The following is a 133,303-nucleotide window of genomic DNA, read 5'->3' as shown; positions in this document are numbered from 1 at the left end:
TCCGCCTCTTTCACTCCCTGTCCATGGCTGGAGGGGGCGGTGTTTAATGTAGGCCTGGATTCTATCGAGATGTTTGAAGGGGAAGTCTTATTTTTGTAAATTTCCACCGCATCGTTTAAAAATAAGTCCTCAAAGTGGAACTCGTCGAGGAAGGCCACTGACTGTGCACCACGCGTTCCCGTTGACCCCGTCGCAACTGGTGCCGCGGGTGGGCCCCGGTGAACGCGTTCGGCTCCCTCGGTACTTGCCAAGCGATTGCGGTGCCGAGTCGGCCTGGTTGGGGTTGCCAGCCGAGCCTGCGTCGCTCCCCCAGTGCTGGTATAAACACGGTATCGGTGTCTCCCAAGAACTTTAAACACCCCCCCCCCCCCCGCCGAGCCCTCCCAGCCACTTCGGGAAAGGTGAGCGCATCTTGGAGACGACGCCACCGTCGTGTGTTGAAGAAACTTGGTGACACGTGGCTGGCAGTGCGAATGGTTTCTGGAGAACAGCGCAGGTGCCTGCCCAGCAAGACTCATTTGCATCATCGAATTGACAACAACAGCCTGAAGCTAAACAAGCGACGCACCGACATCGCTGTAACAGGAAAGTATGTTTTAGCGTAAACGTGAACCCGTGGCAACGCAGTATGCGTTGTGCATTTTCCTTTAAGTGCCTCTCGTTTACAACAACAGAACTACGTGTAATTGATGTACAGGAGAATATACATCTCTTATCACTCGACCATTGTGACCAGGGTGTTAACAAATAAACTTCCCTCGAGATGTGTAATAATTTAGAAAAATGTTCGAATCGTTTTTCAACTGGTTTTGGGCACGAGTGGGTTCGGTGAAATCCCTTGGCACCAACAAACTAGTTTTGCGTTGCCACACATGGCATGTCTCCACCACGAGCAGATTCCGTTTCGGAAAGATGAGCGCACAGATACAGCTCTGGGATTAAACACATTTTTGGTAACGCATTGGCAGTGGTGCTTACACACGTGCCAACATTCATCAATAACAGTGGCACTCCTTCATAGCAGGCACAGAGCGGTGCTTGATGAAGTGGCGAGCTGTACCTTCAGGGATTCCTTTAATTCTAGATTTGAAGTTTTCGTGACTGCAAGGATCCATACTCTTGGTTCTTTCGGTAAAGTCACGTAGGTAAAGAAAATAATAAATAAAATTAAATCACGACGTTTCGATTGCAACATACCTGATGATGCTCGCTTGTGTTGCAATCGAAACGTGATTTAAATTTATTTATTCTGTATTTTATTTTTATTTATTCTTTTCTTTGCCTACGTGACTTTACCGAAAGAACCAAGCGTATGGATTACTTTAACTTTTATACCCAACCAGAACACATGAACAACCATGCCGATAACAGTGCAATGGAAGTGGGGTTGGTGGATGAAACACGACGTCATGTTACCAGGATAGTCATTATTGGGTCCGTAGGTCAGCCTGTGGATTGCCTTTTGGGAAAATGGGTCGATTAATGGGGGGGAGTTTCATGAAGTCTGAACTTGGCATTCGTGTATTATAGTAGTCTCATTGCATTACTGGGTCAGTGGGTTGACCGGTAGGACATCGGGTAAATATTGCGTGGACTGGTAGAATATTGCGTGAATGTAATATTGGATCATCGGATCGGATGGTGAGTTGTCGGCTTTGTAAGATATTTGGTCAATGGGTCAGGCTGATGTGTTTCAGGCCATCTCAGTACAAACAGTGGGCGTGCCCGTGGGTTGGCGGTTGAATGGGGGTCGTCTGTCCGGGGTCATTGGGTCATTCGGCCGCCGTGTTGTCGTCTGGGAGCGTCGCTTCGTGGACGAGGTCTGCGTGGGTCTTGTGTCTCTGCAGCAGCCGCCTGCAGGCTTTGAGCAGAGCCTCGGCCCGTGCCACGATCCCCACCTCGTGCCCGCTCACTCTCGCTGTGGAGAAACGCGATCGCTCACGGTCACCAGCACGGCCACACCGCCAGCATCCCGAACTGAGCAGGGCCCGGCCCAGGCTCTAAACACTCGAACCAACCAGACCATAGTCCTAACTCTAACCAGCATAACTAATGAAAACCTATCTCTAACCATAACCACACTGTGATAATTGTTTTTTTACCCTTTTATCTGGCAACAAAACTGACACCTTTTTTACAAGGAGTCATGTTTTCATAGACCACAATACCTGCAGTCATAATGCAAACAAAAAACAACTCTGATAATGTATGCACTATCCTTGAAGTTGATTGGTCCACACCCGAGACAGCTTTCCTCAGAGCCTAGTCTCACATGGTGTTGGACCAGATGACGCCAAAAGGCGCACAACGAGTTGTCTCGGGTGTAGACCAATCAACTTCAAGGACAGTGCATACATTATCAGAGTTATGTTTATTGTTTGCATTATGACTGCAGGTATTGTGGTCTATGCAAACATGACTCCTTGTAAAAAAGGTGTCGGTTTTGTTGCCAGATAAAAGGGTAAAAAACCAATTATATTTTTTACTGGCAAATGAGGTTCCAATGGTATAACCACACTAGCCAACCAAAACGATCGTTACCCACGATACTTGATACGCACCTGATAAATGCGCCAAGTTGTGCGTGTGAGAATTGGTGATTTACAATCGTTCAAAATATTTGACATTTAGGCCAATAGTTGCGACGGTGGAGTTGACACTGGTGCAGCAGGTTGGTTTGCACGCCACACCGACCGCACGTGACTGGAGCTGCTCCACATCAGCCGGCGGCGTTGTCGAGGGCTGCCCCTTTGGGTGGTGGCAGGAAGGCGGAGGGAGGGAAGGGCCCTCTCCAACCATTATATAAACGGAGTGGTAGCTCCTGCAATCTCTCATTTACTTGATACAGCTGTCGTGGCTGTGACAGTTCCACCTGAAGACGGAAGCTTGTGTTGCCTCCGAAACGTCGTGATTTTTATTTTACTTTTATTAATTTTAATGTTTTTACCTACGTGACTTTACCGAAAAAACCTAAGAATAAGGAAGGGCCGATTGGACACGATGATGTGCCAATCGAGCGGTTGAGTGGTGTGGATATCTACCCTGCGATGGCAAACACGAAAACACAAGAAGGCTGGCTGGCTAGACGAGCGTGAAAAACTACACGAGTTATGAAACGGATGATAAATGAGAAACTATACAAACGATTACAACAATCCGATCCTGAATCGAACCGTCGTGTGGCCTCGCGCATTGAGGGTTGAATATGCTGGGGAAGGGAGTGGAGGCGGAAATGCGACCGCCTAGTGAGTGCCACGCAAAAAAGCCGCGGGCAGACTAATTAAAGCGAGTGCGTGTGATGTTGCAATCGGTAACGTAAACGTAAGAGATCAAAATGAAGAATATCTGGCAATGTTACATGTGTTAAAGATGAGAATATGGTTTACCCCTTTTTTTCTGGCAACAAAACAGGTGTTAAGATGTTAAAACACCAAACTGAAATATTTTAATTCTAGATTTGAAGCTTTCGTGACTGCAAGGAATCATCTTCTTAGGTTTTTTCGGTAAAGTCACGTAGAAAGTAAAATAAAATAAAAACAAAAATCACGACGTTTCGGAGGCAACACAAGTCTCCGTCATCAGGTGGGACCGTCGCAGCCACATTAGCTGTATCAAGTGATACAGCTAATCTGGCTGTGACGGTCCCACCTGATGACGGAGACTTGTGTTGCCTCCGAAACGTCGTGATTTTTGTTTTTATTTTACTTTCTACGTGACTTTACCGAAAAAACCTAAGAAGATGAAATATTTTACAAGGAATCATGTCCGCATGAACCACAAATAAATATTAAATGTTTTTGTTAACTTGCATCGTTAAGTAATTGTTAATTTGCTATACAGCCAGATAATACGACAAATCACTAGCCTTAAACGCCCATTCATTCATAAAAGTTGAAGGCGGTATAGTACTATAGTAATAGAGCAAGTGCAGAATAACTGAACCGGAATTGATAGCTTGAAAGCATTTCGCGCGGGGCCCTTGAAAGTGCGGGTCCCGTAGCGGGTGACATCACAGATGTGACGTCACCGCTCACTTGGTGACGTTAATTATTGCGCCCCCCCCCCCCCCAAAATACAAAAGTCTATTTTGATACTTTTTGCATTGTGTACAGTCTGGAAGTTACCCACGCGCCAAATTGAAAATTTGTTGCACGTCGGAGAGTACGCTAAACATATCGAACAGACACACAAATTCACCTTTATTTATTTATATCAAGTGCGTCACGGGGATACATGACGTCACCTTCAACGGCCAAATGACGTCACGCGACGTGAACTCGGTTTTGCGCGGGAAAGTTGCGGCTGAGATGGCGACGAGACGCCATCGCGAGTCGCCGCGAGACGGGGACGAGGGGACGAATCGGAGCTTCGACGAGACGGTGGTGAGAGCGAGACCCCCCCTCACCCCCTCCTCCTCCTCGCTCTCTCCGCGTGATTCATCCACTGCTGGATGAGGCCCTCACTCGCTGCGACGCGCTCGGGTCACGCGGGATAACTTTACCATAACTTCACCACGCCGGTCAGCGCGGGTTGTTGGGAGGCATGGAAGTAGAGTACAACTGCGCCATCCTCTGCTGTCAACAACGTAGCCCCGCCAGCCTATAGCACCTGTTATGCAGTGTCTGCCCTCACATTCACGATCTGTCCAGGCGCAGCCTCTGCTGAGAGAGACGAAGCAACCCACGGGTGATGAGACGAAGTTTGCGTCTCTCTCTCAGCTGATGTACCCGTCTGACGTAGTGTGGTGGTGTCACTGCGTAGTGATGTCACTGCGTGGTGGTGTCACTGCGTGATGATGTCACTGCGTGGTGATGTCACTGCGTGATGATGTCATTGCGTGGTGGTGTCACTGCGTGATGATGTCACTGTGAGTGTCACTGTGTGGTGATGTCACTGTGTGATGTCACTGTGTGGTGATGTCACTGTGGTGATGTCACTGTGTGATGATGTCACTGTGTGATGATGTCACTGTGTGATGATGTCACTGTGTGGTGATGTCACTGTGTGGTGATGTCACTGTGTGATGATGTCACTGTGTGATGGTGTCACTGTGATGATGTCACTGTGTGGTGATGTCACTGCGTGGTGATGTCACTGCGTGGTGGTGTCACTGTGTGGTGATGTCACTGTGTGGTAATGTCACTGTGTGATGTCACTGTGTGTGATTGGATCTCTTTCCAGGCCATGGTGAGTGCCATGAAGGAGAAGGTGCATGAGGAGGAGGAGGCCATTCAAGAACTGCAGCCGGACATCAACAAACTGGAGGACTTGCTCAGCCTGAAGTGAGTGTCTCCTCACTCGGCGTGGCGCTGTCACGAGGGCTGGGGAACCTGCGGGCTGGGGGTGGATACAGCTCAGGGGTGGATGAGACTCAGGAGTGGATGAGACTCAGGGGTGGATGTCGCTACATGAGGCCTACCACTCCAAAACAGCTCACAAACAATATGTATCCGTCATGGCAAGCATCGTAGCCACCACAGTCATCGTATTAATAATTATTATTCTGTTCCTTTAGCCAGCAAAGCCTCACTTGCACCTCATTGCTCACTTTCAGGAGACTTCTGCCAAGTTTTCACAGTAGGGAGCGATGATTGCTGCTGCTGTGCATGATCCCCATTGAGTAAATTGCGGTGTAACGTTTCAAATTTTGGAAAGATTCAACCATTATGCCGGCAGACGATGGCCTACTCTTGCGAATAACGTCACAGGATCTTTAACGTCTGCTGGGAGCAAAGCAGACGGCGCGTGGTGGTGTTATTAATATTAACCGTGGCCGCCTATGCCATCGAAACTGTGAATCTCCGCATCAAGCGGTGAACCTGCCACCGCTAGGCAATGTCACCGTCCATCGTTGGTGATTTCTCGCCGGGCAAGGCTTATAGTGGGTTTCCCGCCTTCGTGAGGAAGGGTTTCGGGGCGGCCGCTGTTTTTAAAGAGGCCCGGGTAATGGAACGCTAAACAAGGAGTCGCTTCAATTCTACATTCGCTCAGCCCAATTGACCAATCGTCGCGGCTCCAAACCCCAGTTCAATCCCCCTGGCCGGGTACAGGGGTCGCCAGGTGCTGGACCGTGCAGGCTCAGTGCAGTGTGTGCGGGGTGACGTGTGGGGTGTCGTACTGTGTGTGCGGGTGTTCTGCGGGGTGACGTGAGGGGTGACGTGCAGGGTGACGTGTGGGGTGATGTGAGGGGTGACGTGAGGGGTGACGTGAGGGGTGACGTGAGGGGTGACGTGAGGGGAGATGTGAGGGGTGACGTGTGACGTGAGGGGTGACGTGTGGGGTGACGTGCGGGGTGATGTGAGGGGTGACGTGAGGGGTGATGTGAGGGGTGACGTGCTGTGTGACGTGCGGGGTGACATGCGGGGTGACGTGCGGGGTGCAGGAAGCTGGAGAGAAATAGGATCGTGGCCGTGTGGCCCAAGCTGCAGCAGGTGGACTCGGTGTTGGACGCGGAGTCGGCGAACGTCGTGGAAGAGGCGGAGAGGAAACTCCGGGAGTTGGACGGCGGGGAGACGTCCAGTCACCGGTGACCGAACCTACCCTCCCCCCCCCTTCACCTCACTCATCACCAGCATCATCAGCACCATTATCACACCCATCACAACCCTTATCACCACACTCCATTACCAACAACATCTCTCCATCATCGTGCCACACTCGTTACGACCCTGATGACACCCATCACTATACCAGCACACCCATCATCACACCCTTGTCACACACCGTCGACTCCACTGTCATCATCATCATCACACCCATCTTCACCATTAATCGACCTCATCATCACACACTCATCACCACTCCATCACCACCCGCATCATCATTACAACCATCATGACTAAATAAAACATTACGACTGAGTAAACACTGTGTACGCCCGCCCGTCCGTCCATCCGGCGCTCGCAGGGAGTTGGAGGCGAGCAGGCAGGAGCTCTCGCGCATGGAGCTGCGCCTGCAGGAGGAGACGGCGCGCCTGCGAGACCAGCGGCGAGCCCGGGCGGAGGAGCTGGAGGCGTTGGAGGAGCAGGTGGAGGCGGCGAGGGCGGAGGCGCGCAGCGCGGAGGCGCAGTTCAAACGCGGTAAGCCGAGCCGCCACGATTCGGGGGTCGCAGGTCAAATCACGAACCGTTGCTTCGTCTGCGCCTGTGGTTTTTACACCCATGTGTGTGCTAGTGTGTGTTGTGTGTGTGTGTGTGCTAGTGTGTGTGTGTTGTGTGTGTTAGTGTGTGTGTGTTGTGTGTGTGCTAGTGTGTGTGTGTGTTGTGTGTGTTAGTGTGTGTGTGTTGTGTGTGCTAGTGTGTGTGTGTTGTGTGTGTGTGTGCTAGTGTGTGTGTGTTGTGTGTTAGTGTGTGTGTGTTGTGTGTGCTAGTGTGTGTGTGTTGTGTGTGTGTGAGAGCGGTAGTGTCGCAGTTGACGCGCTGCGCTACGAACCCGGCTACCCGAGTTGGATTCTCGCTCACGGCCAACACTAGTGGCGATTATCTGAACCGGTCATGGATCTCCCTTAGGTCGATTCAGCCTCAAATCAGTACCTGGTGTGCGGTGTGTAAACATCGCCACTGGGGAGACAAAGGCGGTCGGGCGTGGTGCTGGCCACCCACCCCCTCGTGTGCCATTCCCGCCTTCACAGGTGCTCGCTAACAGCACTTCGCCCAACAATTTATTAAGGCTATACGGGGGATATTGTCTTTGTGTCTCTCGCCTTGTGTGTGTGTGTCTGCCCGTGCTCCATGTGCTGCGGTGCCGCGCTGCTCAGCGCACAGCGAGCTTGGCAGCAGGTCGAAGCAGCGGCAGCCGTCGCTGGGCCTCGCCCTGTCACGCGCCGAGGCCGACCGGCGTCTGGACGCGCATGTCCGGGCCAGCGGCCTTCTCGCCGACATCGCCGCCATCCACTCTTCATGAGGCCTCGCGGAGGGGCTGGGAGTCCCGGGGTGGGGCCGGGAAGTCCAGCACCAGTGAGTGGTGGCCATGGGGACCCCAGGAGGGATGGGCTCATGAGACAGAGACCACCATAGAAGCTCAACAAAAAAAAACCCAGGACCTTTTGTGAGAATAATAACAACAGAGCGGAGATCTACATGTGAACGCATTGCCTTGAACAGTTTTTAGTTGTTATTACACAACTGAAAGGATCCAGGACTTTTAATGATCCCAGGAAGATACAGCTTTTTCCGGATGGCAGCTGCCAGCCTCAACAAGAGGACGGTCCTGGGACAAAGCAGGACAGGTGGCAACCCTTAGGGAGTGGCTCAGCATGAGTAAGTGCTTGCTAACAGCACTTGCCCCAACAATCTGTGAAGGCGACATGGGGGAACTTTGTCAGTGTGTGGAACTGGGGGAAGTGGCCGTGCTCTCGGAGTCTCCAGCAGGGGGCGCTGTGCCCCCAGCGTTGTCAGCCGACAATGCGAGCCCAAGTCAGGCGCCCAGAGGTAGGGGGTAGGGTCAGTGGTAAAGCTGGTGCTAGTGGGTTAGTGGTAGGGGCAGGCGGTAAAGCTGTTTCTAGTTAGTGGGTTTGGGTCATAGTGAGGGCTCGTATTATTGGCTAGAAGGCTGGTGGGTGGTTTGTTTGAGAGTTAGTAAGTGTACAGTTGTTGTGAGCGCCAGTTCTAGTGGCTGGCTATTTTGGGGCACTACTCGTGGTTGGTAAGGTTAGAGTTGGTGCTTGAACTAGTGGCAGTAGCTGGTTCGTAAGGTTGGTGGTGGGGGCTGACTGGCTGGTGGGCTGTTTGGTGAGGGTTGGGTTACTGATTCTGAAGACCTCGGGTGTTATACCCACAACACAATTGCACAATAGATTTGTTAAAGATTTTGCCCGAAGAACTGTTGAGAGTTGTTGATGCAGGAGAGCGTTGTTGAGTGTGGGCACCTTCTTCTGATGCTTGGCACTGAGCTCTCCCTGAATAAACAGGGCTCACTGCCAACAGCACTGAGGCCCATAGAGCTGGACCAATGCAGACGAGATGAACAATACAAACGAGACAGAACAATACAAACGAGACAGAACAATACAAATGATACAGAACAATACAAACGAGTCAGAACAATACAAACGAGACGGAACAATACAAACGAGTCAGAACAATACAAACGAGTCAGAACAATACAAACGCGACAGAACAAAAAAACGCGACAGAACAATACAAACGCGACAGAACAAAAAAACGCGACAGAACAATGCAAACGAGTCAGAACAATACAAACGAGACAGAACAATACAAACGAGTCAGAACAATACAAACGAGACAGAACAATGCAAACGAGACAGAACAATACAAACGAGACAGAACAATACAAACGAGTCAGAACAATACAAACGAGACAGAACAATACAAACGAGACAGAACAATACAAACGAGACGGAACAATACAAACGAGACAAACATTACAAACGAGTCAGAACAATACAAACGAGACAGAACAATACAAACGAGACGGAACAATACAAACGAGACGGACCTTACAAACGAGTCAGAACAATACAAACGAGACAGACAGAACAATACAAACGAGACAGAACAATACAAACGAGACGGACATTACAAACGAGACAGAACAATACAAACGAGTCAGAACAATACAAACGAGACGGAATAATACAAACGAGACAGAACAATACAAACGAGTCAGAACAATACAAACGAGTCAGAACAGCGGTACAGAGACGCCACAAAGAAAGTCGAAGATCAAATCGCCAATGGGAGCGCGGCATTGGAATCGGATCGCGCGTCTGCCTAGTGGGGGTGGTGGTGGTGGTGGTGTAGCGGTGGTTGGGGGTGGTGGGGGTGTAGCGGTGGGTGGTGGTGGTGGTGTAGTGGTGGTTGGGGGTGGTGGTGTAGCGGTGGTTGTGGGTGGCGGTGGTGGTGTAGCGGTGGTTGGGGGTGGGTGGTGGTGGTGGTGGTGGTGTAGCGGTGTGTGGGGGTGGTGGTGGTGGTGTAGTAGTGGTTGGGGGTGGTGGTGTAGCGGTGGTTGGGGGTGGTGGTGTAGCGGTGGTTGGGGGTGGGTGGTGGTGGTGTAGCGGTGGGTGGGGGTGGTGGTGGTGTAGTGGTGGTTGGGGGTGGGGGTGGTGGTGTAGCGGTGGTTGGGGGTGGGTGGTGGTGGTGTAGCGGTGTTTGGGGGTGGTGGTGTAGCGGTGGTTGGGGGTGGTGGTGGTGTAGCGGTGGTTGGGGGTGGGGGGTGGTGGTGTAGCGGTGGTTGGGGGTTGTGGTGGTGTAGCGGTGGTTGGGGGTTGTGGTGGTGGTGGTGTAGCGGTGGTTGGGGGTTGTGGTGGGGGTGGTGGTGGTGTAGCGGTGGTTGGGGGTTGTGGTGGTGGTGTAGCGGTGGTTGGGGGTTGTGGTGGGGGTGGTGGTGGTGTAGCGGTGGTTGGGGGTTGTGGTGGGGGTGGTGTAGCGGTGGTTGGGGGTTGTGGTGGGGGTGGTGGTGTAGCGGTGGTTGGGGGTGGGGAGCCGCCGCCACCGGCGAGGCCGCATTGTCCCGCCACTACAAAGCGGCGCTACACACTTAATGACTTCTCAACAGGGTGAAGGGGACCGCTTCATTAGCCCGGGGCGCCGCCCTGGGGAGGGCGGGGGTGGGCGCGCAGTGGGGGAGACGGGGGTGGGATAGGGGGGTTGTGGGTGGGGGGAGGGCACGTGTGGGTGGGGGGTTGTGGGTGGTAGGGGGGGGTCACGCTTGTTTTTCCTCGTGGAACTAAATGAGTCGGCACGTGCCGCTGGGGGAATTGACGCGCGCCAGGAATGCGAGTAGCAGCAGGAGCCGTCGGCTCCAGACGCAGAATCGCCCTCGGTGTGTCGCCTTCACGAGACGGTGTTGGCAAGCGCCTGTTCAGGCCGGCACGCGGCACGAGAGGGCTGTGGGGTGGATAACCTCACGCCCGGCCAACCTCACGCCCGGCCGTCTTTGTTCCCCCGAGCGCTGAGGTTTATTATAAACAGCATCGAGTACTAAGTTTAGGCTGAGTCGACCTTCGGGAGGCCCAGAACCGGTTTGGAATTATGATTCGCTTCCACCGTTATTGGTCGCGAGCGTGAATTGTGAAGTCTCGATCGCCGGGTTCGTTGTGCCGTCCGCTAACCACTGCGCCACCGCTCCCTGCTCGCAGACAAAGGGTCCCGCGTGTAGCCTCTTCCAAACACAACTTTGAAACTTTGATGAGCGCATCGTGTAAAGCTCGTCGAGAGGAACAGATCGACGTGTCGGTCGCCTTCAACAGACATCAAATGACGTCGCAACGCAGTTAATGCGAGAGCCGGGGGCTTATGGGACCAGGTCCATGTGTCCCAAGCTCTGGGTATGGGTGAACCAGCACAGACCATGGAGCCACAACAACGCACGGGAACCGGCATTGGGCAAACACTCCCCAATGTTCAAAAATTACCTCCAAATCACTCGGTTCAGATCACCAACACTGCGAGCCCCATTGGCAGGACGGCTTCTAAACACGAGTGTGTCAGTCTCCGTGAGACTTCCCTGCAAGCTACTAAGCACGCGTGATTGTGAATAACAGTCTGGGACTTAACAAGGAGCGGGGATTCAACCGCGTGGATGAGCAGAGGGGAGGTGGAGGAGGGAGCTCCACGGAGCGTTACAAACGACGTTTCAGATCGTGGGTGCGTGGAGAGAGGAGGTTTGTGAACTCGTTGCGGCTTCCAGCAGAGCAGGCCCACGGGACGGGTCCGGCTGGAAGGGTACAGCCACTGGCTCATCGTGGGTGCGACCTTCTCGATCACCGTCTCTGCCCAACGTCCCGGCAACGTCGCTCCATGTCGCCTCGGTGTTACCATCGGAGGGTTGTTTTGTCACAAAGATCCCCCTTGTGTAGCCCGAGCACGCTGTTGGGGCAAGTGCTGTTAGCGAGTAGCATCCCGTGAAGGCCGGCTCGGCACACGAGGGGGTGGGTGGCCAGCACCACGCCCGGCCGCTTTTAGTATCAATTGTGGCGATGTTTACACAGCACACAAGGTACTCATTTGAGACGGAGTGGAGACCCAGGACCCATTTAAATAATCGTCACTGGTGCTGGCCGTTAGTGGGAATCGAACTTTGGTCGCCGGGTTCATAGCGCATCGCGCTAAGCGCTACACCACCGCTCTCCACTGCTGGCACGCTGCTGTACAAGATGCATATTCCGCCTTTGTATTTGTGTGTCTTTGTCTGCCATACACACTCAACCTGCCGTCACGCGTTCTGCTGCACGCTGACGTGAACACCCATTCATTGCAGGAGACGCGATCCATTCTCCACGAGCCTGGTTTCCTCCGAACCCAGAATCTAGATCCGCCTGATACAGAATCCAGATCCGCCTGATCCAGAATCCAGATCCGCCCGATACAGAATCCAGATCCGCCCGATACAGACTCCAGATCCTCCTGATACAGAATCCAGATCCTCCTGATACAGAATCCAGATCCGCCTGATCCAGACTCCAGATCCGCCTGATCCAGACTCCAGATCCTCCTGATACAGACTCCAGATCCGCCCGATACAGACTCCAGATCCGCCTGATACAGACTCCAGATCCGCCTGATCCAGACTCCAGATCCGCCTGATCCAGACTCCAGATCCGCCTGATCCAGACTCCAGATCCGCCCGATACAGACTCCAGATCCGCCTGATCCAGACTCCAGATCCGCCTGATCCAGACTCCAGATCCGCCCGATACAGACTCCAGATCCGCCCGATACAGACTCCAGATCCGCCTGATCCAGACTCCAGATCCGCCTGATCCAGACTCCAGATCCGCCCGATACAGACTCCAGATCCGCCTGATCCAGACTCCAGATCCGCCTGATCCAGACTCCAGATCCGCCTGATCCAGACTCCAGATCCGCCTGATACAGAATCCCTTGATCCAGAATCCACATGCCGCGGATCCAGATCGCCTTGCGCTGGCTCCCGTCTCCCTCGCAGCCGGAGGAGGCCGTGTGGCCGGAAACCCGACACCTGGGGAAGTGGGGCAGGAGGAGGGGGGGCATCAGAGAGAGAGAGCTGAGAGAGCTGCTGCTGGGGGAGGGAGGGGAGATGGAATGAGAGATAAGGAGAGAGTCGGGGAGGGTGAGTTGAGGTTGGGGAGACGGCGGCGGCAGCAGCAGCAGCTCGAGAGGGGAATAGGAGGAGGAGGAGAGGGGGGAGGCTGGGAGTAGAGACGAGGTGAGAGAGGCATGGGGAGAGAGAGGCATGGAGAGGGAGCCAGGAGGACAAGGGGAGTTGGGGGGGCCCGGGCACAACATTCCCCTGCAGGGTCGCGCCCCCCCCCCTGTCTCGATGCCCCCCCCCGTCTTGGTGCCCCCCCTGTCTCGGTGCCCCCCCCCTCACGGCACTGCGGCGGCGGACCTTAGGGCGCAGAGAGAGTTGGTGGGGGGGGGGGTGAGACTCCGACAATTGTTTAGTGGAAATTTACCTCATGAAAGTCACCACTTTGAATGTGTTTATTGTGTGTACTGTACTTATAGAGGGGGGGGGGTGCAGTGTACAGTGCACGAATACAGTATCTAAACCGCTTCAAGTGAAATCTCGTGACCCCTTCCCACCCCCCCGAAGTTCGAGATCTGCCTCGTTGGTGTCGCTCGCTCTGCTGTGCAGCTCAACTTCCTTCATGACGCCTCGAGGTAGCAGCAGCAGCATCATCCAGCCTGGTTCTACCCCGGCTTCACCTCAGCCCGGGTGGAACGGGAGTGGAGGGGGGTGGAGCGGGGTTGGAGGGGGAGTGGAGCGGGGGTGGAGTGGGGGTGGAGCAGGGGTGGAGCGGAGGTGGAGTGGGGGTGGAGCGGGGGTGGAGCCAGAGTGGAGCCAGGGTGGAGCAGGGGTGGAGCCAGGGTGGAGCGGGGGTGGAGTGATCCGGGACGACTCACAGCTCGGATGTCGAGACGCGCGTGCTGGGGGAGGGCCACGTGCACTCTTCGCACTGTGGAGTGTTCGCACTGCAACTATTTCACGTGCTATGAAGAAGGGCAAAGTGCCTCAACTTAAACGAATGTTTTTTGTTCCATGAATACGGGCTATTGGCCGAAACGTCGCCTGTCGTGCATTGTTTATTTGAAGGCCGCGAAGTGTTTTTGACGAATGTGTTGAGTTTTCATTGACACCAGTGGACGGAGGGCATCGTGCCGTGGGGGAGAGGGGCATGGCTGTCGATGAGGAGGAGGGCAGTGAACCGGGCCGTGGGGGATGGGATAAATCCTCTGAAATTTGAAACTCTGGCCAAGCGAAAGAGCAGAGTGCGTGACTTTGTGTGCACGCGTGTGAATGTGTGTACACGAGTGTAACGACCTGCCTGGAGAAGAAAAGTACAGGACGGTGGAGTCCTCCGTGAGAGTAGGAGAAGCCTCTGTGCTATCTTGAAGACTTTTGACTTTTTAACAACTTTTATTGCCGCCAGTAGCAAAAGCACTGGAGGCGATTTCAATATGAAATACACAAAGTCACCAGCAAACAAATGAAAATGAACGCTACAAATCGACGCGCTGTGGCGCTAAAAGCACCGCGCACAATACAAAAGAAAAGTCACGTGGTGGTGGTGGTGGTGGTCATTGCGCACGCCACGGTGACGAGCGAGCGCTTCAGAAGGTGAACACGAGGGTGCCGTCCACGCAGGTTACAGAGAGGGGCTTTTCTGGCTCCCCAGCGTTCGAAGAAGACGTGCACATCACCGACATGTGTGTGGTACGCGTGCTCCAGCCGGAGCCGCGCCTTAAGCAGGCCTCTGAACACTGGAAGCACAGAGCAGCCGTCAGTGTCACCCTCCAGCATCTTTTTTCTCGTTTTGTACACCGCCATGCAGCGCAAATCTACCAAGGAAGGACTTGTGGCTGCACCTCAGAGCTCTACATCCTCTCTGACCTGTCCCAGTGTGCCACAGAGAATCCCGGGCTCGGATTGGCCTGTTCAGCCATCTGCGCACTCATCAAAACCCAACAAAATGACAAACGTGCCATGGTCACCATCAACTATGATGGACGAACAAGAGAAGAGAGAGAGAGAGATGCAACGGGACTGCTCTGGGTGTGATCGACTGCGCGCGCGTCAGTGCGGGGAGCGGTGGTGTAGCGCTACGAACCCGGCGACCCGAGTTCGATTCCCGCTCACGGCCAACACCAGTGTCGATTATCTGAACCAGTCCTGGGCTTCCCCTCGGTCGACTCGGCCTCAAATTAGTAGCTGCTGCGATGTGTCCTAATATCGCTGCGAGGGAGACAAAGGCGGTCATGGCGTGGTTGCTACCCACAACCCTCGTGTACCGTGCCAGGCTTTAAAGGTGCTCGCTAACAGCACTTGCCCCCACAGTCTGTTAAGGCTATACCGGGGTTTTGTATTTTACGCATAAGTGTGGGGAGCGGTGGCAAAGTGGTTAGCGCACTGCTCTATGAACCCCGTGACCCGATTTCCATTCCCGCTCACGTCCAGCATCGGTGATGAATAATCTCCCTTCTAGGTCGACTCGACCATAAAATGAGTAACCTGGTGCTGTGTGTAAACATCAGCACTGGGTGAGACAAAGGCGGCCGGGCGCGGTGGTGGCCCCCACCCCCCCCCCTTTTCGTGTGTTGTTCCGCCCTGAATAGGTGCTAGTCGCTAACAGCACTTGCCCCAACAGTCTGTAGAAGGCTATGCGGTGGCATCGTTGTCTTTGTCTTTATCTTTGCCGAAGGCTGTTTCGACGTCGGTGTGCGTGTGCGTGACTAATTAGCTTGAACGCCCGTGGCATCTTGAGCGCTGCGGTCTGTGCGTGTGCGTTATTGTGTTCTGTGATTGAGGTATTTGTGTGTCCTGCGCTGTGTTTGGGGCGTCCGTCGCCGCGCGTGCCAATGAGTCGATTGTGTGCCGCGTGGATCAGCGCCGCGGTGCCCATTGTCTGAGGGTGTAACAATGTGGGTCATTGTGTTGTCATTGTGTCGTCATTGCGTCGTCATTGTGTCCGCGAGTCGTGAGTGGCGTGGCGGGCGAGCGCGCTTCGCTGCTAGACCCCGGCCAGCCATCGGTTCGATTCTCATCTACGCAGCGGCATCTGTTCTGAAAAAAATGAATTAAAAAGTTTGTGTCCTGAGACCTCCGCTAGGTCGACTCAGCCTTTAAACGCGGGTGAAGTTCGCCAAAGGGAAGACAAAGGCGGATTGGCATGGTTCTGGCTTCACCAATCAGCGATATGTCTGTGGGGGAGCGGTAGTGTAGTGGTTAGCGCTACGCTGCGCTACGAACCCGGCAACCCGAGTTCGATTCCCGCTCACGGCCAACACCCAGTGACGATTATCTGAACCGCTCCTGGGCCTACCCTAGGTCGACTCAGCCTCAAATGAGTACCTGATGCGGTGTGTAGTAAACATCGCCATTGGGGAGACAAAGGCGGTCGGGCGTGGTTGCTGGCGACCCACCCCCTCGTGTGCCGTGCCGGCCTTCATATGTGCTCGCTAACAGCACTTGCCCCAGCAGTCTGTTCAGGCTTTACCGGGGATCTTTGTCTTAACTTCTTCTTCGTGGGGAATGGTGGCGCAGTGGTTAGCGCGCTGCGCTACCAACCAGGCCACCCAAGTTTCATTCCCACTCACGGCCAACACCAGTGAAGATTATATTTACTGCTTCTGGGCCTCCCTTAGATCTACTCAGTCTCAAATTACTACCAGGTGCGGTATATAAACATCGCCACGAGGGAGACAAAGGCGGTCGGGCGTGTTGCTGCCCCAACAGTCCGTTAAGGATATACTGGGCATCTGTGTCTATTCCTCTGATATTAACAAGATCCATTAGCAGGCATTTCGCTTCCTCCTGCTCATACCTGTCTTTTCGCATGCAAAGTAAGAGTATATCCTAGGATTGAAGGTTTCGTGACTGCAGGAATTACTATACTCATTCGTTCTTTCGTTTTTAATTTTATTTTATTTCTACATACGTGACTTTACCGAAAAAACCAATGAGTATAAGGGTCTATTTCATCCCATCAGCCACGCGACCTTCTGGTACATCATAATTTCAGCAGCATGGGTGCAGTGCAATCAACACTCTTAAGTCGTCGTGACGTTCAGCTTCTGTTTGGCCGGATAGAGGGGGGCTAAGCGGACGCCGCACTGGCTGGAGAAGCTGACGCGGTACGGAAGGACGTGGAAGTTGAGTGGACTTGTCGATGAGCGATACCAGCGGGTGTCAAGATCGGCCTCTGTGGAGGAGGCTTGTGAAGGACGCTGCTACTGGGCAGTTGGAGGCAGTCGCCCTCCAGCAACAACAAAGGGCTGTGTTGGCGTTCATAGGTGCTCGCAAACAGCACTTGCCCCGACTGTTTGGGTTATATGGGAATCTTTGTACGTGTGTGTGTGTATATATATAATGTGCGTGTGGTGATGTGTGTGGGGGTGTTCGCCCCGTGACCCTGCCCGGCAGGAGCTCTCATCTCACGGAGCCGGGAGTCCTGATCGATAACAGCTGCTCCGAGCGAGGCGGGGTGGGGGCATCAGACACACTGAGATACACACAGCGAACTAGAGACACAGAGACACACAGGAGACACAGAGACACACAGGGAACTGGAGATAGAGACATATGGAACTTGACACAGGAGCTCACTGAAGGAATTGTGTACAGTTGTTTTAGGCCACAATGCTGTCTAGTTAAACCCATAATGGATCGAAGGCAGGCCAGCCTGCATTTTTCAAACTGGCGGAGATGTTCTGTTTGAGAGCTCCACGTTTGGCAAGCTTAGAGGCGGGAAGGCAATGACTGTGGCCGACAAAACCCAGAGCTTCGTGTGGAGCCATAGACCAGCTAGCTGCCACACAGCAGCGTTACGCAGCTGACGGAAAAATAATGCCGCTCGACTGATTCGGACAAAATTGTGCCCTCACACACACACAGAGGACATCTGGCTGCGAGTAATTTGAAAATTCTGCCCAGGGTTTACTTGCGCTGAACCAATGCTGCTGAAACTATAGAGTGGACGATACGAGTTGGAGGCTGCCGGCTCGTTTACACCGTGGGGCATGATGACTATCACAGAGTAAGCTTACTGTCTTCTGTAAATTGGCACTGGAATAGTCAATCTATTAGTAGCGATTGAGTTACAGATAACCCCTTCAATACAGTAATCGCAAAGTATCACAGTTCCTCAATAATAAACTCATTCATACTGAGAAAAAATAATCACAACCCGTTGCTGACACATTGCATTGTGGGAATGTTTGTTGAATGTGCAGGCAACCTGGCAATGCACCCATGGGGCCAGTTAAACATTAATCCTCATCAGGCCCCACGGTGTCAACAAGTGCAGTCTCCAACTCGTAGTGTCCCGTCTGGGCCTCTCTCTCTCTCTACGCGTCCCTGTTAGACATCAATATAGGTTATAGAGGTTTCTTGCGCATGCAACGAACCCTTTCTGTCGCCTCCTGCTCGCTCACATGATCGATCTGCGTGAGTTGATGTCACTGTTAGACTAACAACAGTGGTTCTTAACCTTTACTGCAGCCTTGCAATCCCTTTGGCTCTCAATCGTAAACAAAAATATATACGGTTAATGAACACATAAGGTTTGATGCAAGGCCGTAATTATAATATATATTGGGGGGGACATATGCCCCCCCCCCAATATTTAACTATGTTCAAAATGTCCCCCCCAATATATTGCTTTAATTTAAAAAAAATATATATAATAATTGCTATGCTATGTAAATAAAAACAACAATTTGCTGAACCTTGGCCACAATATCTGGACTTGTCTTCATATAACAATGCATAGATTTCTGTTTAAATGATTGTGGTTATGGTTGTACTTTATTAATCCCTAATCTCTGCCATTACATACAATGAAACAAGAAAAGATAAAAAAAGCAATGTAATACAATACACCATTAGACATTATTGTAAGAAACAAATAAAAACTCTATCCCATGGGTTAGTGAATATTTTCATATTTTAGGCAGGAAATTCGTTTTCAAATTTAGATTTTTTTCTGGGGGGGGACCCCTAGACCCCCTGGAAGATTTGCCCCCCCCCCCCCCCAATGTTGACTCCATGGCTACGGCCTTGGTTTGATGAAACGAAGTAGTTGTTCTTACGTGCCCGTGCTTAATTTGTGTTGTCGATTCTTTCTCTCCTTAAAAACCAATCTGGCCACGTCTCGCAACCCCCAGAAAGGGCATCTCGCACCCCTAGGGTATGCGTGCACCCCAGGTTTAAGAACTCGCTGGACTAAAATGTAGAGTTTCGATTTAAAGCTTTCGTGACTGCAGGGATTCATCTTCTTGGTTCTTTCGGTAAAGTCACGTAGAAGGGAAATAATAAAATAATAAAAATAAAACATAATAAAATATAATTCTCAATTGTATGTTAGTATGTTTAATTTGTATTATTTTATTATTTGTAATATTTCTATTATTTTATTATTTCCCTTCTACGTGACTTTACCAAAAGAACCAAGAAGATAAAATGTAGAGCTTACCTCGCACCCGCACCTAACTTTTTTGTTTAACATCACACTTGCAGTGTTTTTACACGCTTTTATTTAACTCACTCCGTTTGTTGTATCCTCAAAAAATAAATCTTGTAACTAAATTTTTACCCACTTCCCAATGTGCTATCAACTGCAAACTTGAAATACTTATGTCATACTGATGACAATACTATGTTCTATCATAAAAAAATCAAAAACATATTTTTAAACATTTTACACGCTTTTATTTAACTTGCTATGTGTGTTGTCGTATCCTAAAATCTTGTAACTCAATTTCAACCGTCTTCCCAATGTCGTATCGACTGCAAACTTGGTATAGGTATGTCATACTGATGACAATACTATATTCTGTCATTGAAAAAAATATATTTTTTAAACAATCTTTGTTACGGCTCTAATTGTCCACGTTTACGGCTCTAATTGTCGACGCTCAACTCACGTTGCCTGTAAATGACCACGGTCCCTTACGTCACGGCAAGCCTCTCGGAGCCACGCCGAGGAAGGAGGGGAGGGGCGATGGGGGAAGGGGCAGGGGCAGCTCGGACAGTACATTTCATTAAAGCGTGTTTAAAAAAAAAATTTTTTTATTTGTTTTGACTCGCGCCTGTTTCGTGTACACGACAGTTGAACACCTCGTGTGTCCGTTGCGCAATGTCCCTCAAGGACCTCTCCCCTGCTCGTTCCCTACAACCTCGACGATGTTTTCACACACTTTTATTTAACTCACTCTGTCTGTTGTTGTATCCTCAAATCTTGTAACTCACTTTGAACCCACTTCCCAATGTGGTATCGACTGCAAACTTGGTATATGTATGTCATACTGATGACAATACTATATTCTATCATTAAAATAAAAAAAATCTATATTTTTAAACATTATTTTTTATGTTATGTTTCGGCTTGGGTCTAATTGTCCACGCTCAACTTTAAATCTCCACGGCCCCTTACGCTATGGCAAGCTTCGGGGCCACTTCCTGGAGTCGTGGAGTTCTGCCGTTACGAGTAGGGTACATTTCATTAAAGCGTGTTTTAAAAAAAAGTATTTTTAAATATTACTTTTTATTTGGTCTCTGTTTTGTTGCTGCCACCGCCGCCGCTGCTGCTGTGCTCACGCAGCGCCACAGATCTCCCGTGGTAAAATAAAAAAAACAGATAGCCGGGCAACTGGCAACGCGGGACCATCATCCGTGTGTAGTGGGTTCATTTGAGAGGCACACTTGACTTAGGAGGCAACAAGTTTATTATCTGACCCCCCGCGGGGGGTAACTATATAACCGGGTCAGGTCAGTTAACACGCTGCCTGACCCACGATGCCGAGCGTGAAGACCCGAGACCGAAGAGACGTAGCACGGCGAGGTTTCATTCCAGATCGGCTCTCGGGACCTCCCTTTTATGCCCCTGAGCGTGGCCTGGCTCCGCCCTCGGCCACGCCCCCTTCTGGATCCTCCCAGAAGGTTCTGGGCCATGCACCACGTGTCCCTCTCGCCAACTTTGGCCCACATTCTTACCCTGTCCTGGTCACGTGCCCTCTCGGGTTCAACCAGACTGTCACGTCCTCAACTGCCCTCTCTCTGACAGTCGCCAGAACCATGCCCCCCAGGGCCCCCTTCCATGCCAGAACATAACTCTGGTGTCAGAGAGAGGCTCTAACGCTCTCAGTAGCTGGCGCTAAACGCCGTAGGGATCCAATATACATCACTACACGCGTAACAAGGCCGCGCGCGTGCACGCGCTGAGTTGTTTTCATCGCAACTGCTCGGTATTTGGGGGGCCGGCGCTGTTTTGGAGTTGGCTCCAGCGTTGGTGTCGGTGTTAGAGCAAGCGTTAGTGACCGAGCTAGCGCTGCTGCTCGTCTGATGTTTGCGTTTGTGCACTGGATAGTCGTCCGATGTTCGTGTTAGTGTTATATAGCTAGAGTTAGTGCTAGTGTTAGTGCTAGTGTTATATAGCTAGAGTTAGTGCTAGTGTTAGTGTTAGTGATAGTGTTAGTGTTAGTGCTAGTGTTAGTGCTAGTGTTATATAGCTAGAGTTAGTGCTAGAGTTAGTGCTAGTGTTAGTGCTAGTGTCTAGTGCTAGTGTTAGTGATAGTGTTAGTGCTAGAGTTAGTGCTAGTGTTAGTGCTAGTGTTAGTGCTAGTGTTAGTGATAGTGTTAGTGCTAGAGTTAGTGCTAGAGTTAGTGCTAGTGTTAGTGCTAGTGTTAGTGCTAGAGTTAGTGCTAGAGTTAGTGCTAGAGTTAGTGCTAGAGTTAGTGCTAGTGTTAGTGATAGTGTTAGTGATAGTGTTAGTGCTAGAGTTAGTGCTAGAGTTAGTGCTAGTGTTAGTGTTAGTGCTAGAGTTAGTGCTAGAGTTAGTGCTAGTGTTAGTGCTAGAGTTAGTGCTAGTGTTAGTGTTAGTGCTAGAGTTAGTGCTAGAGTTAGTGCTAGTGTTAGTGATAGTGTTAGTGCTAGTGTTAGTGCTAGAGTTAGTGCTAGAGTTAGTGCTAGAGTTAGTGCTAGAGTTAGTGCTAGAGTTAGTGCTAGTGTTAGTGCTAGAGTTAGTGCTAGAGTTAGTGCTAGAGTTAGTGCTAGAGTTAGTGCTAGTGTTAGTGCTAGAGTTAGTGCTAGTGTTAGTGCTAGAGTTAGTGCTAGAGTTAGTGCTAGAGTTAGTGCTAGAGTTAGTGCTAGAGTTAGTGCTAGTGTTAGTGTTAGTGCTAGAGTTAGTGCTAGAGTTAGTGCTAGTGTTAGTGTTAGTGCTAGAGTTAGTGCTAGAGTTAGTGCTAGTGTTAGTGCTAGAGTTAGTGCTAGTGTTAGTGTTAGTGCTAGAGTTAGTGCTAGAGTTAGTGCTAGTGTTAGTGATAGTGTTAGTGCTAGTGTTAGTGCTAGAGTTAGTGCTAGAGTTAGTGCTAGTGTTAGTGCTAGTGCTAGTGTTAGTGATAGTGTTAGTGCTAGTGTTAGTGCTAGAGTTAGTGCTAGAGTTAGTGTTAGTGCTAGAGTTAGTGCTAGTGTTAGTGCTAGAGTTAGTGCTAGAGTTAGTGTTAGTGCTAGTGTTAGTGATAGTGTTAGTGCTAGTGTTAGTGATAGTGTTAGTGTTAGTGTTAGTGCTAGTGCTAGAGTTAGTGATAGTGTTAGTGCTAGAGTTAGTGCTAGTGTTAGTGTTAGTGCTAGAGTTAGTGCTAGAGTTAGTGTTAGTGTTAGTGATAGTGTTAGTGCTAGAGTTAGTGATAGTGTTAGTGCTAGAGTTAGTGCTAGTGTTAGTGTTAGTGATAGAGTTAGTGCTAGAGTTAGTGCTAGTGTTAGTGCTAGAGTTAGTGCTAGTGTTAGTGCTAGAGTTAGTGCTAGTGTTAGTGCTAGAGTTAGTGCTAGTGTTAGTGCTAGTGTTAGTGTTAGTGTTAGTGCTAGAGTTAGTGCTAGTGTTAGTGCTAGTGTTAGTGCTAGAGTTAGTGCTAGTGTTAGTGCTAGAGTTAGTGCTAGTGTTAGTGCTAGAGTTAGTGCTAGTGTTAGTGCTAGAGTTAGTGCTAGTGTTAGTGTTAGTGCTAGAGTTAGTGCTAGTGTTAGTGTTAGTGCTAGAGTTAGTGCTAGAGTTAGTGCTAGTGTTAGTGTTAGTGCTAGAGTTAGTGCTAGAGTTAGTGCTAGTGTTAGTGCTAGTGTTAGTGCTAGAGTTAGTGTTAGTGTTAGTGCTAGAGTTAGTGCTAGTGTTAGTGCTAGAGTTAGTGCTAGAGTTAGTGCTAGTGTTAGTGTTAGTGCTAGAGTTAGTGCTAGTGTTAGTGCTAGAGTTAGTGATAGTGTTAGTGCTAGTGTTAGTGCTAGAGTTAGTGCTAGTGTTAGTGCTAGAGTTAGTGCTAGTGTTAGTGCTAGAGTTAGTGCTAGTGTTAGTGCTAGAGTTAGTGCTAGTGTTAGTGTTAGAGTTAGTGATAGTGTTAGTGCTAGAGTTAGTGCTAGAGTTAGTGCTAGTGTTAGTGCTAGAGTTAGTGCTAGAGTTAGTGCTAGTGTTAGTGCTAGAGTTAGTGCTAGAGTTAGTGCTAGTGTTAGTGTTAGAGTTAGTGCTAGTGTTAGTGCTAGAGTTAGTGCTAGAGTTAGTGCTAGTGTTAGTGCTAGAGTTAGTGCTAGAGTTAGTGTTAGAGTTAGTGATAGTGTTAGTGCTAGTGTTAGTGCTAGAGTTAGTGCTAGTGTTAGTGTTAGAGTTAGTGATAGTGTTAGTGCTAGTGTTAGTGCTAGAGTTAGTGATAGTGTTAGTGCTAGTGTTAGTGCTAGAGTTAGTGCTAGTGTTAGTGCTAGTGTTAGTGCTAGAGTTAGTGCTAGTGTTAGTGCTAGAGTTAGTGCTAGAGTTAGTGCTAGAGTTAGTGCTAGTGTTAGTGTTAGTGCTAGAGTTAGTGCTAGAGTTAGTGCTAGTGTTAGTGTTAGTGATAGTGTTAGTGCTAGTGTTAGTGCTAGAGTTAGTGCTAGTGTTAGTGCTAGTGCTAGAGTTAGTGCTAGTGTTAGTGCTAGTGTTAGTGCTAGAGTTAGTGCTAGTGTTAGTGTTAGTGCTAGAGTTAGTGCTAGAGTTAGTGCTAGTGTTAGTGTTAGTGATAGTGCTAGTGTTAGTGTTAGTGCTAGAGTTAGTGCTAGTGTTAGTGCTAGTGTTAGTGCTAGTGTTAGTGTTAGTGCTAGAGTTAGTGCTAGAGTTAGTGCTAGTGTTAGTGTTAGTGATAGTGTTAGTGCTAGAGTTAGTGCTAGAGTTAGTGCTAGAGTTAGTGCTAGAGTTAGTGCTAGTGTTAGTGCTAGTGTTAGTGCTAGAGTTAGTGCTAGAGTTAGTGCTAGAGTTAGTGCTAGAGTTAGTGCTAGAGTTAGTGCTAGAGTTAGTGCTAGTGTTAGTGCTAGAGTTAGTGCTAGAGTTAGTGCTAGAGTTAGTGCTAGAGTTAGTGCTAGTGTTAGTGCTAGAGTTAGTGCTAGAGTTAGTGCTAGTGTTAGTGCTAGTGTTAGTGCTAGTGTTAGTGCTAGTGTTAGTGCTAGTGTTAGTGCTAGAGTTAGTGCTAGTGTTAGTGCTAGTGTTAGTGCTAGTGTTAGTGCTAGAGTTAGTGCTAGTGTTAGTGTTAGTGCTAGAGTTAGTGTTAGTGTTAGTGCTAGAGTTAGTGTTAGTGCTAGAGTTAGTGTTAGTGTTAGTGCTAGTGTTAGTGCTAGTGTTAGTGCTAGTGTTAGTGCTAGTGTTAGTGATAGTGCTAGTGTTAGTGTTAGTGCTAGAGTTAGTGCTAGTGTTAGTGCTAGTGTTAGTGATAGTGTTAGTGATAGTGTTAGTGATAGTGTTAGTGCTAGAGTTAGTGCTAGTGTTAGTGCTAGTGTTAGTGCTAGTGTTAGTGTTAGTGCTAGTGTTAGTGATAGTGTTAGTGCTAGTGTTAGTGCTAGTGATAGTGTTAGTGCTAGAGTTAGTGATAGTGTTAGTGCTAGTGTTAGTGCTAGAGTTAGTGATAGTGATAGTGCTAGTGTTAGTGCTAGTGTTAGTGTTAGTGCTAGTGTTAGTGCTAGAGTTAGTGCTAGAGTTAGTGATAGTGTTAGTGCTAGTGTTAGTGCTAGTGTTAGTGCTAGTGTTAGTGCTAGTGTTAGTGCTAGTGTTAGTGCTAGAGTTAGTGCTAGTGTTAGTGCTAGTGTTAGTGCTAGTGTTAGTGCTAGTGTTAGTGCTAGTGTTAGTGCTAGTGTTAGTGCTAGAGTTAGTGCTAGTGTTAGTGCTAGTGTTAGTGCTAGTGTTAGTGCTAGAGTTAGTGCTAGTGTTAGTGTTAGTGCTAGAGTTAGTGTTAGTGTTAGTGCTAGAGTTAGTGTTAGTGCTAGTGTTAGTGCTAGTGTTAGTGCTAGTGTTAGTGCTAGTGTTAGTGCTAGTGTTAGTGCTAGAGTTAGTGTTAGTGCTAGAGTTAGTGCTAGTGTTAGTGCTAGAGTTAGTGCTAGTGTTAGTGTTAGTGCTAGTGTTAGTGTTAGTGCTAGAGTTAGTGTTAGTGCTAGAGTTAGTGCTAGTGTTAGTGCTAGAGTTAGTGCTAGTGTTAGTGTTAGTGCTAGTGTTAGTGCTAGAGTTAGTGCTAGAGTTAGTGATAGTGTTAGTGCTAGAGTTAGTGCTAGTGTTAGTGCTAGTGTTAGTGCTAGTGTTAGTGCTAGTGTTAGTGCTAGTGTTAGTGCTAGTGTTAGTGCTAGAGTTAGTGCTAGTGTTAGTGCTAGTGTTAGTGCTAGTGTTAGTGCTAGTGTTAGTGCTAGTGTTAGTGATAGTGTTAGTGATAGTGTTAGTGATAGTGTTAGTGCTAGTGTTAGTGCTAGAGTTAGTGCTAGTGTTAGTGCTAGTGTTAGTGCTAGTGTTAGTGCTAGTGTTAGTGCTAGTGTTAGTGCTAGTGTTAGTGCTAGAGTTAGTGCTAGTGTTAGTGCTAGTGTTAGTGCTAGTGTTAGTGCTAGAGTTAGTGCTAGTGTTAGTGCTAGAGTTAGTGCTAGAGTTAGTGCTAGAGTTAGTGCTAGTGTTAGTGTTAGTGCTAGAGTTAGTGCTAGAGTTAGTGCTAGTGTTAGTGTTAGTGCTAGTGTTAGTGCTAGTGTTAGTGTTAGTGCTAGAGTTAGTGCTAGTGTTAGTGCTAGAGTTAGTGCTAGAGTTAGTGCTAGAGTTAGTGTTAGTGTTAGTGCTAGAGTTAGTGCTAGAGTTAGTGCTAGTGTTAGTGTTAGTGCTAGAGTTAGTGCTAGAGTTAGTGCTAGAGTTAGTGCTAGAGTTAGTGTTAGTGTTAGTGCTAGTGTTAGTGCTAGAGTTAGTGCTAGTGTTAGTGTTAGTGCTAGAGTTAGTGCTAGTGTTAGTGCTAGTGTTAGTGCTAGTGTTAGTGCTAGAGTTAGTGCTAGAGTTAGTGCTAGAGTTAGTGATAGTGTTAGTGCTAGTGTTAGTGCTAGTGTTAGTGTTAGTGCTAGAGTTAGTGCTAGTGTTAGTGCTAGAGTTAGTGCTAGAGTTAGTGCTAGAGTTAGTGTTAGTGTTAGTGTTAGTGCTAGAGTTAGTGCTAGTGTTAGTGCTAGAGTTAGTGCTAGAGTTAGTGCTAGAGTTAGTGCTAGAGTTAGTGCTAGTGTTAGTGTTAGTGATAGTGTTAGTGCTAGTGTTAGTGATAGTGTTAGTGCTAGTGTTAGTGCTAGTGTTAGTGTTAGTGCTAGAGTTAGTGTTAGTGTTAGTGCTAGTGTTAGTGTTAGTGATAGTGTTAGTGCTAGTGTTAGTGCTAGTGTTAGTGTTAGTGCTAGAGTTAGTGTTAGTGCTAGAGTTAGTGCTAGAGTTAGTGTTAGTGTTAGTGCTAGAGTTAGTGCTAGAGTTAGTGCTAGTGTTAGTGCTAGAGTTAGTGCTAGTGTTAGTGCTAGTGTTAGTGCTAGAGTTAGTGCTAGTGTTAGTGCTAGAGTTAGTGCTAGTGTTAGTGCTAGAGTTAGTGCTAGAGTTAGTGCTAGTGTTAGTGCTAGTGTTAGTGCTAGAGTTAGTGTTAGTGTTAGTGATAGTGTTAGTGCTAGTGTTAGTGTTAGTGCTAGAGTTAGTGCTAGAGTTAGTGCTAGTGTTAGTGTTAGTGCTAGAGTTAGTGCTAGAGTTAGTGCTAGTGTTAGTGCTAGTGTTAGTGATAGTGTTAGTGCTAGTGTTAGTGCTAGAGTTAGTGCTAGTGTTAGTGTTAGTGTCTAGTGTTAGTGCTGGTGTCTAGTGTTAGTGATAGTGCTATAGTGTTAGTGCTAGAGTTAGTGCTAGTGTTAGTGCTAGTGTTATATAGCTAGAGTTAGTGCTAGTGTTATATAGCTAGTGTTAGTGATAGTGTTAGTGATAGTGCTATAGTGTTAGTGCTAGTGTCTAGTGTTAGTGCTAGTGCTATAGTGTTAGTGCTAGTGTCTAGTGTTAGTGATAGTGCTATAGTGTTAGTGCTAGTCTTAATGCTAGTGTTAGTGCTAGTGTTAGTTTTGTGTTTTTTCCTCTTTGTGACTTCAGTTTATCTGCACCTGCTTTGCCCCCCCCTCCCCGCCCGCGCCGTCCCCCACGCGACACCCAACCCCACAACGCGATTCCTCCAACTTAGTAATGAGCCTTTAATGGGGCCGTCACCACTCACCTGGTGACGACAGCTGCCAGGTGCGGCCCGCTTCACCTGTGGACGCGAGGGGTGGGGGGGGGTCTCTGCGACCTCCCTCCCTCCCTGTTGCTCCCTGCCACGCATTGGAGGTCGCAGCGTCGCTGATCAACGCGGCAGAGATTCTCACCAAATGATTATTACCCCAAAATTGTGTCCTCTGTCACCTGGTCACAACAAAGACAAAGATCCCCCCCGTATAGCCTGCGCAGGCTGTTGGGGCAAGTGGTGTTAGCGAGCAGACCGGGTGTCTCACTAGCCAAGACGTGTATATCTAAGACTTGTACAGTCAAAATGTGTACAGCTATCACGTGTACAGTCAAGACGTATACAGCTAAGACGTGTACAGCTAAGACTTGTACAGCTAAGACGTGTACAGCTAAGACGTGTACAGCTAAGACGTGTACAGCTAAGACGTGTACAACCAAGACGTGTACAGCTAAGACGTGTACAGCTAAGACGTGTACAGCTAAGACGTGTACAACCAAGACGTGTACAGCTAAGACGTGTACAGCTAAGACGTGTACAACTAAGACGTGTACAGCTAAGACGTGTACAGCTAAGACGTGTACAGCTAAGACGTGTACATCTAAGACGTGTACAGCTAAGACGTGTACAGCTAAGACGTGTACAGCTAAGACGTGTACATCTAAGACGTGTACAGCTAAGACGTGTACAACCAAGACGTGTACAACCAAGACGTGTACAGCTAAGACGTGTACAGCTAAGACGTGTACAACCAAGACGTGTACATCTAAGACGTGTACAGCTAAGACGTGTACAGCTAAGACGTGTACAGCTAAGACGTGTACAGCTAAGAAGTGTACAACCAAGACGTGTACAGCTAAGACGTGTACAGCTAAGACGTGTACATCTAAGACGTGTACAGCTAAGACGTGTACAACCAAGACGTGTACAGCTAAGACGTGTACAGGTAAGACGTGTACATCTAAGACGTGTACAGCTAAGACGTGTACAACCAAGACGTGTACAGCTAAGACGTGTACAGCTAAGACGTGTACAGCTAAGACGTGTACAGCTAAGACGTGTACAGCTAAGACGTGTACAGCTAAGACGTGTACAGCTAAGACGTGTACAACCAAGACGTGTACATCTAAGACGTGTACAGCTAAGACGTGTACAGCTAAGACGTGAAAGCGACAGGCAACTCGGCAGGTTTTCACCCCACGGCCAAACTGCGGCGCATTCTCAAGCGGTGCCTCTCGACTCTGGCCACTGCAGTCCGCTGGGTTCACCGCCAGAGAGGACATCGATGTGCCTCGCCGGCTTCGCCCGCCGTAGACCAGCAGACCCAGACCCGGTGTCTCACTCAGCACCCTCTGGCTCTCCTGTCAACGCCCTCCCGCGGCAGCAACACCGGGACCGTTGTCACCGTACGAAACAAATCGATTGTTGATCGTGATTTGAAGCTTTCGTGACTGCACGAATCCATACTCTTTGGTTCTTTCGGTAAAGTCACGTGGGTAGAAATAAAATAAACTAAATATTTTATTTTATTTCTACCTACGTGACTTTACCGAAAGAACCAATGAGTATAAATACATTATTATTTTCTTGCTGCCACACGAAACGTGGGCGATGCCGATTTAACGGACCGTCCCGGGTCACACCGGGACAGGTGGCAACCGATGGTGGGTGAGCGAGTGGGTGAGTGGGTTGCCGAGTGACTGGGCGAGCGAACGAGCGAACGAGCGAACGAGTGAATGAATGAATGAGCGGTTGCCAATTTTTTTTGTTCTCCCTCGGCCTCCCGACGCTTTGGCCACAGCGCTTCTCAGCATTTGCTCGGCTATTGTCGGTGTTGACTCTCGATTCGTACCCCCCCCCCCACCCCCCAGTGTATACGTTGTTTGCGTTTGTCTGTTGACATTCTTTCGCACCGTACGTCGCTAACCGATGCGGTGTGTTCGATTTCATTCCTGTGGCGTACCCAGGGAAGCCTCAACGAGTCTCAAGATTCGTATCCAGGAGGGTCCTGCCAGGTGTTCATAGTACGGGGGTGGGGGGGGTTCCTATTGCTGTTGTGTGTGCTCCACATCGAGTGATTTGAAGGTCATGTTTGCAGCATTGGGATGTTTTGAGAAAGAGAAATTACATTGTTACATTGTGTGGGGGGTTGTTTTAGCTATGGAAGGAATCCCGTGCAGAACAGGGGGGGGGGGGGGGGGAGAGCACATACAGTCATAGACACTCCGAGTCGAAATGCGCCCGTGTCGGGAATCAAACCGAGGGACTTCTCGCTACGAGGCCACGAGCAGCTCCTGCTTGGCGGTGGACTGAGAGTCAGTCGACAGGGAATTGTTTTCACATCGGTTTGCAGTAAGGGGCCGTCCATAAATGACGTCACGCACCTGGGGGGGGGGGGGGGTCAGACATTTGTGACGAGGGGGGGGGGGGATTGAGAAATGTGACGTCACATCAAAATGCGCAACTTTAAAAAAATATAGACAACACGTTATTATAATATTATGTTATTTCTATTATTATTTCTATTATTTTTATGTTTTACCTACGTGACTTTACCGAAAAAAATAAAACCTAAGAGTATAGACAACACGTTCTACTTAATTAAATATACTTTTTAATAAATGTTTTCTCCTACAATATCAGAGTGCAGCGCAACATTAAATACGCACTACAATGACAATAGTTTAAAGCGATTTGAAGCATGTTTTTTTTAGGGGGGGCAGAGCTTTGTGACGTCATATTTGAGGGGGGGGGTCTGAATTTTTGTGACGCCGTGTGACGAAGGGGGGGGGGGGGTAAAAAATTGTTCAAAATCGCGTGACGTCATTTATGGACGGCCCCTAACGCCGCGTGGGAACTGCCTGGGCCCGTGGCTCCACACGAAGCTTTCCGGAGTCTTCTCGGCCACGGTCCGTGCCCCGCACTCTCTACGCTTGATAAACGTGGACCACTCTAAATGGAACATTTGCGCCGGCCTGAAACATTCAGGCATGGGCTGCCTACGACCCACTTCTCAGGTTTAACCGAACTGGTTTTCATCTTCTTGGTTCTTTCGGTAAAGTCACGTAGAAGGGAAATAATAAAATAAGAAAAATAAAACATAATAAAATACAATTCTCACGACGTTTCGGCCACAACGCAAGCAGCTGTCCTTAGGTGAAAAACAGGTCTGTCGGGACAGACCTGTTCTTCGTCGGGACAGACCTGTTCTTCACCTGAGGACGGCTGCTTGCGTTGTGGCCGAAACGTCGTGAGAATTATATTTTATTATGTTTAATTTTTATTATTTCCCTTCTACGTGACTTTACCGAAAGAACCAAGAAGATGAATCCCTGCAGTCACGAAAGCTTTAAATCGAAATAGAACTGGTTTTGTTTGAAGAATTCTCAGATCCCTGAAAGATCTGGACACCGTCCCATTGGTGAGCACCTCCGGCAGGCAAGGCTGCGTTGGCTGGGTCGCATGTCCAGTCACCGCATGCCCAAACCAGCTTCTGTTTGACCAAATAAAGGGCGCTAAACAGGCGCGGTTCGGACCAGAGAAGAGGTGGTACAAGAGAATGTGGAGTTGAGTGGACTTGTCGATAAAAGGTACCAGCGGTGTCAAGATCGGCGTCTGTAGCGAAGGACCGTGAATGACGCTGCTGCTGAGCAGTTGGAGACCGCCACCCTCCTACAACAATGGAGGGCAAGGGAGCGACGCTCACAACAATGAGTAGACCACGGGCGTATTAAACGCAGCGAAGTACACACAGTGGGGAACACGGGTGGTGCATCTGCCAGTGATCTCAGTTTAATTAAAATTTTATCACCTGGGTATGCCCCGTAACCTCCTGCCAGCAGTGATCCTTCCACACTTCACGTGGCCTCAAAAGTGTACCTAGCCTGGCACAAATGCTGTGGTATTGTCGCCATCACTGAGTGGCGAGTGACCGGCTGTGTGTAGTGCACGCAATGTATATGTACAGCTGTGTATTACGTGCGAGTTGTGTGTGGTGTGTAACTGTGTGAAGTGTGCGTGTGTTACGTGTGTGTGTGTCGTCTGTTTGTGTGTGTCGTCTGTGTCTGTCTGTCGTGTGTGTGTGTCGTGTGTGTGTGTCGTATGTGTGTGTCGTCTGTGTGTGTGTCGTGTGTGTACGTCGCCTTGTCAAATATAAATGAGTGTTGGGGACAAAGAGACGACCTGGGGAGCAGGTGAGTGGACAGGTGAGTGGACAGGTGAGGTGGGGAGGAGGGGACGTGGGGGGCGGGGAGAAAGGGGGGGGGGCAGGTCACTGGATGTGCAGCTACCCTGCCTCCCCCTTTGTTTATCCGCTGTGCGAGTCGTGTCGGGTGGACATTGTGGAGGGGGGGGGCGGGGTGGGGGTCACATTTGACCCCACCACGCTGACTTGCGCGGGACATAGACCGGTGCAACATTTAAATCTCCCAACACCACGAAGCCTCGCGCCCCGCAAGTCCGTGGCAAGCTGTGCGCGCGTGGTGGTCGAGACGATTCAGAGAGAGAGGAGAGAGCGAGCGAGAGAGGTCACACAGAGAGAGAGAAATACGAAATGATGAGCGAAGCAAAGTGCCGACTACACCGAACATCTTCTTGTTTCCACTGATCGTAAAAAAGAGAGAGAGACGAGAGCGAGAGGTCACACAGAGAGAAGAGAGACGAGAGCGAGAGGTCACACAGAGTGACGGGCGGGCAATGGGAGACCCATGCGCCCAGGATGCTTCGTGGATAAGCCAGGGCGGGCGGTGGCGGCCTGGCTTCTGATTGACGGCGCCACCGTCGCTACGCTGATCACCGGCGCCGCCCCTGTCATTAAGGGATGAATTGTGGGCGATGTCACAACGCCGTCTGTGAGAGCGCGTTAATTGTCGGTAATTACCACTCTCGCGCGGAGGTCATCCACAACCCCCCTCCAACAGCAGACGCGTGGCACATTCCATGTGGCTACCGGCAGTGATGATGCAGGGGCAGGCAGCCACGTGGGTCATACCAAGCCGTTCATAGTGAAGGGGGGTTGGTAGTATTGACGCCGGTAATATTGGAAGGGGCTTAACGCAAAGGGGAGTGACATTTAATCACGAAAAGAGGTGGTCAACTTCAATTATAATTGGAGGTGACCACCTCTTTTCGTTAAGCGACCAGCAACAAACAGCACCATTATCAGAGTTGTAATATATAACATTGTAAGGCGCGTCTTGAAATTCAGCGAGGTTGTTGTCGTGAGAGTCTTGGGGTAGAAGAGGCGATGATGGTAGTGGTTGGTGGTGGTGGTGGTGATGTTGGGAAGAGGGGATTCCAGTGGAGGCAGTGCGAGAGAAGAATCCTGAATGGAAGTGAGGTGACCCGCAGAGTGGTGAGCGAGCGAGTGAGTGGGTGAGTGGGTGAGCGAGTGAGTGGGTGAGCGAGTGAGCGGGTGAGTGTGTGAGCGAGTAAGTGGGTGAGCGAGGCAGTTGGTGAGTGTGGAGATGAGTGTGTCGTTGTGACCTGCAGTGTGGTGAGGGAGTGAGTGGATGAGCGAGTGAGTGGGTGAGTGAGGTAGTTGGTGAGTGTGTAGATGAGCGTGTTGTTGTGACCTGCAGTGTGGTGAGGGAGTGAGTGGGTGAGCGAGTAAGTGGGTGAGTGAGGCAGTAGGTGAGTGTGTAGATGAGTGTTTTGTTGTGACCTGCAGTGTGGTGAGGGAGTGAGTGGGTGAGCGAGTAAGTGGGTGAGTGAGGCAGTAGGTGAGTGTGTAGATGAGTGTTTTGTTGTGACCTGCAGTGTGGTGAGGGAGTGAGTGAGTGGGTGAGCGAGTGAGTGGGTGAGCGAGTAAGGGGGTGAGTGAGGCAGTTGGTGAGTGTGCAGATGAGTGTGTTGTTGTGACCTGCAGTGTGGTGAGGGAGTGAGTGGGTGAGCGAGTGAGGGAGTGAGTGAGCGAGTAAGTGGGTGAGCGAGTAAGTGGGTGAGTGAGGCAGTTGGTGAGTGTGTAAATGAGTGTGTTGATGTCTTTGTCGTGCTCACTCACTACACTTGCCCCAACAGTGTGCTAAATGCTACGTGGGGGAATCGTGGCCTTTGTGTTGTTGTCTTTGGAGTGTGGTGGTTGAACGCAGTGTGGTTGTGGGCGAGAAGAAACAGGCCAGTCAGTGTGGTCGGACGAGTGCTCAGCATGGCTGGAGAACCTCCCGTGAGTGTGAAGCTCACGGGAACAGCAACAACGGTGGCAGTAGCCACAGGAGAGTAATGAGGAGGCGACTGACGAGCTATCGGCGAGCGAGAGACCGAAGTGAATATATAACGAGGCGAATTCAACTGTGCAAACGAGACGAAAGGAAGGATAAACAGCACACGCGAGGCGGTAACGACGAGTGACCAACCAAATTCTAGATTTGAAGCTTTCGTGACTGCAAGGATTCATACTCTTAGTTCTTTCGGTAAAATCACGTAGGTAAAAAATTTAAGTAATTTATTTTTTCTTTTTATTAATTTTAATTTCATTTTTTACCTACGTGACTTTACCGAAAGAACTAAGAGTATGACCAACCAAACTTTATTAGAGAGAAAAACAAGTTTTGCTGGCTGGCATGGCGTCACTTCAGGAGAGGCAGACGAACGGACGGACGGACTTATGTCACGTCCAAAAGACATGCGGTCTGCTTGTGTTGTACGTGCACTGCTTAGCGTTTGGTTCAGGGTCTGGAGATGGGATTTGACCTCGGGTTAGGGGTTGGATTCAGGGTGAGGTCTAGAATTAGGATTTGATCTCAGTCTTGATTTGAAGCTTTCGTGACTGCAGGAATCCATACTCTTTGTTTATTTCGTTAAAGTCACGTAGGTATAAAATAAAATAAATCACGACTTTTCGGGCGCAACACAAGCGTCCGTCATCAGGTGGGGTTGGGTTCAGGATGGGATCTAGAATTAGGATTTGATCTCGGGCTGTGGTGGAGTTCAGGGTCAGGGTCTGGAGTTGGATTTCGCGAGCGCACACGGCAAGGCGCCGCGTCACTCCCCTCCCTCCGCGCTGCGTGCGGATTGTGGGAAACGTCTCCTCGCTCTCAACACCACCCCCTCTTGGAGTTACCTGAGACGCATGGCTCCTACACTTGGGCATCACGTGTGTGTGTGTGCGTGCGTAATTGTGTTTTAATGTGCCTGAGTGTGTCTGTGTGTGAGTCTGTGTGTGTGCACGTCTGTACTCTACTATGGGGAGCGGTAGCGCAGTGGTTCGCGCATTGCGCTACGAACCCGGAGATACGAGTTCGACTCCCGCTCACGACCAATAAGTGACCGATATCCGAACCGGTCCTGCCCCCACCCCCCGGTTCAGCGGTGTATAAACCGCATCAATGGGGAGACAAAGGCGGCCCAGGGCGTGTTGCTATCCACACCGCTCCCTCGTGTGCCGTGGAGACCTTCACAGAAGTGCTGCTCGCTAACGGCACTTGCCCCAACAGCAGAGGTCGCAAACGGGTTTTGATTCTTTACCCGTACCCGTACCCGGCCGCACCAGGGTCGCAAATGGGTACCGGTACCCTATCCGTACCCGTACCCTACCCGAAATGAGTGACAAACGGTTACTCACCAGTGACTCACGGCCTACCCGTACCAGTACCCGGCCGCACCAGGGTCGCAAACCGGTACCCGTACCCGTACCCGGCCGGGTACGGGTAGCTTGGTATCGGGTAGGGTACGGGTATCGGGTACCCGGTTGCGACCTCTACCCAACAGTCTGTCGGAAGGCTATACGCGGTGGGCGGTGGGGGGGGTGGGGGGTCTTTGTTTGTGTGTGTCTGTCAGTTCGTGCGTGGATCTCTTTAAGTTTCGCCTCGCGTCTAAAATTAGTGGGCAGCTGGTGAGGTGGACATCCGCTCTGGGGAGATGAAGGCAGCCGGGCGCGTGTGGTCTCACCAACCCCACCACGTTCCACGCCGCCCTTAATAGGTGCTCGCAAACGGTACCGCAGCACCGTCTCCATAGATGAGCCACGGCAATCGTCTGTCCATCCATACGGCAAGTTTGTGCGCGTTTTGGATACCTGATGCGCGCATGTGTGTGTGACCAGCAGTAGTGTAGCGGTTAGCGCGCTGAGCTACGAACCCGGCTTTCCAAGTTCGACTCCCGCTCACGGCCACCAACAACAGTGGCGATTGTCTGAACCGGTCACGGATCTCCCTTTGGTCGACTCGGCCTCAAATTAATAGTTGGTGCGGGGTGCAGTCATCGCGAGGAGGGATGAGAAGGCGACCGGGCGTGGTGCTGGCCACCCACCCCCTCGTGTGGCGTCCCAGCCTTCATAGAAGTGCTACTCGCTAACAGCACTTGCCCCAACAGTCTGTTAAGGCTATACGGGTGGCCTTTGTGGGTGTGTGCCAGTGTGTGTGAGTGGGTGGGTGTGTGCCAGTGTGTGTGTGGGTGTGTGCCAGTGGGCGTGTGCCAGTGTGTGCATGGCCTCAAGGTGCACATGGCCTGACACAAGCGTCGTGGTGACGTCACCGCCACTTAGTGGCGAATGGCGGTTGTTGTTGTTGTGTGGGTGTGTGCCAGTGTGCCTGAGTGTGTGTGTGGGTGTGTGTGCCAGTGTGTGTGTGTGGTTGTGTGTGGGTGGGTGTGCCAGTGTATGTGTGTGCCAGTGTGTGTGTGAGTGTGTGCCAGTGTGTGTGTGCTAGTGTATGTGTGTGCCAGTGTGGGTGTGTGCCAGTGTGTGTGTGTGTGCTAGTGTATGTGTGTGTGTGCCAGTGTGTGTGTGCCAGTGTGTGTGTGGGTGTGTGCCAGTGTGTGTGTGCTAGTGTATGTGTGTGTGTGTGCCAGTGTGTATGTGTGGGCGTGTGCCACTGTGGGTGTGTGTGTGTGGGTGTGTGCCAGTGTATGTGTGGTTGTGTGTGGATGTGTGTGCCAGTGTATGTGTGGGCGTGTGCCACGGTGTGTGGGTGTGTGTGGGTGTGTGCCAGTGTGTGTGTGTGCCAGTGTGTGTGTGGGCGTGTGCCACGGTGTGTGGGTGTGTGTGGGTGTGTGCCAGTGTGTGTGCCAGTGTGCCAGTGTGTGTGTGTGCCACTGTGTGTGTGTGCCAGTGCCACATGGTGACGAGTCGTGGATGAGGCTCAAGTAGTGGTTTAAGAGCCCCTAGAACGCACGCGTCGGGGTTAAGAGGTGTGGCCTCTAGCGAAACAGTGGGGGGGGGGGGGGCACTGAAGGCGATATGACCAATCAGAGCGCGACATGAGTTGAGAGCGCGGGGGGCCCGGGGGCGAGGGGGGCCTGGGGGGCGTGGAGAAGGGGGGGGGGGGTGGAGAAGGTGGGGGGGGGCGTGAAGAAGAGGGGGGGGGTCCTGGGGTGAGGGGTGCAGGTGAGGGGGGGTCACAGTGGAGGAGGCTCGTGAAGGACGCCGCTGCTGCTGCCGCTACTGGGCAGTTGGAGGCAGTCGCCCTCCAGCAACAACGGAGGGCGGAGGAGCGACGCTCACAACAACGAGCGGAGCTCCTGGCAGTTAAAACGCAGAGCGATGGCACTGTGGGGAGCACATCTCAGTCAGCCCGTGGCACCTGCTGGGGCTGTCCCGTGGCCTCCTGCCAGCGGGCTTTCGACACTTCACGTGGCCTCAAAGTGTACCCAGCCTGGCACAAGCGCCGCGGTGACGTCGCCGCCACTTAGTGGGGAACGGCGGCGGCTGTTGTTGTTGACGTTGTTGATGATGTTGATGGTCAGGCGCGGAGGTCGAGGGAGATAAGACGGGGGAAAAGAGAGTGAGCGCGAGAGAGAGAGTACGCGCAGAGCACGGGGAGAGAGGGGAGTGCGAGTGAGAGAGGCACGAGAGGAGAGAGGGGATGGGAGAGGGGGGGGAATCCGTGTTTAGTCCGTGTAAAGGTGGACACGGCAAGAGCTGCTTAACGAATAGCGGTAGCCCCCCACTGCCCCCGCATTTCACTCCACGTGCCCCCCCCCCCTCCCATTGCGGGTGGCCGGGCAGGCATGCAAGTTCACGGCACCACACCGCGCCGTCGCTTCCTGCCTCCTGCCAGGAGGCGCCTTCCAGACCCCCAGGCGGAGTTCCACACCGCGGGTAGGAGAGAGGGGGGGGGGTGAGAGAGCCCCCCCCCCCCATTTTTTTGCCCCGTTAGGTATGGTCTCCTTAAAGCAACATTGGAGTAACGTGAGAGGCAGGAGGGAGGGAAAGGGAGAGGCATGGACGAGGTGGAGAGAAAGTGAGACGAGGGGAGAGGGTGAACGGACCGGGGGAGGGGAGAGGGGGGGGCAGATGGGGAGTTAGAGGAGAAGTGGGGGGGTAGAAGGTAGAGTTGGGAGGGAGAGGATAGAGGGGAGATGGGAATGAGAGATAGGGAGAAGGGGAGACGGGGAGAGAGGGGGGTGGGAAGTGTGAAGAGGAGAGGCGGTGGGGCAGGGAATATAAAGTTGCCGTAGGGACGAGAAGGGAGAGGGGGGGGTGGAGGGAGTCGCCGAGAGAGGGCGGGGAGTGGGAGGAGGACGTGGAGAGGGGGGAGGAGAGAGCCGAGTGGGAGAGCGGGGAGGCAGCAAGAGCGCCTCACTCTCGAGTCGGGAGCGCGTGGGTCACGTCGACTCGCTCCCGATGAATGAGGCTGCGAGCGCGGGGCCCGGATAAGGCTTCGCGACCCCGGGAAACAGGGACCCCGGGACTGAAGGACCCCGACACCAAGGGGGTCCGGGATGTGAGGACGGAGCAAGGGTCCCCCCCTCTCGACCCCCCCACCCATCTCTACCCCCTCGCTTCCCCTGCACGCGCCGTGGCGACAGCTGCCTTGGCGTGATGGAAGGGTTCCACCCCGTGGTGAGACGCGACGGGAGTGGAGGTGGTGGTGGTGGTGGTGGATGTGTGGGTGGACGTGGACATGATGACTGAGTTGTTGTTGAAGGTTTTTGAGTTGAAATTGGGAGTGATTTGTTTTTTGTTTTTAAATAAGGGTCATTGCCCGAAACGTCGCCCTGTTATGTTTTCATTTTAAGGTCGCGCAGTGTATATGCCGCATGTGTTGAGTTGTTATTGTTGGCGGTGCTTGTGCACCACTGCCACAGCAGCAGTAGCAGCAGCAGCATCACCAGGTAAGGCGTTCGTGTCAGATGTTGGTGGTGAACGTCGAGTCGACGTTTTGAGTCAGAAGTGAATGTGTAAGCTGTGCGGGTGGAGTTGCGGTGACGGGACGAGGACGTGCTGGACGGGGCTGGTGGAGCAGTGTGGAGTGATCGACTTTGGTGGTGGAGTTGTCGGTGGAGCACGTGTGGTGGAGTGGGGAGCGGTGGTGCAGCGGTTAGCGCACTGCGCTACGAACCTGGTTACCCGAGTTCGATTCCCGTTCACGGCCAGCCAACACCGGTGACGATTATTTGTAACCGGTCTTGGGCCTCCCCTAGGTTGACTCGGCCTCAAATGGGTACCTGGTGCGGTGTGTAGTAAACATCGCCACTGGGGAGACAAAGGCGGTCGGGCGTTGTGCTGGCCACCCATCCCCTCGTGTGCCATGCCGGCCTTCAATAGGGGCTCGCTAACAGCACTTGCCCCAACAAGTGGTGGTGGTGGAGTGGGGTCATCAGTGTTGATGATGGTGGAAATGATGGTGGTGGAGTTGGTGACGTTGTCGATGCTGGTGGAAGTTGCTTGAGGGTTTGCAGTGGCGGGTGAGCTCAGGTCGACTTGACGAGGTCTCACCTGGTGAGGCAAAGTGCTCACCTGGTGAGTCTGCAGTCACAACATGGCCTGGCAGGGTCTCGCCGGGTGAGTAGGGGTCTCGTGTACTGTATAAGGATCTGGTTTGAATCGCCCGGGAGGGGAGGAGGAAAGGGGGTGTGGAGGTGGGGGATAGGGTGGGGGTGGAGGTGGGGGGTAGGGTGGGGGTGGAGGTGGGGGGTGGGGTGGGGGTGGAGGTGGGGGGTGGGGTGGGGGTGGAGGTGGGGGGTGGGGTGGGGGTGGAGGTGGGGGGTGGGGTGGGGGTGGAGGTGGGGGGTGGGGTGGAGGTGGGGGGGTGGGGTGGAGGTGGGGGGGTGGGGTGGAGGTGGGGGGTGGGGTGGAGGTGGGGGGTGGGGTGGAGGTGGGGGTGGGGTGGAGGTGGGGGTGGGGTGGAGGTGGGGGTGGGGTGGAGGTGGGGGTGGGGTGGAGATGGGGGGTGGGGTGGAGATGGGGGGTGGGGTGGAGATGGGGGGTGGGGTGGAGATGGGGGGTGGGGTGGAGATGGGGGGTGGGGTGGAGATGGGGGGTGGGGTGGAGATGGGGGTGGGGGGAGATGGGGGATGGTGGGGGATGGTGGGGGAGGGTGGGGGAGGGTGTATCTCTGTGTTGACTTGCGTCACCTGGCCACGGCGCAAGCTTCTAAACTGGTCCTATACAGTGCGGGTGACTTTACCTGTATGTCAACTCTACCGGTTTCCCACCTGCGCCCGTGTCTCAACCTGCACACGTGGCTATAACTGCACACGTGGCTCACCTGTAGTAGCCGAATCACACTCGTACCCGTGTCTCATGTGTAGCAATCATCCGTACCTGTGTGTCTCACCGGTGCTTGAATTACTCACCTGTACCTGCCTCTTACCTGTTCATGTCTCTCACCTGCACCTGCGCCTCACCTGCACCTGTGTATCGTACCGAAACCCGTGTCTCTTACCTGCACCTGTCTCACTTCTACCCGTGCCACTCACCTGTGTTTCATGTATCTGCACCTTCTTTACCTGTTCATGTCTCTCACCTGCACCTGTGCCTCACCTGCACCTGTGTATGGCACCGAAACCCGTGTCTCTTACCTGCACCTGTTTCACCTCTACCCGTGTCACTCACCTGCGTTTCATGTATCTGCACCTTCCTTACCTGTACCTGTCTGTTACCTGTTACCTGCACCTGCGTCTCACCTGTGCTCCTCGCCTGCCCCGTGCACCGCGAGTTGGAGCCGCTAGTCGGACCGCGAGTGACGAAGCCGACTCGTGCAACGCTCTCACGGCTATCGCCGCGAGACGGATCTCATCCCTTGCCCCTCGTCCTGGGCCCTGTCATATGAACGTGGAATTCCCACCATTGGCACAAGGCCACCACCAACACAGATGCGCTCTGCCTAACGCCTCCTCGTGCGGGCTGCCACCCTCGCTCGGCTCGACCTTGATCGGTGCGCGCGCGCCCCGGGCTCTTTCGTGCACCGCTCCACCCTTCACAAGTGCTGCTGACAGCACTTGCCCCAACAGCTCGCGTGGGCTACATGGGGGATCTTTGTCTTGTTGTACGAAGACTATGACCGCACGTGCGTGTGCCAGCGCAATGCATGACCATGACATGATGCGTATTCATGATGGTCGCTCAAATCGGTTTATGTTTGCATAGCCCGTAACCGAATGAAGACAAAAAAACCGGTCAATACAGGTTTGCCGCACTTATGTACATGTCCAGTGCATTTAAACGTCGGGCATTCATCCCTCGACCTGAGAGCCCAAAGACGACTCGCTGCCACGGTGGTGGGGGGGGGGCAGTAGCGGCGCGCCCACCGCGGTGGCCCAGCGTGGAAGAGCAGGCCAAGGTCCCTTGCGGTCCCCCTCCAGCGGAGGCCCCTCGGGCTGGAGAGGGCCATTGCAGGGCTGCAAACTTTACGACTGGGAGACGAGTGCGGGCGATGTGCTTGGGCCTGCCGCCGTGCGGTTTGTACGGGTCCCGGCGCGCGGGGACAATCGTTCGTCGTAGGCCGGAGTCGGTTACCGAAAACCGGTCACCGATTCGGAGGCATTCAACTCATCCGTAGCCGGGCCGTGCAACATCGCACCGCTCCAGGCGACGCGTGTTTTAGCCGCGTAGCTCTCCCCTCTTCCGCTACTGGGACACATTCTTGTTCTGCCCACGATGGGTCCCAGCTGCGCTGTGGCCCAGAGGTGGCAACCCAACTAACCCGTTAGTGGCCGCTTGCCTGCTCTATGCAGGTTCCCCTTGCTTCGTGCGGTAGATGCATTACAAACAAATTGCGCACAAACCGAGGGAACCCTGTCGTAGTCGTGTTACTACTGCGGTCTACACACACCACCGCAGGCGTAACCAGGGCGGCCGCCGGATTCGAACTGCGCAGTGAGCGGCAGACGCGCCGCCGCTGGAACTTCGCAGAGGGCCCGGCCCGGTAGCGAGCGCTGGACCCACGCAGACGTCAACGCACGGAGCGGCGAGCCGTGTGGCACGTCGCCTACGAGCCCACGGAGCGCTGGGGGTCCCTACCCTCACTCTAAGTTGATCTTACAAGTCCCAATGCACGTTTCTGGCTCTAGGTCGGTGTGTGAGTCTATGGGTCCTATGAGAGTCTGTGTGAGTCTATGGGCCCTGTGTGAGTCTGTGTGAGTTTGTGGGTCCTGTGTGAGTCTATGGGTCCTGTGTGAGTTTATAGGTTCAGTATGAGTATATGGGTCCTATATTAATCTATGGGCGCCTGTGTAAGTCTGTGGGTCCTATGTTGATCTATAGGGCTTGTGTGAGTCTATGGGTCCTGTGTCAATACATGGGTCCTGTGAAGGTCACCAGTATCTGTTGGTCCATGGATTCCTTTGGTAATCCACCATCCTCTGTCTGAGTCTCATAGACCTACAGACGCAGACCCAGAGTCCATAGTTCTTGGTTTGACAAGCGACCTGCGGTCGTGTGTGTCGACCAACCGAAGTGGAATCACAGTGGAATCACAACGGTGGGGCGCTTTGTCCACATGAGGGGCACACGCTCCGTATGTGCCCGGCACAGGCTGTGTTGGTCGCTTGTCAAACCTATAACAATATCACCACGGCTGGAATCAGCCAAAATTATATATAAACCCAAATTTGTTTGGGATTGTTGTTGTTGTTGTGCAGTCATTTGGTGACCAGGCGGAGATCGTCAAAAGAGCTTTTGCGTGTCTCGTTTTCGACTCCGTCCGGACCAGAGGAAACCAGAGCACCTGGAGAAAACCCACATATGCGAGGGGGAAACACTCTATCCCCGCACAGACGGAACAGGTGGAGATTAGTCTACATCTTGCCGTACCGCCTTCTCGTGGCAGATCCAGCGGCTCCTCCTCGACACCCTTGGGGGGGGTAGGGAGCTTCGCGGCGTCTGTGGGGGGAGGGTGACCAGGCCGAGTGCCGGCGCGTTGATACCGCTCGTCGCGGTCGCTCCACCCGTCGCGCGGGGTCGAGCACCCGTGGACGCCTTGGTAAATAGCTGCCTCGGTTTGTGTTCGCCGCAACTGCTACGCGCCAGCGTCTCGGCGGGCGGCGCGTCTCGGGATCCCATCGATGTCGTTCGGCAAACGGAGCGGTGGCGGGCCACCGCGTGCCCGGCGTCGCGCCGCCAGATTTTGAAAATGGAACGCCGCAGTTTCGCGGTCGGAGTTCACGAGCTGCGTCGATAGCTTTGTGCCACACAGAGACAGCTGCCGCTGGGGATGCTCCAGGCTTGACCACACAGCAGTAGTAGCAGCAGCAGCAGCCACATTGCCCCGCCGCTTTGTGTGAAACACAGCGGCGCCTTCCTGCGTGACGATGACAGCCTTGCACGACCCCGCGATTCATAATTGGTTGATTTTTGGGTTACAGATCGCGTCCATAGAGACGCGTAAAGATACACAGTGATGCATCTGAGGCAGGCCACGGTAGCGCGCGATTGTGGCCACGCAACCCAAGCTATGGACCGTACAGGAAACCACTGTAGTCTACGCTCCGTCGATGGAGGAGGAGGACCAGAGCTGCGAGATGAACTTTCTCGCTGCTGAAGCTGCCTCGCGTTGGTTGGGAGACCTCGAGATTGGCCTCCGGAACCGTGGCCGTGCCGCTGCCGACATCGTCCGCAAGGAGCGGCGTGAGATTGAACGCCAGGTGAACGGCACGGAGTCGCCACGAGTGTGAGAAGGGCACGGTCAGTGCTCTCGGAAGATTGGGCCCATCGACGAACGTGGGCTCAATAGACCGCCTATATTTAGGTGCCCTGTGTTTGTGTGGGGCTGTGTGTGTGTAGGCTGTGTATAGGGCTCCGTGTGAATATGTTGTGTGTATGTTTGACTGTTTGTAGAGGCTGTGTGGGTGTGTAAGGGTGTGTGTGCAGGATACGTGTCGCTGCGTAGGCTATATAGGCTTTGTGTGTGTGTGATGGTGTGGGGAGCGATAGTGTAGTGGTTAGCGCTCTGCGCTACGAACCCGGTGACATGAGTTGGATTCCCGCTCACGGCCACCACCAGTGACGATGACCTTACCAAGTCGTGGGCCTCCCCTAGGTCGACTCAGCCTCAAATGAGTACCTGGTGCGGTGTGTAAACATCGCCACTGGGGAGACAAAGGCGGCCGGGCGTGGTTTTGGCCGCCCATCCTCTCGTTTGCCGTGCCGGCCTTCAGAGGTGCACGCTAACAGCACTTGCCCCAACAGTTTATTGCAGGCTATACGGGGATCTTTCTTTTTATCTTTGTATTTGTAGACTGTGTGTGTAGAGTGTATACGCTGCATGGGGCTGTGTGTGCGGCTGTGTTAATGTGTGTGACTATGTACACTGTGTGGGCTGGATTGTGTGAGGAGCTCACAGATCCTTGAAATATCTGGATACGGTCCCATCAGTGAGCCCTTCTGGCAGGCGAGGCTGCGTTGGCTGGGTCATGGAGCCCGCATGCCCATGCAGCTTCTGTTTGGCCGGGTAGAGGGGGCTAAATTAGTGGGACACGGGCTGGAGAAGACGTGGACTGATGCGGTACAGGAGGATGTAGAGCTGTGTGGACTTGCCGATGACCGATACCAGCCCTGTCAAGATCGGCCTCTATGGAGGAGGCGGCTGCCTCCAACTGCCCAGCAACAGTGGAGGATAGAGGAGCGACGCTCACAACAAAGAGCGGAGCGCCGGGCAGATAAAGCAGTGAATTGGTACAGTAGTAAGCGCAGCTGGTGCATCTGCCAGTCATTTCAGTCAATCAACCCGTGGCACCTGGGTCTGTCCTATGACCTGCCAGCAATGAGTCTTACCCTCATCACGTGATGGCCTCAAAGTGCACCTAGCCTGGCACAAGTGCTGTGGTTGTATGTACGTAGGCTGTGAAGAGGCTATGTGTAAAGCTGTGCATGCTCAAGTCTTTTCATGAACCCCGATCGCACGCCAGAGAGGCACGTGGCCGAGACGTGGCAGCGTGTGTGCATGCGTGTGTCCCTGCGTGTGTGTGTGTGCCTGCGTGTGTGTGTGCCTGCGTGCGTGTGTGCCTGCGTGCGTGTGTGCCTGCGTGCGTGTGTGCCTGCGTGCGTGCGTGCCTGCGTGCGTGCGTGCCTGCGTGCGTGCCTGCGTGCGTGCGTGCCTGCGTGCGTGCGTGCCTGCGTGCGTGCGTGCGTGCGTGCCTGCGTGCGTGCGTGCCTGCGTGCGTGCGTGCCTGCGTGCGTGCCTGCGTGCGTGCGTGCCTGCGTGCGTGCGTGCCTGCGTGCGTGCGTGCCTGCGTGTGCGTGCGTGCCTGCGTGTGCGTGTGTGCCTGCGTGCGCGTGTGCCTGCGTGCGCGTGTGCCTGCGTGCGCGTGTCCCTGCGTGCGTGTGCGTGCCTGCGTGCGTGTGCGTGCCTGCGTGCGTGTGCGTGCCTGCGTGCGTGTGCGTGCCTGCGTGCGTGTGCGTGCCTGCGTGCGTGTGCGTGCCTGCGTGCGTGTGCGTGCCTGCGTGTGTGTGGGGTGTGTGGGGAGCGGTATTGTAGCGGTTAGCACGAACCTGACGACCCGAATTCGATTCCCGCTCACGGTCAACACCGGTGGCGAATATCTGAACCGGTCCCGGGGCCTTCTCTAGGTCGACCCAGCCTTAAATGAGTTCAGGCTTTGGTGCGCAAACAACAGCACTGAGGAGACAAAGGCGGCTGGGCGTGGTGTTGGCCACCCATCCCCTTCGTGTACCGTGCTTACAACCTCTTAGTTAACAACATTCGTCGTTGCTTGCGAACAGCACTTCCCCCCCCCCCAACGGTCTTGTTAAAGGATGTTTAACACGTGGCAGGCTTTTGCCGACCAATATCATCCATAATAGAGGTTTTTTTGGGGTTAGATCGCGTAAATATATAAATGTGTCGTTAAAACCCGCCACCACCCGACACGGCCAACTAGTAAGGGTTGTCACGTTAACAGAACGTGGCCAATTCGTCACTAGTACAGCATCTTATGGTTGTTAAACGATTTGTGTCTTCATCTTTGTGCAGTTGAACAGTCGGTGCGGTTGTGGTGCTGCGCTTGTTGTGTGTTCATGTCATCTTGGTTGTGGACGTGTGGACGGAGTTGTGCGGTTTATGTATTTTTTTTGTGGCTGCGGCTCTTGTGCGTATCGATGTGCTTGCGTGGTTGTGTGACCGCGGTTGTAGCTGCTGTGATGTGTGAGTGGTTATCGGTTGCGTATGCATGTCACTGTGTGTTGACTGTGTGTTGACTGTGTGTGTGTGGTTATGTGATCCTCTGTGCGTGGTTGTGGTTGTGTTGGGCTGTTTGTGTTCCGGTCTGTGTTAAAATTCCCGAACCCTCCCCCCCACCGACCCATAACTCCCCTTTCCCTCCCCCGCATCTTCTCCTGCCCCCACCACTTCCTCCGGAAAATCCACGACTCCGCGGGAGAGAGAGAGAGGTGAAAGAGAAACAGAGAGAGAGGAGAACAGAGGACAGGGAGACGTGGAGAGGTATTTGACCAGAAAGCAGAGAGATGTTTGCAAGAAAATCTGAATTAAGTAAAGATGATGATCAGCGAGAGAGACTGAGAACTAGAGATTAACAGGAAGATAAAGAGAGATGATAAGGGAGTGAATGGCAAACAGAGATGATCAGAGAGATGAAAACGGAGAGAGAAACAGAGAAAGTAGAGTCCAGGAGAGATGTAAACAGAGCGAGAGCGACGAACAAAGGAATAGATCAACAAGAGCGAGGTGCCCATAAAGTGGTGAACAGGGAGAGACAGAAAGACTCACACATGCAGACACGCTCACTCACAAACTCACACACGCAGAGATTCTCACACACAAACTCACACACAGATTCACACACACAAACTCACGCACAGATTCTCACACACAAACTCACGCACAGATTCTCACACATAGACTCTCACACACACAGATACACTCACACACAGAGCCACTCACACACACACAGACCCACACATAGACTCTCTCATACACAAGAATCTCACACACAGACTCACGCACAGATTCTCACACACAAACTCACGCAGATTCACACACACAGACTCTCACACACACAGAGACACTCACACACAGAGACACACACAGAGACATACACAGAGACACACACACACACAGATTCTCACACACAAACTCACGCACAGATTCACACACACAGACTCTCACACACACACAGAGACACTCACACACAGAGACACTCACACACAGAGACACACACAGAGACACACACACACACAGATTCTCACACACAAACTCACGCACAGATTCACACACACAGACTCTCACACACACAGAGAGACACACACACACAGAGACACACACAGAGACACACGCAGAGACACTCACACACAGATACTCACACACACATACGCTCACACACAGACACTCACACACAGAGACACTCACACACAGAGACACTCACACACACAGACACTCACACACAGAGACACTCACACACAGAGACACTCACACACAGAGACACACACAGAGACACACACACACACAGATTCTCACACACAAACTCACGCACAGATTCACACACACAGACTCTCACACACACACAGAGACACACACAGAGACACACACAGAGACACACACAGAGACACTCACACACAGATACTCACACACACATACGCTCACACACAGACACTCACACACAGAGACACTCACACACACACAGACACACACACACAGAGACACTCACACACACAGACACTCACACACACAGACACTCACACACAGAGACACACACACAGATTCACACACAGAGACTCTCACACACACAGAGACTCACATACACATACGCTTACACACAGACTCACAGACAGAGACACACACAGACTCACAGACAGAGACACTCACACACAGAGACACACACAGAGACTCTCACACACAGAGACACACACACAGAGACTCTCACACACACATATACCCTCTCATACACAATAATCTCACGCACAGATTCTCACACATAGACTCTCACACACACAGATACACTCACACACAGAGCCACTCACACACACACAGACCCACACATAGACTCTCTCATACACAAGAATCTCACACACAGACTCACGCACAGATTCTCACACACAAACTCACGCAGATTCACACACACAGACTCTCACACACACAGAGACACTCACACACAGAGACACACACAGAGACATACACAGAGACACACACACACACAGATTCTCACACACAAACTCACGCACAGATTCACACACACAGACTCTCACACACACACAGAGACACTCACACACAGAGACACTCACACACAGAGACACACACAGAGACACACACACACACAGATTCTCACACACAAACTCACGCACAGATTCACACACACAGACTCTCACACACACAGAGAGACACACACACACAGAGACACACACAGAGACACACGCAGAGACACTCACACACAGATACTCACACACACATACGCTCACACACAGACACTCACACACAGAGACACTCACACACAGAGACACTCACACACACAGACACTCACACACAGAGACACTCACACACAGAGACACTCACACACAGAGACACACACAGAGACACACACACACACAGATTCTCACACACAAACTCACGCACAGATTCACACACACAGACTCTCACACACACACAGAGACACACACAGAGACACACACAGAGACACACACAGAGACACTCACACACAGATACTCACACACACATACGCTCACACACAGACACTCACACACAGAGACACTCACACACAGAGACACTCACACACACACAGACACACACACACAGAGACACTCACACACACAGACACTCACACACACAGACACTCACACACAGAGACACACACACAGATTCACACACAGAGACTCTCACACACACAGAGACTCACATACACATACGCTTACACACAGACTCACAGACAGAGACACACACAGACTCACAGACAGAGACACTCACACACAGAGACACACACAGAGACTCTCACACACAGAGACACACACACAGAGACTCTCACACACACATATACCCTCTCATACACAATAATCTCACACACAGACTCTCACACACACAGACTCGCACACACAGAGACTCACACACACATACACTCACACAAAGAGAAACTCACAGACAGAGACACTTACACACAGAGACACACACACAGAGACTCTCACACACAGAGACACACACACAGAGACACTCACACACAGAGACTCGCACACAAAGACAAATATAGCCTTAACAGACTGTTGAGGCAAGTGCTGTTAACGAGCACTTCTATGAAGGCCGGCACGGCACGCGAGGAGGTGGGTGGCCAACACCACGCACGGTCGCCTTTGACCCGGGCCTGCCCACCATCATGAAGGTCCTTAATGATTGTGAGCAGAAGGTCACAGGATACCCCGAAAGCACAAATGATAGACACACACACACAGAGACGCATCCGTAGAGACTCACACAGATCTCCCCTTGTAACCATGGAAGAAGTCACAGCCCTTGACAGTGGAAGGCATGGACAGGTACCATACCCTTGTTCGCCGGAGAAGGAGTTACGGCAAGTGAACTCATCGCCATCTGTTTCCATCTGTACGGGGATTGAGTGTTGCCCCCTTGCACGCGTGGGTTTTATCCGGGTGCTCCGGTTTCCTACCACGTGTATACGAAACGCTCATCAGTAATTGGCTGCGAGAGTCTCGAGATAGAGAAAAAAACGTCCCCAGTGTAGCAGCACCCTCCCGAAGAAAAGTCGCACGACTCGGTGAGGCTCTCCCGGATAAATAAGTCGATTATTAGTATTAGTCCCATAGATATAACTGCCTTAATCGGAGCTATTAATGCTGCGGCGTGTGCATTGTCCCGGTACTGGTCGCATTTTTGCGGCCTTTGTTTACAACGACACTCTCTCTGGTGCAGGACAATCGGTTTCGACGACAATGCACAGATGATCGAAGCATATCTCTTCCCATGTTTTAGCACGAGTATGGTGTGTGGTTAATGCAGACTTGATGGTGCCTTGCATTAGGCGTGTCAATTAGATGTTTGAAAATCTTAACACCTCCTGATGTTTATGCCAGAGAGGTTACAACCCTGATATATAGTTATCATTCAAAATCAATACGACTAGTATGACTGTTGTTGTTGTGAAACGACCGCTCTCCACGGCGCGTCCCCTGCCGTCTGCACCTGCAGAGGATCCGGTGACTCCACGTGTCTGGCGTGGTGTGGTGTGATGTGGTGTGATGTGGCGTGGTGTGGTGTGACGTGGTGTAGCGTTGTGTGATGTGGTGTGATGTGGTGTGGTGTGGCGTGGTTTGGTGTGGCGTGGTGTGGTGTGATGTGGTGTAGCGTGGTGTGGCGTGGTGTGGTGTGTGCGTGGTGTAGCGTGGTGTGGTGTGGTGTGATGTGGCGTGGTGTGGTGTGACGTGGTGTAGCGTTGTGTGATGTGGTGTGATGTGGTGTGGCGTGGTTTGGTGTGGTGTGGCGTGGTGTGGTGTGGTGTGGCGTGGTGTGGTGTGGTGTGGCGTGGTGTAGCGTGGTGTGGCGTGGTGTGGTGTGTGCGTGGTGTGGTGTGGCGTGATGTGGTGTGACGTGGCGTGGTGTGGTGTGGCGTGATGTGGTGTGGCGTGATGTGGTGTGGTGTGGCGTGGTGTGGTGTAGCGTGGTTTGGTGTGATGTGGTGTGGTGTAGCGTGATGTGGTGTGGCGTTGTGTGGTGTAGCGTGATGTGGTGTAGCGTGATGTGGTGTGGTGTAGCGTGGTGTGGTGTGATGTGGTGTGGTGTAGCGTGATGTGGCGTGATGTGGTGTGGTGTAGCGTGATGTGGTGTGGCGTTGTGTGGTGTGATGTGGTGTGGTGTATCGTGATGTGGCGTGATGTGGTGTGGCGTTGTGTGGTGTGGTGTGATGTGGCGTGGCGTTGCATTGCATTGCCTGGTGTGGCGTCCTTAGGCAATTCCCTGCTGGGCGACGCCGTGTCTGCCACTGCGAGCTGCTTGACCATACTTCACCACGGTGGTCACGAGCGGTTGGTGCAGAGTTGGCTGGCCTCGTCAGTGCGGCGGGGTGGAGTGGGGTTTGGGAGGGCGGGGGGGGAGAGGAGGGGGGGGGGGTCCGAACCGATTTGGGTATCGCTCGCCGCTGACATCGGCCAGCGAGCGGAGATCGAACTCGGGGCCGCCGCCAGGTTCCTCGTGCAGCGCGCCAACCACTGCGCCACCGCTCCACCTCGGCAGCCGTGTGGCGTGAGACCCCCCCCCCCACCTGGACGGCATTTGTCTCCCCCGGTGCTCGTGTTTATTCACCTTGCGGCCGACAGGTGCTCACTTGAGGCTGAGTTGACACACACACACACAGACACACGCACACACACACACGGGTAAACACAAATATGTAAACACGATTATTATCACCGCGGTATCCGCTGTTATTGGTGATGGCTTTTGCTTTATTTTGGCGAAGGTAAAAAAAACCCTATCGGGCAATGAATGCCCATTTTCGATGGGGACCTCTGGTGATTACGATCTTGAGAGATGGTGTTGATGGTGATGATGATGTGGGTTGCTGTCTGCGATGTGTTATCGTTTAATCGTGTGACTTTTGTGTGTGTGTGTAAAAGCAGTGCCTATAGTCTTACGAGTAAGAGCAGATGTGCTTATGTCCGAAGTAGCGTGCTCGTATGAGAAGTTGCCTCTTGCCTCTTGCCTCCCCCACCCACCAATAGTCTAAATGTAAGCTCGTGTTGCTTATATTAGAACCGTGCTTGTGTTAGGCGTGCTCATATCCCAGGGTGTCGTCTAAATGGGTAAACCACAGTTAGTCTACGATTGACAGGTATGCATGTGGTGCTGGTGCTAGTGGTGGGGAGAAGTGTGGTTACCCCCCATCTCCTCCAAGACGTCTGGAAGAGTAGGCCAAGTTTAACCCACCTCGAGGCGGCTCCCCGGAGCTCCCCGTTAGGGGTGCAGAGGATGGAGGTCCCTCTCTCGGAAGAGACGAAGCAACAATGGGCACGCTCACCTGGGCCAGAAATGTAACAATGGGCACGCTCACCTGGGCCAGAAATGTAACAATGGGCACGCTCACCTGGGCCAGAAATTAACAATGGGCACGCTCACCTGGGCCAGAAATGTAACAATGGGCACGCTCACCTGGGCCAGAAATTAACAATGGGCACGCTCACCTGGGCCAGAAATTTAACAATGGGCACGCTCACCTGGGCCAGAAATTCAACAATGGGCACGCTCACCTGGGCCAGAAATGTAACAATGGGCACGCTCACCTGGGCCAGAAATTAACAATGGGCACGCTCACCTGGGCCAGAAATTAACAATGGGCACGCTCACCTGGGCCAGAAATCAACAATGGGCACGCTCACCTGGGCCAGAAATTAACAATGGGTACGCTCACCTGGGCCAGAAATTAACAATGGGCACGCTCACCTGGGCCAGAAATTAACAATGGGCACGCTCACCTGGGCCAGAAATCTAACAATGGGCACGCTCACCTGGGCCAGAAATTTAACAATGGGCACGTTCACCTGGGCCAGAAATGTAACAATGGGCACGCTCACCTGGGCCAAAAATTTAACAATGGGCACGCTCACCTGGGCCAGAAATTTAACAATGGGCACGCTCACCTGGGCCAGAAATCAACAATGGGCACGCTCACCTGGGCCAGAAATGTAACAATGGGCACGCTCACCTGGGCCAGAAATCAACAATGGGCACGTTCACCTGGGCCAGAAATTTAACAATGGGCACGCTCACCTGGGCCAGAAATTTAACAATGGGCACGCTCACCTGGGCCAGAAATCAACAATGGGCACGTTCACCTGGGCCAGAAATGTAACAATGGGCACGCTCACCTGGGCCATAAATTTAACAATGGGCACGCTCACCTGGGCCAGAAATCAACAATGGGCACGTTCACCTGGGCCAGAAATGTAACAATGGGCACGCTCACCTGGGCCAGAAATTTAACAATGGGCACGCTCACCTGGGCCAGAAATCAACAATGGGCACGTTCACCTGGGCCAGAAATGTAACAATGGGCACGCTCACCTGGGCCAGAAATGATAGCCCTCGCGCGAATGACGGCGGTGACGGACGAGGCCTTTGTCTACGTTGGGTGTCGGTCCCGATGGCTGACCAGCAGGAGAGACGGAGGGGGTAACTTGACCTCTCCTGTGACCCCCCACGTCCCCCCCACCCCCCCCACCACACCACCGCTTCACCTACATCCCCTCCCCCATCTGCGCTCACCAGACTCTGCGCACGCGTAGACCGCGTGTCCACGTGCTCCCCCTGTGTGTGTGTGGTGTGTGTGCACACGCACGCGGGTTCACGCGCGCGCAGTGTACACTGAAGGTCCACCCTGTGCAGGTTTAGGGGGTGCGCACCGGTACAATTGAACATCGTTACGCGCGCATTGCACGCGACGATAAAGACAAATATCCCCCGTGGAGCCTTAACAAACTGTCGGGGCAAGGGCTCCATAAGGCCCGAACAGCATACGCGGGGGTGGGTGTTCCAGAACACTACCCCTGCCCGCCTTTGTCTCCCCAGTGGCAATGTTTACACACACCGCACACGAGACTCACTTGAGCCCGAGTCGACCTAGGGGAGGCCCAGGACCGTAAGACTATAGGCACACCTATAGGGGCACCCATTGTACAGTGTAGGGAGTCATTTTCATGTGTATATAGGGGTCCACCGTACACAACGGTTCACCTGTGTAAAACATATGGGTTCACATATATATGTCCATGGTTGTACTGTATTGTCTATGCTTCCATCCTGTCTGTATCGGCCACGCAACCTCCTCCTCCAAAACGTGTGGACCAGCGTGGAAGAGTAGACCCAAATACCCCCACCCCTAAAGAGAAGGGATCTCTAGAACCCCCACCCCCGCTAGTGGAGGCCCTTCCGCCAGCAGGGGATTGAGCGGGCAGTTTCAGGGCAGCGCCTTTACCTTTCGTTGACCTACGGGCGTCTCGAGCCGTGAGCGCGCTCGCTCTGCCTCCTCGAGCTCTCGAGACTCTTGCGAGGGTGAGGGGCGGTGAGGAATGTGGGATCGAGTCGAGGGGGCTGTGGGGGGAGGGAGGAGAGGGGAAGAGAGGGAGGGAGGATAGGGGGAAGCAGGGGGTAGTGGTGGGGGAAGGAGGGTGATGATGATGCAATTATCGATATGCAATGTCACGTCCTTTTATAAATCCACTGCTGGATGAAGGCCTCCCTCGTCACGTGTCGTCGGTTCAATTGAGTTGTTCGACCATACTTCGCCGTGCTGGTTCATTGCAGGGGTTTGGTGAACGGGCTGGCCAGGAACCGGTTGGGACATCGTTCGCCAACGATGTTAGCCGCATTCAGGAATCGAACGCAGGCCACCAGGCTCATAGCGCAGCCGCTCTTCCGAGGAGAGGAGGGTGATGGTGAGCAGGAGGAGGAATATGGAAGTGGAAATAAAACGGGAAATGAAGATCATGGATGAGGGGGGAACAGATGATGATGATGATGACGAGGAGGAGGAGGAGGAGGGACGGTGGAGGACTCTGGAAGGTGATGAGCAGGAGAGAGAGAGAGGATCGTGGTGATGATGATGGGGTAATGAAGAGGATGGGATGATAATGATGGTGGTGTGTAGTTGGGAGGCGGAGAGATGATGAGGAGGAGGAGGGGGGGTAGAGCTGCCTCTTCCCCTCCCCCTTGGAGCTGCAGCTGTGGCTGGAAGTGGCAGTGAGCGGGGGGAGAGGGGGGGAGGAAGAAGGGGGGGGGAGTTGGGAGTGGGGGATGTTCACCAGGATGTGTTTCCGTCCAGTGCTCACGTCCGAACACAACCACCACAACACCACCATCATCAACTCCAACCACAACCACAACCACCACAACATCACCATCATCAACTCCAACAACAACCACAACCACCACAACATCACCATCATCAACTCCAACAACAACCACAACCACCACAACATCACCATCATCAACTCCAACCACAACCACCACAACATCACCATCATCGACTCCAACAACAACCACAACCACCACAACATCACCATTATCAACTCCAACCACAACCACAACCACCACAACATCACCATCATCAACGACAACCACAACCACCACAACATCACCATCATCAACTTCAACAACCACCACAACATCACCATCATCAACTCCAACAACAACCACAACCACCACAACATCACCATCATCAACTACAACCACAACCACAACCACCACAACATCACCATCATCAACGACAACCACAACCACCACAACATCACCATCATCAACTCCAACAACAACCACAACCACCACAACACCACCATCATCAACTCCAACAACAACCACAACCACCACAACATCACCATCATCAACTCCAACAACAACCACAACCACCACAACATCACCATCATCAACTTCAACAACAACCACAACCACCACAACATCACCATCATCAACTTCAACAACAACCACAACCACCACAACATCACCATCATCAACTCCAACAACAACCACAACCACCACAACATCACCATCATCAACTTCAACAACAACCACCACAACATCACCATCATCAACTTCAACAACAACCACAACCACCACAACATCACCATCATCAACTTCAACAACAACCACAACCACCACAACATCACCATCATCAACTCCAACAACAACCACAACCACCACAACATCACCATCATCAACTTCAACAACAACCACAACCACCACAACATCACCATCATCAACTCCAACAACAACCACCACAACATCACCATCATCAACTCCAACAACAACCACAACCACCACAACATCACCATCATCAACTTCAACAACAACCACAACCACCACAACATCACCATCATCAACTCCAACAACAACCACAACCACCACAACATCACCATCATCAACTCCAACAACCACAACCACCACAACATCACCATCATCAACTTCAACAACCACCACAACCACCACAACATCACCATCATCAACTTCAACAACCACCACAACCACCACAACATTACCATCATCAACTTCAACAACAACCACAACCACCACAACATCACCATCATCAACTTCAACAACAACCACAACCACCACAACATCACCATCATCAACTCCAACAACAACCACAACCACCACAACATCACCATCATCAACTCCAACTCCAACAACCACAACCACCACAACATCACCATCATCAACTTCAACAACCACCACAACCACCACAACATCACCATCATCAACTTCAACAACCACCACAACCACCACAACATCACCATCATCAACTTCAACAACCACCACAACCACCACAACATCACCATCATCAACTCCAACGACAACCACAACCACCACAACATCACCATCATCAACTCCAACCACAACCACCACAACACCACCATCATCAACTCCAACAACAACCACCACAACATCACCATCATCAACTCTAACCACAACCACCACAACACCACCATCATCAACTCCAACAACAACCACAACCACCACAACATCACCATCATCAACTCCAACTCCAACCACAACCACCACAACATCACCATCATCAACTCCAACCACAACCACCACAACACCACCATCATCAACTCCAACAACAACCACCACAACATCACCATCATAGACCTCGTGACGCCTTCAAGCTAAAGCTGCCCTCTGTAGTGACGGCGCAAGAGATATTAAACATGATTTTTTTTTCCACGAACGAAGCTGCAACCACGCGTGGGACAGCTCCCGTGGGGTAGGCGCATTATCGCAGCTACGAGATAAGAGCCGTGCGCTGTCGTTCTCTCCGTGCACCGACGCAACCTCCCGGCCCCCTTTGTCTCTTCCCGCCTGCCACCTGTCGCCAGGTGTGTCACGTGCCGTGTTTACACATGGCTGCCTATCCCTATAAAGCTCTCCGTGTCAGGATCGGCTTTCCTGCCTTTGTCTCGGAGTTACCTTCCCATCCACGCTCCCATGCCCGCTTTGTTTCTCCCCCCCCTCCTCCTCCCCCCAACGCTCTCACCTGACACCTGGTGCTGGCCACGTGCTCATTTTGTTGGTCCTGTGTATTTATGGCGAAGACAAAGGTTCCTCGTATAGCCTACATAGGATGTAGGGGCAAGTGCTGTTCGCGAGCAGCGCCTATGACGGCTGGGGTGGTGTGGCCAGCACCACGCCCGGCCCCATTTGGCTTTGTCGCTTCGCCGCATTGGGCACTCATTTAAGGCCGAGCCGATCTAGGGGAGGTCCAGGACTGGTTCAGATACGAGACGTCTCTCGCCGCTGACGCCGTCCTTGACCAGGGATTGAACTCGGGTCGCTGGTTTGTGTGGAGTGGTGGTGCAGTGATTCGTGCACTGCGCTACGAACCCGGCCAACATGGGGTTGATTCTCGGGCCACGGCTAACAGCAGTGGTAGGTGATATCTGAACCGGTCCCAAGGCCTCCCCTTCAATGTCGTTGGGGAGCACAGGTGGTGCATCTGCCAGTTATCTCACTCAGTCAACCCATGGGCACCACCTGGGTCTGTCTGGTGACCTCCTGCCAGCTGCGAGCTTTCCACACTCCACGTGATGTCCTCAAAGTGCACCTAGCCTGGCACAAGCGCCGCGGTGACGTCACCACCGCTTAGTGTTGTTGTTGTGTGTACGTAAGAAGAGTTGTAGTGCAGTGGGTAGTGCACCGCGCCACGAACCCAAGTGGCCAGAGTTCAGCTTTGGCTCGCGACCGATGTCAGTGGCTAATAAATGAACACCTGGCGCAGTGTGTATTAATCATCAGCACAGGGGAGACAAAGGCGGCCGGGCGTGGTGCTGGCCACTCACCCACTCCCTCGTCGGTGCGCCGTGCCGGGCTTCATAGGAGCTCATCGCGAACAGCAACCTTCCCCGACTGTCTGTTGAAGGCTACACGGGGGTACGGGGGGATCGTTGTCTTTGTTAGTAGACACGTCCACTCGTACTTGTGAACGCGAGTTTTGTCTGCTGCCCATCAACTTTAGCGACACTTCCAACAAGTAGCCGACAAACGGCCCATTGAACATCTGACGTGACGTTCGGAGGCGGCGCCCTTCCACCCCATCGGATACAAGTTCCCGTGCCAGGCCTTGAGTGTTGGGGGGCCCCCGGTGATGCCAGCTGTTGGCTAGTGCCTGCTACGTGCCGGCGAACAGCCCCGTGCCAGACCGGCTCGGTACAGCCCCCGTGCCAGCCTGGCTCGGTACAGCCCCTGTGTCAGCCCGGCTCGGTACAGCCCCCGTGCCAGCCTGGCTCGGTACAGCCCCGTGTCAGCCTGGCTCGGTACAGCCCCCATGTCAGCCTGGCTCGGTACAGCCCCCGTGTCAGCCCGGCTCGGTACAGCCCCCGTGCCAGCCTGGCTCGGTACAGACCCCGTGCCAGCCTGGCTCGGTACAGACCCCGTGCCAGTCTGGCTCGGTACAGCCCCCGTGTCAGCCTGGCTCGGTACAACCCCCGTGTCAGCCCGGCTCGGTACAGCTACCGTGCCAGCCTGGCTCGGTACAGCCCCCGTGTCAGCCCGGCTCGGTACAGCCCCCGTGTCAGCCTGGCTCGGTACAACCCCCGTGTCAGCCCGGCTCGGTACAGCACCCGTGTCAGCCCGGCTCGGTACAGCACCCGTGCCAGACCGGCTCGGTAGCGGCTCCGCTGTGGAGCTAGCGACTCGCAAGGCCGCGGGTTCCAATCCCGGTTGTTGGGGATTGACTCGACCCATCATCCCTCCTGCTCGCGGCGGGGGGGGGGGTCGATAAAATTAGCAGCACTTTGTGGGGAAGTCAACAGCGGGTTTTGCTGTGGATAGGCACACACTCCGTGCCATAGGGATGTGGAATTTCCACCACTGGCTCTGCAGGGCTGTAAAACGGGGAGCTGAGAGCACCAATGTCTCAATGGCCATTGAGGCATTGGGACATTGGTGAATCCACTGCTGGATGAAGGCCTTCCCACGCCCATCACTCGCAACCCAGTCCGTCAGCACACGCTTCACTACTATTCGTGCTCGGCTTGTTATCCCGTCTAGAACGTTATCAGAGGTTGACATCGCGCAGTGAGGAAGGCGTGCAGAGAGGGGCGCGCGTGTGTGTGGGGGGGTTCCGCGCGCGTGTGTGGGGGGGGGTACACGTGTCTGTGTGTGTGTGGGGGTACGCGCGTGTGTGTGGGGGGGGGGGGTACGCGCGTGTGTGTGGGGGGGGGGTACGCGCGTGTGTGTGTGGGTGTGGGGGGGGGTACGTGTCTGTGGGTACGTGTGTGTGTGTGTGGGTACGTGTGTGTGTGTACGCGTGTCTGTGTGCCGGTGCTTGGGGTGCGGGTGATCGCGGCGGGCGCGTGTTTGTGGTCACAATGGCGTGTTTGTGTATCCGAGTGTGGTATGCGCGTGTTCGCGTGTGCGTGTGGGTGTGTGTGTGCGTGTGTATTATGTACACAGACGCGAACATAAATAATCCAGCAGGGCCCGACTCTCCCGAACTCTCTCGTGCTCTGATTCTCTCTCTTTCTCTCTCGTGCTCTGATTCTCTCTCTGTCTCTCTCGCTCACAAACGACGAAGAAGATCCCCCCCCCCATGTAGCCACATACGACGCACCTCCGATTAGCGCGCTTGGCTGCGTACGGCGCGAAAGAAGTTCAACGTGGGTCCAGACGCACGCGGCACTCCATTGTGTCTCATCTACAAAGTACTGCACGCGTGCAAATATATCTGAGTCCATCGACCTATTGGCATTCGGTTAGCGAGCACCTATTAAGGTGGGGGGGGGCTGGTGGCAACACGTCGCCAAGACGTTGCCTATGCGGTTGCCACCGTTTCCTTGAAAAAATATTTATTTTTTAAACCACCCGGGACATACCGTGATGAGAAACAATATCTCACAGTGGCAGAAGAGGAGCTCTAATCCCGAACGTAACGTCTTGAGCTGCGTGTTTGTTTATCATCCACAACACTATGATTGTTTATTACCCACAACACTATGATTGTTAAGCGGCTGACTGTTGCACACTGGAGGCTGTCAATGCTCCAGGGATGAAGACGTGTCCAGTACTCTGATTTCCCAGGGCAAGCGGCGACTCCACCGAGCTCCTCGGACAAGTCAACAACAACAACAACAAAACCCCAGGACGGGTGGAAAACCAACAACATCAACTGGCAGAGCCGTTCCTGGGGGGTAGTGCGAAATCGGGGAAACTGCCCCCCCCCCCCCGTGGTTCAACATCGCAGTGTCAGACGCAGCACAGCAGCTCCCAGTTGAGTTTGAAGGCGTAGGAGGGAGGGCCCATCACGGTCAGATTTGCGTCTGGACCCGCACCCCCCCTGGCATCTGCTCTTTCTTTGTCTCGGGTCTTCTCTCACCTCTCGAGTTTCACGTTGCCGAGTCCCACACGACAGCTCCCTCGCTCGGAGCCATCGCCCGGAATCAAACTCGGGCTCTTGTTAATCGCAGTGCGCTAACCACAATTGCCACTACCCCCCCCTCCCCCCCGTATAGCCGTACAGGCTGTTTGTGGCGTTTCCATGAACGTGCCCGGCCGCCTTTGTCTCCCCAGTGGCGATGTTTACGCACCGTACCAAGTGCTCATTTTAGACTGAGTCGATCTAGGGGGAGGCCCAGAACGGGCTCAGATGACCGTCCACTGGTGTTGGCCGTGAGCGGGAATCGAACTCGGGTCGCGAAGCCCCGGAGAGCAGCGTGCTAACCACAGCACCACCGCTCCATCGCACAAACTACACATGCACGCACGTGTCGACATCAACTCGCACATTTACATAAACACGCGCACTTACGCTCGCACGCGTCAGCTCTTTGATACAGCTGTTTTAAAATATGCACAGGCACACAGAGCTCCAGCCTCGTAGACTCAAATCATTTGCTGTTCGCAAGTACAAAGACAAAGACCCCCTCCTCCCCACCGTATATAGCCTTAACAGACTGTTGGGGCAAGTGCTGTTAGCGAGTAGCACTTATTAAGGCCGCGACGGCGCATGATGTCGTGGGGTGGCCAACACCACGCCCGGCAGCCTTTGTCTCCCCAAGTGCCGATGTTTACACGCAGCACCAGGTAGTTCTTTTAAGGCTGAGTCGACATAAGGGAGGCCCAGGGCCGGTTCAAATCGGTAGCAAACACATTCATTCTCACACATTAACACGTTCAACTCGCACACATTATTCACTCTCTCACACACACATTCACTCTCACACACGCATTCACTCTCATATACACACATCCATTCTCACACACACACATTCACTCCCACGCACGCATTCACTCTCACACACACTCAATCTCATGAACACATTCACTCACAGGCACATTAATTTTCACACAGAACAACTCATTCTCACACATTTACTCACACACACAGGAACACACTGTACACTCAAGCACACATGTGCACCATTGCTGTGCACACTCTGAAGGGAAGGAATGTTGCGCTCTGAGTCAGGGCATGCGTATGCCCCATCGACTATAATCTCGCAGTGAGCCCCCAGGTCTCCCTTGTAACAAGACGCAGCATCGCCTGAATGGGTCCCACACAGAGATCGTGTTGTACCGGAGATCTTCGTCGTCGTTTGCGTTCGAGAACGGCAATGGAAAGAGGTTATCACAGCGCTACCTCTGATGTCCCTTCTGCTTTAAGTGTCGCTCTGGTTCACTCTGAACGGCCCGCGGAAGTGGATGTCACAGCGCTACCTCTGAGATCACCTTCTGCTTTAAGTGTCGCTCTGGTTCACTCTGAATGGCCCGCGGAAGTGGATGTCACAGAGCTACGTCTGAGATCCCCTTCTGCTTTAAGTGTCGCTCTGGTTCGCTCAGAACGGCCCGCGGAAGTGGATATCACAGCGCTACGTCTGATGTCCCTTCTGCTTTAAGTGACCTCTGGTCGACACACAGTAGGGGGCAGCACTTCCCCGCCTGCTCTGCTGCATGAGAGTGATGGTCGCTGCGTGGCAGCCAAACAAATATTTAAAATTCCCAAAGCTGGAACTTTTTGCCAAATTAAGTGCAGAACCGAACTGAATGTGGATGTGTGTGTGAGAACAGTCATCAACTCACTACACTAACCTCTAAACTGTAACACCGGTAACCCCAGTGATAGGTCTAACACTAACTGCTAAACCATATTGCTAACCAGTAATCCCAATCCTAATTGCTAAACTAGGGTGCTAACCAGTAATCACGGTACGAGGTCGAACCCTAACCCGAAGCACCAAGATCTAACTGACACCCTCATCGCTGAACCACAGTGCTCATGAGTAACCACGGACCGAGGTCTAACCGTGAACCTGACCTTGGCGGACGCGAATTCCCTCGCCGCACCCGTGCGTGCACGCGCACCCGTGCGTGCGTGCGTGCGCGCGCACCCGTGCGTGCGTGCGTGCGCGCGCACCCGTGCGTGCGTGCGTGCGCGCGCACCCGTGCGTGCGTGCGTGCGCGCGCACCCGTGCATGCGTGCGTGCGCGCGCGCACCCGTGCGTGCGTGCACCCGTGCGTGCGTGCGTGCGCGCGCACCGTGCGTGCGTGCGCGCGCACCGTGCGTGCGTGCGCGCGCACCCGTGCGTGCGTGCGCGCGCACCCGTGCGTGCGTGCGTGCGCGCGCACCCGTGCGTGCGTGCGCGCGCACCCGTGCGTGCGCACGCGCGCACGCACCCGTGCGTGCGAGCGCACCCGTGCGTGCGTGCGCGCGCACCCGTGCGTGCGTGCGTGCGCGCGCACCCGTGCGTGCGTGCGCCCTGACGGCTCATAATGGCAAGGCCGTGGACTAATCCAGAGGAGCTGTGCACTTCACGGATTACACACAGCCCCGGGCACGGTTCTCCCCTCTCACTCTCCGTCTCTCTCACCCTCTCTCACCCTCACTTTAACTCTCTCTCACCCTCTCCCACTCGCTCTCACTCTCTCTCTCACCCACTTACGCTCTCTCTCTCTCACCTTCTCTCACCCTCTCTCGTTCGCTCTCACCCCTGTCTCATTCGCTCTCACCCTCTCTCTCTCACCTTCATTCGCTTTCACTCTCTCTCTCATTCGCTCTCACCCTTTCTCATTCGCTCTCACCCTCTCTCGCTATCTCTCCCCCCTCTCTCCCCCTCTCTCACTCGCTATCCCTCCCCACCTCTCTCACCCTCTCTCTCTCTCACCTTCATTCGCTCTCCCCCACTCTGCATGGGTTAATTAGCGCGTGAGACGCGGGTGTAGGTGCAGGGGGGCCTGTGTGTACTGTATCTGCGTGTAGGTGCATGAGAGTTTGTGTGTAGGTGTGTGCCAGTTTGTGTGTGTGTGCCAGTTTGTGTGTGTGTGGGTGGGAAATGCGAGTCTATGGGCAATGCTAGTCTATGGGCAATGCTAGTCTATGGGCAATGTTTATCTCTCTCTCTCTGCCATGCACTTTCTCAAAGGCATCAACGAGCATGGCCTCTTCCTTCCACTTCGCTCTGTCCGTGATATTTACTCGAGAACTTAGCGCTGGATATTCCTGTCAGTGGCATCCGTTCGCTCTAATTGCTCAGGTAGCCGCGTGCTGCTGTATTTCCCGACGGTAACAATCTCTGTAATTATCCCTGCCCTTTACACTCGCCAGTAATTGAACAAGGGGTCGAGTGGCGGTGCAGTGGTTAGCGCACAGCCGCCCTGTCAACCCGGCAACCCTGATGGATGATCTTTAGCACCGGTTGCTGAGCACTGGGCCCAAAGACCCCCAAGCGCAGAGCGACTAGCAACAAACAGCACCGTTGAAGCTGTACTCGTTCAGGGTGGATACGTTGCTTGAATTGAGCGAGGTTGTTGTTGTTGTAAGAGCTCTGGGAAACAGAGATGATGATGATGTAAGGAGGGGATTCCAGTGTGGAGCAGTGTGCGGGAAGAAGCAGGGAGATACGTGAGCTTACCTGCAGTGTGCTGAGTGAGTGGGTTAGTGAGTGAGTGGGCGAGTGTGTGAGTCGGAGAGTGAGTGGGAGAGTGTGTGAGTGGGAGAGTGTGTGAGTGGGTGAATGGGAGAGTGTGTGAGGGGGTGAGTGATTGGGAGAGTGTGTGAGTGGGAGAGTGTGTGAGTGAGTGGGAGAGTGAGTGAGTGGGTGAGTGAGTGCGAGAGTGTGTGAGTGAGTGGGAGAGTGAGTGACAATGTTGTTGTGACCTGCAGTGTCGTGGATGTGGTTGAACACCGAGTGGGTGAGACAAACCGGTTTAATTCCTGGTCAGGGCAAGGGGCGAGTGATATCCGAACCAGTCCTAGGCGCTCCCATTAAGCCGCACTGGCCAGCAAGGCTAACCGGAATGGCCAACCAGTCACTGACCAACCCCCACTGACCACGCGGCGTGGAAGGGGCCTTCATTCGTGGGTTGAGCAATGTCCGCGATTTGAGTTGCGCGCAGAAGGTACACAGAGGCGCCGCCGGGAGACCGTCGCTCCAACTCCCAAGTGGCGTGCGATCGAAATTGGCTCGTGGGTAGAAGGCGGCGGCCGAGCCGCCTCGCGAGGCCTCCAATGCGGAACGTCGTCGTCGGCGGAGCGTCGTCGGAGAGCGTCGTCGGCGAGCGTGCGTGGTGGTTGCGGCGGCGGCGGTGGCGTCGGCGACTCCCGGCGAGGAGCGTCGCGACGCGGCCCAGCGACCCCCGGGCGATGATGGGGGGGGGCAGAGGTGGTGGGGGAGAGTTGGGGGGTGGGGTGACGCGCCGTAGGTGGGGTGAGGACGGCGATTGGAGGGTGGATAACGGCCGCGTTGGTGCGGATTCGTGGCGGTTGGTGAGGGATGGTGAGCTTGTGTGAGTGGTGAGTGACACAGCCCGTGTCTCCCTGTGCCGTGTGCAGGGTGAGCGTGTGTGGGGGAGGGACGGTGATCTGTGTGAGTGGTGAGTGACACAGCCCGTGTCTCCCTGTGTGATGTGCAGGGTGAGCGCGTGTGGGTGAGGGGCGGTGAGTGGTGAGTGACACAGCCCGTATCTCCCTGTGTCGTGAGCAGGGTGAGCGTGTGTGGGGGAGGGACGGTGATTTGTGTGAGTGGTAAGTGACACAGCCCGTGTCTCCCTGTGTGGTGTGCAGGGTGAGCGTGTGTGGGTGAGGGGCGGTGAGCGGTGTGAGTGGTGAGTGACACAGCCCGTGTCTCCCTGTGTGGTGTGCAGGGTGAGCGCGTGTGGGTGAGGGGCGGTGAGCGGTGTGAGTGGTGAGTGACACAGCCCGTGTCTCCCTGTGTCGTGAGCAGGGTGAGCGCGTGTGGGTGAGGGACGGTGAGCTGCTCCTCCCGTGCTCCGTGGTGGCGAGTGAGGGCGGATCCCTCGTCCTCATCTCCGACTATGGCCAGGTGAGGAGTTCAGCTCACACGTTGCATCCCCCCCCTTCACCCCCCCCCCCCATCCTGTGCCCCTCCTCACCCCAACCCGCTGACATTCCCCACCACATCAACCTCACCGCCGCACCTTCACTCTGATCCTCACGATCCTTCCCGTCGTCGGTGATTCGGCGCTTCAGAGGCAAGGGGTTGGTGGATCACGTCGACATTTGAGCACTTGCCACATGGCCTGATGCACACGCGGCTCATCGCATGGCGGGCGAAGCAGTGATTACTTTTCTGGCATTTCCACCCCCCCCCCCGCTCCCCCCCATTTTATGCAACAAAGTTTAATTCCGATCTCCAACAGAGCAGTGCTACCTCCTCCGTGTGACGGAAAGGCCCACGGAAGCGGATATTGTAGAGCTACTTCCGATCCTTCTTCTTCTTCTTCCAATGACCTCGAGTCCACACATTAGGGGGCTGCACTCACCTTCCCGCTCTGCATACGAGAGTTGTGTTTCTCAGCACAACCGGTCGAACTGATATCGAATAGAAGGAACAAGTCACACGAAGTCGAGTGCAGAACCACATTGTAACGTGGCTGGGTTTCTCTGCGCAGTCATTGGTGATCAAGCAGAGCCCATCAAGCCCACCCTACCCTCCCCAGCCTTACTGGACTTGAGATCCTGATTGAGTTATTTGTGGTGCTTCTACCGGGCCTTGAGCCCAGGACTTTTGCCTTGCTGGCACAATAAGTGTGACTCCCCGTGCTGCCTGGCAACCTCAAATAGAAATACTGCAATTTTAATATAAAAAATTCCAAACAGCAAAAACAGTCCCCATGCACGCAAAGACAAAGGTTCCCCATGTAGCTTTAAGCAGACTGTTGGGGCAAGTGCTGTTAGCGAGTAGCACCTGTGTGGGCCCGGATGGCACACGAGGGGGTGGGTGGCCAGTACCACGCCGGTCGCCTTTGTCTCCCCAGTGCTGATGTTGTCCACACCGCACCAGGTGCTCGTTTGACGCAAATTGGACCTCGGGAAAGGCCCAGCACCTGTTGAAATATCCGCCGCTGTAATTGGTCGCGAGCGGGAATCGAACTCAGGTCGGCGGATTTTTTTGTTTTTGTTTTCGTACAGCCTTCAGTCTCGTTTTTTTCATAAAAAAAAGGACGGCGTAAGACAGATTTTTTGGCCACGTTTCCCGAGGGGGGCCGGTTGGTTCTTAGTGCGGTGCGCTAACCACTGCACCACCGCATGCACACACACACAAATGTGCAGGGACTGGAATGTTTTGAATGCCCAGAAACGCTGTTGAAGCTGATAGTCACACGAGGGGCGGTGCCGTTAGTGTGCGCCGCACAGTCCCTTTATTGTTTTACGCTGTGGAACAATTTCGCCGATTCTGCTACTCCTGGGCTCTCGCACCGCCCGAGCGCGCGTGGTTCTTGGACATCGTTCGGTCGTTCTCCAATTTGTCACGTGCAAGAAATGTAACTGCATGAAGGACGTTGGTAGGCGCGGGAGAATGCGTTAAAAGAGAGAAGTGTAGAGAATCTGATGGACGTGACGGCACCAACGCCATCCCTGTGGTGCGGTGAGAGAGGAGGAGGGAGTGAGTTGTCTGGATGTATGCTTATGTTGAACTTTCGCACCGTACCGAGCCAACGGTGCTAATCGGAGGAGTGAGTTCCAGGCGAGCGGAGTTTCGACGGAGGAACGTCGATCGCCGCCTCTGACTCCAGAGACGACGGGCTTGACGGTGACATGGAGGCCACCGGAGGTCGGAGGTTTGCGAGACGGAATTGTGACCCCGAATCGTGAACCCCTCCGGTTCATGACGATTCGTTTAGGGATGTGAATTCATGAGGGATGTGGAATCGTGAGAGACGTGGATTGTTACAGGCCTAGGCCTAGGCCTACCCACTGTGGGGCCTCTCTTGGGGTCGCCACTTTATCCACGGAGCAAGCCCCGACGTGCACCTCACTCAGCACGGGGAGGTCACTTATCAGAACCCCGCGGTCTCCTGTTCCAATTAGCGTGCGCACAATCGTCGAGCCACGCGATAGTGCCCCACACGGCAGCTTCACCGGCACCGGGTCTCGGCACAAATAAATTCCTGCTGCCACCCGAACACCGTCGCCGATTCCCGCGCTGCCAGAGACGGGTGGGCGACCCCAGCTGGTGTGTGGGCTTGTGAGGCCTACTATATGACGTACAGGAGCTGTAGCATCTACAGGAGCCGACAGTGGTGCACTCGGAGGTACAGCATCTAGAGGGGCTACCATAGGAGGTGTGGGGGTACTCGAGGATGCTATTGGAGCTGTTTGGGGCTGCTGAAGGGTCCGTAGGAGCTGCTGTCTGTCGTGGAGTGACAGCTGTTAGTGGTCTCCTCTCAATAGCTCCAAGCAGCTGTTGGGGTCAGGTCGGGGAGGGGTGGAGGGAGGGAATGGTGGGGGGGGGGGATGTGAAGTGGGGGGGTGGGGCTGGGGGCCGTGGGGGATTGAGCGGAGGGGCCGGGAGGCTCGTGGGGGGGCTGTGTCCCTGATTGACCCTGTCAATGAGGGCAACGGAGCAAGAGTTTAGGGGGGGGAGTGTGGGGGTCAGTGACCTGCATGGGGGGGGGGGGGCAAAGGCGGTGCTTAATTTTAGTGTTGTCAGATGAAAGATTTTACCTCCAGATATGGGTGGTGGTGACCACTGCGTAGATGATGGCCTTAAAAGAAAAAAATATAGGCGATGTTTCAGACACGGGGCCTTCTTCATGGCACGTGAATCTTTACCCGTGCCCCTCGCTCCACGCGGGTTCGGTTTGCACGCCATCTTGCCAACTGCATATGCGGCTAACCTGTTTTCTGCCCAAAATTCGCTCCCCTGCGCGGTTTGAATTCACTCTGCATGCGACCGTGCGGTTCGGACGTGAGATGACGTTATGCGTGCACGGTGCGCGCCGCTTGGGAGGCAGACGTCTCACGCGGGTTCGCTTTGTTGCGACCTGTTTTGGAGAGCATCTACGACGGCCGTATAGAGGGAGGGAAAACCTGTAACAGGTGACGTTTCGGGCCAAGGGTGTTCCTTGCGAGAGCTGAACTCCTGTCGACGTCGATGGCGCTGGAGGTAGTCTCCTGCGAAACGTCGTTCGTAATCATTGCCAGCACCTCCCTGGCTTTTGAATATTCCTCCTCCTCCAGGTTTGCTGATGAACCAAATCAATCGGCACATTTGCCCACGAAGTGCCAACTCGATTTGATTGGCCCTGTCGCTGGGTGGCGAAGGATTCTCAGTTAAGCGCTGACGTCGGACCCACGTGACAGGATCTATAAACCAAATTTGGCACGAATCACGATATCGGTCACGAGAGCCTGAGCGTGAAGTTGAAATGAGAATCGATCCTGGGATCGAATCGTGACCCTCCCGCCCCCGCAAAACAATGACGATTCACCACATTTCTGGGGAGGCGGGATGTGAGGCGGGCGGCGAATCTGTAGCGACTGTAGTGGACAAAACCGGCGGTGGCTTGTATAAAAATTCTAGATTTTTTTTAATTTTGATTTATTGTTCTGTTTACGTGCACGGCTCTCTCTCTCTCGCCATTGCTCAATATTTCCCCAACTCTGCGCTGTTGTTTTGACCCAAAATAGTACGGCACTCCTGCGGTGCTTGCACTCTCGTCACCCCCGTCTTGCCTACATCTCCCCAGCTCTCCCCTCCGTCTCCCCTACGTCTCCCCTCCGTCTCCCCAGCTCTCCCCTCCGTCTCCCCTACGTCTCCCCTCCGTCTCCCCAGCTCTCCCCTCCGTCTCCCCTCCGTCTCCCCTCCGTCCCCCCAGCTTTCCCCTCCGTCTCCCCTACGTCTCCCCAGCTCTCTTCCCCCGTCTCCCCAGCTCTCCCCTCCGTCTCCCCTCCGTCACCCCAGCTCTCCGCCCGGACAAGCGAGCCCGGTAGCCTCAACGAACTCCCGCCTGGGGTTAAGTCGCGGATGTCTCCGCGTCTCGTCACCGCGTAGCCTCCGTAGCCTGCGCCGGCGACGGCAGCACGTGGGGGAGAATCGACGCTTGAATGGAATGGGGGGGGGGGGGATTGTCGCCACATCTCAGGGCAGTTGCGCGGAGCAGGCGGCCTCGCTCACAACATCTAGCCACTCGTAATGCGCGGTTGAAGTTGATGCAGTTGAAGAGAGAAAAAAAACAATGGCTTGTGGTCTGGCGCTGTGGGCATGAAACTCGCTGAGGCATCGTCACACGGAGACAAAGACCCGCCATGTAGACAGCTGGACACGTGGCTTCTCTCTGAATCGCAGTCCAACTCAGTTGGCTCCCTGTGCCCCAAGGCGAAAGGCCACTTCGCGATGATACCCATCGCGAGTAACCACGTGTCCCAAGAGTCGAAAATGTACGTCCGACACCACGTGGGGCTGCTCATTCCGACAGACAACGTTGGGCGTGGGTGGGGGGCGGTAGTAGTGGGGGGCGGGTAAAGAAGGCTGGGGCGTGGGGGTGGTAATGCCCCGGGCTGCCCCCACACACTGAAGGCATTGGCAGGAGAGTGGGGGGGGGGCAGTGGCTGTGGGGGCCGAGGCAGTTTGGGGGTGGTGCAAGGAGGGGGGTATGAGGGTTCACATGACAGATGTAGCTGGAAGCGCGAGGAGGAGTAGGACGAGGAGGAGGGTGGGGGGGTAGCGAGCCCTGCTCATCACAAAGGCGCCTGATTGTGTGCTCCGCCAGCGCCCACATGACTTCGATTTAGTCCGTAAATACCACTCCTGTTGCTCGCGTTTTATCCGCGTGTCCACGGAAACTCGCGGCGTTGAGCGAGCGGCGCTCGGTCGCTGCCGGGCGGCCCGGTCGCTCCTCCTCGTGGGAGGGCGACGGCGGCGGAATGGTGAACGTGGAAGCACCGCTACGGGCGCACGATTGGTACGGGGGGCACGGGGGGCACGCGGGGCACGGGGGGGTACGAGGGCCGATCGTCCTGCGGCAGCCTCCGCTTGCTTCCGCTCCGACAGTGGAGACGTCACGCAGCTGGGACGGGGGGGTGGTGGGGGGGCCGTCAGCCGTGCCGGTGGTCACGCCGCGTGCCGGCGGTGGCGCTGCGTCAGAGTGGCGTGCCGGCCTGGCGGGTTGCGAAACCGCCGTGTTGACGGTCGGAGCCACCGGGGGGTCCGCGTTGTTCCCCGCGTGCGAGGGCTGCTCTGTGAGGCGGGCAACCGGCTACCGCGCCCTCACTCGGTCTCAGCACCATCTTGTCTGGCTTGCGGTGTTATCAGACCAACTACCCCCCCCCCCCTAATGTATTTGTTTGAACAACGTGAGAAGTGAAGGGACCAGGATGAGGCTCAATTTCGTCAGTGGGTGAGTGGGTGAGTGAGTGATTGGGTGAGTGAGTGGGTGGGTGGGTGAGTGGGTGGATGGGTGAGTGAGTGGGTCAGTGAGTGATTGGGTGAGTGAGTGATTGGGTGAGTGTGTGAGTGGGTGGGTGGTTGAGTGGGTGGGTGGTTGAGTGGTTGGGTGGGTGAGTGAGTGAGTGAATGGGTGAGTGAGTGAATGGGTGGTTGAGTGGGTGGTTGAGTGTGTGAGTGAGTGAGTGAGTGGGTGGTTGAGTGAGTGAGTGGGTAAGTGAGTGGGTGAGTGGGTGAGTGGGTGAGTGAGTGAGTGGGAGTGTGGATGTTCACCCCCTGTACTGCAATGATTTCCTCCTGGTTCTCTGGTTGCCTTCCATAGTTAAACAAAAAGACCACGCACAATGTCATCGGTATCGCGCTCAAACTTCCCAATGCTGAAAAATGACCTACAAATTACTCGGTTGGGATCGCACGCAGCAGCAACATCACCCACAAAAGAGCTTTACAGCTCATCTGATTTCTCCAGTATAAATCAGTATTCATACACTGAACTTGGCAGGACCCTGCTGAGTCTCAAGGCTCCTTCACACTCTCCTGGGTCAACAAGCGCAATGACAATCGTCTTCATTCGCAGATCTTCTACTTCCGTACGGCCGATGTAGATCGCAGAACAACAACTACAACGTCACGTTCTGGTGGTCAAGCCAGATAACCGCGTGAGGAGCAGCGGAGTTTTCTGCCGTGGTGATGTCTCCTGAAATGATAATAACAATTGTGCATGGCCTGTGTGCACGCACGTGAAATGTATTGGCAACTGTGTGTATCCGGGTGTGATTGTGTCTGCATTGGGCAAATGTGTGCCGCGCGCGCGCACGCACGTGCGTGTCTTTAATGTTGTGTGTTTATATAGATGTACGTGGGAGTGTGTGTTTGTGTACGTTAGTGTGTGTGTGTATGCGTGTGTGTGTGGGGAGCGGTAGTGTAGTGGTTAGAGTGCTGCGCTACGAACCCGGTGACCCGTTCACGGCCAACACCAGTGATGATCTGAACCGGTCCTGGGCCTCCCCTAGGTTGTCTCAGCCTTAAACGAGTACCTGGCACGGTGTGTAAACATCGCCACTGGAGAGACAAAGGCGGCCGGGCGTGGTGTTGGCCACCCCACTCTCTACTGTACCGTTCCGGCCTTCATAGATGCTCGCTAACAGCACTTGCCCGAACAGTCTGTTAGGCTATAGGGGGAATCTTTGTCTTTGTCTTTGTGAGCGTGTGTGCATACGGCAACCTGAGTTCGATTACCGCGACGGCTAACATCAGTGGCGAGTGATATCCAAACCAGTCCTGAGCTTTTCCTAGGTTGACTCGGCCTTAAACGAGTAGCTGGTGCGGTGTATAAACACATCACCACTGGGGAGACAAAGGCGGCCAGGCGTGGTGGTGGCCACATGACCTCCTTTTGTGCCTTGCTTGCCTTAATAGGTGTTCTCTAACAGCACTTCCTACAACACGACGTTGCATGTTCACTGGACAGTCAATAGAGCTATATGGGGGACCTTTGTCTTGTGTGTGTGCGTCTGTAATGGGGTGGAAGTGTGTCCCGGCTTCCGTGGCCTTGTGCGCGTTTCCTTAAAATACCCAAGGTTTTGTCTAAAAACACCCACACGGTCACCCCCATGGTCACCCGCTCGGTCACCCACTTGGTCACCCATTTGGTCACCCGCACAGTGACCCACTTAGTCACCCACACGGTCACCCGCTCGGTCACCCACTTAGTCACCCACACGGTCACCCACTCAATCACCCGGATGGTTACCCGCATTATCACCCACTCGATCAGCCACTCGGTCATCCGCTGGTCACCCGCTCGGTCGCCCACTCAGTTACCTGGTGGCCACCTTCCCCCGAGCACACCCCCCCCACCGTGTCCCCTGTGGGGAGGGTGGCAGTCACCCCTCTTGCCCCGGGGGGGGGGGGGCACATCCCCTTGAATGGACCCAGCGGGGTCACTGAGTGTGTGAGCGAACTTACAAGGTGCACCCAGGAAGGCTGGGTACCCTTTCTCAATGTGTACCCAAGAGTAAAGAATAACCCTTTTACAGAGAGCATATATGTGTGTGTGTGTCGGTGTGTCCGTCTGTATTTTGTGTGTGTCAGTCTGTGTGTTGGTGTGTGTGGATGTGTGAACCCAGAAACCAGAGATCGATTCCTGCTCAAGATCAATAGCAGTAACGATTATCTGAACTGGTCCCGGGCCCTCCCTTATGTCGACTCAGCCTCAAATGAGTACCTGGTGCCGTGTGTAAACATCGCCACTCCAAGCGATGAAGGCGCGTGCGTGCGTGGGCTCTGGTCAAACCATCTCCTCGTGTGCCGTGCCGGCCTTCATCACGGCACTCGCCCCAACAAACTCGCGACGGGCCACACGGGGGACCTTTGCCTTTGTTCTCTCTGCACGCGCGGCACAGACGTTCACGCTGACCCCCGGCTCCGTGGCGCGAGTCAACGTGCGAGCCATGCCGGCCTGGGGGCCCGAGGGGGTGGAGGACATGAGCTCCCTGGCGGAGCTCCACGAGGGGGCCATCCTGCACAACCTGCACCTCCGCTACCGGCACAAGCTCATCTACGTGAGCTGCACACCCGCGCCGATGATACACCCGCGCCGATGATACACCCACGCCGATGATACACCCACGCCGATGATACACCCGCGCTCGTGATACACCCGCGCCGATGATACACCCGCGCCGATGATACACCTGCACCGCTTTGAGATACTTCACAATGAAAGGCGCTTGATGAAATAGAGGTTATTATGAATGACTCCACTCAAGTGTCAGTGAAGTGAAGTCGGGAACCGTCAATGTGGGAGCACAGAAGCACAGGCCCAACGGTTGATTTTGGCCACTGCCCACAACGTAGCCAGATCTCCGCCGTCTATAACACCTGTTATGCACAGCGGTAGTAACTCCATGCAAGCGTTCACTATTCAGGCTTAATCCTTACACTTAGCTTCTGAGAACTGACGAGATGGGGGGGGGGTGAGGGGGGGGGGTGAGGGTGGGGGGAAGCGCGAGCATCACGGGCGTCGTGGCCGTGGAGGTTTTGCAAATCGAGGCAGATAATGCGGTCGATGCCCTAGATGATGACGCGGCGGTGGGTTTGAGGGCCGCGCGCCGCTCAAAGGCGTTGTTAAACGCGGCGCTCCTGCGGATGGGGAGGGCGCACGCTCGGTGTTCTGCACCATTCCTGCAGAAGAGGCTACCACGCGGACGCGTGGTATGTTTCACGGACGGGTATAATCTGCTAGTGGGTGGGGGGGGGGTGACGTTGCTATGTGGTGGTAGTCTTTTTGCCTGTAGTTTTTTTTTATCTGGAAAATGTGGACCGTGATGCTGGCACTGGAATGAGCCGACTCTCTCTCTCGGGTAATGTCACGTGATCTGTAACGTCCACCGTTACAGCCAAGCGCGGTATTAACCAGGATGGCCGCCAATCTCGAACCGCGTACCCTCCGCAGCGAGCGGCGAAACGCGCTACGTTCCGACTGCGTCATTCTCCCCCCTCCCCCGACTCTCCACAACAATTGCTGCCGTCGGCGTAGAGGTTCGCCGATGGGAAAATCCCCAAGCGACATTCGGTAAACAGGTTGTGTGGCCCCGGTAGCGATTAAAAGTTTCCGAATACATTTACTGGGCGCTGGGGGGGCGATTGTCGGTGACATCTGGAAGGGTTCCAGGATCATGTTATCCGCACAGGGCGTGAAAGAAAGATCGTATCTGTCAAGCAGGAAATGACCGGATCGGTAAATCATATGCGCGTTACATCACAATGTTTTTCGAATTACAATCAGACCAAGGGCATAGAACAGTGGCCCACTTCTCACAACTGGTTGGGTAACGCCATCCTCTGGGAAGAAATTAAATTAATCGCCGGACAATTTTCCCACCACGTATCGTTCTAGCGATGTAAAACGTATAAAAGGATTTTTTTGTTGTTGTGCACATCCCATCAGAGCGCACGGCATTCTGGGATTTGCATGATTTCAGCAGCGCGGGTTCAACACAAGCAATTAAACTCTGCAGCGGTTTCGACGTTGAGTGTCTTATCAGCAGAGTTGGCCTTGCTTGAACCATCGCTGGCGAATGGCCATAAGTTCACAGGCGAGGGCCCTCTCTGTTCGTCGATATGGGTCCTAGCTCGACGGAGAATTCTGTAAGATACGCAAGATTATTTGGCGTTTTTAGCTTGGTGAACAGGCTCTGGGTAAAACACGTTCAGTCTGTGACACTTGGCGCCAATTAGCGGGAGGATAGTGGATTGGCTTCTCCCAACAATTCGACAGCCCACAGCGAAATCTTTCAAGCGCATTTCTTGGTGGGGCCCGAGCGGCAAGCGTGCCTGCCGCTCCGTCACAGAGGTTCGCGGTTCGAGCCCCGTGACCGCCCCGGTTAATCTTGCGGGGCGCATCAATCGCGAATGGCGCACAGTCTGCTTCAGAGCGGACATTAGGCACTGCTGGCGCTGTGCCGCGCTCTCCCCCCGCGTGGCGGTGGTGGTGATGATGGCAGTGGTGGTGATGATGGCGATTGTGTTGGCGGTGGTTATGATAGTGGCGGAGGTGGCGCATGAGGCCTGTGATCCGGGGGAGCGTTCAACGGGCAGAGCGTTCTGCCGTGCGTGGCGCGACTGCGAGGCGGACGTTAGGTCTCGGTCAAAGACGCAGAGCGCCTCGTAACGGCGGCGTAACGTCACGACGCACCTGGCTCGGACAAGGAACCGCACATCGAGAGTTCGCAGGAAGGTTACGGCGCCTCGGATTGGCTGGACTCTGACACGCCCACCCAAGGCTCTGCGAGGCAGCTCCTTGGACGATTGGCTGCTGGTACGACGATGTGCTCTGGGCAAACAAGCCACTCGGCAGGGAAGCGCTCGGGGCGCCCTGCCCACGGAACGCGCCCCAAGCACTGTGTGGTGGCAGCAGCAGCAGCAGCGAGGCTTGGCGGATCGCACAACACGTTGCGAAAATCCTTTCCCGTGGGCGTCCAGGTGCCATGCTGTGGCTTGACAGGAGAATGCAGAACTGCAAAATGTGGACTAATACCAATGCCATCTGTCTATCTTGTATGGGATAGAGCGTTGCCCCCTTTCTGTCACATGGGGGTTTTCTCCGGGTGATCCATTTTCCTCTGACATGCATAAACCCTCTTTAAATGGCTGCAAACGTCTTCATTCATGGAGGGCCGCAGAGAGCTTGGGTCGTCGCTGGTCACGCCGGCTCCTCACCGCCTGACTGCTGCTGCGAGCTTGCCGCTCATCCGTGCTTCCTCAGAGCGACTGTGGGAGATGCAATGTGCGTGAACCACAATGCCGCGGCGACATGCACACAAGTAAACGCGTCGTTGTAACTTACGCGATCCCCGTGCGCCGCGGTGCGGAGCAGACATACATCGGCTCAATCCTGGCGGCCGTCAACCCCTACGAGACGATCGCGGGGCTCTACGGCGCTGCCAGCGTGGAGGCCTACAGAAGGCACCGGCTAGGCGAGCTGCCGCCCCACCTCTACGCCATCGCCGGGGAGTGCTACCGCGGCCTGTGGCGGCATGGCGACAGCCAGTGTGTCCTCATCAGGTGCGTGCCACTGACACACGCCCAGTGGCACACCCATTGAACACGCCATTGCCACACCCACACCCATTGCCGCACCAGTACCACACCCATAGTTTGCTGTAGGGTTAGGATGTGTTTGGGTTTTGGTTCAAGGGTAATAATAAATATTGGTGAGGAGTCCAGGCTTGCTGGAAACAATCAATACTCATGACCTGGCAAACATTCGGAGGCTATGGCCTTCACCTGATGAGACGCTGAGTGTCTAAACACCGAATCAACGCTGCTGAATTGATGCACTCCCACAAGGCTGTGCGGCTGATGGGAAGTGTTAATAAAAAACAAAGCCTCATTTACTTTGTTGTGCAATTCTCCACTGAGACGCTGATGACTTTTGAGGTTCAGGCCCAACACACGTAAAGAAATAAATAATTAGCACACATTGTTCCTATGTTTGCGTGTTCTTGTGTTAACGTGTCCACCTGTCCGTGTGTCTGCGTGTTCACGTGTCTGCCTGTCCTCCGCGTGTATGCGTGTCCGCGTGGTCTCGTCAGCGGCGAGAGCGGAGCCGGCAAGACGGAGAGCACCAAGATCATCCTGGACTTCCTGTCGGCCGCGAGCCAGGCCTCCGCCAAGTCCTCCCGCCTCGACTCGAGCACCCACGTGGAGCGAGCCGTGCTGCACAGCAGGTGCCACGCGCACCCCACCAGCACGGCGCTCCTTCGCCCAGAGAATCGTCACCGAGTCTCAGCCAAGTTTTCACATTGCTGCACGTTGCTGCAGATAAAGACAAAGATCCCCCGTATAGCCCGAACAGACTGTAGGGGCAAGTGCTGTTAGCGAGCACCTATGAAGGCCGGCACGGCACACGAGGGGGTGGGTGGCCAACACCCCGCCCGGCCGCCTTTGTCTCCCTAGTGACGATGTTTACACATCGCACGAGGTACTCATTTGAGGCTGAGTCGACCTAGGGGAGGCCCGGGACCGGTTCAGATAATCGTCACTGGTGTTGGCCGTGAGCGGGAGTCGAACCTGGGTCGCCAGGTTTATAGCGCAGTGCGCTAACCGCTACACTACCGCTCCCCTACACACACACGTACACACAGACACACGCCACCCACACAGACTGTGAGAGAACCTCCTGCCGTGACCTCGGAGGCCGTGTGGACGTCGACCCCCACCGTGTACTCTCCCGGTGACCTCTGTTCCGCACGCGTTTCCCACTCGCCCTCCCCTCTCCCGCTCCCACTGCCCTCTCGCGCTCCCACACGCTGCCCCCTACCCTCCTCCCCCCCGTGTGGAGCAGCCCCATCATGGAGGCGTTTGGGAACGCTCGCACGGTGCACAACCACAACTCCAGCCGCTTCGGCCGCTTCGTGCAGCTCAACTTTTGCCAGCAGGGAACGATCAGGGGCGGCCGCATCCTCCACTGTATCCTTCTGCTCATCGTCCTACTCCACCTCCTCCTCACCACACCTCACGCACAGCCTTAACCGAATGCTCACTCCAATCGTCAGCGTCACACTAACCCCGACGCTAACGACAATGACGACGCTAACGTGTATGCCACCATTGCCTGGCAACTCGTGAACGCTGACGCCAACTTTCACATTCATCCCAACACAAGTGGACACATTCTCCACTGAGGATGTAACCCTGGCTCTACCATTTGCCTCACGCCGAGGGTCGATTGCCACGAGTGATGTGATCTATCCCTTCATGAGTCTTGGCCTCTGAGTTGACAGCAGAGGCCCCTGTGATCCCCCTGTACGACCCCCGTTGACCCTTGACCTCACGACCTCTCCTCGGCCACCGCGTACTACAGACCTCCTGGAGAAGGTGAGAGGGTGAGAGTGATGGTGGTGGTAGCCGTGTTAGTGGTCGTAACGATGGTCATAGTGGTGGTAATAGTGATGATGATGGCGGTATTGATAGTGGTAATGATGGTCATGGTGCAGATTGTGATAATGGTCGTGTAAATGGTGATGAATGTAACATTGGTGGTGGTGAAAATGGAAATAATGATGCTAGGGATGTTGATGATGTTGGTAATGATGTTGATCATCGTGGTGATAGTTGTGGGGGTGGTGGTGATGATCGAGGCGATGGTGATGATCGTCGCTGATGGTTGTGGCGGTGGCGATTGCGGCGGCGACTGCAAGCGTGGCTAACGCGGTGTTGTCGTGGTTTCAGAATCGCGTCGTGCGGCAGAACCCGGGAGAGAGGAACTTCCACATCTTCTACGCCGTGACGCGGGGGGCCTGCCCAGCACTCCGAGGTCTCGCTGCCCCCTCCCACAAACACCCCCCACCGTGTGTCGTGATGGGGAGCCACTGCGTGCGTACGCTGTACGGCCATGGGCCTCCCCTAGGCCGACTCAGACTGAGTACGTGGGTGCGGTGTGTAAACATCTTCGCTGGGGAGTCAAAGGCGGCCGGGCGTGGCGTTGGCCACCCACCCCTTCGCGTGTAGTGCCGACCTTCATAGGTGCTACTCGCTAGGGCTGAACGATTTGGGGAAAATATCTAATTGCGATTTTTCTGACAGGTATTGCCGATTTGAGTCAAGATTCAGTTCAACATTCACTGTGTAAAAGATTTAAAACACGTGATACCATCACAATATGAACTGCTCTCTATATTCTAATGCAAGGATGAGAACTTAAAAGATCTGAATTGCTTCCAACATGTACTTATTAAAATGTTGTAATTGAAATAGAACAATGAAAATAGAACAATTGTTAAGATAAATAAATAAAGATATAATAATAAAAAATAAAACAATTCCAATAAGAAAGCAATAGGACTTTTCAAATCGCAAAAAAATCGCAGCCTTTGCGATTTGCTAATCGCGATTTCGATTTGAAATCGATTCATCGTTCAGCCCTACTACTTGCTCGGCAGCACTTTCCCCAAACGGTCTTTTCAATGCCACACGTGGGGGGGGGGATCTTTGTCTCCGTGGTCACAGAGGAGCTGCACATCTCGAGCCCCGAGAGCTACCACTACCTGAAGCAGTCGAGCAGCGCCCTGGACGACCCCAGCGCCGACCGGGGCCTCTACACGGACGTGATGGTGACGACGCGGCCCACACCCACGCACAGCACAGCACCCGCTCCGCACGCACCGCGATACACCCAGACGACGACAGTCGTGAATTGTGACGGAGATGAGTTTGCAGCGCGCCGCCGCGCGGCCTGCGCTCGCCGTCGAAGGGAGAGAATCACTCGGAGTTGGGACCGCGCGGGACCGGGAGTCGGACTCACGGGCGGCTGGGTTCGTAGCGCGGCGCCACAAACTGCCGCGCCGACGCCTCCCCAGACGTTCCAATGTAGTGGCGCGTGGGCACGTGGGCGTGTGGGGCACGTGGGCACGTGAGCACGTGGGCACGTGGGTGTGTGGGCACGTGGGTGTGTGGGCACGTGGGTGTGTGGGCACGTGGGTGTGTGGGCACGTGGGTGTGTGGGCACGTGGGCGTGTGGGCACGTGGGCACGTGGGCACGTGGGCACGTGGGTGTGTGGGCACGTGGGTGTGTGGGCACGTGGGTGTGTGGGCACGTGGGCACGTGGGCGAAAGCCTCCCGCGCCCTTGGCTGGCCCTGCCCACCGGGGCCCTCTGAGCTGGAGATGCTCGTGGGTGGAGGAGGCCGAGGGGAGTGCCCACCGCCTCGCGGCGACGTGAGGTCGGCCGCTACTGTTGAGGCTCGGGGGTCGGAAGGGGGGGGCTCGCCCGCGGGCTTTGCGGGATGAGCACCTAGGGGGTTGGCGCTGGAAGGGGGGGGGGGATGGTGCCCCCACCCTAGGGTCGTGCACTTTCACACGTGGCCTGAAATCAGGGAGGGATGTGACGTGTGTGGTTTAACGCCCCACTCGGGAGCGGTGCTGTTCTAACGCCGCTGTCACGCCCCCCGCTCCCCCAGGGCGCGATGGAGGCGATGTGCTTCTCGGCGGACGAGAGGAGGGAGGTGCTGCGCTTGCTCTCGGCCGTGCTGCTCGTGGGGAACATCGAGTTCGCTACGGCGGGGGGGCGCGCAGGTGTCCTCCAGTGGTGGTGAGGGGGGGGGGCAGTGGGGGGGGGGGCAGTGGGGGGGGGGGCAGTGGGGGGGGGGGGTAGTGGGGGTGGAGGGGGAGCAGTGGGGGGGCGCGCAGGTGTCCTCCAGTGGTGGTGAGGGGGGGGGCAGTGGGGGGGGGGGCAGTGGGGGGGGGGCAGTGGGGGGGGGGTAGTGGGGGTGGAGGGGGAGCAGTGGGGGGCGCGCAGGTGTCCTCCAGTGGTGGTGAGGGGGGGGGCAGGGGGGGGGCAGTGGGGGGGGGCAGTGGGGGGGGGTAGTGGGGGGCGCGCAGGTGTCCTCCAATGGTGGTGAGGGGGGGGGGGCAGTGGGGGGGGGCAGGTGTCCTCCAGTGGTGGTGATGGGGGGAGCAGTTGGGGGGGGCAGTGAGGGGGGGGGGGTAGTGGGGGTGGAGGGGGAGCAGTGGGGGGGGGGCTCAGGTGTCCCTCCAGTGATGGTGACGGGGGGGGGGGGTAGACGGTGGGGTCTGTGGGCAGGTGATTATGTGCAGGCCTGATGAATAGATAAAAAATGTATTCTTACGAGGTTTGTGGACTGTTCACTCTTGTAGTCATAGTGGTGGTGGTTGTAGCAGTTGTGGTTATCTTAGTGGTTGTGGTTCTCTGGGTGGTCTGTGGCTCAGCTCTGTGCCGTGCGGCCGAGCTGCTGGGCGTGGACGAGGAGCCGCTGGCCGAGGCGCTGACCCAGCGGTCCATGACCCTACGCGGAGAGGAGATCAGCACGCCGCTCACCATCGCACAGGTGAGGGGGAGTGGGGGGGGGGCGGGGGGGGGGAGAGGCATGGGGTGAGCACTGGCGATGGTTCCGGAGAGGGAGGTGAGGAGAGGGGGTGAGGGGAGGGGGGTGAGGGGAGGAGGTGAGGGGAGGGAGGTGAGGAGAGGGGGTGAGGGGAGGGGGGTGAGGGGAGGAGGTGAGGGGAGGGAGGTGAGGAGAGGGGGTGAGGGGAGGGGGGTGAGGGGAGGGAGGTGAGGGGAGGGAGGTGAGGAGAGGGAGGTGAGGGGAGGGAGGTGAGGAGAGGGAGGTGAGGGGAGGGGGGTGAGGGGAGGGGGGGTGAGGGGAGGGGGGTGAGGGGAGGGAGGTGAGGAGAGGGAGGTGAGGGGAGGGAGGGTGAGGGGAGGGGGGTGAGGGGGAGGGGGGTGAGGGGAGGGGGGTGAGGGGAGGGAGGTGAGGGGAGGGAGGTGAGGGGAGGGGGGTGAGGGGAGGGAGGTGAGGGGAGGGAGGTGAGGAGAGGGAGGTGAGGGGAGGGAGGTGAGGGGAGGGAGGTGAGGGTGAGGGGGGGGTGAGGGGAGGGGGGTGAGGGGAGGGGGGTGAGGGGGGTGAGGGGAGGGGGGTGAGGGGAGGGGGGTGAGGGGAGGGGTGTGAGGAGAGGGGGTGAGGGGAGGGGGGTGAGGGGAGGGGGGTGAGGGGAGGGAGGTGAGGGGAGGGAGGTGAGGGGAGGGGGGTGAGGGGAGGGGGGGTGAGGGGAGGGGGGTGAGGGGAGGGGGGTGAGGGGAGGGGGGTGAGGGGGAGGGGGGTGAGGGGAGGGAGGTGAGGGGAGGGAGGTGAGGGGAGGGAGGTGAGGGGAGGGGGGTGAGGGGAGGGGGGTGAGGGGAGGGGGGTGAGGGGTGTGAGGAGAGGGTGGTGAGGGGAGGGGGGTGAGGGGAGGGGGGGTGAGGGGAGGGGGGTGTGGGGTGGGGGGTGAGGGGAGGGGGGTGAGGGGAGGGGGGTGAGGGGAGGGGGGTGAGGGGAGGGGGGGTGAGGGGAGGGGGGGTGAGGGGAGGGGGGTGAGGGGAGGGGGGTGAGGGGAGGGGGGTGAGGGGAGGGGGGTGAGGGGAGGGAGCAGGTGACAGCGTGTGCGTAATCGCCATGCCAACGCGACGGCGCTCCACACGTCAGCAGCACCACGTCTCGGCACAAATCAATTCCGGCTCCCGTCGGGACACGGACCATGCCGATTCCCGCACTGTGCCGAGGCAACGCCAGACAGGTGGCGGCTGCCCCCTGCCCGCCTGTGTCCCACCCTGTCCCCCCGCCCCCCGCCCTGTCCCTACCCCCACACCACCCCAGGCGGCGGACTCTCGCGACTCGCTGGCGATGTCTCTGTACGAGCGCTGCTTCTCGTGGATCGTGCGGCGCATCAACGCGCGCGTGCACGGAGCGAGGCCCTTCCACAGCATCGGCATCCTCGACATCTTCGGCTTCGAGAACTTCGAGGTACGGGGGCAGGCTCGCCGCGCGTCTCTGCCGAGCGGTGGCGGTCGCTGCCTTGGCCGCGCTGTCGAGGCGGCCGCGAGGGATGGTGGATCGCCGCGCACCGTCTCCGCGAAAATCCCTTCCCGTGAGCGGTTCGAGGTGGAAGCCGTACCTTGGACGTGCCAGGTGATGGCGGTCAATAGATTTTTCGATTTAAAGCTTTCGTGACTGCAGGGATTCATCTTCTTGGTTCTTTCGGTAAAGTCACGTAGAAGGGAAGTAATAAAATAATAAAAATAAAACATAATAAAATAATTCTCACGACGTTTCAGCCACAACGCAAGCAGCCGTTTTATTTTTATTATTTTATTATTTCCATTCTACGTGACTTTACCGAAAGAACCAAGAAGAGGAAAAAGGTCAATAGATTGCGGGCCTCCCGTCATTCTGTCTGCGTGGGATAGAGTGTTGCACCCTCGCACGCGTGGGGTTGCTCCCCGCGCTGCCGGTTTCCTCCCGCATTCGTGGAGTTGACGACGAAACGCATTCCAGCGTAGGACCCCACAGAGCTTGTCGGTGGCTCCGGCTGCCTTCCCCAGCGCCTCGGCTGCGGTTTCCTGCGCGTTTGAATTGAAGTGCGTTTGAATCGACGGAAAACTGCGCGGCGCATCGCGAGATTTGGCTTTCTAACTGTAGCCACACCGTGTGGTCACACCTCACAGCACCGTGCTGGACCACGCCGCATGACACTCTGCCGATCCGTACAATACAGCGCCACACCGTGATGCGCTGCAGGGTGCGGTGCCGCACTCTGAACCACCGCGTGTCCGTCGCAGGTGAACCGCTTTGAGCAGTTCAACATCAACTACGCCAACGAGAAGCTGCAGGAGTACTTCAACACGCACATCTTTTCACTGGAGCAGCTCGAGTACAACAGGTCCCAGCACCGCCACCACCAGCACCATCGCCGCTGTCACCACCGTCACCGCCACCAGCACCATCACCGCCACCACCAGTACCATCGCCGCTGTCACCACCGTCACCGCCACCAGCACCATCACCGCCACCACCAGTACCATCGCCGCTGTCACCACCGTCACTACCACCAGCACCATCACCGCCACCACCAGCACCACCGCAGCTGTCACCACCGTCAACACCACCAGCACTATCGCCACCACCATTGCCTCCACCATCGCCACCACCACCGTCACCACCGTCACCACGACCAGCACCGTCGCCACCACCACCGTCACCACGACCAGCACCGTCGCCACCAGTAGTGGTAGTGCGTGGTAGTGGTAGTGAGTGGTAGTGGTAGTGAGTGGTAGTGGTAGTGCGTGGTAGTGGTAGTGGTAGTGAGTGGTGGTGGTAGTGAGTGGTAGTGGTAGTAGTGGTAGTGAGTGGTAGTGAGTGGTAGTGGTAGTGATAGTGTAGTAGTAGTGGTAGTGCGTGGTAGTGGTAGTGAGTGGTAGTGGTAGTGCGTGGTAGTGGTAGTGAGTGGTAGTGGTAGTGAGTGGTAGTGGTAGTGAGTGGTAGTGGTAGTGCGTGGTAGTGAGTGGTAGTGGTAGTGAGTGGTAGTGGTAGTAGTGGTAGTGAGTGGTAGTGGTAGTGAGTGTTGGTGTCGGTGCACGCAGGACCGGGTGCTGCCGGTGGGGGGCGCCAATCGGCACCACAGCACGTGGTCTTTGTGCACGAGGCGCGGTGCTGCCACCCACCCCCTCCTGGCAGTCGTGTGCCGCGCCGGCCTTCAAGGGTGCTACTCGCTAACAGCCACTCGCTCAATAGTTTGTGAAGCCTATGCGGGGGGGGGGGGGGGGTCTTGCCTTGTGCACGCGACACGCCCAAGCAGCTTCTGTTTGGCCGGATAGAGGAGGTCAAACGGGCACTGATGCGGTACGGGAGGATGTGGAGCTGAGTGGACTTTGCCGATGACCGGTACCAGCGGTGTCAAGATCGGCTTCTGTGGAGGATGCTGCTGGGCAGTTGGAGGAAGTCGCCCTCCAACAACAACGGAGGGAACAGTGGGGAGCACTGGTGGTGCATCTGCCAGTCATCTCAGCTAGTCATCTCAGTCAGTCAACCCATGGCACCTGGTTCTTTCGCATGACCTGTCAGCGAGCCTTCGACACTTCAAATGGCCTCAATGTGCACCTAGCCTGGCACAAGCGCTGTGGTGACCTCACTTCGTGGTGAATAGCCATGCAGTGCTGTTGGTTAATCGTAGTGATAGTTGTAGCAATGAGTGGTGGTGGTGGTGGTAATGGTAGTCATGAATGGTGGTAGTAGGGGGTGTCAAGTGGTGGTAGTGGTGAGTTGGTGGTGATGGGCGTGAGTGGTACTGGGTGTTGGGTGGTGGTAGTGGTGAGTAGTAATGAGTGAGCGGTGGCGATGGTGATGATGATGATGATGGTCGTGTCCTCGCTGTGCAGGGAGGGCATTGCATGGGAAGACATCAACTGGACGGACAACAGCGAGTGCCTCGACCTGGTGGAGAAGGTGAGGTTCCGGGCCCCACTCTCCAGCCTGTGCCTCTACCTCCTACCCTCTCCCTCCCTCCCTCCCTCCCCCCTCAACCCTCCGTCTCTACAAACGCGACGGTAAACGGACAAAGTCGTGACGCCGGGTCGTGACCTCTGTTGAATCGTCGCGGAGTGAGCTGCGACGTGGCTTCCTAACCTTACCTCTCCATCCCTGCCATCGGCCTGACCCCTACAACCCTTAACCTTTAACCCCATCCCCCCCCCACCCCCTCCGGCCGTGACCCCCGCAGAAGCTGGGGCTGCTGGCGCTGGTGAACGAGGAGAGCCGCTTCCCCAAGGGCACGGACGCCACGCTGCTCGCCAAGCTCCACGGGGAGCACGCGGTGAGCCTCACCTTACACGCTCACCCCGCGCACACCACTCGCTCACCACCTATGGTATGGGTGGTGTTGGTGCTGGTGGTATGGATGGTGGTAATAAAACTACAACTATTTCATTTATTTTATCAGGGAAGGGGCCCCACTGAGCTACATAGCTCCGTTTTCAGAAGCGACCTGACCACAAATGATAGCTCAACAGAGTGTACGTTTTTAAGTGTGGAGGAAAAAAAACTGGAGGACCTGGGGAAAAATACACGCCACCACAGGGAGAACATGCAAACTCCAAATATACAGGCGTATTGCTTCCGTGTGTAGCGGTGGTGGTGCTGGTGCTGGGCTGGTGGTATGGATGGTGGCGATGGTGCCGTGTGTCGCGGTGGTGGTGGTGTTGGTGCTGGTGGTACAGACGGTGGTGTGAGCCAGTCTGTGTGTGTCGTACTCAGAGCAACTCCTTCTACGTAAAGCCCAGAGTGGCCGACCACCAGTTTGGGATCAAGCACTATGCCGGAGAGGTACGCACGCACGCACAGACACGCACGGACACGCAGCCACACACAAACACTTGCAAGCACATCACGTGTAAAGCCTTAACAGACTGTTGGGGCAAGTGCTGTTCGCGGGCACCTATGAAGGCCGGCACGGCACACGAGGGTGTGGGTGGCCACCTTTGCCCAGATTCTCAACTATTCAGATGCCCAGAAGCGTTTTCATCATATTTAATGACGCCGCTGCCGATGTTACCGATTGCTGCCCGTGCTGGTATTGTTGCTGATGATGTTGCCCCGTGCCAGGTGCTGTACACCGTGGAGGGCTTCCTGGAGAAGAACAGAGACACGTTTCGTGAGGACATCCTCAACCTCGTGCTGGACAGCAGGTACAGAGCCGGGCGGTGGCGGCGGTGGCCACGCTGCTGCTGCTCCATGCGGCAGATGTTGTTAGTGCTGAGAGAGATAGCCAGCCTGGCACGTGCTGAGTAGCTTGGGTGAGTTGTGGGTGAGGATTGAGTCAGTCGGTCCTCTGTGTGTGCGCGCATCTGGGGGAGCGGTCGCGTCGTGGTTAACATCAGTGACGATGATCTGAACCGGTGCTGGGCCTCTCTCAGGTCGATTCAGCATCAAATGAGCAGCTGGTGCGGTGTGAGACAAAGGCGGCCGGGCGTGGTGCTGGTCACCCACAGCCTCGCGTGCCATGCCGGCCTTCATGGGTGCTCGCTAACAGCACTTGCCCCAACAGTCTGTTAAGGCTACACGGGGGATCTTTGTCTCCGTCTGTGCACGTGGGTGCCACAGGATGGACTTTGTGTTCGAGTTGTTCGAGTCGGAGTCGAGCTCCGGCCGCGCGGCGCCCGAAGAGTCCCTCAAACTCAACTCGCGGCACCGCAAGCCCACGGTCTGCTTGCAGTTCAAGGTGCCACCCGCCACAGCAAGCTCCTTACCACCCGCTACACCGAGCCACCCACCACATGGTAGCGCTCGCACCCAGGTGCCTGCCACAGCAGCGCAGTTCTCAGCCACCCGCCATGGTAACAGAGCTTCCAGGCCACGTGGCATGGCATCTGTCACACCCAGCCACCTGCCATGGCAAATGATACAATTCTGTACCTGTTAAGGCCGCTACAATACCACATAGTTGGACCTTGGCACACGCAACCACCACCACCACCACTACACCCGGCTTGCCACGGACATCATGAGATATGTGCGCGTGGGTGTCTTTGATTTTTTTGGGGAGCCGAATAGAGGGGGGACAAACGGGCGTGGCACGGGCTAGAGAAGAGATGGAGTGATGTGGCACGAGAGGATGTGGAGCTGAGTGGACTTGCCGATAACCGGCACCAGCGGTGTCAAGATCGACCTCTATGGAGGAGGCTCACGAAGGACGCTGCTGCGCAGTTGGAGGCAGTCACCCTCAAACAGCAGCGGAGGGCAGAGGAGCGACCCTTGCTAAAACGACCGGAGAACCAGACAGCTAACACGTTGCGAGATGGCACAGTAGGAGGAAAAGGTGGTGCATCTGCCAGATGTATCAGTCAGTCGACCCATGGCAACTGGGTCTGTCCCATGGCCTCCTCTTGGCAGAGGGACGTCGACTCTTCACGTTGCCTTAAGAAGTGCACTTAGCCTGGCACAAGCGCCGTAGCGACGTCGGTTGTTGTTGTGTGTGGGGAGCGTTGGCGCAGCGGGATCTACGGACCTGGCGACTCGAGTTGGATCGCCGCTCGCAGCCAACGTCGGCTAAAATTATATCAATTGGTCCTGGGCCCCCCCTAGGTTAACCCAGCCATAAAACAGTACCTGATATGTTGTGTAAACATCAGCATCGGGGAGCCGAAGATGACAAGGGCGTGGTGCTGGCCAACCAGCCCCTCGTGCGCCGTTCCGGCCTTCACAGTCGCTCGCTTAACAGCACTCGCCCCAGCAGTGTGTTAAAGGCTATACGGGGGATCTTTGTCTTTGTGGTGGCAGGACTCTCTGCACGCCCTCATGTCATCTCTGAGCTCCTCCAACCCATACTTTGTGCGCTGCATCAAGCCCAACGGTGACAAGGTACGCACACTCACTGGTGCACGCTCACAGTCGCGTTCGCTTAGCAGAGGCCCACAAGGTCTTGCTGGCATGCACTCGCTCACTCGCCCACATGCGCTCACTCACCCACACGTGCTCACTCACCCACACGCGCTCACGACCTGACACACACTCATAACCTCGCACTTTCAGTCTCATTGTCACTCGCACACTCGCGCGCTCGTTCGCATGCACGCACGCTCATGCTCAATGACACTCGCTTGCTCACACTGAGCGTCACTCGCCGGCGCTCACTTGCGCAGCCTCGTACACCCACGCTCGCTCATCACAGGAGCTCTTTCTTCCTCCCGTACGCTCACACTCGCTCAGGCCATCTCACGCCCGCGCTCTGTCGTTACGCTCGCAGTCCCCACGCTGCCTTGCACTCGTCCACGCTCGCCCACGCTCGCCCACGCTCGCTCGCCCACACCCTCACCCCGTCGCGTCGCGCCGGGAGTGAGCGGCGAGCGTCGTCAAGCGTCAGGATTCCCCGGTTCGGTCGTTACTCAAGGACCTCCTGTGTTCGCGGGTTTCGGGTCATCCGTGTTCCCGGGTCGGGGGTCGTCGACGGCAAGGGTGACGGGTCGCCCTCGCGAGCGGCTCGATACTCGCGTCGCTGTGCCGGGAGCGATGCACCGTCCGTGCCGGGCGGGGGGTGGCGGTGCATCCGGCGCCGGGCACAAGGGACCCCCTCTTTGCGGACGGCTGAAGGGGAGCGTCTGTAGTCGGGGCTCCGCGTTGGCGTTCGTGCTCCGCGTGGCTCGGCCCGCGGGGCTCCGGGAGCCGGGGAGAGCGAGCACCCTTTGTGCCCCTTGGGCGGTTAAACAACAGCGGGTGATTGACAAGCACTGGACGAGGGCCCGTGCCACCACAGCGTGACTCACTCACCCCCAATTCCCCCGCCCACGGGGGACGTGGGGACGCAGGGCCACGAAGACACAGATACACAAGGACGAGAGGGGGGGGGGGGGTACGCGGAGAAGAACGTGATTGTGCGGGAGCGAGGCGACCTGGGGACACGGCGACACAAGTTGCAGGGAGAAGAGAAGTGAGGGAGGGACGCAGAGACGGGGACACGGGGACAGGGAGGGCGTGGAGGGGCGGAGGAGACACAGGGGGCTCGGGGGAGACACGGGGACACGGGGGGGATGCTGGGCTACCGGTGGAGGAGGAGGAGAGAGGGGGAGGAGAGAGGAGGAGAGAGGAGGAGAAAGGGGGAGGGAAACGGGAGGGGGAGAGAGGCGAGCGGAGGAGAGAGTCGGGATGTCTTGAGAGCGCTGGGTGTGGCACAGCAAGCTGGGCACAGCGAGCGAGCCTCTCGCGCTCAGCTGGGCGCCGGGACTCGGCGCTCGTCCCCTAAGAAGCGCTGGCAATCGCGTAAGTGTCGTGCGTGCGTTGTTGTGGTTTATTTGTTTAGCGTGATTCGTTTGTTGTTCAGCGTGATGGTGGTTGTTGTTGTGCGAGGTAGATGTCGGCGCGCTTCGAGCCCACTCTGGTGCTGAACCAGCTGCGCTACTCGGGGATGCTCCACACGGTGCGCATCCGCCGCTCCGGCTTCCCCGTGCGCCGGCGCTTCCTCGACTTCACCGGCCGGTAACGCTGGCACACGCACAGGCTCGCACGCACGCATGCACACACTCGCACTCACGCATGCACACACACTCACACGCACGCACACACACTCGCACGCACACACACATGCACGCATACTCGCACGCACACGCACGCTCGCACACACACTCACACGCACGCACACACACTCGCACACACACTCACACGCACGCATACTCGCACGCACACGCACGCTCGCACACACACACTCGAACTTACACTCGCACGTACGCACATTCATCACATACACACGTTCGTACGCACACTCACACGCACACCCACGTACATACACTCCCATGTACTCACACTCGCACGTACACACACACACACGTACATACACGTACATACACGCCCACGTACACACACTCACATACACTCACGTTTGTGCGTGTGCATGTCCGTGTGTATGCGCCGTCTCTCAGTGTTGCGTGTGTATGTGTGTGTGTCAGTGTGTGTGTGCGTGTCGGTGTGTATGTGTGCGTGTCGGTGTGTATGTCAATGTTTGTGGGGAGCGGTGGTGTAGCGGTTAGCGTGCTGCGCTACGAACCTGGCGACCCGGGTTCGAAACTCGCTCACGGACAATATCAGCGGTGGTTATCTGAACCAGGGCTGTTGTGGTCTCTCCTAGGTCGACTTGGCCTTAAATGAGTAAATAGGGCGGTGGTAAACATCGCCACGGGGGAGAAAAAGGCGGCCGAGCGAGGGGCTATCCACAGCACCCCACTCATGTGCCGCGTCGGCCTTCATGGGTGCTGCCTAATTGCACTTGCACCAACGGTCTGTGTGAGCTACACGGGGGATCTTTGTCTTTGCCTGCCTAGGTACGCCGCACTGTGCCGCCCGATGTCTCTGCCGGACGATGAGCGCGCTCGCTGCGAGGGGCTGCTCGCAACCTTTGACCCCACGCGCACGCTGTGGCAGCTCGGCAAGACTAAGGCACGGGCACGCAGCCAACAGCGCACGCATACACACATGTACACACACGTGTACACACACGTGTACACACACACATGTACACACACGTGTACACACACGTGTACACACACGTGTGCACACACGTGTACACACACACATGTACACACACGTGTACACACACGTGTACACACACATGTACACACACGTGTACACACACACGTGTGCACACACGTGTACACACACGCGCACACACACGCGTACACACACGTGTACACACACACGCAGACATACACACAAGTGTACACACACGTGCGCACACACACACGTGTACACACACGTGCGCACGCATACGTATGAAGAAACACGTACGAACGCACATGCACACGCGTGTACACAAATGCACACGTGTACACACATGCGCACACACGTATGTGTTGCCCACGCTGCCCGCGCTGCCCATGCTGCCCATGTTGATAGTGCTGCCCATGCTGCGCGTACTGCAGGTGTTCCTGCGCGAGAGCCTGGAGCTGCGGCTGGAGACGGAGCGCGACGCGGCATTCACACGTGCGGCCATCACCATCCAAGCTCACGCACGCGGCCTACTTGCCCGGTATGCACACACGCACGTACACACGCACACACACGTACGCACACACACACACGTACGCACACACACACACGTACGCACACACACACACACTTACGCACACACGTACTCACGCCCACACGCACATACGCACACACCGGTTCGCACACGTGTGAACCGGACTTGGGCCTCGCCTAGGTCGGCTCAGCATTAAATGAGTACCCTAATGCGGTGTGTGATCATCAGCCGGGGCGTGGTGCTGACCACCCACTCTCTTGTGTGCCTCGTCAATAGGCGCTCGCTGACAGCACCTTGCTCCGACAGTCTGTTACAGGCCATACGGGGGGGATCTTTATCTTTTCCTCCGTGCGTGCGTGCATTTCGCCTGGCACAGGCGTCGGTACAGCGCGGTGCGCGCCGGCGCGCTGCTCCTGCAGCGCTGGCTGCGCGGGCGCCTGTGCCGCGTGCGCTTCCTGCGCTGGCGCCACGCGGCGCTCACCGCCCAGCGTCTCCGGCGGGGGGCGCTGGCGAGGAGGCGCTGCGCCGCCCTGCGGCACGAGAAGCGGATCCGGGCCGAGGAGAAGGAGCGCCAGGACAGGTGAGCGCCGCGTTGGCCCGCAGCAGCAGCAGCAGCAGCAGCAGCAGCAGCGGCGGTGGCGGCGGTGGCGGCGGCAGGAGCCGGCGTGGCCGGGGACGGCTGTGTGGCTAGGGGTGGCGAGATGTGGAAGTGTGGCCAGGTGTGGCCAGGTGTGGATAGGAGTGATTAGGTGTGGTGGTGTGGCTTGGGATGTCTAGGGGTAGAGGTATGCCCAGGTGTGGTTAATTGTGGTGGTGTGGCAAGGGGCGGTGGTGCGACACAGAAATACGAGATTAAACAAGCTGTTTAAATCATGTTTGTATAGAACGTGCGGTGCAGCAGCTTGCAGGAGGACCTTGTTAGCCAGCGCAACGCGAGTGGCTCCCCCTAGCACCAGCGGCTATCGCTAGCCCCACTACTACCCAACTATCCAACCAGCGAAGAGTGCTAACCCCACGACACTGTCGCTGTACGCGTGCTGCTGCTGCTGATTGTCGATCTGCTTGTGTCGCGCAGGGAGAGGGAGCGGCTGGAGAGAGAGGAGGCGGCCAAGCGGGTGAGAGAGGGTGACTGGCATGGAGGGGGGGGGGGTCACGGAGTGGGGGAGGGGCGGTCACGGGGTGGGGAGGGGGGTTCTCAATAACTAGAACGTTGATATTGATAAAGAGTTGGTGGTTATGGCTGTGATCATTTGGGTGTCGGTGGGGTACGGTGAACATGACGGTAGGGGTTGTGACGGTGGTAGACTGCGATGGTGATGGATATGAAGACCGCCACCGCCGTATGAAGACGGCGGCAGTGGTTGTGGTGTAGGTGAAGGCCGTGTGTGCGGTGACGGTGGCAGCGTGGGCTATGTCGTCGCTCGCCATATTGCAGAGGGAGCTGGAGACACGTTTGCTGCTGGAGCAGGAGGCGGCAGCGGCGGCAGCGGCGCGTGGTTTGCCGGCGGAGGAAGCGGAGCCCGATGGTGACCCCGGTGGTGACCCCGGTGGGGGCGGCCTGCGGGAGATCCTGCTCCTGGAGCGCCAGATCGCCCGTCTGCAGCGGGAGCAGCGCGAGCGCGAGGCTGGGCTCAGCCGCGACGGCCGCGAGCAGCTCCAGCTGATCCGCAGCCAGCACGGGGCGGCGCACGCGGTGCGGCGCAGACACACGCACACGCACATACGTGGACAAACACACACACACACTCAAAATAAGAGTGGAGTGAACGTAGCGCTCATGCGGTGTCCATGATAACCCCGTTAGCCTGCGAAGCCGGGCGCCCAGGACGAAGGAGGGGAGCCGCAGGAGCCGCCGGAGGTGGCGGCACTCCCAGAATGCCCAGCTGCCCGCGGTGTAGGGGGCAGCCAAGCTGAAGTGGCAACCATGGAGCTACCCCCGCCACCCACCCTGCTCAGCCAGGCCGACCTCCAGCCAGAACCCCAGGTAGGGGACATGGGCAACTTATTGGCTGCGTGGCTTTGTCTTTGTGTGTGCGGGGAGAGGTAGCGTCGCAGTTAGCGCGCTGCACCATGACCTTTGTGACAGGACTAACATCAGTGATTTTCACTGGAGCTACGTCTCGCTGCTGGAAGCTAAGCAGTTTGAGCCTGGATAGTTGTTGTGTGGCCGACCGCCGTGCAAAAAAACAGCTGCTGCGGACTGCTGTTGAGCTCCGTTGTGGGCAGCAGAGTGCAGCGCAGCAAGTGATGTTGTTGTTCTCTGCTGTGGTCTGATGTCTGTACTCCACACCTTCACCAACCCACACTGACCAGTGTGGGGAAGTATGGTCAAACATCCCCCATAATCCGTACGGCATGAGGCGGAGACCCCCATCCAGCAGTGGATTGGCAAAATGGCTGGTGATTGTTGCTATGGCTAAGTCTTATCACCACGGTGATTCTCACCGGGGCAACGGTTGTTGTTTCTGCGGCGGCGTCCGTCGTCGTGGTCGCTGTTGCTGTGGCGATGGTTGCCAGTGCGCGGGTGGGGAGGAAGAGGAGCTGGAGCGTCTGGAGCTGGAGGCCCTGCAGGCGGCGCGGGAGTTTGTGATGGAGCTCGGCCTCTACGAGCTCGGGGACGGGCCGCCCCCCGCCAAGCCCCCCCGCTTCCTCGACCCCTTCCCCCCCGCCCCCCACGACGAGGAGGACGAGGGCTTCGTTGCCGGCGACGACGGGTTCAAAGGTCAGCCACACCGCTCAACGTGAACTCGTACGCGACTTCCACATGACCTGCTTTTGACCCCTACATGACCTTCATATGACCTCCATATGACCCCTCCCTACTTGAGTCCTCTATGAACTCCGCATGACACCTCCCCCTCTGATCTCTGCACAAAATTTACATAAGCTCCTCGTGACCTCAACTTGACCTCTGCATGATGTCTACATGCCCTCGTTTCGACCCCGACTTCCGACTTTTTATCTCCACGTGACCTTTCTGTGGCCTCTGCGTGCACTGACGACGACGATGTTGCACAAGTAGTGGTGGCAGCGTTAGTGGCGGCCACCGGGCGGTGATAACGGTGGCGTTAACGGTGGTGAGTGGTGGATGCTGACGAGCGGGCGTAGCAGTGGGTCACTCCGGCGAGTGAGTCCGGCTGCTGAGAGGTAATTCTCGTGCGTGTCCAAGCGTTTCCGGCGAGCCGTAGTTAGCGCCGCCGGATGGGGATCTCTGGGTGAGCGACGCTCTTCGCTTTCCGTCTACCCCAGATTCTCCGAACCCCAGTGAGCGGGGGGGTCGGGGCGAGCCGAGCGCCGGGGGTCAGCGTGCCAGCGGGGGGTCCTCCGAGGCAGACGGGGCTTTGTACCTGCTTCCCCCTGCCGCCGCTTGGCCCGCTCAGCTCGCCGCGCCCGGCCCTCCCGACCCGACGCCTCCAAGTGAGCGGGGGGGGGGGTGGAACGTCAGCTCCCAGCGAGAGAACGCAGCTTGGGCAGTGGCATCCCGTGGCTACGGCATGGGCCTTAGTGCTGTGAGGAATAGCGGATGCGGGACGCTCGCTTAAGCGCCGCAGCGATTCAAAGCGCCTTGCATCTCCATCGCTCCGACGCCCAGATGTATTTTGTATATCGTAGCCTGGGGGGACCCCCCCCGCCCCCTCTGGCCCATTGGCTCCGGCGCACGGCCTGCACACGCCCGGCTTCAGTGGCTACACCGCTGAAGCCTTCTTTCTTTCGTTGTGGTTGTTGCCAAAGTTGGGAGCCGGCCTCCAAGGTCCGAGTTCCCCTCCGCCCGGCTCCCGCTCTTCCCCTTGGGCACAACTCCGATGCCGCTCTTGTGGAGCGGTGCAGCGCGTGGGTGGTTTGGCTCTCGGCGCGTGTCGTGCCGAGCGAGCGGCGTGGTGTGCACTGGTGTGGTGCACCGTTGATGTTGAATTGTGTGGAGCGGCGTGACCAACAGTCTGGTTTATGTCAGGTGCTTCGGTTGGGGTGGTGTGTCGTAGGCGCGAGTGTGGCGAGCGCGCGCCGAGCTATGAACCCGGCGAGCAGAGTTTGGCTTCCGCTCATGATTATCTGAACCAGTCATGGGCCTCCAATAGGTCGACTGAGCCTCAAATATGAATACCTGATGTGATGTCGGGCGTGGTGCTGGCCACCCCCCCCCCCATCCTCTCAGGTGCCGTGCCGGCCTTCATAGGTGCTGCTCACTAACAGCACTTGTCCCAACATCCTGTTAAGGCTATACGGGGGGGATCTTTGTCTTTCTGTATAATAGTAGAGTACAGTGGTGGGGTGGTGCCACGTGACGCGTTGCCAGTCGCTAACCCCCCCCGACCCCCCGCCTCCTCTCCGTGGCCGCGAGCAGCCTCGGCGGGCCGCTGCTCGGAGATCTGGGCGGACGAGGTGAGGCCGGCCGGCGGAGAGGCAGAGGAGCTCGACTTCGAGGAGGAGGACGAGGAGGGCGACGAGGGCAGCGGGGGCCGGGCCGCCCGCGTCGGGGGGGGGGCGGCGGGGGGCGGGGCTGGGGGGGCGGTGTCGATGCGCCGCGGGGGCCGGGCGGCGCACGCACGGCAGCACTCGGCGTCGGGGGAGTCGCGGCTCTCGCTGGGCACGTACGCCAGCTCGGGGACCTACCGCTCGCTCTCCGAGGGGCGCACCTCCTCCGTGAGCGCCGCATCGCGCACCGTGCATCGCCCACGCCGCACCGTGCAGCACACACGCCGCACCGTGCATCACACACACCGCACCGTGCATCACGCACGCCGCACCGTGCAGCACACACGCCGCACCGTGCAGCACACACGCCGCACCGTGCATCACACACGCCGCACCGTGCAGCACACACGCCGCACCGTGCATCACACACACTGCACCGTGCATCACACACACCGCACCGTGCAGCACACACGCCGCACCGTGCAGCACACACGCCGCACCGTGCATCACACACACTGCACCGTGCACCGCACCGTGTTACACGATGCACGGATCACGCTGTGGTTACGTCACACGTCCCATAATGTCGCACCGTGCATGGTCGCACCTCACAGCGTCACGCCGCGCATGTCACTACGCCGCGCAGATCCTCCTGCACTGTGAGTGTACGACGTGTGTACGTGAAACCGGTTAACGTGTGTACGTGAAACCGGTTAACGTGTGCGTGTGCGCACGCGTGCCTGCTGGGGAGTGGTGGTGGGTGTAGCGGTTAGCGCGCCGCGCTACGAACCCGGCGACCCCAGTTGGATTCCCGCTCCTGGCCAACATTGGTGACGATTGTCTAAGCCAGTCCTGTGCCTGCAGTCGACTCGGAGACAAAGTTGGACGGGCACGGTGCTGGCCTCATCACCCGCTTGTAGGTGTGCCATGCCAACCTTCATAGGTGCTTGCCAACATCACCGTGTAGGCTATATGGGTGGTCTTTGTCTATGTATGCATGTGTTCAGCTGGAGGACAGCGAGGATGAGTTGGAGTCCCTGTTGAGCGAGGAGTTTGGCCGGAGGGAGGCTATCTACAGCTCCGTGGGCGTTCCCTACTTCCACAGCTTCCTCTCCATAAAGGGTACCCACTCACCCACTCACTCACTCACCCGCTCACCGCTCACTCGCTCAGCAACTTACTCATTCACCTGCCCACTCACTTGCCCTCTCACTCACTCACCCATGCATCGTATCACTTACCCGCTTATCTACTCACTGACTCACCCACTTATATTGCTACCCGCTTGCCCACTCACAATGGCAGAAGACAACCTTATTGTCCAGATTCTCAACTGCTGTACCACAGCTTCTCCGCTGCTTTACCACGACGGAGTTTCAGCCGTTCTTGTGCAGTGCACGATTTCTATGGAGGGCAGACTCGCGATAACGGGGGGGGAGGGGGGGGAGCGTACGCTGCCCGGCCAACGTGAACACCAGGGCTGCCCCTGGCTGTCTGGGCCCTCTCTGGGTGTCTGGTGGTGTCTGGGTGTCTGGGTGCTGTCTGGCTGCTGTCTGGCTGCTGTCTGGGTGCTCTCTGGCTGTCTGGCCTACGATCTTCCTCCGGTCTCCGTCCGGCCGTTCTGCACATTCTACTTTTAATCCTCATCGGATGTTTCCCATGAGAGAGATAAGTGTTTTTTTTTCTCTCTTTTGTGAGACAATGGGAGACCTTGCACATTTTTCATTAAACCTCCCACAGTTTGGCCATCAATCTCTTTGCCTTTTATGGAGCCAGCGATAGTTTGTGCGCGTGTTTGGCCTCGTGTGCCGTGCCCGTTGTAGCGCAGCTTAACGGTTTAATGGCTACAAAAGGGGGGGGGGGAATGGGCATCTGTCGGCGCATTATGAGCCAACGGGGTTCTGATGGCTACGTCGCTCTCAAGTCAAGTTCGACTCCTGTCTGTCGTGCTACGTTCGTTCACAAGACAACATAGATACTCAAACAACCTTTAACTTAATCATTTGCTAATGATCATTGTGACGAGTATGAAAAGGCTTTGCAGTGTTTTCCTGGATTTTTCTGTTTGCGCATATTCACTTTAAGATGTTTTCTTGTTCATATTTTTTGTTTGTTGCGGTTGCACCCGATTCAAGAGCCGAATGGCTCACAGGGCTATACCTAATAAATGAAACTGAAACTGACATGGCCAAGACAAACAGTAATTAGTATTTAATCTTCTTGGTTCTTTCGGTAAAGTCACGTAGAAGGGAAATAATAAAAAATAAAGCATAATAAAATAATTATATAAGAACCAAGAAGATGAATCTCTGCAGTCACGAAAGCTTAAAATCGAAATTTAGTATTTAATCGTACCAAGCACCCAAAGTGTTTTTTTAATATAATGGATCACTGTCTACCTGCGTGCAGGCGCATGCGTGCGTGGTTGTGACTGTCACCCTCTGTCACCCTCCTCCTCCTCGTCCATGGTGGTGTCCGCAGGGGGCCTGATGAACGCGTGGCGCCGCCGCTGGTGCGTGCTCAAGGACGAGACGTTCCTCTGGTTCCGCGCCAAGCAGGAGGCGCTCAAGGCCGGCTGGCTGCTCAAGAAGGGCGGCGGCGCCTCCACGCTGTCGCGCCGCAGCTGGAAGCGCCGCTGGTTCGTGCTGCGCGGCGCCGTGCTCACCTACTACGACGGCGACGCCGAGGAGAAGCCCCGCGGCACCGTCAGCGTGCACGCCGCACGGTGCGTCTGCAGCATCTACGCGTTGCGACAAAGCACCACGCTGCACTGCACTGCACTGGAGCACCGCACCGCGCTGCACAGTAGCACCGCACAGTAGCACTGTACCGCGCTGCGCTGCACCGCGCTCAACGGGACTACACTGCGGCCGGGCGTGGTGCTGGCGACCCAACCCCTCGCTTGCCGTGCCGGCCTTCACAGGTGCCACTCACGAACAGCACTTGCCCGGACAGTCTGTTAACGGGGGAGCTTTGTCTTTGCAGGGAGATCCTGGATGGTGGGGGCCGGGAAAATGGGATCGACATCGTGATGAACGAGCGCAAGTACCACCTGGTCGCTGAGTCTCCCGAGGACGCCAGGTGACAACCCCTCCCTCCCACCCCCCCCTCCCCCCCCTCCTCCCTACCTCCCCCCCCCCGTGTGATCCACCAATCCTGTCTCAACAGTGCTGGATTTTAGGCGTGTGTGTGCGTTTCTGAATTCAAGTGCATGTGAGTGTGCGTATACGTGCATGTCTCTGTGTGTTCCTGAGTTGATGTACGTTGGTGCCCGTGCGTGTGTAGCGAGTGGTTCAGTATTTTGAGCCGAGTCCACGCTGCATCGGACAAGGAGCTGCAGCTGATGCACAGCGAGCAGGCGAACCCCAAGAATGCGGTGGTGAGACGCACACACATCGACACGCACGCAGACGCGCCCACACACACACGCAGATCAACAACAACAACAGGCGTCGTTTGCTCTTAAGTGCCGGTGACGTCACCGCCACGACTCTTGTACCCGGTTAGGTTCATAATGCCGCTCGACTGATTAGGAGTGAGATCTGCGGTGACGCGTGGTGAGACGTAGCAACACGCTATGACATGGCGTGACATGCGGTGGCGCGCCGTGAACCTGCTCTCCGTGTGTCTGCAGGGCACGATGGACGTGGGCGTCATCGACTCGGTGTGCGCGTCCGACAACCCCGACCGGTAAGGGTCACCGCCGGAGCCACCACGGGGGCTGTGCCGCCAGGGTCGTGGCTAGAGCTGGGGTTCGGGTCTGGTGCTTGGGGTTGGGGTTATGGTGGTTGGTGTTGGATTTAGGTTTCGGGTTAGGAGTTGGGGTTGGGGTTAGGAATGGTGCCGGGATTCGAATTTGGGATTTGGGTAAGTGGTTGGGAATTCATTTAGGGGATGGGATTGGCGTTAGGAGTTGGGGCTAGTGGTTATGGCTGTGTGCGTGTGTGTGTGTAATTGCGTGCATATGCTATTGCGTGCGTAACCGCAGGCCGCACGGGTTTGTGATCATCACGGCCGAGCGCGTGCTGCAGTGTAACGCTGACTCAGCCGAGGAGATGCACCACTGGATCGCGCTGCTGCAGCGCAGCAAGGGGGATGCGCGTGTCGACGGACAGGAGTTCATTGTGCGCGGTGAGAGTCCCCAGCTCGTGGGAGGCTCGCCACGTGGTTTTCTCGCTCACTCGCTCGCACGAGCACTTGCTTGCTGGCTCGTTCACCGCTCGCGATCTCGTCACTCTGTTATTCCATCGCTCCCTCACTCCCCGACTCTCCCGCTCAGCCACACACTTACACACTCACTCGCTCAGGCACATGCTTGCGAGCTGCCATATCACCGACTTGGTCACCCCCTCTATCCCACCTCTGCCCACCCTCTCAATCGCCGACTCGCAAACGTTGCTCACCCCAACCCTCACGCCATCACATCTGGACACGCACGCTCGCTGCAGAACGAGCGACGCGAGAGCCACGGCGATGGCGCCGTCCGTGATTGCTCCGGCCGCTCGCACCGTGCGGTCCTCGGCGACGCGCCGCGATGCTTCCGTGACGCTCACGCTCTTCCGCTTTGCCCCCCCCCGCGTCTCCCACCTGCGCAGGTTGGCTGCACAAGGAGGGGAAGGCCGGCAGCGCCCGCAGCGGTCACAGCGGCGCCGTCCCCAAGCTCAAGAAGCGCTGGTTCGTGCTCACGCACAACTCGCTGGACTGCTACCGCAACGCGGAGCGAGCCGCCCCCAAGCTGGGCACGCTGGTGCTCAACAGCCTGTGCTCCGTGAGCCAGCACGACGACACCACGGGTACGGCCGTGACACCGCGACGCAGAGCCAGCCGCCGGGGTCGTGTCCGCCACTCCGAGCGTAGCGATCGCCAGGGGAAACGCCGGCTGGGCTCGTTGGCGTTCACGAGAGTGACGCAGGGTTCACGACAAATTGCCGCGAACAAAAGCGGAAGTCAAAAATAAAGCGCGGCGATGGAACGCGTAGAAATCGGGGCAAAAAGGAACTGCGTCGTCATATGAGAACCGAGCGAGCCATCAATGCCCCTCCCCATTTCGTAATGATGAATCCAGACATTGGCCAATACCCACATGGAGTGTCGCAATTACTCAAGTCTGCAATTGTCGCCTCAGCGTCCAAACGATCCATGCCCCCCGCCAGTGATTTGGCAGCCCGCATCGCGAGCGTAGCCATTGGACGACATCGGCCTCCACTCACGATGTGGCCGCCTTTGGTGGTGTCAGCTTTGAAAGTCGATATTCCGCGTTGAGTGTTGATGCTGCGTTGGTTGACGAGGTCGCCGCCCAGGCTACTGGTGCGTCGTGGTGTAGGGCAGGAAGCGCTCGTGCAACCCATCCACGCGGCTCGTGTTGACGGCGTCGGGCATTGACGTTCCGTGCCGGTGTTGGTGACGGTGCCGCCCAGGCTACTGGTGCGTCGTGGTGCACGGCAGGAAGCACTCGTGCCGCCTCTACACGCGGCTGCAGAGCGAGGCGTCGCGCTGGGCCGACTCGGTGCAGTCGGTGATCGACTCCAAGGTTCCCGTCGAGACGCCGACACAGCAGCTCATCCAGGAGATCAGGGTGGGCACACGAGCACATGAGCACACGCGCACACAGATCCCCCCCCCCCACCTCCTCCGTAGCATCAACAGAATGTCGGGGCAAGTGCTGATTCCGAGCACTTAAAGAAGGCCGGTACGGCCTGGCCGCCTTTGTCTCCTCGGTGCTGATGCTTTTAGACACTGCACCAGGTACTTATTTAGGGATGAGTCGGCCTAGAGGTGGTACAGGACTGATTTTCAGATATTCGCCACTGTGGATGTGGTCCGAATACGGGTGAAGTGTGGTGCGTCAACCACTGCGCCACCACTCCTCACGCACGCACATATGTACACACACGTGCACACGCAAGCACCTGCTGCTTTCTGCACACACAAACGCATGTATGCATGCACACACATGTGTCCGTGCCCGGCTATGTGGTCTGGTGATCGTGGTGGAGATTACTATGAGCGTGGCGATGGTGTTGGTGATTCTGCAGGAAGGATTGACGATGTTGACGATGTTGGTGACTATGATGATGATGATGTTGTTGATGATGTTGTTGATGATGACGATGATGATGATAATGATCTCCTGACCCCCCCCCCCCCCCGTGCAGGACAACAGTGCGAATCCGGAGATAGTGGAGCAGATTTACCGACGCAACCCGATCCTGCGCTACTCGCCGCACGCGCTGCACTCGCCACTGCTGCCCCTTCCCTACGGCGACGCCAGCCTCTCCCGTGAGCTCCCAGGGCAGCCCGGCCACGTCATGTGACACACGCCGCGTCACGTGACCCACCTCGCATTACGCAACACACACCGGGTTTACCGCTTGTTGCTGCAGAGGGTCGCGGTTAGAGCCAAGAAGTAGAAAGCGTAGGCCATGTGCGCCAGTGTCCCGGCGACAAGACATTTCCAAAAATCTCCCTCCCTACCCCCCCCTGACCGCCCCCCCCCCGTAGTGCAGCGAGAGTGCGGCTACGGGAGGCTGCAGGAAGAGGCGGTGCGCCTGTTCCAGCGGGTGCAGGAGCTGGAGACGGCCGCCGACCCCGTGCCGCCGGTGCAGGCCGTGCTGCGCGCGTGCCGCCACCTGCGCCCGCTGCGCGACGAGCTCTACCTGCAGCTGGTGAAGCAGACGAGCGCCCACCCGGCGCCCGGCTCCGCCGCCGCGCTGCGCCTCTGGCAGGCGCTGGCGTGCGCCGTCTGCGCCCTGCCGCCCGGTCGCGCCGTGCTGCGCTACCTCAAGATCCACCTCAAGCGGTGGGCGCACGCAGTGGTGGGGGGGGGGGGGGGCCCGTCACGGAATTTTGGGGGGTCGGCATGTTGGCTCAGGGGTTGGGAGTTGGAGTTGAGAATGAGAGGGGGGAGTTTGGACTTGGGGGGGGGGGGGTGGAAGTCGGGATCGAGGGTCGGAGTAAAGTTGTTGGGGTTAGCGCACGCTTAGTAGTAATAATAATAATGATTTACACTTCTTATATTCCTTGCACAATGTCTCAAGGCGCCGTGCGTCACAAGGACAACGATAATAAAGAAAGAACCGGGCGGCAGAGCAGAGCCAGGGAGGAATGTAGGCCATTAGAAGAAAGGTGTTTTTAAAAGATGTGGTTTTTAGTCGGGACTTAAAAGCATCAGCGCTGTCGGAGAGCATAATCTCTCAATGGCAGACGTATCTGCCTGTGCCTTAAAGCGTACGCGTGCGTGCATGCGTGTGTACGTGTGCGTGTGTACGCGTGCGTGTGTACGTGTGCGTGTTTACGTGTTTGTGCGTGCGTGCGTGTGTGTGTCCGCGCGTGAGCAGCGCGCGCGAGGATCATGCCGGCTCGGAGACGGACCTCTTCTGCGCGTTCATCCAGGACGCGTTGCGGCGCTCGCGGCCGCGCGAGGCGGTGCCCTCGCGTGCCGAGCTGCGCGCCGTGATGGCACGCGCCGAGATGAGCGCCACGGTGCACTGCCACGGCGGCGGGGCCTGCCGCATCTCCGTGCACCCCTACACCACCGCCGGCGAGGTGCGGGCCCCCTCAGCGCCACGACGCGTCTTCGCGGCGAGCGCCGTCAGTGACCGCCTGCGAACGCCAACGATGATGTTTGCGCACGGCAGCAGGTGCACGTTACGTTCGCGTGTCCGTGCGTGCGTGCGCGCGTGGCCAGGTGGTGGAGAAGCTGCTGCGGGGCCTGGCGATGGCGGATAGCCGGAACTGGTTCTCTCTGTTTGAGCGCCGCGACGGCACCGACCGCGCCGTGGAGGCGCGCGCCCTTGTCGCCGACGTGCTCGCCGGCTTCGAGAGGTGCGCTTCACGACCGCCACCCCCCACCGCTCCTGTGAATGTCATTCTCGTTTAAAGCCTAGACAATATACAAAAAACAACGACTTCACACTAGATATTATTATTATTCTCACTTTGCTGAATGCTCCGAGTACGGGAGGAGGATTTTGTGACAAGAGCATGATGGCAACAGGGATACAAATAATAACAACGCACGTAATATATACGTGCGTGCGTTTGTGTGCACGTGTGTGCGTGCGTGTGTGTGCACGTGTGTGCGTGCGTATACATGCGTGTGTGTGTATGCGTATTTGTGTGTGCGCGCGTGTGTACATGCGTGTGTACGTGCGTGTGTGTGCGCGTGTGTGCGTGTATGTGTGCGTGCGTATACGTGCGTGCGGAGCAGTAGTGTAGCGGTGAGCGCTTGGCTACGAACCCGGCGTGCCGAGTTCGATTCCCGCTCACGGCCAACACCAGTAACGTTTATCTGAACCGGTCCTGGGCCTCTCCTAAGTCGACTCAGCCTCAAATGAGTACCTGGTGTGGTGTGTAAACATCGCCATTGGGGAGACAAAGGCAGTCGGGCGTGGTGCTGGCCACCCACGCCCACGTGTGCCGTGCCGGCCTTAATAGGTGCTCGCTAACAGAACTTGCCCCAAATAGTCTGTTAAGGCTACACGGGAGGGTCTTTGTCTTTGTGTGCGTGACAGGCTGGCGGACGAGCGGGGGCTGCGGGAGGTGGAGGATCCTGGTGGAGGAGCGGGGGGCAGTGTGGGGGGCCAGGGTGCTCAGCTCTACTTCAAGCTCTACTGCTTCCTGGACACGCACAGCGTGGCGCCCGACAGCGTCGAGTTCGCGTTCATGTTCGAGCAGGTGAGACGGCGATGTCATCGTGTCCGATGCACGGTACACTCCAACGATTAGCGCACGGCGTTATCGGGTGGCGTGCGTCCTCAGCAGAGACACAGCCACAGAAGTGCCACCGTGGCCATGCAACCCAAGCGACGGACCGCACAGTGAACCCACTGTGGTCTGCGCTCCTTCAACGGAACGAGGAGCAATGACAATGCCGATTTGGTTCTGGTGATTTCCTCGCGGCATTTTAAGGGTGATGTTGTCGTGGTGGTGGTGATGGTGATGTCACGGTGATGTCACCGTGATGGCGATGCTTTGGCGATGGTGATGTCACATTGACGTTAACGCCGCGCGTCCCCCCCAGGCCCACGAGACGGTCATCAGCGGCCACTTCCCGGCTCCGGACGAGACGCTGCAGCAGCTGTCCGCGCTGCGCCTGCAGTATGCGCTGGGCGACCTGGCGCTGGCCTCGCTCCCCGCCTCCTCCCCCTCCTCGTCCGCCTCCTCCCCCTCCTCGTCCGCCATCTCCTCATCATCCTCCTCCTCCTCCTTGGCCTCCTCACCGACAGCCTCAGGCCTGCCCCCCTTACCCCCGCTGGAAGACATCTACCCCTTGGCCCGCCTCAGGGCTCGCGTCACTCAGTCCACCAAAGTCACCTCCCTGCAGCCCCAACCGATGGCGCCGCCGCCGCCGCCGCCGCCGGAGAAGAAGCGTTCCAGCTTCCTGGACGGAACGCTGCGGCGGAGCCGGCGCAGCAGCAACAGCAGCAGCGGCGGCGCGAGCGGCGCCGGGGGCAACTCGAAGCGGCGGCACAGCCAGGGGCAGGCGGCGGGCCCGGCGAGCGCGGCGCCCACGCCGGCGCTGGAGATGTGGGTGCAGGAGGAGGAGCAGGCGGTGCGCGCCGGCGTCGTCGACAAGTGGCGGCGGCTGCACGGCGTGGGGCAGGAGCGAGCCATGGCGCTCTACATGGCGCTTGTGCGCGAGTGGTCGGGGTACGGCGCCACGCTCTTCGACGTCGAGGTAGCGACTCGTTTCATTTCCCACCGCCCGACGCGCCACCCAGCCCCTCGTGTGCTGTGCCGCCCTTCATAGGTGCTCTCTTACAGCACTTGCTCCAACAATCTGTAAAGGGCTAAATGGGGGACCTTTGTCTTTTTATTTCTGTGTGTATGCCTTACCGCCTGTGTCGTATCTATATCTGCTGTTCTCCCATCTCTCTCTCTCTGCGCGCTATGTGCCTGGCGTGGCGTCTAACATCACCACGCGGGAAAGGCCGCCCTTCAGAGGTGTCGCTCGCCAACAGCACTTGCCTCCGACAGTCCATTACAGGCTAACGGGGGGACCTTTGTCTTTGCTCGTTAGTGCAAGGAGGGCGGCTTCCCGTGCTCCCTGTGGCTGGCGGTGGGCGCCACGGCGGTGTCCGTGTACCGGCGCGGCGAGCCGAGTCCCCTCGACACGTTCCCCTACGAGAACATCCTGTCGTTCGGGGCGCCGCTGCACAACACCTACAAGATCGTGGTGATGGAACGCGAGATGCTCTTCCACACGCCCCAGGTACTCGCAAGCGAACGCTCGCAAACACGCTTGCTCACTCGCTCGCTCGGTGATGGTGGTCGGACACAGTGCAGTGACGATGGGGGAGATGAAATGGTGTAGAGGCCGAGTCCTCAGCACGGGTGGAGGAATCAACGAGTGAAGCTCACGGGAAGAGCGGCCACTGTGGTAGCGACAGAAGAGTGGTAAGGAGGCGACCGACCGCCGGCAGGGCGCGTGACTCGAGTGACTTCCTCCTTAACGAGCCGCTGCGGTTGTTGCCCTTGCAGGTGGTGGAGGTGGCCAAGCTGATGAAGGCCTACATCAACGTCATCGTCCGGGACCGCTACGGCACCCGCCCAGGGGACGCCAGGGCCTCGGGGGTCCCGGCCGGTTCCCTGGGACTCGGGGTACTCGGAGGCCTCGTGGGGATGGGAGGCCGCGCGATCCCCATGGAGATCGTGGGCACTGCGGGGATCGGCGAGAGTCTCGCGGGAGCGTGCGGGGTGACCGTGGCGGCCGATGGGACCGCGGGGTTCGGGAGGAGCGGGGAATCTTCCGCGGGGAGCGGCGGGCGAAGTAGAGAAAGTGGGGGGCTCGGAGGGAGTGGGGGGCCCCGGAGGAGTGGGGGATCCGGGGGGAGTGTCCGCTCCACGAAGGAGACCCTGCTCTGATGTGACATGCCGACCGTCTCTCGCGAAATCCCCGAGGATCCGCAGGCCACGGTGACCCCAAACAATTGCTCCGGATGACCATGATACCCTGGGCCACAGATGCTAAAGGTCACCTTGTCTTCAGGACCCACCCCGCGCAGCTCGTCGCGACCCAGCGTCGCTGACCTCTCCAGCTCCTGCACCTTCAAAGGCCTTTAACTCGGCGTTCCGCTAGCGTCGTCGGTCTTCCCCCGCGTTGGAGGGAGCCCGTCCGATCGTCGCCAAGGCCCGACGTGGCCCCCAGCGGGGATCGTGACGGAAACCCCGGTGCCCGGGGGGGGGGGGGGGTGGGGGGGGGCCTGGTGCCTGCATCGTGTACCACTTGCCGCGTGCGTGAGGGACGGCCGTGGCAGGGCGCAGCCCCTTGGCGTCGCGAGGGATCTCGTGGTGGGGTGGCCCTGGCGGTGGGCGGGGTGAGGGACCCGGACTTGGCGCGGTGGCCTCTTGCGCTGTCCTCCAGCGTTCCAGATAATGCTTCGGGGCTCTGCGAGTGCTTTCACCTCCGACGTTGACGCCGTGTGTGCGTGCACGTGTGTGTGCGTGTATGAAATGTTTTCAGATTTTTTTTCTGGGGTGGGGCAGTGAACCCAGCGACTTGAGTTCGATTTCCCGACTGTGGGTCGCGTCTCGGTGGCGAAGCCAATAAACCCAGCAGCAACATTAGCAGCAGCAGGACGTTCTAGCCACCCCCCTTCATCAACACTCAACGTCGAGTCGGACCTCGCCCAACGTGCCGGGGGGGTCGGAGGTTACGTTGGGAAAAACCGCGGTCAGTAAACGATCGGCCTCGAGGGAAAGAACTGGGGGGTAGCGTCCCTGGGTTCTGAAGTTATCGCCCCGTCCCCTCATTGTTAGCTAATTCTACACGATTTCCCCGACTTGCTATAACGTAGCAAAAAAAAAGACACATGTAAATAGAATTAAACATAGAATGAAACAAGTGAAATTTTAAAATGTTACTTCGATGGATGATTATGATGATGGTGATTATCCCCTACTCACACTAACTTATAGTTTCCACGCGATTTTCGCCCTTGTTATCACAGCAAAACGACACATGCATACACATGTTAGTAACGCACACAGTTAGTGAAAGAAAATTGGGACGTAAAGCTAAATTTCAAAACGTGAAACCGAAAACGTTTTTTTTTACTTACGACGACGGCGACGATGTTGGTGGTGGAGGCGCTGGAGGGACTTGCAAGCGGACCGCGCACGAGTTTTCGAAGCGGCAGGGGTTGGAGTTTTTCGGTGGTGTCAAACCGCCTCCATCCGGAACATCACCCCCCCTCACCCCCACCCCTCACCCCCCCCACACCCCCACCCCCTCACACCCCCCACCCCTCACCCTCACCCTTCACCCCCCCACCCCCACCGTGTCCAGGATAAAAAACGTACCTCAATTAGTGCACCGCGTATCGCCGAAACACGCGTTCGGTCAAACGGCGTTGGACAATGTGTGAGAATCTTTATTTATGCTGGAGAAATCCGATGAGCTATGAAGCTCTTTTTCACAGATGTCCAGTTGGTGCGGGTATGGGATCTGTATAGTCAAACAATCCCCGTGACTGACGTCACGTGGGAGGCCTTCATCCAGCAGCGGATTGACAAAAGGCTGTAATTATTATTAAGTACAATGCAATATCACTATGCAGTAATGAGTAATGTTTATAAACACAGTACAATATTTAATGCCAAACCCACGGGGCCTGCAATACCTGTGACCGTTACGTTGACCGCCCGTCAAGGAAACGACGTCTCGATGACAATCTTGTACATTTATCCCACTCCACAAGAGGACGAAAGCAACTTGTGCTACCCGATCGCGGCAAAAGTCACCGCGCAACCAAGAACTGTGACGTTTCACTCCGCGTCGTCCTCGTCCGGACAAGCCGGAGGAGCGGAGACCAGAGCCAGTCAAATGCTCGGGCCCGCAGCGAGATGCGTCCGTTGTGACCGTGCGAAAAGGAAGTGATGCCAAGGCTGTGAGACGATCCCTCCTATTTGGTTCTTTCGGTAAAGTCACGTGGGTATAAAATAAAACAAATCACGACGTTTCGGGCGCAACACAAGCGTCCGTCATCAGGTGGGAAAGCATGGCCTGCTGCTGATGCAGACTGTTTTTAAAGGTTTGAAATGGGTGTAGCCCAAGGGGCATAAATAAGTGGCCGAGGCTAGTGATGTTAACGTGAGAAATGATCATGTAAGATAGGAGGAGAGCGGCCTCCTGAACCTTTTTTAACAGTCTGCCTCGACAGCAGACCATGCTTTCCCACCTGATGACGGACGCTTGTGTTGCGCCCGAAACGTCGTGATCTATTTTATTTTCTACCTACGTGACTTTACCGAAAGAACCAAAGAGTATGGATCCCTGCAGTCACGAAAGCTTCAAATCAAGAACGATCCCTCCTGGCGGGGATTCGCCCTCGGCTCCAGTCACCGCGTTACGGAGAGTGCACGGAGCTGTGTCCGGGAGAGATTCCCAACAGAGAGTACGCGGGGGGCATTCCTCGACTGCAAAAAAAACAAATTGGAGCGCAGATATCGGGGCCCCAAGATGCCGAATCCCTCGACTTTCCGAATGGAGGAGAAAGACTCCCCGGGGGGATTGAATCCGGGTCTACAAAATCATAAATATCGACCGAGTCGATCTGGACGCCTATTTGAAGCTCGACGCAGGGAGGAGGGGGAGAGAGAAGCAGAAGCCGCGTACGGGAACGTTCCGGACGGAGGCCCCAAAGAGGCGTCGCATTTTATCCGCAGCGAGCGGCGGGGAGCGTGGAACCGGCTGCCCGCGGCTACGCGCCGCCAAGTGGGAGGCCACGCCACTGGGACGCTTCACACGAAGCTCCCCCCTTCATCAGATTCGAGAATCCATGCGCAACTGACAATCACGACGAGCGAGGTGGCCGCGAATGGCTCCCTCTCGTTTTTTTGTTTTTACTTTTGCAACGTTCTCGCTGTGGTTTTAGCGGTACGCAGTACTGAATGGGCCCCCCTCGGGGGGGTGTGTGTGGGGGGTGTCACATCACAGAGTTGTATCTGTCACGCGAACACGTGCAGCGAAATGGCAACCAGTGCCGGATTATCCTCGTAGCAAAAGTAGCAAATGCTACGGGCCCCGCACTTTCAAGGGTCCCGCGCTAAATGCTTTCAAGCTATCAATTCCGGTTCCGTGATTCTGCACTTGCTCTGTTACTATAGTACTATACTGCCTTCAACTTTTATGAACGATTGGGTGTTCAAGGTTAGCGATTTGTCGTATTATCTTGCTGTATAGCAAATGAAAAATACAATTACTGCAAATTTTAAAATTAGTTTTGTATTTATTTAGGGCCATTTAATAACATATGCTACAGGCCCCGCACTAGCTTAATCCGGCACTGATGGTAACCGCGCGTAAAAACAACAACAAAAAACCACCCGAATCTGCGGCGCTGCGCTTGTGACCGCGTGTTGTGACGGTGCCTTGCTGTTGTGACCTTGCGTTGGGCATTGATGCGCGGACTTTTACGATGGGAATTCATGCCGAAACCCCCGTGCGCGTGTCGTGACGATGGCCTTCGTGTTGGGACGGCCTGCAGGCGGAGCCGTCCCGTGACCCGCTATCGTCGGGGCTGCATGGCCGTGCAGATTTAGTGTTAGTCGTGTGCCGTGTCGATGCTTGCGGTGTTTGTGTGTGTGTGCGGAGGGGGAGAGGCCAACCGAGTTGGATGCCTTCTCGCGGCCAACGTCGCTGACGATTATCTGAACCGATCCTCGGTCTCCCCCTTGCGTCGGCTCAGCCTTAAATGAGTGCCTGGTTCCGCGTGTAGTAAACATCCCCACTGGGGAGAGACAAAGGTGGATGAGCGTGGTGCTAGCCAACCCACCCCTTCGTGTGTCGTGCCGGTGTTGTTAATAGGTGCTCGCTAACAGCATTATCCCCAACAAGTCCGTTCAAGGCTACACGGGGGGAGCTTTGTCTTTGGGGAGCCGAGTTGCAAGCCTGGTACCATTCTCACACTTGATTCATCCTGGGATTCTGCAGCCTCCTAGGGTGTTATTGTTTTTTGTTATTTCACAAGACGGCAAATAATTTAACATTTCCTGGTTTTTTTTATTTACCCCGGGAAAAAACCTCGCTCATACCCACGTTTTTTCCCCCCAACTTCTTCCCCTGGGTATTTGTTTGCATGCGGGGAGAAACCCAGGGTGGCCAGCAAGAGAACCCCCCCTCCCCCCACGCGGAAGAAGATACTCCAACTCAAAATGATGATTTTTATTTCGGTAAAGTCACGTAGAATGGAAATAATAAAATAATAAAAATAAAACATAATAAATAATTCTCACGACGTTTCGGCCACAACGCAAGCAGCCGTCCTCAGGTGGAGAACAGGTCTGTCGAGAAGACAGTCTGAATGACACACCCCAGGTGTGTCATTCAGACAGCTGGGTTGGAGGGGCGAAGAGCGCCTTGACAAAATAATTTGCATATCAATAGGAATTTAGCATATTTATGGCAAATGCAGATATGCGATTAGTACTACTTGTGAAATGCGTAGGAGGTTTGGCGGGGGGTTTAAAGTCATATTATGCCAGTGCATTATGCAGGATTTAATTTGTATTATTTTATTATTTCCATTCTACGTGACTTTACCGAAAGAACCAAGAAGATGAATCCCTGCAGTCACGAAAGCTTTACATCGAAATGTGAAGCTCTTGTTCACAGATGTCGAGTAAGGCTGCCCCGTAACTCCACGCAAAGGTCAGAACCCTGCAGCCTGCACCGCCCGACCTCTTTCGAGCACCCGACTTTGGTTTTGAGAGGCTGGATGGCGTGACCCCGGGGTTCAGAGTGCGTCCAAAGCGAGTGACAGAAGAGGGGCGTCCTCAGGGTCCCCGAATCCCCCAGTCCCTGGAAATCACGGTGGGCCCTGCCAAAGTGCCTTCACTTAAGAAATGCATTGTACATTCCTGGGCTTCATGCAGCCCTCGCCTTTTATAAACTCGTGTGCGTCGTGTCTGCAGTGTGCGTCGTGTGCGTCGTGTCTGCAGTGTGCGTCGTGTGCGTTGTGTCGTATTTGCAGTGTGTGCAGTGTGCGTCGTGTCTCCAGTGTGTGTAGTGTCTGCAGTGTGTGTTGTGTCTGTCGTGTGCGTCGTGTCTGCAGTGTGCGTCGTGTCTCCAGTGTGTGTAGTGTCTGCAGTGTGTGTAGTGTGCGTCGTGTCTCCAGTGTGTGTAGTGTCTGCAGTGTGTGTAGTGTGCGTCGTGTCTCCAGTGTGTGTAGTGTCTGCAGTGTGTGTTGTGTCTGTCGTGTGCGTCGTGTTTGCAGTGTGCGTCGTGTCTGCAGTGTGCGTGTGGTGTGCAACTTAGCCCGCTCGTGCCTTAGGTCGGACTCGGGAGTCTGGAGGAGAACGGCGCCACGTGCCGGCCCCACCCGAGCTGCCTGCAGGCGGCGGTGGTGGTCAGCGCAGGCGGTGGTGGTGGTGGTCAGTGCAGGCGGTGGTGGTGGTGGTGGCCAGCAGCGCTTGCGGTGTTTCCGGAGCCGGCGTTCGTCGCCGCTCCGATCCTCCTCTGCCCCGCGAGCCACCACGGAAGGCGTCGTGGTGGCACCGTCTCGATACCCGTGCCAACATTGACACCGCCCCTCCGCCCCGGACTCGTCCCTGTTCCGTGAGGAACGTGGCCCAGAAGTGATTGCCTGTTAAGATGAGCGGTGTAATCGGTGTGATTCCACATTCGTGTGGCCGGGGTAAGTCCATCCATAGGGCACTCGCTCGTTGACTTCCGCACAAAGGGTGGTGATATGGACCCCGGAGGATTTGACCTCAGGACCTTCCCGTCGCGAGCCGCTCGCTCTAGGGTCGTGGGTGCTACCCCCCCCCCCCCCCCATTTCAAGAAGTGGGGGACCAATTCTCTTATTCAGGGTTACTGCCGAGGTAACGCCACAGATGGGGAGGTAGCAAGTCGGCTTCTCCTGCGTTCTCGTTTCTTTGCAAGCAGATTGGAGGGGAGGAGTGCCTTGATTAGGAAACATGAACTCGACAATGAAAAGCAACGAACCAATTGCGCCTAAAGAAGAACGTTTTCAATCTGCTGCGTTACCGCCCGCTGTGACACTCGTCAGAAAGGGTTCTTGTGCGTTTCCTTTGCGAGTGATCTGCCCCCCCCCCTCGTGTGTCCACTGCGTGCGTCTCTCGGCAACTGCTGCCACGAGGCAGGGAACCCAAACTCGCGACGTTCTGCCGTGATGCGCCCCTCAACCACCACGTGCTGGGGGGTTCCGTTTTGGATTAAAAACACGCAGGATGTCGTTGCGTCGTTCAGGTACGATGGCGTCGAATTTTTATCGGTCCGCATCGACGCGATGTAATGCTCAGGCAGGAGGAATCGGATGATATTGGTCGCGAAAGCCTACGTGTTAAAAACCGCCGTTAGGTCGTGATGCGAAACGTTAGATCCACGCCCATGTCGGCACCGCCGTGCGTGCCACGGTGCCACGCTCGGGTCGACGACGGCTTGGAGGGTGGGGGGCGGCTCGGACGGAGGTTTGGTGCCATGCACCGCCCGGGGGACTCGAGCCCAGGCCTCGCGTGAGGCGGAGGAGGGTGTTGGTGGTGAACTGTGTTGCGGATGCGTGCGGTGCTCTGTATTTACACCGAACCAACCACTTAACGCGTGCGCGCGTGTGTGTGTGTGTGCGTGCGTTAATACAGTTTTAAAAAAACCACAGCAGTGACGCGTTGTCCTTGCGTACAGTGGCTCTGTTGAGTGTGCATCCCTGCTCTACGCATGGGCAGAGCGAACGCTCCGACGCGCTTTCCACTTGTCGCGCGCCACCTCCGTGCAGAATTTGCTCGCGCACGAAGACGGAGGACGAACCGGGCACAAGGATGAACTGCAGGCAAGCGGGAAGACAGCAGCCAAATCGTGAGCTGTAGCCAACAATTGCCCAAGCTCCACAGTCCTCTATGTATTAAGGCGTTATTGACCAATTAATGAGTGTTGACACGTTGGAAGAAACCGGAGCACCTGGAGAAAACCCACGCGTGCGAGGGGGAAACACTATATCTCACGCGGTCGGAACGGGTGAAGTCCAATACATTCTGCGGCACCACTTTCGACTGGCGTGCCAGGGTACGGCCGCTCTTCGCCGCCCACGGCGAAGGGAGTTTCACAGCGGCCGTGCGGCGACCCGTCAACCCTCGCCGCCTCCTCGGTGCTGGACTTCGGGCAGCCATAGGCCTCGGCAAGGTAAGGTAAAAGTTAAAATGTAAAAAAGCAAGCCTACCTTTACCTTACATTTTACCTTGCCACAATACAATCACTCTACCCTACCTTTTACCCTGTAGCAGGTAAGGTAAAAAGCAACGAGCCTAACTTTACCCTACCTTTTACCCTTACCCCATACAAATTACCCGATTACAGGGTAATTACTGGGGTACTACGAAACATGAAAAAGGTTTATAACGGCAAATGCTAGGTAGAGCGTTTTATTCCTATAGAATACTCTCGATGATTCCAATTTTACACGCTTTCTTTGAACTCACTGTTGTTGTATCATCAAATCTTGTAACTCAATTTTAACCCACTTCCCAATATGGTATAGACTGCAAACTTGGTATACTTATGTCATACTGATGACAACACTATATTTTCTCATAAAAATATCTGTTTTTAAACATTTTTTTTAAATGTTATGTTTCGGCTTGGGTCAAATTGTCCACGCTCAACTGACGTTGGCTGTAATTGGAGTCGTGGAGTTCTGCCATTACTAGTACATTTCATAAAAGCGTGTTTTTAAAAGAGTTTTTTTTTTCAATATTACTTATTAAATGGAGGCCACGGACTGCGCCACTGAGCTTTTAGTGGTAAACAAGGCGCCGTATTTACCGGGTAATACTTCGCGCTACCTTTACCCTACCGGGTTATTCTTCCGAGCTACCTTTACCCTACCCTTTACCTTACTCCTTGGCATGTCGACACCTTTACCCTTTAACCCGGTAAAAAGGGAAAATTACCTTACCTTGCCGAGGCCTAGGCAGCCACGTGAAGCGGGGCCGAAACCACAGCCGCCCGTTATCGATTACCCAGCGTAGGCGGGGCACCCCGAGTGCGCGCTGTACCATGGACAGCAGCGAGACCCGTGCTGCTGCCGTTGGCACAGCGAGTGATGAGGACGCACCGCGTGGTGGCCGTGTGCACAAGCCGCACGTTTATTCACGGTGCCATTTGACATTTTACGCAGGCTTTATTTATAAGCTGAATGGGGTGGGGGGGGGGGGTAGGAGGGAGTGGGGGCTTTAACGCACAGTGAGAGGGAGCAAGGTCTTCATTCATTATCTGAGATCGGCAAAGGAACACACAACGGAGTCACGGTGAAAACACACTGCTGCTGCTACTCTGAATAATAATACTGCTGCCACCACCAATGGGAAATGGTTGTAGATCCCGGGAGACCAAAGTGATATGGTGCTAATGGGCACTGCGACCATGCATGGGAGACAAGAAGAAGGGGCAGGTCGGGATTAGAGACGGGGTTCGGGCTCTGGTCCAGAGCACAGCAGCTGCGAGATGTTGAAGCATGGTTACTGCACCAAGCCACTGGCCTTAACATTGCACTTGATCCACAGGCTCCGCTGTAGAACCCTGGGCCGAGGGTTTTGGATACAGACTTGTACCAAGGTTAGGGAGAGCGCTAGGCCTAGCGGTCCAACGTCAGCTAGACTTATCCGAGGGCGACAATTCAATCGAGGCCTATGCCTAAGCCTAGGGGTCTCGTTCTTTATTCAGGTATTGTCTCCGTGCCTCCGTATTAGAACTGGGGATGTGGAGTATGGTAGCGCTACAGCTAAAGTTAGTGTTATTGATGTTAGTTGTGAGAAAAACTACAGTCGGCTATGATTAGTGTCATGGGCAGTGCTATGTTTTGAGTGGGGGCTAGCTATGGTTCTATGAAGCCTGTGGATCAGGATAGAGCTGTTTGTTGTATGGGTCAGGGCTAGTGTCTGGCTTGGGTTCATGGCTCGGGCTAGCGAGAGGGTTTGTGTTCGGGCTACGGTTCTGATAAAGGCCATATGGCTTGGGCCAGGCTACGGGTTGACTATTGACTATGGGTTAGGGCTCGAGCGAATGGTGTGGGCTACGTGTGGAGCTATGCGATCGCCGTGGTTCCGGCCTGGGTGGTGGTGTCGCGTTCGATCCGTCACGGCGGCGCCCATGTTCAGTAACTCTCGTGCGGAGCCGCGTCCTCCTCCTCCGCCTCGTCCTCCTCGTAGTCCTCCTCGAACTCGCCCTCCTCCTCCTCGGCCGTGGCGTCCTGGTACTGCTGGTACTCGGACACGAGGTCGTTCATGTTGCTCTCCGCCTCAGTGAACTCCATCTCGTCCATGCCCTCGCCCGTGTACCAGTGCAGGAAGGCCTTGCGGCGGAACATGGCCGTGAACTGCTCGGAGATTCGCTTGAACAGCTCCTGGGGAGGGGAGGGACGAGGCCAGAGGAGAGCCAGATGGGGTCAACTGGCAACTATGGGGGTCGCTTGGCAACCCGTGGGGGTCACTTGGCAACCGTGGGGGTCACTTGGCAACCGCGGGGGTCGCTTGGCAACCCGTGGGGGTCGCTTGGCAACCCGTGGGGGTCGCTTGGCAACCGTGGGGGTCGCTTGGCAACCCGTGGGGGTCGCTTGGCAACCGCGGGGGTCGCTTGGCAACCCGTGGGGGTCGCTTGGCAACCCGTGGGGGTCGCTTGGCAACCGTGGGGGTCGCTTGGCAACCCGTGGGGGTCGCATGGCAACCGCGGGGGTCGCTTGGCAACCGCGGGGGTCGCTTGGCAACCGCGGAGGTCGCTTGGCAACCGTGGGGGTCGCTTGATAAGCACAGGGAGAAGTAGAGAGAGAGATAGAGACACGGAGAGCGCTATGGAGGAAGAGGCAAGCAGTGAGAGTCACGTACACAGGCAGACACACACGAAGAAAGGAAAGAGACGACAGGACAAAGATAATACGAAGAGCTAGACGCGAAGGAAACGGACAAAAGAGACAGAGAGAAATGTAAGTGCCCCAAGATGCCCTTGAATGGCTCCTGCCAATGACGGAGAGGGGGGGGGGACTGAGGAGCAGGGGGGCATGCAGAGGGACATAAGACACAGAGACAGATGCAAGCATACGGCGAGACAGAGACGTAGAATGAGAGACACAGGGACAGAGTGGGGCACAAAGGGACAGAGCAACACGGAGAGAGACATTTAAAGCAGGTCAGCTGGTATTTCAACTATTTCAGGAGCCTTGCAACTTTTAACAGAAATATTCCACGATCAATATAAGAATCTCCGGTCCATCATCACCACGATTCTCACATCCGCGATTAGCACGGTTGGCTACGTATGGTGCTAAAGAAGTTCAACGTAAATAGTTTTATCATCTCGTCATGCTTCTCGTCGCAAGCTTTCTCAAACTTGTTTTTTGGCCGGGTCTAGGAATCTTCTCGTCCAGACGGGTCTGTTCTCGCCTCCTGAACTAAACTCAGATGGCACCCTGCGCGTTGGATTTGCAAGATCACTAAAGTGTGTGTGGGGGGGGGGGAGGACATACGCATTGGGTTGTAGCTCTTGTGAAGCTTACGGAAGTGCCTCACAACCACAAGGTGAAATCACAACAATGAAGAACGCTCGGGCAAGGACACAATATAGCCGGTGCCCAAGACGGCGGCGCAGATGCTCGTTCTGACGGTGAATAATGAGGGGAAAGGGATTATTCATGCTTGGCATGGCCACTGACAAGCAGCGGAGGATGCAGGCTAAATTAAAAAGCGCAAAGGCATCGCGAGAGAGGCTTGATCAGGGTAAGAATAACACGTCGGTAGCAGCACGCAAAGGAAACGTAAGAGAGAGGGGGACAAGCAAGATGTTATAATAATAATAGGGGTTTCCCCCTTTTTTCTGGCAACAAAACTGAAACCTTTTTACAAAGATTCATGTCTGCATTAACCACAATACTTGTAGTCGAAATGCAAACAAAAAACACACTATGATAATATATGCATTGTCCTTGAAACTTATTGGTCCACACCAAGGGACGGCTTTCTTGATTTGAAGCTTTCGTGACTTCAGGAATTCATACCCTTTGGGTCTTTCGGTAAAGTCACGCGAATAGAAACATAATAGATCACGACGTTTCGATCGCAACACAGGCGATCGTCTTCAGGTGAGAGACTCACCTGAAGAGAGACAATTGCCTGTGTTGCGATCGAAACGTTGTGATCTATTATTTTTCTATCTGCGTGACTTTACCGAAAGACCCACAGAGTATGATATTGTTCCTCACAGCGGTCGCTACAGCGCCCTTTGCAGGGATGCATCGATTTGACGCAGATTCAGATCCCGCGCGTGCTGCAACAACAATGACGACGGCCCACGACGCCACCGCGTCGCAATCGACTCTGCTTGTTTCTGCATTGAACGGACAAATACACACGTGACACACGGTGACCGCCGCTACCGTACATACAGCTAAGAAGCATGTCATATTCTTGGTTCTTTCGGTAAAGTCACGTAGAAGGGAAATAATAAAATAATATTTATATAAAACATTAAATATTAATATTATTTTATTTTTTCCCTTCTACGTGACTTTACCAAAAGAACCAAGAATATGAATCCCTGCAGTCACGAAAGCTTTAGATCAAGATTTAAGCATGTCATAGTTTGTGTAAAGTCGCGCGTCCCTTATCACTCGAGAAGTACCTTTGGCATTATCGACAGTTGCGGTCTTAACAGCGATGGGGAGAGAGACTACAGCGATGAGTGAGTACGGAGCTGTGGACCACAGTGATCTGTGGCCGATGACGAGGAGGAGGGGTTGGAGGGCCGGACAACGCGTCGCGAAGTCACCGTCGCTACCTGGATGGCGGTGCTGTTCCCGATGAACGTGACGGACATGCTGAGGCCGCGCGGCGGGATGTCGCACACGGCCGTCTTCACGTTGTTGGGGATCCAGTCGGTGAAGTAGCTGCTGTTCTTGGTCTGCGCGCTCAGCATCTGCTCGTCGATCTCCTTCATGGACATGCGGCCGCGGAAGATGGCGGCCACCGTGAGGTAGCGGCCGTGACGCGGGTCGCACGCCGCCATCATGTTCTTGGCGTCGAACATCTGCTGGGTGAGCTCGGGCACGGTGAGTGCGCGGTACTGCTGCGAGCCGCGGCTGGTGAGCGGCGCGAAGCCCGGCATGAAGAAGTGCAGGCGCGGGAAGGGCACCATGTTGACGGCGAGCTTGCGCAGGTCGGCGTTGAGCTGGCCCGGGAAGCGCAGGCAGGTGGTGACGCCGCTCATGGTGGCCGACACCAGGTGGTTGAGGTCGGCGTACGCTGGGTTGGCCAGCTTGAGGGTGCGGAAGCAGATGTCGTAGAGGGCCTCGTTGTCGATGCAGTACGTCTCGTCCGTGTTCTCCACCAGCTGGTGCACCGACAGCGTCGCGTTGTACGGCTCCACCACCGTGTCCGACACCTGCGGGGCGGCACGGCTTCCATCGAGTGTGGGGGGGGGGGGGGGTTCGTCGTGGAGGTCAGGGGGTCGGGGCTAGAGTTGGGCGGGCCTAGGTTATCATTCGAGTTCGAGCCAATGTTGTCGTTGTTGTTAGGGCACGACCCCAGAGCCTCTCGCCTTCGGCAACGCACGTGGTCACGGAGTAGTCTGTGTCAGTGCGAGTGTCAGGTCCAGTACTTGGGGGGGTACGGCTAATGCTCGCGTCACTGACCGCAGTCCCCCGGTGTCTCCTCACCTTGCCCGATTAGAGAAGACGCCAGCAGCAGCGTCAGGGATGGCTCAAGACCGGTGCTCGTTACACGCGTCAGATCGTGCCCAGTACTCTAGTACCACAGCCCGCTAGCGCCACAGTCCAATAGTATTACATCTAGAGCCCCCTCACCTTAGGGGAGGGCACCACGCTGAAGGTGTTCATGATGCGGTCGGGGTTATAGTACCGGTACTATCGTCCTCCACCTCGTCATTCTCTCCTCTCACCTTGAGGAAGGGCACCACGCTGAAGGTGTTCATGATGCGGTCGGGGTTATAGTACCGGTACTATCGTCCTCCATCTCGTAGCTCTCTCCTCTCACCTTGGGGGAGGGCACCACGCTGAAGGTGTTCATGATGCGGTCGGGGTTATAGTACCGGTACTATCGTCCTCCACCTCGTAGCTCTCTCCTCTCACCTTGGGGAAGGGCACCACGCTGAAGGTGTTCATGATGCGGTCGGGGTTATAGTACCGGTACTATAGCCCTCCACCTCGTAGCTCTCTCCTCTCACCTTGGGGGAGGGCACCATGCTGAAGGTGTTCATGATGCGGTCGGGGTTATAGTACCGGTACTATCGTCCTCCACCTCGTAGCTCTCTCCTCTCACCTTGGGGAAGGGCACCACGCTGAAGGTGTTCATGATGCGGTCGGGGTTATAGTACCGGTACTATAGCCCTCCACCTCGTAGCTCTCTCCTCTCACCTTGGGGAAGGGCACCACGCTGAAGGTGTTCATGATGCGGTCGGGGTTATAGTACCGGTACTATCGTCCTCCACCTCGTAGCTCTCTCCTCTCACCTTGGGGGAGGGCACCACGCTGAAGGTGTTCATGATGCGGTCGGGGTTATAGTACCGGTACTATCGTCCTCCACCTCGTAGCTCTCTCCTCTCACCTTGGGGAAGGGCACCACGCTGAAGGTGTTCATGATGCGGTCGGGGTTATAGTACCGGTACTATCGTCCTCCACCTCGTAGCTCTCTCCTCTCACCTTGGGGGAGGGCACCACGCTGAAGGTGTTCATGATGCGGTCGGGGTACTCCTCGCGGATCTTGCTGATGAGCAGGGTGCCCATGCCCGAGCCGGTGCCCCCGCCCAGCGAGTGCGTTAGCTGGAAGCCCTGAAGGCAGTCGCAGTTCTCCGCCTCCTTGCGCACCACGTCCAGCACCGAGTCCACCAGCTCCGCGCCCTCCGTGTAGTGGCCCTTGGCCCAGTTGTTACCCGCACCGCTCTGGCCTGCGGGGCACAAGGCCATCGCGCCGATGAGCGGTATCGGCCCGGGGAGCCGAGTTTCCGACACTCGCCAACTCCACTGTGGGATGGCTGCCAGGTGAATGCCAGGTGAATGCCAGGTGAATGCCAGGTGAATGCCAGGTGTCGCAGGCCTGATCCAGTGACGTCGCCTGATGGGCATGGGACCCTGTGCAAGGAATGAATGGAATGGCTCCCCCAATCCAATGTCCTCCCTCTTTATGGCCCGGCCCCTGGATCCGTCCGGCCTTTGGGCGTCGGCGCAGTCGCACCGCCTGCACACTCGACAGCAGCGCCACTGACTTGGGCTGTGCGGTGGGTGAGAGAAGGTAGTACACAGCAATGGATTCTTGAATCTATCTGTGAGGATCTTGAAGCGTTACCCCTTATGTGTGAGGTGAGTTTTACCTTGGTCCGTATACCGTTTTCAGCCAACAAAATACTCAATGATGGAAATGGCCAAAACAGGATCCTCTTGAAAAGGCGTCTTGAGACTTGGTGAGGCTTTCCTGAGTCAAATTATTATCATTGTTGTTGTTACACAAGCGGGGCAGCGCCTTGTCTTACAGGCAAGTGCGCCCGTAGACCAGACATTGATATCTCGGCATTTTTGTGAGTCTCATAAGCAGTTTGATCTCTTACAAATGTCTACAGGTTGCCCGACGTTACGGGCATGAGCCCTCCACGAACACGGTAGCACCCATGCAGCACAGCAGTTGTATGAATGAAGTGGTTACGTTTGCCGACTTGATGTCAACATTTTCAAGTAACTTTTTGTTGGTGGCCAAAACGGTTCCTTTGGCCCGCTCCCTTCACCATCACCCAGCTTACCGAACACGAAGTTGTCCGGGCGGAACATGTGGCCCAGAGGCCCCGAGCGGACTGCGTCCATGGTGCCCGGCTCTAGGTCCACCATGATCGCCCTCGGCACGAACTTGCCACCTGCGCGAACGGGAGGGACCAGAGGTCGCAAACGGGTTTTGATTCCTTACCCGTATCCGTACGCACCAAGGTCGCAAATGGGTACCCGTACCCTACCCGATACCCGGCTACCCGTACCCTACCCGTACCCGGCCGGGTATCGGGTAGGGTACGGGTACCCGATTGCGACCTCTGGGATGAAGCCATGTTGCAGGCGCGGATGGGTTGATTCTAGGAACTTGAATTGTGAGAAGAGACAAGACATTGGGAAATGAGTGACAAACGGTGACTCACCAGTGAATCACGGCCTACCCGAACCCGTACCCGGCCGCACCAGAGTCGCAAACGGGTACCCGTACCTGGCCGGGCCGGGTATGGGTAGCCGGGTATCGGGTAGGGTGCAGGTATCGGGTACCGGATTGCGACCTCTGGGAGGGACACGGCCCCCGGCGGTCAGCCCCGTAAACAACCAGGCCCACTGCTGTGAGCGCCGACACTGACGCAACAGGCACCTGGCTCCTCCCCCCTCAACCAGTCTACTTAACAAAGGCTCAGGTTCAGCAGCAGCAGCCGTACCGACCTTATCATAACTACTCCTCTCCAGGGGTCTACCCTGGCTCCTCCCCCCTCAACCAGTATATATACAAGGTCGGGTCTCTTGGGATTTCTCTTTACTTGATACAGCAATTGTGCTGTGACGATTCCACCTGATGAAGGAAGCTTGTGTTGCCTCCGAAACGTCGTGATTTATTATTTAATTTCTATTATTGTTATTTATTTATTTATTTCCTACGTGACTTTACCGAAAAAACCTAAGAGTATGAATCCTTGCAGTCACGAAAGCTTCAAATCTAGAAGCAACAGGCACCGTTCCCGGTCGGCGACGGAGCGTTGGTGGGGTCACCACGTACTGAGAAATCGGGCCCAGGCATTCGACGGAACGTTTGAGTTGTTTTGTTTCTCTTTAGTCTTATCATTTTGTCTTACTGATCGTTCATAATAGAGGGGTTTTTTTGGGGTTAAAAAGAAAACCTCTCATGGATAATATTGGTCACGAAAGCCTACGTGTTAAACTTTACTGATCGTTGTTTATGTAATTTTTTTTAAGTGAACAAACGGTGAAAAAGGGTCCCGGGCAAAGTGCCGTAGGTGGCGTTTGACAAGGAGGAGTCCAGAGGTGGGGTTAGGATTAAGATCAGTGGGAGGGCAAGTACCAGTGTCTGGTTTGCTAATATGGCGCAGGGTTAGGGACTATGGGAGACCTCGTGAATGGTCGGCTAGTCGGCATTGTCAGTGGTAGTCCTAATGGCAGTGGGCTATTTGGTTCGGGCTGGAGTCTATTTGGCGATCGTGCTCTGCCCGCAAACTGCTCCCTGTCCCACCCCTCCTTCCCATGGCAATGAATTTTGCCCTTTCAGATTTTGGCCGATTTTCAGTTCTGGAGTTTGCGGAGCCATTTTCCCTCCTGGGTCACAAGCATCTGACAAGCACTGCACACCGCATCTGCCTCAACACACTGCTGCTACTGCTGCTGCTGGTGACACTGCTGCAGGTGATGTTAGCTGTGCTCGTGGTGGTAGTGGTGATCATGATGGTTCTGTGAGTGATGGGGGTGTTATTCATAATTTAAGTGATGCTCTTGCTGGTAATGGTGCAAAACGGTGGTTCTGATGATGGTGGTACGCATTATTCTTGTGCTGGTGATGTGATACTGATGATGAAGCTAGTGGTGCTCATGCTAGCGATGGCGGTACTGTTGCTATTGTGGTACTAGCCATGATAATAATAGTGATGCTAAGCATAGAACCGTCGAGGTTGTGTAGGGAAATTCTTCAAGCCCCGTGGGATTGTAGCTCAGGCAGATCCGGACCCTGCAACCCTCACGGTCTCCATGCAGAACCGTGGCCTCACTGTTGAGGCCCTTGGGCAGGAGGCAGGAACCTATGGCCTGACCGGCCACACGAGGCCTACCATTGTGAAACAGCGCGCAAACAATAATGTATCTGTCACCGCAAGCATCTCGGCAGCACTAATCGGCTACTGTAGAGAATATTTTTCACTGTGCACTTTAGAAACACGACGGGCCCTCAGTATTTTGCCCATCATCATCAGATAATGGCTGAGGTGTGTGTGAGTGTGCGTCTTGTGTGGTTGCCCGCCATAGCTATCTTGAAAGCCCTCTCCAGCCCTCTGGAGGGAAAAGGTTCCCGTCCCCGGCGTAAGTCATCGTGCACCCGGTGTCTCGGTCGTCATCTCGTTAGCCGGAACCCAGGATGTCGAACTGCCCGGTTGCAGTTGGCGCTCAGGTTGCCACCAGATATGAGTTTGACCCGGACCATCCCAAGCAGCTGTGTATCGAATGGCAGGAACTGTCAAGCCCTGATTGCCCCGATAATGCCCTGGTTTTTTAGGACGCTGCACAGTTTTGATAGAGACCCAGGCCCGCCCGAGAGACGTGTCCCTGGGTTTAGTCTCCAGTGGGGAGAGGGCAGCGACCCTGGCCACATGTGTGGTGGGTTGGGGAGCAGGGGGGGCACGGTGGGGTCCCGGGGGGGTCGAGGGAGCGCACTCGTCGCCTCGCTGTAGTAGACGTTGATCCTCTCCATCTGCAGCCGCGCGTTGTATCCGCGGTAGGAGCCCGTCCTGTCGATGCCATGTTCCTCGCTGATCACCTCCCAGAACTGCAAAGACAGAGCACGCGGTCGCAAAGCCGCAGGCGTCTGTCGCCCGCCCCCCGATTTGACCGCACGTGGCGAGGTCAAGCAGCCCCCTACTCGCCCACCACGATCCTGCGCAAGCGATGACGAAGGCTCCCTCCCCCCCTCCTCATCCATCACTGGATTGAACAGAAATGGCTGTGCGTATAATAAGACAATGACAAGGATTTCCCGTATAGCCTTCGCAGACTTTTTGGGGCAAGCGCTGTTTGCAAGCACTTATGAAGGAGCAGTTAAGAGTGTGTTGTGGCCAACACCCACGCCTGGCCGCCTTTGTCTCCCCATCGCTGATGTTTAAACGCCGCACCGGGTACCCTTTAAAGGCCGTTCGAAGCGAAGTGCGCTAACCATTGCGCCACCGATCCAATGCGAATGCTGTGCCAACGGAGAGGCATGCGGAACAGAGAGAGAGAGGGAGGCGACACTACGCAGATAACAAAAGGCAGAGACATTCGCTGCATGAATACAATGCAGACAGAGGGGGGGGGGTTACACGCTCGCCGCGCCGCATTCACCAGCCGTGATACATCGGGGCGTTCTCACACCCACCGTGATACATCACCATGGTGATACATCACCACTGTGATAGATCACCATGGTGATACGTTACCATGGTGATACATCACTGTGATACATCACAATGGTGCTGCGTCACCATGGTGATACGTCACCATCGTGATACGTCACCATCGTGATACATCACCATGGTGATACATCACCACTGTGGTACATGACCATGGTGATGTATCACCATGGTGATACATCACCACTGTGGTACATGACCATGGTGATGTATCACCATCGTGATGTATCACCATGATGATACACCATCACTGATACATCACTGTAATAGATCACCATCACTGATACATCACCATGGTGATACATCACCATGGTGATACATCATCACTGTGATACGCCATCACTGTAATACATCACCATCGTGATACACCACTGATAGATCATGTTGCGAACACTGCAGCACGCATCACAACACATCCAGCACGGCCGGGTTATGCCGGTCTACACGAGTCAAGATGTGCACTGCATACTGAGTCGCGATATATACTACACGGGAGTGCCGGTCGGATTGTGCACTCGATGATTGGAGCTCTGCACTGAGCACTGCGAGTCGGGCTCTGCACAGGACTGCACAGGACTGCACACTCCGAGCTGCGCACTCTCACCTTGGACCCGACCTGGTTGCCGCACTGGCCGGCTTGCACGTGGACGATCTCGCGCATTGTGCCGCCGTCACGGGGCGGGTGATGGAGTCGAGGGGGCGCAGGTGACGAGAGAGACAGAGACAGATGAGGGCCCGGCCTGCGTCAGTTGAGACGACGGTTCGGTCGCGTGCCCTGTTACGGTTGTGCACTGGTGGCTGTCGTGCGCGGATCTGCGTGTCGGCTCGGTGATGGTGGTGATGTGCGCCGTCTCCACCACCCCAGCCCTCCTGCCGTGGTCGTCGAGCAAGAGAATCTGCGGCAATGTGAAGTGCGCGGCTGTTCACTGCAGCGCGGAGGAGTAGGGAGGGAGGGAGGAGGCGCTACCAGCAGTGATGGGGGTGTTGCTGTGGGTCATGCCCATTGCAGAGAGCGGTGATGGGGGGGGGTGATGATGCTGGTGATGATGATGCTGGTGATGGTGTTGATGTGGTGCAATCCGGGATGACGACGGTGATCAGTCATGCAGAGGTGGTGGTGATGATGAGATGTGCAATGCGCGGGGTGATGGTGGTGATGGTAATGTGTCGTGCTGCAATGCGGCGGTGATGGCGAATGTGCAATGCGCGATGACGGCGATGTTTTGATGTCGGGGGCTGATTATGATGCTGACGGTCGTTGTTAGGGATGAACGTTGATGATGTTTGATGTTGGGGGTGATGACGATGGCGATGTTTGATGCAAAGCTGTCAGGGACATTGCGTCCGCAGTTTGCATGCGCGACACTCGCATACAAAGACAAAGATCCCCGTGTAGCCTTAACAGACTGTAGGGGAAAGTGCTGTTAGCGAGCACCTATGAAGGCCGGCAAGGCACACGAGGGGGTGGGTGGCCAGCACCACGGCCGACCGCCTTTGTCTCCCCAGTGGCGATGTTTACACACCGCACCAGGTACTCATTTGAGGCTGAGTCGACCTAGGGGAGGCCCAGGACCGGTTAAGATCAACGTCACAGGGTGTTGGCCGTGAGCGGGAATCGAACCCGGGTCGCCGGGTTCACAGCGCAGCGCGCTAACCGCTACACCGCCGCTCCCCGCAATAGACCCACAATAGACACACTCTGTCCCACACGCTCACACAAGGACAAAGATCGCCCCGTGTAGCCTTGAACGGGGGCAGTCGATGCAAGTGTTGTTTGCGAGTCACTGTGAAAGCCAGCACGGCCATAACCACGCCCGGCCGCCTTTGTCTCATCAGATAGACTCCCCAGGGACGGATTCAGACCAGTGACATGCACACAGACTCACCAGTAGGCCTCGGCAAGGTAAGGTAAAAGTTAAACGGTAAAAAAAACAAGAGAAACTTTACCCTACCTTTTACCTTACCACAATACAATCGCGCTACCCTACCTTTTACCCTTTAGCAGGTAAGGTTAAAAAAGAACGAGCCTACCTTTACCTTACCTTTTACCCTTATCCCATACAAATTTCGCGATTACAGGGTAATTACTGGGGTAAAAAACATGGAATTTTTTTTAACGATAAATGCTAGTTAGAGCGCTTTATTCATTTTTCGATTTAAAGCTTTCGTGACTGCAGGGATTCATCTTCTTGGTTCTTTCGGTAAAGTCACGTAGAATGGAAATAATAAAATAATAAAAATAAAACATAATAAAATAATTCTCACGACGTTTCGGCCACAACGCAAGCAGCCGTCCTCAGGTGAAGACCAGGTCTGTCGGGGAGACAGCGTCTGAATGAAACAGCACCATGCTTGGAGCGTATATTTAATCTGGGTTGGAAGGGGGTGAAAGGGCGCCTTGACAAAATAATTTGCATATCAAGAGGAATTTAGCATATTTGAGGGAAATGCAGGTATGTGATTAGTACTACTTATGCCCGTGCATTATGCAGGATTAGCAGCATCAAAAGGAGGGGATAGGGGTAGCATTAATAAAGGGAAGGAGTATTAATAGTATGTAACTGCAGTAACTAAAACCACCACGTAAACAACTAAAGTATAAACTACATAGTATCATCAGTATACTAAATATACTCTACAATAAGCTGAGTTACTAACAGTAAGTAATACATTACAATTCTACGTCGTAAAAAATATTATATGCTTCCATCTAAACTTTATTCTCTTATATCACACGAGTCTACACTGTACTATATACTGCCATAGACAAACCCAACATTAAATTATATACTTTATTGCTATAAACCCCCATATACATTGTAATATTACACTATGTATTATTCTACCCACCCTAATGTATATCACACTGTTGTATATGGTACAGTGTATAATAACAAATAGTATAAAATTGATATGCTTAATACAATGTACAAAGTAATATATAGTATCGTAATTGTATAGTGAAGGATGTAAAGTGGAGGTTGTCTGGTGCCAGGATGTAGAGTGGAGTTTGTCTGGTGCCAGGATGGAGAGTGGAGTTTGTCTGGTGCCAGGATTTAGAGTGGAGTTTGTCTGGTGCCAGGATGGAGAGTGGAGTTTGTCTGGTGCCAGGATGTAGAGTGGAGTTTGTCTGGTGCCAGGATGGAGAGTGGAGTTTGTCTGGTGCCAGGATGTAGAGTGGAGTTTGTCTGGTGCCAGGATGTAGAGTGGAGTTTGTCTGGTGTCAGGATGTAGAGTGGAGTTTGTCTGGTGCCAGGATGGAGAGTGGAGTTTGTCTGGTGCCAGGATGTAGAGTGGAGTTTGTCTGGTGCCAGGATGTAGAGTGGAGTTTGTCTGGTGCCAGGATGGAGAGTGGAGTTTGTCTGGTGCCAGGATGTAGAGTGGAGTTTGTCTGGTGCCAGGATGGAGAGTGGAGTTTGTCTGGTGTCAGGATGTAGAGTGGAGTTTGTCTGGTGCCAGGATGTTGAGTGGAGTTTGTCTGGTGCCAGGATGTAGAGTAAAGGTTGTATGGTGCCAGGATGTTGAGTGGAGTTTGTCTGGTGTCAGGATGTAGAGTGGAGTTTGTCTGGTGCCAGGATGTTGAGTGGAGTTTGTCTGGTGCCAGGATGTAGAGTAAAGGTTGTCTGGTGCCAGGATGTTGAGTGGAGTTTGTCTGGTGTCAGGATGTAGAGTAGAGTTTGTCTGGTGCCAGGATGTTGAGTGGAGTTTGTCTGGTGCCAGAATGTAGAGTGGAGTTTGTCTGGTGCCAGGATGTAGAGTGGAATTTGTCTGGTGCCAGGATGTAGAGTGGAGTTTGTCTGGTGCCAGGATGTAGAGTGGAGTTTGTCTGCTGCCAGGATGTAGAGTGGAGTTTGTCTGGTGCCAGGATGTAGTGTGGAGTTTGTCTGGTGCCAGGATGTAGAGTGGAGTTTGTCTGGTGCCAGGATGTAGAGTGGAGTTTGTCTGGTGCCAGGATGTAGTGTGGAGTTTGTCTGGTGCCAGGATGTAGTGTGGAGTTTGTCTGGTGCCAGGATGTAGTGTGGAGTTTGTCTGGTGCCAGGATGTAGTGTGGAGTTTGTCTGGTGCCAGGATGTAGTGTGGAGTTTGTCTGGTGCCAGGATGTAGAGTGGAGTTTGTCTGGTGCCAGGATGTAGTGTGGAGTTTGTCTGGTGCCAGGATGTAGAGTGGAGTTTGTCTGGTGCCAGGATGTAGAGTGGAATTTGTCTGGTGCCAGGATGTAGAGTGGAATTTGTCTGGTGCCAGGATGTAGAGTGGAGTTTGTCTGGTGCCAGGATGTAGTGTGGAGTTTGTCTGGTGCCAGGATGTAGTGTGGAGTTTGTCTGGTGCCAGGATGTAGAGTGGAGTTTGTCTGGTGCCAGGATGTTGAGTGGAGTTTGTTTGGTGCCAGGATGTAGAGTGGAGTTTGTCTGGTGCCAGGATGTAGAGTGGAGTTTGTCTGGTGCCAAGATGTAGAGTGGAGTTTGTCTGGTGCCAGGATGTAGAGTGGAGTTTGTCTGGTGCCAGGATGTAGAGTGGAGTTTGTCTGGTGCCAGGATGTAGCCTGGAGTTTGTCTGGTGCCAGGATGTAGTGTGGAGTTTGTCTGGTGCCAGGATGTAGAGTGGAGTTTGTCTGGTGCCAGGATGTATAGTGGACTTTGTCTGGTGCCAGGATGTAGTGTGGAGTTTGTTTGGTGCCAGGATGTAGAGGGGAGTTTGTCTGGTGGAAGGATGTTGAGTGGAGTTTTTCTGGTGCCAGGATGTTGAGTGGAGTTTGTCTGGTGCCAGGATGTAGAGTGGAGTTTGTCTGGTGACAGGATGTAGAGTGGAATTTGTCTGGTGCCAGGATGTAGTGTGGAGTTTGTCTGGTGCCAGGATGTAGTGTGGAGTTTGTCTGGTGCCAGGATGTAGTGTGGAGTTTGTCTGGTGCCAGGATGTAGAGTGGAGTTTGTCTGGTGCCAGGATGTAGAGTGGAGTTTGTCTGGTGACAGGATGTAGAGTGGAATTTGTCTGGTGCCAGGATGTAGAGTGGAATTTGTCTGGTGCCAGGATGTAGAGTGGAGTTTGTCTGGTGCCAGGATGTAGTGTGGAGTTTGTCTGGTGCCAGGATGTAGTGTGGAGTTTGTTTGGTGCCAGGATGTAGAGTGGAGTTTGTCTGGTGCCAGGATGTAGAGTGGAGTTTGTCTGGTGCCAGGATGTTGAGTGGAGTTTGTCTGGTGCCAGGATGTAGAGTGGAGTTTGTCTGGTGCCAGGATGTTGAGTGGAGTTTGTCTGGTTCCAGGATGTTGAGTGGAGTTTTTCTGGTGCCAGGATGTAGAGTGGAGTTTGTCTGGTGCCAGGATGTAGAGTGGAGTTTGTCTGGTGTCAGGATGTAGAGTGGAGTTTGTCTGGTGCCAGGATGGAGAGTGGAGTTTGTCTGGTGCCAGGATGTAGAGTGGAGTTTGTCTGGTGCCAGGATGGAGAGTGGAGTTTGTCTGGTGCCAAGATGTAGAGTGGAGTTTGTCTGGTGCCCGGATGGAGAGTGGAGTTTGTCTGGTGTCAGGATGTAGAGTGGAGTTTGTCTGGTGCCAGGATGTTGAGTGGAGTTTGTCTGGTGCCAGGATGTAGAGTAAAGGTTGTCTGGTGCCAGGATGTTGAGTGGAGTTTGTCTGGTGTCAGGATGTAGAGTGGAGTTTGTCTGGTGCCAGGATGTTGAGTGGAGTTTGTCTGGTGCCAGGATGTAGAGTAAAGGTTGTCTGGTGCCAGGATGTTGAGTGGAGTTTGTCTGGTGTCAGGATGTAGAGTAGAGTTTGTCTGGTGCCAGGATGTTGAGTGGAGTTTGTCTGGTGCCAGAATGTAGAGTGGAGTTTGTCTGGTGCCAGGATGTAGAGTGGAATTTGTCTGGTGCCAGGATGTAGAGTGGAGTTTGTCTGGTGCCAGGATGTAGAGTGGAGTTTGTCTGGTGCCAGGATGTAGAGTGGAGTTTGTCTGGTGCCAGGATGTAGTGTGGAGTTTGTCTGGTGCCAGGATGTAGTGTGGAGTTTGTCTGGTGCCAGGATGTAGTGTGGAGTTTGTCTGGTGCCAGGATGTAGTGTGGAGTTTGTCTGGTGCCAGGATGTAGTGTGGAGTTTGTCTGGTGCCAGGATGTAGAGTGGAGTTTGTCTGGTGCCAGGATGTAGTGTGGAGTTTGCCTGGTGCCAGGATGTAGAGTGGAGTTTGTCTGGTGCCAGGATGTAGAGTGGAGTTTGTCTGGTGACAGGATGTAGAGTGGAATTTGTCTGGTGCCAGGATGTAGTGTGGAGTTTGTCTGGTGCCAGGATGTAGTGTGGAGTTTGTCTGGTGCCAGGATGTAGTGTGGAGTTTGTCTGGTGCCAGGATGTAGAGTGGAGTTTGTCTGGTGCCAGGATGTAGAGTGGAGTTTGTCTGGTGACAGGATGTAGAGTGGAATTTGTCTGGTGCCAGGATGTAGAGTGGAATTTGTCTGGTGCCAGGATGTAGAGTGGAGTTTGTCTGGTGCCAGGATGTAGTGTGGAGTTTGTCTGGTGCCAGGATGTAGTGTGGAGTTTGTCTGGTGCCAGGATGTAGAGTGGAGTTTGTCTGGTGCCAGGATGTTGAGTGGAGTTTGTCTGGTGCCAGGATGTAGAGTGGAGTTTGTCTGGTGCCAGGATGTAGTGTGGAGTTTGTCTGGTGCCAGGATGTAGTGTGGAGTTTGTCTGGTGCCAGGATGTAGTGTGGAGTTTGTCTGGTGCCAGGATGTAGTGTGGAGTTTGTCTGGTGCCAGGATGTAGTGTGGAGTTTGTCTGGTGCCAGGATGTAGTGTGGAGTTTGTCTGGTGCCAGGATGTAGTGTGGAGTTTGTCTGGTGCCAGGATGTAGTGTGGAGTTTGTCTGGTGCCAGGATGTAGAGTGGAGTTTGTCTGGTGCCAGGATGTAGTGTGGAGTTTGTCTTGTGCCAGGATGTAGAGTGGAGTTTGTCTGGTGCCAGGATGTAGAGTGGAGTTTGTCTGGTGACAGGATGTAGAGTGGAATTTGTCTGGTGCCAGGATGTAGTGTGGAGTTTGTCTGGTGCCAGGATGTAGTGTGGAGTTTTTCTGGTGCCAGGATGTAGTGTGGAGTTTGTCTGGTGCCAGGATGTAGAGTGGAGTTTGTCTGGTGCCAGGATGTAGAGTGGAGTTTGTCTGGTGACAGGATGTAGAGTGGAATTTGTCTGGTGCCAGGATGTAGAGTGGAATTTGTCTGGTGCCAGGATGTAGAGTGGAGTTTGTCTGGTGCCAGGATGTAGTGTGGAGTTTGTCTGGTGCCAGGATGTAGTGTGGAGTTTGTCTGGTGCCAGGATGTAGAGTGGAGTTTGTCTGGTGCCAGGATGTAGAGTGGAGTTTGTCTGGTGCCAGGATGTAGAGTGGAGTTTGTCTGGTGCCAAGATGTAGAGTGGAGTTTGTCTGGTGCCAGGATGTAGAGTGGAGTTTGTCTGGTGCCAGGATGTTGAGTGGAGTTTGTCTGGTGCCAGGATGTTGAGTGGAGTTTGTCTGGTGCCAGGATGTAGAGTGGAGTTTGTCTGGTGCCAGGATGTAGAGTGGAGTTTGTCTGGTGCCAGGATGTAGAGTGGAGTTTGTCTGGTGCCAGGATGTAGAGTGGAGTTTGTCTGGTGCCAGGATGTAGAGTGGAGTTTGTCTGGTGCCAGGATGTAGAGTGGAGATGGCGACGTCCAGGTTGGAGAAGAATGCCCCGACGGTGGGCAGCATGATGGCGTGATGCTCGACAATCCTGCGTGTGATGGTGCGGGTGGATGGGCCCTCGTATCCCTGCGTCAATGTGTTGACCAAGGTCTTGAACTTGTCGCTGCCGGCGGCTCGCAAAGAGATTGCACTTTGGATAACAAAATCCACCACCGCGTTCTCAAACTTTACCAGGAGGCGATCCGGGATTGCTGGCCGGCTCAGCGTTTGCTGTATTAGGCGGCTCGCCGACGCCGACGTCCCAACCTCGCTGCCTGGGGCGAGCACGTTGTGTTTCTTGAGGTGGGCTTTCCACCCCGACGCGTTCGTGTGGGTGGAAAACCACTTGCGGCAGTGCACGCACTGCCGCTTCCCTTGCTGTGCATGCGGATCACCCTCCATCCAATCGTGTGTGTGCTCCCACGGGAACGCATACCGCTGCCTCTTTCGATTGCTGTTCGCAGCAACCCCAAAAAAGCCGTTGCTGGCATCCTCGTCCTCAAGTACCTCGACCTCAAGAACGTGGACCGTCTCCATGTGCTCCGCCATCACTTTAAAATGGAGGCCACGGACTGCGTCACTGCGCCACGGAACTTTTAGCAGTAAACAAGGTACTGTATTTAACGGGTCATTATTCGCGCGACCCTTACCCTACCGGGTAATTCTTCTGTGCTACCTTTACCCTACTCTTTACCTTACCCCTTGGCATGTCGAAACCTTTACCCTTTACCTTTACCCTTTTACCCGGTAATAAAGGTAATTTACCTTACCTTGCCGAGGCCTACTCACCAGAGACACTCACCGGAGAACACACCTCCGTACGTGACACACGTGTGTAATGCACGTGCAAGTGTTACGCGACGTCACCCTCTGGCACAATGTCACCCACCTTACGTAATCGGCTGGTCAGGCAGCCGAATGCCGTTTCAGTTTCATTTTTTTGGTATATCCCTGTGAGCCATTCGGCTCTTGAATCGGTTGCAACCGCAACAAACAAAACACCTAAAACATGAACAAGAAAACATTTAAAGTGGCTATGCGCAAACAGAAAAATCCAGGAGAAAACTGCAAAATCTTCCAGAAAAAGCACCGTACACCAATGCTGGATGCAAAAATCCCAGTGGGATGCAAGTCAAACAACAACAACAAGACAACTTCGATTAAAGCCATCAGTTTAACTCCGTACTACAACAAACAAACATGACCAAACCAAAAAACTTTTCGAAATCACCAAAATAAAGCCATAAAAGCATAAAAGGCCAGGACATTTGTGGATGGGTGTTGCTGCGTCGTGAGTGCGCGATGACTTGGTGGGGAGCGGTGGGTGACGCGCTCATAGCGCATGCTGCCCCGTGACCCTGGCAAACCCGAGTTGACCTCCCACTTATACAAGCAACTGCGATGGCGCATTTTCGAATCGGTCTCAGTGTCTCCACGCTGTCGAGACCGAGGCGGGCGTGGCGCGAGATGTCAACGACCTCGCCATGCAAGGAGCTCG

The 133,303-nt window shown here is 55.2% G+C and overlaps 3 protein-coding genes across 3 annotated transcripts; 2 read left to right on the top strand and 1 right to left on the bottom strand.

The window, feature by feature from the left end:
* The first annotated feature begins 4,279 nt into the window (after positions 1-4,279).
* On the top strand, positions 4,280-7,925 carry LOC144943592 (uncharacterized). The gene is made up of 5 exons (XM_078871197.1): positions 4,280-4,382; positions 5,182-5,282; positions 6,383-6,526; positions 6,907-7,079; positions 7,757-7,925. Exons 1-5 carry the CDS (start codon positions 4,308-4,310, stop codon positions 7,900-7,902), a joined length of 639 nt encoding a protein of 212 aa, XP_078727323.1. The 5' UTR covers positions 4,280-4,307; the 3' UTR covers positions 7,903-7,925.
* A 30,041-nt stretch (positions 7,926-37,966) lies between these two features.
* LOC144943515 (unconventional myosin-X-like) lies at positions 37,967-106,161 on the top strand. The gene is made up of 45 exons (XM_078871032.1): positions 37,967-38,245; positions 64,778-64,876; positions 72,649-72,807; positions 75,624-75,811; positions 76,342-76,476; positions 77,094-77,218; positions 77,613-77,626; positions 77,981-78,065; positions 78,758-78,861; positions 79,707-79,805; positions 79,921-79,951; positions 80,476-80,594; positions 81,900-82,046; positions 82,862-82,962; positions 84,458-84,524; positions 84,799-84,891; positions 85,332-85,400; positions 85,680-85,762; positions 86,178-86,295; positions 87,354-87,434; positions 88,921-89,045; positions 89,885-89,999; positions 90,482-90,588; positions 90,959-91,162; positions 91,658-91,697; positions 92,018-92,275; positions 92,387-92,566; positions 93,100-93,304; positions 94,925-95,223; positions 96,003-96,117; positions 97,477-97,720; positions 97,981-98,076; positions 98,281-98,374; positions 98,630-98,685; positions 98,984-99,126; positions 99,591-99,788; positions 100,413-100,570; positions 101,151-101,274; positions 101,497-101,794; positions 102,333-102,540; positions 102,683-102,819; positions 103,509-103,671; positions 104,018-104,674; positions 105,017-105,208; positions 105,478-106,161. Exons 1-45 carry the CDS (start codon positions 38,225-38,227, stop codon positions 105,859-105,861), a joined length of 6,738 nt encoding a protein of 2,245 aa, XP_078727158.1. The 5' UTR covers positions 37,967-38,224; the 3' UTR covers positions 105,862-106,161.
* A 7,919-nt stretch (positions 106,162-114,080) lies between these two features.
* On the bottom strand, positions 114,081-125,120 carry LOC144943514 (tubulin beta-4B chain-like). The gene is made up of 6 exons (XM_078871031.1): positions 124,741-125,120; positions 123,406-123,517; positions 120,747-120,857; positions 119,656-119,900; positions 117,777-118,379; positions 114,081-115,353 (listed from the first exon to the last, which is right to left on the bottom strand). The coding sequence occupies exons 1-6, from the start codon at positions 124,795-124,797 to the stop codon at positions 115,105-115,107; spliced, it is 1,377 nt and encodes a 458-aa protein (XP_078727157.1). The 5' UTR covers positions 124,798-125,120; the 3' UTR covers positions 114,081-115,104.
* Positions 125,121-133,303: the final 8,183 nt, after the last annotated feature.

This window comes from Lampetra fluviatilis, chromosome 31, assembly GCF_964198595.1.
Source record: "Lampetra fluviatilis chromosome 31, kcLamFluv1.1, whole genome shotgun sequence".
In the NCBI taxonomy this organism is placed as follows: domain Eukaryota; kingdom Metazoa; phylum Chordata; class Hyperoartia; order Petromyzontiformes; family Petromyzontidae; genus Lampetra; species Lampetra fluviatilis.
The sequence above is the reverse complement of the archived record's forward strand: the minus strand, read 5'-3'. Positions and strand labels throughout refer to the sequence as shown.

Bases quoted from the DNA above. Each gene is read 5' to 3' on its own strand.
- LOC144943515 (XM_078871032.1), top strand. From the start codon at position 38,225: ATGGAAGGGTTCCACCCCGTG. The intron at 78,066-78,757 runs GTCTCGCTGCCC...CCGTGGTCACAG, and splicing joins GGCCTGCCCAGCACTCCGAG to AGGAGCTGCACATCTCGAGC. The intron at 95,224-96,002 runs GTGAGCGCCGCA...GCATGTGTTCAG, and splicing joins CCGAGGGGCGCACCTCCTCC to CTGGAGGACAGCGAGGATGA.
- LOC144943514 (XM_078871031.1), bottom strand. From the start codon at position 124,797: ATGCGCGAGATCGTCCACGTGCAAGCCGGCCAGTGCGGCAACCAGGTC. The intron at 119,901-120,746 runs GTAAGCTGGGTG...TGTGCCCCGCAG, and splicing joins CCCGGACAACTTCGTGTTCG to GCCAGAGCGGTGCGGGTAAC. The intron at 115,354-117,776 runs GTAGCGACGGTG...TCCCCTCCCCAG, and splicing joins GGAACAGCACCGCCATCCAG to GAGCTGTTCAAGCGAATCTC.
- LOC144943592 (XM_078871197.1), top strand. From the start codon at position 4,308: ATGGCGACGAGACGCCATCGCGAGTCGCCGCGAGACGGGGACGAGGGG. The intron at 4,383-5,181 runs GTGAGAGCGAGA...ATCTCTTTCCAG, and splicing joins GGAGCTTCGACGAGACGGTG to GCCATGGTGAGTGCCATGAA. The intron at 6,527-6,906 runs GTGACCGAACCT...CGGCGCTCGCAG, and splicing joins GGGGAGACGTCCAGTCACCG to GGAGTTGGAGGCGAGCAGGC.